This window comes from Capsicum annuum, chromosome 4 (assembly GCF_002878395.1).
Source record: "Capsicum annuum cultivar UCD-10X-F1 chromosome 4, UCD10Xv1.1, whole genome shotgun sequence".
In the NCBI taxonomy this organism is placed as follows: domain Eukaryota; kingdom Viridiplantae; phylum Streptophyta; class Magnoliopsida; order Solanales; family Solanaceae; genus Capsicum; species Capsicum annuum.
In genome coordinates, this window is record NC_061114.1 from 20960880 (window position 1) to 21105058 (window position 144179).

The window sequence follows — 144179 nt, forward strand, 5'->3', positions numbered from 1 at the left end:
ATCTTTTCCACAGTGAGTACACAAGAGATTATCCATGCCATTGATATATCTGCTACATGGGTTGGAGGTTGCATTTAGACTGTGATACCCTAATCCTTTCCTGCTACTTGACCCTTGACTGGTGAGACTGGTTAGAACTTGAGATGATGTAGTCTATTTGAAAGCCTTTTAAAGCTCAGCCTTAACCCTTACCAGTTCTTTCTCAAGTTCTAAACTCTTTTCTAGTAAAGCAGTCAGATCATCCTTGGCCATAGCCAACTCTTCTTCTAGCTCAAATTAGATTCTTCTTCTTTCACTCTTCCCTTGTGAGTCAAGTTAGACATTTCACTAAGCTTTTCAATTAAAATATCATTTTCATGGGAGAGCAACTTGCCAGATGCCTGAAGTTTAGTCACCTGTACATTCAATTCAATCATTTCTTTCTTATATTTTTTAAGATCTTTCTTCAAACTTTCTTTATCTTTAATAGGTTCATTAACGGTATCAATAAACATAGAAGTATAAGATTTTAGTTTCTTAAAAGATTAGTCTTTGAGATTATCTTTGATATCTAGAAGAGTTACCAGGTCATCCTCATAATCATGTGAATTTGCATTAGAGCAAGAAGAGAATCAAAAACTTGAACATAATCATCCTTCGCCATCATGGACATATCTTCTCCTTGCTATGATTCATCTAAATCATCTATCTACATTCCTATTGTACTTACCTGGGACCCAGTACTTACTATTTTCCTGTTCAATAGGTTGCTTTACAAACTCCTTGTATTCAACCTTGTGCATAGGAAAGTCTTTGATATAGTGTCCCATCTTTCTATATTTGTGCCAGGTGTCGTTTTCCCTTTCTTCTCTCATGTGTCTACTGGATTCTCCTCTTCTAAGTAGGGCTCCTAGTTTTCTTAAAGCTTTGAAAACTTTATTGGCAATGTAAGTTGTTTCCTCATCCTCAACACTAGTGGTCTCATTTGTTGCCTTTAGGACCAGGTTCTTTCCCAACTTGTTCTCACCCTTGTTTTTGTCCTGTATCTTCATGATCTCATACATTTTGAGATTTCCAATGAGCTCATCCATGATTATGGTCTTCAAATTCCTAGCTTCATTAATTAAATTTACTTTTCTCTCCCATTTCTTGGATAGGATACAAAAAACCTTGCAAACCTATTTGGTGGTTTTAATTTCCCAAACAGTAGAGTTCATTAGTTATAGTTATGAATCTTGTGTGCATTTCTTGAATAGACTCTCCTCTCTTTATGGTAAAAGTCTCATATTATGTAGTCAACATTTCAACTTTTGACTCTTTTATTTGGATAGAAAATTTATGAGTTGTTTGAAGGCAGTCCAAGATCTCTTTGTCTGTATCACAAGTAGAGATCCTATTATACTCACCAGGGCCAATGCCACAAACACGCAATTTTTTAGCTTTGTAATTCTTTTCAATCTTCTTCCTATCAGCATCATCTTAGTTCTTTTTAGTGTTAGGAAAATTTGAAGTCACCTCACCAACCTTTACTGCCCTTGTGGGGACAAAAAGACCATCTTTAATAACATCCCACAACTCAGAATCTTCTGCGATGATTAAATCATGTATTCTAGTATTCCACCACCCATAGTATTTCCCAATGAATTTGGATGGTCTAGTGGTAGACTGGCCTTCTTCAAGATTTGGAGGAGTAACCATGTGAAATATCCTTCCAAGGTGTTAAATTTTTCTGGAAGTCCTTGCTTTGACACCAAATGAAGAGTTAAAATGAGTTGCCTTCCAACTTTGGGACCTGGTCCCAAACTGACTCAAATAGAAAGAACCAACAAGAATCTTAATAGTAAAGTACGTGAGTAGAGTAAATGACAAACACAATAATTTTACGCAGAAGATCCTTTCTTAAGGAAGAAAAAACATGATTTGCCTCTAGGATTTCTAAAGCTCCACTAATATTGAAGTAAACTTGAATACGAACTTTATGAAATCATGGATTAAACTCCCAATCCTTCTTCTTCTAGTAATAACTCTATTATAAAGAGAAATGTGAAATACCTCTACTGTATAACATCCCAGCTAACTCTAATTGAGATAACAAGCTAACTCTAGCTTCAAAATCACCTAACTCTAGATGATAACAATGAGTTTGGGAACTTACAACAAACATCTACTAATAATAGACAACAAAGAAGGAAACATTTTAATCACAATACAAAGACTCATTTACAACAAGAATATTAAATATATCTTGTGAGCCATCAGTTCCTGTGGCTAAAGAGGCTTTGATTCAAGATCTTCAAGAGAGATAATTTTTTTGAGCATATGGAAGCTTGAATTTTCTTGTTGAGAAAGATGAGAAATATATAAAAGACAAGAAAATCTAGGGCGTATTTCAATGCTGAGGACAAAAAATGCAGTAGCTTTTGCCACCTACCTTGTACTTATGCGGCTAACCAGGACCCAAAGTAGTTACAGCTTCGTCATCACATATTCATAAGGAACTAGGTCCAAACATACCATTTTTAAATCATCAAAAATCCTAATTAGTTACAGCTTTGTCATCACATATTCATAAGGAACCAGGTTCCAACATACCATTTGTCAATAATCAAAACTAAGGACTTAATAGACAAGAAATAGCGAGACAGTCAACTTAGTGCATAGAGTTAAATGTGCGTAAGAAGGATCATAAAATATGTGTAAATATGCTGATATAACTTCTAATTTAATGATAACTAAGCTATATTAAAGATAAAGAAACTATGTGTAATTATAATAGGGTTAGGGTCTCTATATTAGACATATGCCACTAATAGTCCACCATTAGAAAAGTGAAAATCACTTTCTTTAAAATTCACATTTTGATTTGAAAGATAATTTCGTATTCCAACAAGAGACAAATATTTATAATGGACATACATTGAAGTGGATATTTCTCTGTAGAGAAACAAATCCTAAACACTTCTACAACCCTAGAGACATGAATTTCACTTTGAAATTTGAAATCAGTTCTTTTGAGTTCACATTTCACTAGAAAAACAAGGACTATGTTCTTAATTCTTTCTTTCCATACATCATGAAAGAAGAAAAATTGCAAAAATACAAAAATAAGATGATCAAGACTCACACTGTGGATTATGAAAACATGTACAATTTACATGACATAAGGAAGCTGGTGAATCTTAATTATCCTACCTCTTTTGAGACAATTGCGATCCAATAAAACTAGAAAGATATGATCTTAAAGGATCTGGACAGATTCATGGCGAGGAAAGTTGGCAAGACATAGAAAAGAGGGTATTTATTGTTTGGTCCTCCAGGAAAATCTAGTTTGATTTCCATGATGGTGACTTATTTGAACTTGATATATATGATTTAGTGTTGACTGCACTATGGAGGAATTCGAATTTAAGGAATTCGTTGATTGCCACAACCAATAAGTGAATTTTGGTGGTTGAGGACATTGATTGTACCATTTACTTGCAAGATAATTTGGCTGATTGTACCATTGACTTGCAGGATAATTTTTTTAATCAAGTTGTTATTGTTCATTCAAATGGTTTTCATCAGCCAGAAACAAGGTAAATTAGTTTTTTATTTTCTATTTCCTATCTTTACTATCTACTAGGTATGAACTCACACTAATACTAAATGTTTAAATATAAAATGTTTATTTAGACAGTAAAAAGTTGAGGCATAGTGAAGTGGATTTAAAAAATTGTTCACCAAGTTGTATTTTAGTTTACGGGAGAGAATGAAATTTGAAAGAGTTTGTTTAGTTTATTTTGTGTGGTTAAACTCACATGGAAGAAAATTTCATGTGTTAATTTACTTGGTTAAGAAATGAACTTAGAGAGCAAGTAAAAATTTATGGAAGATAAATTTAGCCACAAATTTTGTATTTATTTTTCCATTTCTTAATTTGTGCTTAGAGCCCACGTTTGACCATCTATAAAAGAATGGTCATTCTTCATTGTAATATGATTCCAAAAATTCATAGGTAATCCATTGCTAGAGTAGAGAGTTGAGATATCAATTCTCTCAGTTATAATTGAGGTCTCTGCCTTTTCTTTGTTAATATATAGACAGTTGTTCTCTGGGGGATGTAGGTTCATTTTGATTCGAACCAAGTTAAGTATTGTTCAATTCGAACCACAAAATCTTGTTTCTTTTTCTTGTTCTTTATTTCATCTTTTTGCTAACAATTGGTATCAAAGCCAATGCTCTATCTAAGTATATTCTGTGATTGTAACATAGTCTAAACATCAATATCAGAAAAGAATTACTTTGATTTTCTGTATTTACAAATACTCTCCGTAGTACAAAAGAAAGAACAAGTAGCGATGAGTTCACTAAAGTTTTCATTGATAGATTTAGTGGTGCAATAACTTTAATATCTTGAAGATCCAGATGATGGAGTTACTGTTGAGGGAATATTCAATATATGCTATTGACGGAAAGTACCCAATGGTATATCAAATTTTGACAAATAGAAGATTGAAGGTGATGTATTAAGTGTCATCCAATTGTCTCTTTCCATCTAATATGCTCTGTGAAGTGAGCATAGGTACAGATGAGTCGGCTAAACAATTATAGGACAAGCTGCAAGGTCTTTATGGCGATCATATAGATTGAAACTCAGAGTGATAAGAACTAAAAGGTTGGTGTGACCACAACTAAAACTACTGACCAGGATTGATTTATGACAACAAGGATGTTATTACAAAGATATCTTTACACATTTAAGATGAAGTCAGGTACTTTGTTGCAAGACCATCTAGATGCATTCAAAAAATTTGTCATAGACATACAGACTACTGGAATTGAATAGATTGAGGAGTCACTAGCATGTGCATTGCTATTTTTATTGACTCCAAAATATAGTGATATTGAGAATTCAATGATGTCTTGTAAGGAGCCTATAACTTTTAAGCAAATACAGATATTACTAAACTCTTGTGTGTGAGAAGGCATTTTGAAAGACACAATAATAATGAAGTTAGTGGGCTCTATTTGAGAGGTAGTACTAGTTATATGGGAAAGAGAAAATAAAAGCACATACCAAAGTCTCGTGTAAACAAATAGAATTCCATAAGAATGGACACTTCAAATGAAATTGCCCGATGTCCAAGGAAAAGGTAAGTGAATCCATTGTTGAATAGATATATAATTTAGATAATGAATATTTACTTATAACATCATTCAATAGTGGAGTCTATAGAAAAAAATGAATGCTAGACACTAGTTGTACTCTGCATATGACATTTCAAAGAGATTGGTTCAATAACTATGAGAAAGTGGAGGAACAGTAGTAATGGTCAATAATGTAACTTGTAAAATAGTTGGCATTGGCTCAGTTTGGGTTCTCTTCCTTAATGGAATCATGAGGACTATTACAGAAGTTCATCATGTTTTTGATCTAACGAAGAATTTGATTTCTCAGGGCACTCAACATAAACAAGGCTATAAGTACATGAGCGAAGGAGGAATTATAAAGGTGACTAAAGGTTCTTTGGTCATGCTGAAGGCCAAGCAGAAAGATGGCCTGTACACACTAGAAATAAGCACTATTGTTGGCTTTGCTAATGCATCTATAGTGTTGTGATCAAATAATGAAAGATCATAGAACATGAAATTAGGTCATATGATCGCATGAGGATTGAAGATTCTAATCAACCAAAACCTTTTAAATATTATAATATTAGTGCACTTGAAATTTGTGATCAATACATCCTAGGGAATCTAAGGAAGGTCAGCTTCAGCACTGGAGAGTACAAGAAGATAAGGATGCTAGTTTACATCCATTCATATTTATGGGATCCTCTAAAGTTCCATCTAAGGGTGGAAAGAGGTAGTTTCTCACATTCATTGATGATTTTTCATGAAAGGTTTGGGTGCATTTCTTGAGGGAGAAAAGTGATATTTTTGATGCATTTAAAGCATGGAAGATATTGGGTGAAAATCAAAAAGAGCTAAAATTAAATATCTTTGCATAGACAATGGCTTAGAGTTTTGCAGTGAAAATTTTAATGATTTTTGAAAGGTTCATAGGATCTCAAGATATAAGATGATCAGTAACACACCATAACCAAGTGGATTTGTCAAGAGAAAGAACAAAACACTTCTTGAAAAGGCTTGTTGTATGCTGCAACAAGCCAAAATGTCCAAAGTGTTTTGGGTTAAAGCAGTTCACACTATTTCTCATATTGTCAAATGATCTCCAACATCAGTGATTGACTTTAAGACTCCAAACGAAGTATAGTGGGTGAACCCTCCAACTATTCATACTTACAGGTATGTGGATGTCCAGCTTATATCATGCCAATGATGGAAATCTTGAACCAACATCTATAAAAGCCATTTTCATAAGGTATGTGGATGGAGAATAAGGATACAAACTTTTTTATTTGTCGTTATCAAATTTGTAGTTAGTAGAAGTGTTACCTTTGATGAATCCTCTATACTTGATTTTTGTAAAATTTCTATAGAGTTATTAGAAATGAGAAAAATGAGTAGGTGGATCTTCTGGTGAAGCTTAACAAGGAGAAGGATCAAGAGACTCAAGTAAATGAGTCAATAGATGTAGAACTTGAAGACCTTGTTGTCAATGAACCATCCATATTTATGAAAGGAAGGGACAAAAGGCATATATGGAAATTGAAAAGCCTTATAGAGTAAGCAAATCTAATTGTATATGTGTTTATAACTGGAAAAGTAGAGATTAAGAATCTTGAGCCCTCCTTATTTAGTGAAGCAATATTTTACAATGATATAGCACAATGGTGGTTAACCATTACGAAAGATATAGAGTTTTTTCACAAGAATCAAAGATGAGTCTTAGTTGAAAGGCCAAGGGGAAGAGAACAGTTGGATGCAAATGGATCTATAGAAATAAAGAGGGAATTCAAAAAGTTGAAGATTCTAGGTTCAAGGAGAGATTAGAAAAATTCATCCAAAAGAATGAAATTACCTACAATGTGATCTTTCTCCAGTCATAAACATAGATCAATTCGCATGCTATTAGTGTTGGTTGACCAATTTGACTTAAAGTTTTAACAATTTGATGTCAAAACTATTTTCTTATGTGCGATCTAGAAAAAACAATCTATATGGATCAACTTGAAGATTTCCTAGTTAAGGGAAAAGAATATCATGTATGCTAACTGAAGAAGTCATTGTATGGTTTAATGAAACCCCCTAGATAGTGGAACAAGAAGTTTGATGCATTTATGACTACATATGGATTCTCAAGGAGAGTATTTGATAGTTGTGTGTATTACATGAAGATATCTAAAATAAACTATTAAGCAAGGAATTTGACATGAAGGATTTGGGAGATGCAAGGAAAATCCTTGGAATGGATATTTTAAGAGAAGACAGTATCATACATTTTTCTAGGAAAAGTTAAATTAAAAAGGTTATTGGGAGATTCAATATGCATAGGAGCAAGCCTGTAAGTATACTGTTAGCTCCTCATTTTAAACTTTTTAGAGTTACAAATGCCTTAGTCTGAGGATGAGTTAGAGCATATGTTTAAAAGTTTCTTATGCTAGAACAACTATTGTCATCATGTATGCTTTTTTATGTACACACTCAGATATTGCTCAATCTATAAGTATGGTAAGCAGTTACATGTCCAACATGGGAAAAAGGCATTGGAAAGCTGTAAAATAGGTATTGAGATATCTTAAATTAACTTCTGAAGTTGGCCTAACCTTTTGAAAAAGCATTGAAGGTATTCAAGTTCTCGGTTATGTGGATTCTCACTATGCAGGGGATCTTGTCAGAAGAAGGTCCATAATTGGATACATCTTTACTCTCGTTTGCAGTACTGTTAGTTGGAAATTGAATTTATTGTCTATTATAGCTTTGTCTACAATAGATGAAGAATATATGAAAACAACGAAGGTAGTAAAAGAAGATATATGGTTGAAAGGTTTGATGGAAAAATTGAGTTTGCTTCAGTTGGAATCAACTCTAAGATGTGATATTCAAAGTACTATCATCATTAAATAGGTTCATCTTTTGAAAGCAATTATGGAGGTCCATAATTGGATACATCTTTACTCTCATTCGCAGTGTCGTTAGTTGGAAATCAACTTTACAGTCAATTGTCACTTATTCTATAATAGAGGCAAAATATATTACAATAATGAAGGTAGTAAAAGAGCCCTTTGGTTGAAAGGTTAGTGGTAGAATTGAGTTTAGTTCACTTGAAATCAACTCTAAGATGTGAAAGTCAAAATGCTATTAATTTAATTAAAAATCAAAGATTACATGAGTGCACCAAACACACTGATATTAGATTCTATTTCATTTGAGATGTTGTTGAAGAGGGAACTATCAAGGTTGTGAAGGTTATCACAGACAATAATGCTACATACATGTTGACAAAGATAGTCCCGTTTTCCAAGTTTGCAAACTGTAAGAACATGGATGGAGTACGGATCAACTCATGCAACTATGAGAGTACAGTTTCTAGGTGGAGCTACTATGTTAAAAAAAGGTTTGTTTCTTCTTATTTCTTACCACGGGCTTTGTCAGTAAGCTTAGTTTTGGCCAGAGTTGTCATTTGCATGCGCGGAATGCAAAGCAAGGTGGAGATTGAAAGAATAGGTTTGGTTTATTTTTATGGGGGTAAAACCCATGTAGAAAAAAATCTCATGTGCCAGTTTACTTAGCTAGGAAAGAACTTCGAGAGAAAGAAAAAAAATTTGGAGGATAAATTTTGTAATTTATTTTTTCTTTTCTTATTTTGTGCTTGGAGCCCAAGTTTTGCCAATTAATAAAAGGATGGTTATTCTTCATTATAATATCATTTCAAAAGCTCATAGGTAATCCATCATCAGAGTAGAGAGTTAAGATATCAATTCTCTTTGGTGTAATTGAGATCTCTCCCCTTTCTTTGTTAATATAAAGGCAGTTGTTCTCTGGTGAATGTAGGATCATTAGGATCTGAATCATGTTAAATCTTCCGTTGTCCTCTTATTCTTTATTTCAAGTTTCCGCCTACTAAATTTGTAGTCAGGCATAGTGAAGTGGAAGACAATAGGTTTTGATCGATTATTCCGAATTTTAGGATAACTAATCAATTACCATAAATTGGATAGGATCTGTTGGGCTCTTTTGGGTGCAGTATTTTGACATGACATTAGGGTGAAGGGGTTGGAATAAATTGTTATAATGATTTCTTGCCTACAGATTAGTCGAAAGTTTTTTGAAATTTTACTGACATGGAACAACAATAATTTCACCGTCCATTGATACATAATTTTCTTGAACAAATTACGTCAATTATTGGGAAAATTTATATTTGGTATTAGTGTTTGTGTAATAATTCACCTTACTAATATATTTTTTCATTGCAGGTGACCTCGTAAGGTTTATTGAATTGTATTGATGGATATGGTCTAGATGTGGAGATTAAAGAATTATAATTTTCACAACAAATCACATAGAAATCCTCGACCACAGCAACCTGGCAGAATGGATATGCACGTTCACATTGCATATTGCACACCTCGAGGCTTCAAACAACTTGCTGCCAATTACTTAGGGAATAGTTTAAAAGCTTGTAGTAATAGCATGATTTAAACAACACTTCACTAATTATGATTTAAATCAGCGAATAGCATTATTCAAACGTGTAGGGGTTTAACAACAACAACAATTTCATGTAAGCATGGTATAAAATTACAATTCATGGGAATTCCTGGTTAAAATCACTATAGGGGGATAGGGGATAGAGGCACAGATATAGGGCCTGTAGAGTGGGAAGTGTTTTCTACATCCTTCTTAGATAGATTCTTTTCATTAGAGATGAGGGAAGCCAAGGTGTTAGAGTTTATCAACTTGAGGTGGGGAAACATGAGTGTGATGGAGTACTCCCTTAAGTTTATTCAGCTAGCTAGATATGTTCCTCATGTGGTGGGTGATAGTAGGTCTAAGATGATCAAGTTCGTGTCTAGGGTATCTGATAGTATGGTCAAGGAGTGTAGGACTGCAATGTTAATTAGTGAGATGAACATATCTAGGCATATAGTCCATGTGTAATAGATTGAGGAGCATAATATTAGGGAGAAGGAGAGAGAGAACAAGAAGGCTATAACAAGTAGCTTTAATTTAACTCAGCCAAAGTCAAAAGATGGTAATCGTCCTCAGTTCCATCAAAAATCTTCAGTCCCAACTCCATCTTCAACTAGTGCCCCAGTACCCAAATTCAAAAATGATAATAGGGATAGATCACCAGGCTCTAAGTCCCAAGGCAGTGTAAGCAGTGGTCGTAAAATCCTCTTTGCAAGAAATGTGGTAGAAACCTCAGGATGAGTGTAGAGATGGTAGTAATGTATGCTTTAGGTATGGCAAACCAGGATATAATATTTGGTAGTATTGGGTAGTTTCTTAGAAAGGTAGGTATTCATGCCAATAGGGTCAGTCCCATCATTCATCGGCTCTAGCCGTCCGCCTGTCTTAGCAGGGTACGTACCACTAGTGGTTAGAATCCAAATAGATTTCATGCACTTCAGTCCCGACAAGATCAGGAAAGCTCACCTGTTGTGGTTACTGGTACATTTCATATCTTTCATTTACATGTTTATGCTTTATTAGACCCTGGAGCTTTTCTTTCTTTTGTAACCCCTTATATAGACATCAACTTTGGAGTCAGTCCTGAAATCTCAGCAGCGCCTTTTTTAGTGCCTACCCCAGTAGGTGTCTCCATTATAGCCAGAAAAGTATATAGGAACTGACCGATCACAATATCTCAAAAAGTCAATTCAGTTGATCTTGTGGAGATAGAGATGACAGATTTTGACGTCATTATCGGCGTGGATTGGATTCACTCATTCTATGCTTCAGTTAATTGTAGAAATAGAGTAGTTCATTTTTAGTTTCCAAATAAACCAGTCCTTGAATGGAGAGGTATTACTACATCGCTTAGGGGCCAGCTTGTTTTGTACCTTAGAGCGAAAAGAATGATATCTAAGGGGTGTATTTATCATCTTGTCCGAGTCAAAGACTCTAATTCTATAACTCCTAATCTTAAGTCTATTTCAGTAGTGAGGGGATTTCAAGATGTGTTCCTCAAAGATCTTCCTAGAGTTCCTTACGAAAAGGAAATTGACTTTGGAATAGACCTTCTTCCAGATACACAACCTATCTCTATTCCTTCATACAGAATGGCTCCAGCCAAACTCAAAGAATTGAAAAAACTATTGAAGGATCTCTTAGATAAGGGATTCATCAGGCCCAATATTTCCCCATGGGATGCACCAGTTCTATTCATACGTAAAAAGGATAGTTCTCTCAGAATGTGTATTTACTACCATCAGTTGAACAAAGTCATAATAAAAAACAAATACCCACTTCCCAAAATTGATGACTTGTTCGAACAACTTTAGGGTGCCAGTTTTTTTTAATGATAGACCTCACATTTGACTATCATCAGCTCAGATCTCTCCCATGAAAGGGAGAAATAGGTTTGTTAAGAAGGGGAAGCTTAGTCCACGATATATTGGCCCTTATAGAATTTTGAGCATTTTTGGAAAGGTGTCTTATGAGCTTGAGTTGCCTGCAGACTTAGCATTAGTGCACCCAGTATTCTATATCTCATTGTTGAAGAAGTGTATTGGTGACCTAGTCGTAGTTTTCCCCTTAGAAAGCATAGATGTTCAGAACAACCTTTCCTACGAAGAAATTCCAGTCGAGATCCTTAATCGACAAATTCGTAGACTAAGGAACAAAGAAGTTCCCCTAGTCAAGGTTCTTTGGTGGAATCAGTCTGTTAAGAGAGCCACTTGGGAAGAATAAGCAGATATGCAAACCAAGTACCCACATCTTTTATCTGCAAACTCAAACTCATTTTAAGGTAACAATCTTCCTAGAATTTCTCTTTTCCATGCTCAGTTTCGGCTACATATTATTCTCATGTCAGTCATGCAATCACAGAATTAGCTCAGTCATATGTCATGTTTTAGAATTAGTCATGAAATCTCATTTTCATCACCTATATTCAGCATGTAATCTCAATTCCTCAGTGCTTTTAGCTTAACCAATCTCATTTGAGTACGAATGTTCTGAAGAGGGAGATATTCTAACACCCCAAAAATCTAAACCAATGTTAGCACCATGTTTCAAACTCATGCAAAGTACATTTTCGATTTTTGGTAGTTTTATGAATGATTTTGATGCATATTAAGGCCTCAAATAAATCCAAGCTATTAGATTAATTGAAATATTTCTTACCGATTGAGTTGTTAAGAAGAATATTACTATAGTCAATTTCAAATGAGTATATCTTTTTTTCTACTTCGAATTATCCATCTTAGGACCCACCAAATTGTAGGAAATCAAATTATCTTTCCAACGATAAGGCAGCATCATGGTGAGGGAAAAAATCACGTTTGTCCTTTTCCAGTGGACCACCGCAATAATGACATACTGCATCAAGGGGAAATTTCTCATCTAGTGTGGCACTGCAATGGCGCCGCATCCCGCTAAATTTCCAGTTCGGTATTATCCATTTCTAGTGGAGAAACACAATAGCACCACGTCGCACTGTTGGAAAAAATGGGGAATTTTCTTTTCCAGTGGCACAATGCTATAAGCACCGCATTGCGCCGGAGCCAAAAATTGGGATTTCCAATTTCGCAATTTAATTTCTAGGGATTGTTTGGTCTTTTCCTATGGCCCCAAATCCATCCAAAACATAAAATTAAAACCCTAAAAGGGTATTAGGTTCCCCATTACTCATAATTTCTCTCCAAGAAACTAATCTTCTCTCAAGAACAAGCCCTACCATTAAAGATTCAAGATCAATTCTCAAGAAAAACCCCAAGAACTCTTATGAATTCATCAACCCGGGTATGTTAAGTGTTCATCCATGAGTCCCTTCCACCCATGGAGTCCAAGGATCAAATTTTAAATTCAAAGTTGTGATCTTTACAACTTATTGTGATTTTAACCATGAATTCTTATGAATTGTAATTCTATACCATGTTTACATGAAATTGTTGTTGTTGTTGTTAACCCCCAGACATTTAAATAATGTTATCCACTGATTTAAATCATAATTAGTAATGTGATGTTTAAATCATGCTATTACTACAAGCTTTTAAGCTATTCCCATGCTTAGCTTGCATTATGAATATCAAGTGTTTGATGAAATGCATACAAGAACGAATTTTGAATAAATGCTTTTATATTATGTCTGCAAATTTTTAGTACTATCTTACTATTATTACTATCGAGTCCTGGGGGTTATGAATACCTGAAAACTTAGCTATTTAGTTAGTCTTAGTATCTTCAGAGTAGTTCAGATATGTTATGGGCATTATCAATTCAGTCAGTTATCATAATCAGTTAAACTTAGAACAGTTAAGTATTCTGAGTCAGTTCAGTTAGGAGTAGGATTTAGTACCGAGCGAGTACAGGGATAGCGGTTCCCCCGATAGATAGACAAAGTCATTAGTATGAGTCCTTGTACTCTAGAACTATGTAGACAATATAGGATAAGAGGAGTCACCCTTCAGTTTAGGCTTGACAACCTCGCAGGGGTCACCCATTAGTTTAGGCTTGACACCCTTAGTCCTTTGGGACAATATTTTAGTGGATCTACTTAACCAGCGTTAGTAACCGTGGCAGGGTATGACACCCTTCCAACTAGGGTCACAGATTGGACCCCAGGTTTGTTTATTAGGGTATGTCGGTTAGATGATAGCTCCCACAATCTCAGTCCACTAATCTACTCAGTAACTCAGTTTTTGATTTGCTTGACCATAGCATATAGATATTAGTTATTCAGTTATCAGATTCAGTAATTCAGTTTACAGATTTTACTCAGAACATATTTTATGCTTGGTCATGCATTCTCTGTATTTATAGATTTTATGCATTCTATTCAGCACTTTATGCTATTTATTCAGTCAATTATTATTCCTGTACATAAAACCATGCATATCAGCCTACCTCGTTTAGCATTCTAGTGCATTCAAAGTACTAATCACATACTCATTTCTTGCACTATGAGCATTATATCATAGGTTCAAATGCTCAGTTCTCATATCATGTATAGACCTTCTAGATTGTCAGTAGCAGCAGTTGTGGTGATCCTCATATTTTGAGGACAGACTATATTTATTTTCATGATTTCAGTTTAGTAGTTAGTTGGGGTTGGTTAGGGCATGTCCCATAAACTCCTTTCAGTCAATTTTAGAGGCTTTCGGACACTTCAAACAGTCAATGAATTTGTCTTTATTTTTATCATTTTCAGACAGTTGTTTTTAGACAGTTGTTTTCCAAATTCATGATTTCAGAAATATTTTAGTATTTAAAACCTTATGGCATATTCACCTATTCTACATATGTTATTTTGTTGTTATTATTAGTGCTCACAGCAAGTACCATCTAATGGGTTAGCTTGTGGTCCCTCGGGACTGTAAGCACCATGTGGTGCCCAGGGTGTACTCTTGGGGCATTATATTCTTGTTTATTGGTTTTTAGGGTTTGATATAAAGTTGAGATTTTGATTTTAATTCTTATTGTTCTTGGGTTAATTTGTATGCTTTCGATTATGATTTGTATATGTATTATTGCATTCATGGGAAGCTAAACCTCATAACCAGGGTTATGGCAGCCCTGATGGATTATTAAAATAGAGATAGTGCAAAGTCATTCTAAATAGGTGTTCATACATGTATTGTGGTTTTCTTCATTTCACTACCTTCTTAATGGTTGTAAACATTGGGAACCCCTATATAATCTATACTAACTCGAGAGAGAGGTAGAGATTAGGAAAAGAATATCAGGATAGTAATTTGAAGCTACTAACCTTCATCTAATTAATCTAAGACTATAAGGAGATAGCTAATCTGGGATCTAGGAGAAGGATTAGTAATGCGACACACCAAAATCAAGAGGAGATGAGTGAAATTCAATCAAAAAAAAGTTAAGAGATAGTTAGGTGATACATAATAGTTATATTCTACATGCAAGGCACCAAAATAGTTTAATGATCATGATAAGTCTGTGGAGTTAAGAAGCCAGGGGGAATATAATCCTGGTTATCATCTCATACTGATTACAACATACTGATTACAACCCTATTTGCTTGCAATTGTTACTCTTACTAATGTTCTTACAAAACTCCCCCATTTACTTTCTACATACACCAGTTTCATTAGCAAACTTATGAAGGCAAAACGATTACAAAATTACTGATTGATTTGTTGAGGTAGTTGATTTTTGATTTTTTTATAATTTTTAGGGTATATGCCGGTGTATTCCCAGCATTCAGAGTTAATTTTCTGATTCCATTATATCTTGAGCTTTCACAGAACTAATGATAGAATTATAAGATTGAAAATTATGAGCATGAATTTTTTTATTTTGGGGTTTGATATGACCAAGATACCTTGAATCCACCACCTCTGCATGGTGTTCAAAAAACAGCCATGCAAACTTCAACTCAGTTATTATCTAAAGAGAGTATGAGGTTGGCGAATGCCCATTGTGTATCTCAGGAAGAGAAAAGTGTGAGATAGGAAGAAAAACATCGATCAACACTCAACAGAGATAGAACTAGAAGGGATAGAGTTCAACCACTATCTTATCAGTACTTACTAGTTTATAATGATCTAGAAGAAGATTTAGGGTACGTTGAACCAATTGACACAACCATCATTCCTCCAGATTTAGCCCAAGGAGTGAAGGTTGACATTATGAGTGTAATAATCCAGCTGTTTAATTAAAGGGTTTGTTTCCTGGTTTGCTGACTGATGATGCAACTATGCACATTTTGAATTTTGTAAAGATCTTCACTTCTTACAATCTCTTACAGGTAAGCAATATTATAATTAGGAGAATTTCCTCGTTGGTCGATTACCTCTAAGAATAAGCTAAGGATGTAATTCTTAGATTCATTTTTCTTGTATTCTAGAATGTTGCAGTTAGAGGATGAGATTAATAATTTAAGAGAGTTACATTCAAAGGTATTATAAGAGACATAGTTTATGAAGAAGTTGATGAAAGTTCCTAATCACAGAATTTTTGGAAGGAACCTACTAGAGATTTTATAGAGCCTTGAATGTAAATACTAAGGTTGTTACACTCCAAATAGTAGTTTTTTTCTTTGATAATGAGTCATTTATTGACACAATGACTCATCATTCAAAACATTTCCTGACCAGTGAATTATTAAAAGAGGAAGAATAAAGCACACATTGACTACGACTCTTAGGGTCATAGTATGAGTCATTGTGAGAGGCTTTCTAAGAAAAAGTCCTAAGGAGTGTATCTATGATAGTAGTGGAAACAAAATAGGTGATGAGTCATAGGGTTAGGTTACAACTCGTACTGACCCTCATTCTGAGCATATAGGGAAAAATATATGAAAATTTAAAATTTAGTTGGGGATCCTATGAGTTAGGAAATGACTCATCTAGTGACCTAGTGACTCATCACCATCCACATAGAGCCCAGAAGATGGAGTTGGCAATAAGTCATCTGTCCAAATGACTCATTGCTTGAGGAGTTATCACTGTTGTCCTTTGTTATCCTATATTGGTTAGGAAAGTTGTGATGTAACAATAAATACCTATTTTGACTTTTATTGTTGTTTGCACATTTTACATATTAAGTTATTTTGGGTTCTAAGATACACTTTTGATCTTTGTTTTTTTGTTCATTGGTTTTTAGGGTTTGATATTAATCTTAGACTTTGGTTTTCATTTTTATTGTTCATGGGATCATTCGTATGCTTTCAATTATGAAATCTATGTGTGTTCTTTGAATCATGAGCAGCTAAACCCTATAAATAGGTTGTGGAAACCCTGATGGATTAATAAAATAGAGAAAGTGCAAAGTCATTCTAAATAGGTATTTGTACATATATTGTGAATTTCTTCATTTCATTTCCTTCTTAATGGTTGCAAACATTAGGAACCCTCATGTAATAGATACTAACTTAAAAGAGAGGTAAAGATTTGGAAAAGAAGATCATGATAGTAATTTGAAGCTACAATTCTTTATCTAATTAACTTAAGACCGAGAGAAGATAGTTAATTTAGTATTTGGGAGAAGGGTTAGTAATGCGACACTCTAAAATCAAGAGGAGATAAGTGAAACTCACCCAAACCAAAGTTGAGAGACAGTTAGGTGATACATAACTTTTTAGATTCTGCATTCTAGGCACCAAGATAGTTTGATGAGCATGATAAGTCTGTGGATTTAAGAAGTCAAGGGGAACATAATACTAGTTATCATCTCATACTGATTACAACCCTATTTTCCAACAATCATCACGCTTACTACTGTTTTTATAAAACTCTTCATTTACTCTCTGCACTTACTAGTTTCATCAACAAACTTGTAAAGGCAATATGGTTATGGATTTATTGTGTTTGTTGAGGTAGTTGGTTTTTGATTTTCTACTATTTTTAGGGTATATATCAATGTATTCCCAGTAGTCAAAGTCAAGGCAATCCTCTAATTCCATTAGATCTTGCAGTCACCAGTACCTCCTTCCCTGCAGGACATCACACTCGATGTCTATCAAAATGACTTGTAGCCTCTGATTATGAGTTGTATCTTGAATCATGGGGTACCCTAAAAGATTAAAAACATTTAAATTTTCTTAATTTTCCCTTAATTTTTCTAGAATTATCTAATCACGTTCTTCTCTTAGGTATAATGATACCAAAAGGGGACCAAGTAGACCTCAAAGAAGATAGCTCATCCTAACCATCAACGTAGGGATGAGGCAACTTATGGTGAATCCAAAAGTCCCATAGAAGAGTATACAATATCGTAACTAATGAAACCAAGAAGTATCTTGCCTCAAGGCCATAAGGGTAAGCCCTGGATGAAAAATCCATTCTAATCACTGTCAGTCTCCCCTCCTAGGTCTAAAAAGGGAGGGGAGTTAGAGTCAGGCTCTTAGGGGTTAAAAGAGAGAGGAAAATGTCTTCCAAAGCATAGAAAATGATACATATTTAAATGTATCTAGGAATGAAATATTTTAGTCACGTTTTAAGGATGATGAGGAAAGTGAGGAAGGAGAATTGAGTGACAGTGCACAAGTGGAGATTCCTCTTCTTCTATAGATTTATCCTTTATTACAGCTTGAGCCAGCCCTTGTGCCCATTGTTAATCGGTGGGGGTAACTTGGTATGAAAGAGCTATTTGAGCAGGAAAATTCAATTATCCCAAGTAAGGGGAGAAATTGATGCTTTAATTATGGTCAGCTAGGGTATCTGCAGCAACACTGTCCAGCTAAGGTTGCTTCTAGAGCTAACAAAGTTTTGATTTTGACTTCTTCATCCCCTGAAATAACGGGTGCATCTTTTAGTATCGGCACAAACTAGAATCATATGTATGCTCTTGCCATTTGTCAGGAATCTGAGGCATCTCCTGACATTGTTACTGGTATGTTATAACTTTTCTCTCATGATGTGTACTATTTTATTGATCTAGGGTCTACTCTATCTTGTGTGACTCATTATATGGCTATTTATTTTGGTTTTGATCCTAAAAGTATGTCCAACCCTTTCTCTGTATCTACCATGGTAGGTGATATTATTATGGCTAGAAAGGTTTATAGGGGTTGTGTGGTGTCTATCTATGATAGGGAGACCTTAGTGGATGTGATAGAGTTAGATATGGTAGACTTTGATGTTATGTTTAGGATGGATTGGCTTCATTCGTGCTATGCTTCTCTTTATTGTAGGACCCAAAAGGTTATTTTCTAATTCCCTAATGAACTTATGATAGAATGAGATTATGAAGTTACATGATGCTCCAGTTTCCATCTTTTAGATCGAGGTACACAATTCTCTTCTCACTTTTGGCATTCACTTCAGAGTGGTTGAAGTACTAAGGTGAATCTTAGCATTTCTTTCCATCCTCAGACAGATGGACAAGTGGAGAGGACTATTCAGACTTTGGAGGATATGCTAAGGGCATGCATGATTGATTTTAGTGGTAGTTGGATTGATCATTTCCCTCTCATTGAGTTTTCATATAATAATAATTATCACTTGAGTATTCAGATAGGTCCATTAGAGGCTCTTTATGGTAGGAGGTATAGCTCTCCTATTGGATGGTTCAAAGTTGGTGAGACTAGGTTATTTGGTATTAACTTTGTTCATCATGCCATGGAGAAGTGAGAGTGATTATAGATAGGCTTAAGACTTCTCAAAAGTCACCAAAAGTTCTAAATGGATGTAAGGCAAAGGGAGTTGGAGTTTGAGGTTGGTGATTGGGTGTTCTTAAAGTTATCCCCTATGAATGAAGCGATAAGATTTGGAAAGGGAGGGAAATTCAGTCCATGTTATATAGGACCATACTTGATTTTGAGAAGAGTTGGGAGCATTGCTTATGATTTGGATTTGCCTTTGACTTTGGGTTCCATTCATCCAATTTTCCATGTTTCAATGTTAAAGAAGTGGGTGGGTGATTCTTCCTTGGTTGTGCCTATTAAGAGCATTGGTATTTTGGATTGTGCCTATTAAGAGCATTGGTATTTTGGATTCCTTATCTTATAAGGAAGTCCCAATATATAGATTGAGTAATGAGGATGTTGCTTTGATAAAGGTTCTATGGAGGAATCATAAAGTAGAAGAAGCTACTTGAGAAGCTAAAGAGGACATGAAGTCCAAGTATCCGTTCTTATTCCCCACATTGAATAATTGTACTTAAGGTATGTGTTTCCCTACTCTTTTGTTTTCTAGCTTTGCTCATGGTTTATGATTGCATCTGTCTCAGAATTGTGCAAATAGATACCTTGACTCATTATTCGGGGATGAATGATCTGGGGGAGAGGGGGAATATGGCACCCCAGATTTTAGCCTCTAAATTTTTTTGAGTTTTGAGCATACTTCCCAGGCTACAACTCACCTAATAAGTTGTAAGGACTAATTATGATTCATAGGTGAACCAGTGAGGCTGGACAAAGATTATATTAACGTCAAGACTTGCACCATACAAACCATAAGGTGAGGTCATGAGTCATAGGGAGGGACTCGTGACCAAACTAGTAAGTTGGTCATTATTTTGATCCTGAGTATAACTAGGACCCTACGAGTCATAAGGTCAGACTACAAGTCATATGGTGTGACTTGTAAGGTAAATAATGGGTATGCACTTGGTCACTGCCTAGACTACGAGTCCAGGCAATGACTCATACTCAGACATTATGAGTCATTAAGTGACCTGTAATGACTGGATGACTTTTTTATGTGATTTAATTGAGGGTACTCCAGTCATTTCCCTCATTCCCTAATAATGATCCATAACCATATAAAATACCTTAAAAGTCCCTTTTCTATTATTTTAACAAGTCAAAAACACTCTCTTCTCTCTTAAATTCTCCAAGGAAGTACAAAGCAAGGGTTTTCAAAGGTTGATCCTCTAGGACTCAAAGAGTGATTTCTCTCCATAATTTCTAATACTTTTAGTCATGTATCTCTTTCTCCAAAACTTATTTTGCCCAAACAATTATTTAAATTATATTCATGTGGTTTAAGTGTTGGCTTTGGAATTTGGGTTATGGGTTTTGGATAATTATTGTTTAAATCATGTTCCCATGATTTTATATGCATTATTATGCTTTATTGATAGCTTTTGAACTATTTGGGTGCATGGGCGTGGGAATTGGAATGGGGCTTGTGGATTCCCTCAAATTGATGAACTTGGTTTTGGAAATTATGTTAACGCTAACCCTCTGTCATGATTAGCTTTGAAAATATGAGAATATGCATATTGATACTTCTTTGGAAACCATGGCATTGCATAAAAAGTCTAATGAAATATAAATGATTTTGGAAGGATTTTATTTCCATAACTTGAATTTAAATTGAACCTTGAGGGTCATGGATTCCCCCATGTGAATGAATCATTAAACCTTGGGGGACGTGGATCCCCCATATGGATGAATTGGGGGACGTGGATACCCCCATATGGATGAATAATTGGAACTTGTAGGGTTGTGGATTCAACTAAGTAATGGTTAATTAAAATGGCATAATAATATTATCTAGCAAGTTTAACTGGTATACGATACCAATGGTATACTTTAATGGATGATTTTAGTTCAATGAATGTGAATGTGTAAATTTTTTAACTGGGCTTTAAGGGTGTTGTGTAGTTAAGCTGTGAAAGTAGAGTTCCCTAGAGACTAGTACTGGAAACCCATGTTTGCTGGCGTGAGGGTTGGTCTTGATGACCATATGCTTGTGTCACACTTGAGATATATATTTTTATTATGGATTGGCGAAGGGTTATGGATTCCTTAGCCTTCCTTGATATCTCCAATTCATACGATTAACACGCACTGGGCCCTTTTAGTGGGGGTGCTGAACCCATATAACCCATGGGGTCCTTTATGACGGTAAAGGTACACAGTCCAAACTATATCTATATGTGTGTATATATATATATATGATGGTTTGCATTGACTTTGAATGATTTTGAACTGATTTGATCATGGAATTACTTTATCACATCCCTAAGTTACATGTTAGCGCTCACCCTGCCAACCGTCCCCAAATATTGTATCCCCGTGCAAGGTAGGATCCAAAGAAACTTCTACTTTCCCTGCGCAGTGATAACTAACTTCTGGATTGCTTGTGAGTTATCTTAAAGTGGTGAGCTTCCATTCTTTAGAAGGCCCTCATTTCATAGCCATTGTTTCACTTATGTCTTAGACTATTCCTATGGATTCTCTTTTCCTATAGTCGAGGGCATGTCCCGACTTAGGTTGTCTTTGGTTATTAGAGGATTTGTGGATTATTGTGGATTGGGATGTTCGTTAAATTCTCAAAACCTTATCTTGGTCAATTTATCTATCTTATTATATGTTCAGCATTCTTACACTGCTAGATTATTTTATGTTTTGTTGACTAGGCAAAGGGGGTGGTCTCCGGTCCTCGGCGGACTTGAGATCCCATCATGTCTAGGCCCTGGTTTGGGTCATGACACTTTTAATGATTAAAACCGATAAATTATGCAACTACTTGGATATTTCTATATAGATGTGATGTTTTTTGTGTTGGTTTTGTAGGAAAATAGGGTTGGGAGTGAGTAGAATGGGACATGAAAGGAAAAATGCTCTAAATAGTAGTCTTCTGCCTAGATAACGGGTCGTTGGTGAAACTACAACTCGTTATCCAAATCATCACCTGACCAGTGAATTATTAGAAGAGAATTAATAAAGTGAACACTGACTACGACATGTAAGGTTAGACTACAAGTGGTAGTGAGAGGCATTCTAAGCAAAATATGAGCAAAAGTCCTGAAGTGTGCATCTTTGACAGCAGTGGAAACGAAGCTGGTGACACTACTAAAAAAATTAGGATTTCCGACCACAAAAAATCAACCACATATTGTGGTCGAAAAAAACTGGCCACATGTGGTTGGTTTTCTATTTTTTTTTAAAAGAATTTAAAAAAAAAAACGATCAGAAGTGGTCACTTTTATATTTTAAAATTTCAAAACAATCATTTCAATAATTTTAATATTAATTATTATTTATTTTATAAAAAAAATAAAAAACCGACCACATTATGATCGGTTTTTAATTTAAAAAAAGAAAATAATCTTATTAAACTGACCTTTTGTGGTCGGTTTTTAATTAAAATAAAAAAAATAATTTTAAAAAACCCACCACTTGTGGTCGGCTCTTAATTAAAATAAAAAAAGAAAATAATTTTAAAAAACTGACCACTTGTGGCCGGTTTTGGAATTTTAAAAAATAAAAAAAGTAAATATTTTTTAGGAACGTGATTGGTTTTTATTAAAAATAATAATAAATATAATCTAGTGTATTACTTTTTGAAATTATACTACTCATACATAGTCAATAACCAATATAATAATAATAAAAATAATCAATCTTAGATTTTGTTAAAAATATACACTAAAAAATATATCAAAAAAAATAAACAAATTACGTTAAACATAATCTTTATCTTTTACTTATGTTTCAATATCTAAAATAAATATTTTCCTTTGTATATATGTTAAATGATGTTAAACATGCCTAATCTTTGTATAATGAATATGTGTATATATATATATCATACCGTTGGGATAATGATCTTATGCTACTATTGCAGTCATAATAATGTAATATATAACTGATAATTCATCAGAATATAATGAACGTGTTCTATTATAAGGTAATATACTTGTGGATTTGAAGTATATAGTACGCATTCAAAAGTTCATATGTATATATATATATATATATATATATATATGATGTAGTGATCGATTGTTGAAAGATGTAGTCAAAACCTAGTAGAACCTATCCAAACATATTGAATACCTTGATTTGAAACGACAGAAGTAATAATATATATTGTACATTGAAGTTATATTAATGTAAGCTAATCAAATTAATTGATCACTCATCAGAGTATGTATATGAAATACGTCGCATTAAATTATTTGATAATATACTCGTGTACATATATGATGTATATAGTACGTATTTAGAACTTTATATAGTCGATACTGTGTACATGTGTGTATGTATAGGTATATATATAGTATATACATATTATATAGTGAAGGTATATTAATGATATAAGATAAACTAACCAATAATTCATCTGAGTATATATGAAATACTTTGTATATTATTATGGGGTAGTAAAATCGTGTATGTGATGTTTATAGTATGTATTTGAAAGCTGATAGATAATTGAATATATGTATATATACATATATCTCGTGTAGTGATGTATGCAGTAATCGAAAGCTAGATAATTGAATCAATATATCAAAATATTTTGAATGATACGTTGACATATATCATACTATTGAGGAAATAGATATACTATTTTGTATCAATGTAGACACACGCATGTTATTGAAGTTATAATAACGTAAGACAAGTATTACGAGGTAATTAACCAAAAATTTATCGTAATTTACAAAATTTATTGATATTATTATACGATTGAGTAAATATACTAATCGTGTTAATGTGATGATAAAATAACTAATTATCTGATTTATACATATACGCATTTCATTAAATTATTTGGATGTTGTTATAAATATTATAAGAGTATTTTGGTATTATACGATTAAGGAAATATACTACTCATGTTAATATGATGATAAAATAACTAATTATATGATTTAGCTTTTTTTATTAAAATTGACCACATGTGATCGTTTTTCAATAATTATTTTAAAACTAAACCAAACACTTATATTCTATTTGTGAATAATTTTTTACCGACCACATGTGGTCGGTTTTCTAGAAATTAATTTAAAAAATTGTTTTATAAAATAAGTCCTACCTGACCCCACCCCACCCCTACACGACCCGACCCCACCCGACCGGATTTAACACACACACAGAAACCCCAATTAAAACACACACATACAAAATCGACATACACATAAAAAAAAATTGACATACACACATAAAATACACACTGCTGCCTACCAAAGTCCCGCCACCGACACACCACCGAGCTTCCACTGCCTCCCAGGTATTTTTTTCTTTCTTTTTAGCTTTTTTTAAGCTCAAAATTATTTCTTTTTGATAAATTTTTTGTGGGGTTGTGTTAATTTTCATCAATCTTTTTCATGTTGTCATAGTGTGTGTTTTGTCACTTGGCGTTTATCAAGATTCATTTTTTTTGCCCTATTTTCACAGTTTGTTTGTGTGTTTTGTCAACTAGGAGCTTATCAAGATTCAATTTGTTTCTTCATTTTGATATTTTGTGCATTTGTGTGTGTTTTTGGTCACTTGGAGTTTATCAAGATTCCATTTGTTTCTTCATTTTGACACTCTATGTGTGTATTTTGACAAGTGAAGCTTATCAAGACCCTCCCCCCCTCCGTGTGTGTTCTTGCAAGTAAATTAGGGTTTACTTTTCTTGATACTCCATTATAGTTTTAGTATTTTGGTGGTGTGTTTATGGTGATTTTAAACTAAGAATATGAGAAAATAAGAATGACAAGATTTTTATTATTTTGCCTAATGATTAAGATTTTTTTATACTAGTTGACTAATGGGTTTCTTGGAATTTGATGTTACAGTTTGACCAAATCCAAATTCATAAAAAGGATTGCTTTGCAATTTTTTAAGTAACCGCTTATCTCTTCTCTTTAATTTAAGCCAAGCAAAGGTAAGTGGATTTCTCTCTATTTTCTTATAATGAAGTCTTTAAATGTAGTTTAGTTTAGGATTGTTCGCTGTAGAAGGCGTTGAAGGCCATAGAAATTTTGTGATGATTATATGGTGTGAGAGGGATATGTGATGCCTCTACTTATTTATTTTGTTACACTTGTTCAATTATTTGACTTATTATACTATAAACGAATATGTTACTTGAAAGTGTATAAGTGTAGTTAATTGAAGGTGAATTTTTATTTAGAATTTTGTTGAACCGTAGGTATTTGAAATGTGAATTTTTTTATTGTGAATTTTGCTATGCTTGGTAATTTTGAATGTGGTTTAGTTTGGTGACTTGGGTGATGACTTAGTAACTTGAAATTGATTAAGTGTAGACAGTTGAAAGGTGAATTGTTGTTTTGAATATGGTTTAGTTTGGTGACTTGGGTGGTGACTTAGTGAGTTGAATTGATTAACTGCGGATACTTAAAATGTGAATTTATCATTTTGAAGGTAGTTTAGTTTGTTTTTTTAGGAGGTGACTTAGTGACTTGAAAATGTTGAAGTTTAGGTACTTGAAATGTGAATTTTTATTTTGAATGTTGCTTAGTTTGGTAACTTAAAAGGTGACTTCATCACTTGAAATTGATTATGTGTAGGTACTTCAAATGTGAATTTATCATTTTGAAGGTAGTTTAGTTTGTTGTTTTAGTAGGTGACTTAGTGACTTCAAAATGATGAAGTTTAGGTACTTGAAGTGTAAATTTTTATTTTGAATGTGGTTTAGTTTGGTAACATGTGAGATGACTTATTCACTTGAAATTGATTAAGTGGAGGTACTTGAATATTGAATTTTTATTTTGAATGTGATAGAATTTGATAACATGTGAGGTGACTTAGTCCCATGAAATTGACTAAGTGTAGATAGTTGAAAGGTGAATTTTTATTTTGAAAGTGAATTATTCTACTAACATATGAGATGATTTAGTCACTTGAAATTGATTAAGTGTAGGTAGTTGAAAGATGAATTTTTATTTTGAATGTGGTTTAGTTTAGTAACATGTGAGGTGACTTATTCACTTGAAATTTATTAAGTGTAGGTACTTGATTTTTTAATTTTTCTTTTGAATGTAATGGAATTTGGTAATGTGAGGTGACTTAGTCACATAAAATTGATGAAGTGTAGATAGTTGAAATGTGAATTTATCAATTTGAAGGTAGTTTAGTTTGTTATTTTGGGAGGTAAATTAGTGACTTGAAAATGTTGAAATTTAGGTACTTGAAATGTGAATTTTTGTTTTGAATGTAATTTAGTTTGGTAACTTGGGAGGTGACTTAGTCACTTGAAATTGATTATGTGTAGGTACTTGAAATGTGAACTTATTATTTTGAAGGTAGTTTAGTTTGTTGTTTTAGGAGGTGACTTAGAGACTTGAAAATGTTGAAGTTTAGGTGCTTGAAATGTGAATTTTTGTTTTGAATATAGTTTAGTTTGGTAACATTTGAGGTGACTTAGTTACTTGAAATTGATTAAGTGTGGATAGTTTAAAGGAGAATTTTTGTTTTGAAAGTGATTTATTCTACTGCCATGTGAAATTTGAAATTGAATAAGTGTAGGTAGTTGGAAGTTGAATATTTGTTTTGAATGTGGTTTAGTTTGGTAACATGTGAGGTCACTTAGTCACATAAAATTGATTAAATGTAGATAGTTGAAAGGTGAATTTTTGTTTTGAAAGTGGTTTATTCTACTAACATGTGAGATGATTTAGTCACTTGAAATTGATTATGTGTAGGTAGTTGGAAGGTGAATTTTTGTTTTGAATGTGGTTTAGTTTGGTAACATGCGAGGTGACTTATTCACTTGAAATTGATTAAGTGTAGGTACTTTAATTTGGAACTTTTGTTTTGAATGTGATGGAATTTAGTAACGTGAGATGACTTAGTCACATGAAATTGATTAAGTGTTGATAGTTGAAATGTGAATTTATCATTTTGAAGGTAGTTTAGTTTGTTATTTTGGGAGGTGACTTAGTGACTTGAAAATGTTGAAATTTAGATGCTTGAAATGTGAATTTTTGTTTTGAATGTGATTTAGTTTGGTAACTTGGGAGGTGACTTAGTCACTTGAAATTGATTATGTGTAGGTACTTAAAATGTAAATTTATTATTTTGAAGGTAGTTTAGTTTGTTGTTTTAGGATGTGACTTAGTGACTTGAAAATGATGAAATTTAGGTTCTTGAAATGTGAATTTTTGTTTTTAATGTAGTTTAGTTTGGTAACATGTGAGATGACTTAGTCACTTGAAATTGATTAAGTGTAGATAGTTGAAAGGTAAATTTTTGTGTTGAAAGTGGTTTATTCTACTAACATGTGAAATGATTTAGTCACTTGAAATTAATTAAGTATAGGTAGTTGAAAGGTGAATTTTTGTTTTGAATGTGGTTTAGTTTGGTAACATGTGAGGTGATTTAGTCACTTGAAATCTATTAAGTGTAGATAGTTCAAAGGTGAATTTTTGTGTTTAAAGTGGTTTATTCTACTAACATGTGAGATGATTTAGTCACTTGAAATTGATTAAGTTTAGGTACTTGAAATGTGAATCTTTATTTTGAATGTGGTTTAGTTTGGTAACATGTGAGGTGACTTATTCACTTGAAATTGATTAAGTGTAGGTACTTGAATTTTGAATTTTTGTTTTGAATGTGATGGAATTAGGTAACATGTGAGGTGACTTAGTCACTTGAAATTGATTAAGTGTAGATAGTTGAAAGGTGAATTTTTATTTTGAAAGTGATTTATTCCACTAACATGTGAGAAGATTTAGTCACTTCAAATTGATTAAGTTTAGGTACTTGAAATGTGAATTTTTGTTTTGAATGTGGTTTAGTTTGTTAACATGTGAGGTGACTTATTCACTTGAAATTGATTAAGTGTAGGTACTCGAATTTTGAATTTTTGTTTTGAATGTGATGGAATTTGGTAACATGTGAGGATACTTAGTTACATGAAATTTATTAAATGTAGATAGTTGAATGGTGAATTTTTGTTTTGAAGGTAGTTTATTCTACTAACATGTGAGATGATTTAGTCACTTGAAATTGATTAAGTGTAACTAGTTGAAATGTGAATATTTATTTTTAATGTAGTTTAGTTTGTTAATTTGAGAGGTGACTTAGTCACTTGAAATTGATTATGTGTAGTTACTTGAAAGGTGGATTTATTATTTTGAATGTTGTTTAGTTTGATGACTTGGGTGGTGACTTAGTGACTTGAAATTTATTAAGTGTATGTACTTGAAATATAAATTTTTGTTTTGAATGTGGTTTAGTTTGGTAACTTGTAATTAAGAACTTTTTCATTTTGAATTTAGGTACTTGAAATGTAAACTTTTGTTACTTGAACTAATTAGTTGAATCTGATTGATTGTGTCGATGGAACCTGATTATAGCTGGATGTATCAACAGTATAATGATAATAGAATGGGTCTTAGGGTTGAATTTGTTGAAGGTGTTAGACGATTTATTAAACATGCTAAGACATTTGACGCTTGGTCATGTTTTCGGACTATTCGCTGTCCTTGTGTTAGATGTGATGGTACATGTTTTTTAAAAGAAGAAGTTGTGAAGGAACATATTTATAGAAGGGGCTTTCACGAGGACTTTTTAAGATTGTGTTCTATTGATGGTGATGTTGAGCCAAATAACTTTGTCGTTGGTGAAAGTAGTAGGTATGCAGGGCATAATAACTACCAAGACACTAAGATAACAAAATGGTGCATGATGCTTTTGGGATGCAACACGAGGGAAACTTTAGGGAAAATGTCGAAGATATTCTCAATATAGAAGCAGGCAAATTCTATGAACAATTGCATGCTGCTAGTCATCCTTTGTTTGACAGGTGTTCGTACTCTCGTTTGTCTGTTGCTATTAGATTATTAAGTATTAAATCTAACTAAAATATTGTTGAAGAAGGAATGGACTCAACGATAGTCCTTATTAAAGAGTTAGTTGACCCCGGCTTATAGATTCCTAATTCTTTCTATAAGGCAAAAAGATTGGTGTCAAAGTTAGGTCTCTCCTAAGTTAGAATTGATTGTTGTAAAAATGGCTGCATGTTATACTCTAAGGGAGATGCTAACCTAGCCTCCTGTAAGTTTTATCAACACCCTTGATATAAGCGTGGTTGTAGTGGAAATAAAATTGATATCAAAGTGATGCATTATTTACCTCTAATACCAAGGTTGAAGAGGTTGTATGCTTCAAACAGCTCAGCTCCTCATATGAGATGGCACAGTGAAAATAGAAGGCCCACTGGTGTTATATGTCATCCATCTGATGGAGAGGCTTGGAAGCATTTTGATGCAACTTGTCCAGATTTTGCATTTAAGCTATGAAATATTCATTTGGGGTTATGTGTGGTTGGCTTCTCTCCTTTTTTTAGTTAGGGCTGTACCATTTTCTTGTTGGCCTATATTTATCACCCCATATAACTTCCTCCTGAAATGTTGATGACTAGTCCCTATATATTTCTTAATTGTGTTGTTCCTAACCCGTGTAATCCAAAAAGCGGAATAGATGTCTACTTGCAACCTTTGATTGATGAACTTCAAATTTTGGCATGAGGGGGTTAAAACTTGGTACATCTCACTTAAATAGAATTTCAATCTACATGCATATCTAATGTGAATTGTTAATGATTTTCCTGCTTATGGAATGTTGTCTGGGTAGATGACAGCTGGAAAGTTGGCTTGTCCATACTACATGGAAAAAATAAAATCTTTCACATTGGGACATGGGAGGAAAAATTCATGGTTTGATTGTCATCGTTGTTTCTTTCCACCTGATCATGAGAGACTCAAGAATGCATTCGGAAGGAATAGAACAGAACTTGATGGTCTACCTCCAAGGTTATGCGGTCATGACATCTGGAAGATAGTTCAGGATTTGCCTAAAGTTAGCGAGGAACCATTGTATAAGCTTGATGGATATGGAGTTTCGCATATCTGGACTAAGCAAATTATATTTTGGGAGTTAAAATATTGGCCAGATAATTTACTTAGAAATAATATTGATGTCATGCATACTGAGAAGAACTATTTTAACAACTTGTTCAACACAGTTATGGATGCCACCGGCAAGACAAAGGATAATCGTAAGGCCAGATTTGACTTACTAGAATATTGAAAGCACAGAGAATTACACTTACAGGAGGGGCCCAATGGCAATGTTCTTAAGCCCAAGGCTAGTTTTACATTCAAGTTGGACTAAAAGCGACAAATATATGAGTGGATCCAAAGTTTAAAGATGCCTGATGGATATGCCTCAAATTTGGGAAAGAGGGTTGATATGGGACAAGAAATCTTGCATGGAATGAAAAGTCATAATTTTCATGTTTTCATAGAACAATTACTTTCAATTGCTTTTATTGGTATACCTGAAAACATATGGAAATCAATAGCAGAGATTAGTTTGTTCTTCAAAGACTTATGTGCCACCACATTAAAAGAAGAAAATATGGCGCTAATGGAAAGTAACATTGTTGTTATCACCAATAAGTTGGAGAATATTTTTCCATCAGGGTTCTTCGATGTGATGGAACATCTTTCCATTTACCTTGTGCATGAAGCTCGACTAGGCGGTCTAGTTCAAACTAGGTGGATGTATCCATTCGAATGGTAAACAATTGCAATATATTTAAATTCATACATATCTTTGTTTAATATAGTAAACATCTAATCTTAAGATTGTGTAGGCCAATTGGAAAACTATAAAGGGGTCCCAAAAATAAACATAGGGTGGAAGACTCTATAGTTAAGGCATATCTTGCAAGAGAAATGTCTCAATTTTGTTCATACTATTTTCGTGATGAGGTTTCTTAGTCAAGAAATATACCAAATCATCATCAGGACGATGAGAATGAGCCTCATTTGTAACCAATATCAATTTTCGATCAATCTTGTTGTAAGGCTAAAAAGACCATATTTCGCTGGCTCACTACCATGGAGCACAAATCAGCAACTTTATATATCTTGCCAAATTGCTCGAATGTTGATCCCTCTTTGAAGTAAGGAGATTAAAAATTAACATATCTTATTTATTTACTCATTCCCTTAAGAAAACTAATTGTGTTTCGCATGTTGGATCTTCAGTTCATTTAACACTCAATTCCATGAAAATCAAGTGTATGCATCCTTGGCAACATGGTTTACATATGATGTTTGTAAGTGTAATAATATTTTTATAAATTTTAAACATTTACACATTCTTTAACTAACACACACACACACATACACACACACACACACACACATATATATATATATATATATAATATTTTTAGGTACACCAGTCACCAAATGCAGCCACATACGATCAGTTCTTGAGAGGTATTTCTTTGGGACCAGCTGAAGATCATACAATGTCCTATTACACAGTAAATGGGTTTAAATTTTCCACCGAAGAACACTCCATAACAAGGAAAACAAACAATAGTGGTGTTTGGGTTAAGGGTAATGATAATTTTGATTACTTTGGCATCATACATGAGATCTTAGAACTAGAGTATGCTGGTTTCCCACTAAAAAAATTGTCCTCTTTTGATGTAAGTGGTTTGATCCAAGAACAAGAGTAAATAAGGAGCGTAATATCATTGAAGTGAAGCACAATAGATAGTATCTTGTTTACGATCCCTTTGTTCTAGCGCAAAATGCTAAAAAGGTGTATTATGCTCCTTATTCATTGCACAGTGATAAGTCTGATTGGTGGGCTGTAATCAAAACAAAGCCTATAGGATGGGTGGAAGTTGAGAATATTTTGGAGACTACATATCAAAATGAAATGCAGATTGATCACCAGCTAGTGGACATTAACTTAGTGGATAGTTTGAATCCCCTTGGAAAATATATTTGAAAAATTTAATATTGCAGAAGAAGAGGCTGAGTAGGTAGAAGATGAGGAAACTTCTGAAGAGGGTGAATGGTTTAGTGGAGAATCTTCATGAGAGGAGGATTAGTTTGTGTAGGTTGTATTTATTATGTATTGATGTCTTTATGCTTTGTACTATTTACCTTTATTTTTCTTGTTTAAGATTGATATGTAATATACTGTGTAAGATTGTTGTTTTCACTTTTCCATAATTTTGTAGTAATAGAAATATTCTTGTCTATCTCATGTTGTTGGAGCGATTTGAAATGTGAATTAGTAACTTGAAATTAGTTACTTGGAATGTTTTCTTTTATATTCATTTTGTAAGGACTAACTACTTGTTAACTTTACATAATTAGATGGAAGGTATAGGTGACAAAGGTATGGAAAAAGTTGACCCTTCAAAAACAAAAAAGAAAAAAAACCTCCACCTTAGAGGCGATAGACAGGTATTCTTATATCTGAGGGTTAGCTTGCTGACGCACCAACATGACCCTCATATTCTAGGTTATCGCTGCATTCAGTTCTTGCTCCTACGCATGTGGATCCACTTCATGGGTCTATAGTGACTCATTCTGCTCCCATCACCGTGACACCGCCATCATAGTACTATCAGACGACCGGTGGCATATCCAGACATCTATCATCATCAGTACCTTCTGTTAGTAGTCACCCACGTTCTCACAGTGATTCTACTTGATCTATTGGGTTGACGAATCTTCATCTTGGAGGAACTCGGAGACAGAGATGATTATCGGAGGCGGTATATTATTCCATATGAGATAGGATAAGATTTTTACATATAACAGCAATATTCATTTTTCATTTACTGTATTAATATGCTCTATGAAATTACTGTTTAATCTTGTGTTGTAGGTTTAGGCCCGATGCTGGAGTTGGAAAAATTATGACTAAATGCAATTGTCAGAACTTCAGCGGCTATTCAGTTGATAAAAAGGTTCCAGAACATGAAAGAGATAAAATTTTTAAAGAATTTCATGTAAGGATTTAACTTATTGACTACTTAACAAATTGTTAGAACAAAAAATTGAATATTATATTTTGTTTTTGTTGTAGAAATATTACTGGTGGGATGACGCGCATAAAATGTTATACGGAGGAATTTTTATAGAAGAACTAGATCCAGATTCAATGGTCTGTTGGATTATGCCAGAACAAACAAGGTACGACTAGGGTTTATACTGGAACCCATGTGGCAAGATTATATTCACTAGTGGTATAGCGACGAATATAAATTGTTGAGTGAGAAAGGAAAGAAAGCTAGGGCATCATCCAAGGGTGACTCACTACATACTGCGGGTGCAGTTAGTCAGATTACTATGGAGGAAAAATGATATGTAACTTTTACAGTTTTAATTGTTTGTTTCTATTTAAATTTTAATTATTTGAACATTAATAATTTTATCATATGAAGGAAAAAATTTGGTAGGAAGACACAACACAATGAGATATTGGAGGAGACGCATATGAAGAAGAGAAAGAACCCAACTGATGAAGATGTCTGGGTTGAGCCTCGTGCAGATGCTGCCCATGTAAGAATCAAATTTCCTGTTATGAATATTTTTCTCAAAGTTGATATTATTCAAGTACAAGTAGTTTAATATTATTTTACTATTAATTTTAACTGTAGTATAATATTTTTCTACTATTAATTTTAACTTTACTTTGATTATAGGACAAACATATGCAGCTCGTTAATAAGTATTGTAGTACTCAGCTTCCTAAAAGTCAGCGTGACACAATACCTGAAGATGTTGAGAAGGAGTTATGGAGAGAAACTGTGGGTCCTCCAGTTAAAGGCCAATACTACGGATACCTCAGAAAATGTGATAGCAAGAATGTTAGGTCTGCATTTAACCCGATATCCTATACCTTATCGGTTGATAGAGAAACCGTTGAATCACTAAGAACTACGGTTTCTAAACTCACTGAAGAGCTTGTTGTACAGAGAGAGAGGGGGAAGAAGAAGGAGAAAACAACATCACCAATCAAGATGCTACAGCAGTAGTTTAACTCTTTTATTCGATCTGCAAGGATTATTCCTCTATGTCCTGGTGATACAGTTCGGGCTGCAAAAGGTTTATGTCCACTGGATGATATTAGCATAGATGAGGAATCAGATCCTCTATGTGTTGCTGAGGATACGGATGACGAAGACGATGATGATGAGTGGTAGGTTTTTTACTTTTGTATGTGTTGTAATTTGGATTTATAGATGACTTGTAGTTTTTACACTTTTGTATGTTATGTATGTTTTTAGACTTGTATTGTATTTGGTTGCTTGAATGAAATGTAGCGTGTATATTCTATGCTCATTTGTTTGACTGGTTGATGAAATGTAGCATATATAAGGCTTTTATTTTTTAAAAAAAAAATCTCAAAAAAACTAACCACATGTGGTCGATTTTTTGGAAAAAATTTACAAAAACTAACCACTCGTGGTCAGTGTTTGAAAAAGATTTTCAGAAATCCACCAAAAGTGGTCGGTCTTCTGGGAATATTTTCAAATACCGACCACAAGTGATCGATTTTCTGGGAATATTTTCAAAAATTGACCACAAGTGGTCGACTTTTGTAATTAATTAAATTAATTAAAAATCAACCACACATGGTCGATTTTGTAAAAAATAAATAATTAATTAAATAAAAATACCGACCACATGTGGTCGGTTTTTTTAAAATTAATTAATTAATTTAAATAAAAAATCGACCACGTGTGGTCGATTTTATTAAAATTAATTAATTAGTTTTATTAAAATTAATTGTTTTATTTAAAAATAAAACCAACTACTTGATGGATTAAGAAAACAGAGGAAGTGCAAAGTCATTCTAATTTGTGTTCATGCATGTATTGTGGTTGTTTTTCCTTTTGATTACCTTCTTAACTTTTACAAATGTTAGGAACCCGCCTGTATTTGATACTAACATGAGAAAGAGGTAGAGATTGGAAAAAGAAGATCAAGACAGTAATTTGAAGCTACCAACTTTCATCTAATTAACTTGAGACCGAGAGAAGATATTTAATCTAGGATCCAGGACAAGGATTAGTATGCGACACTCTGAAACCAATGCCGCAATTGTTGAACAATAGAGTTGTAAATCACTTTTTATTCCAGATGCTCGCCAAATCTAAAAACAATTAGAGGTTATTTAGAGGAGATGAGTGAAATTCACCCAAACGAAAGTCGAGAGATGGTTAAGTGATACATAACTTGAAAGATTCTGCATACAAGGCGCCAAGATAGTTCAATGACCACGATAAGTCTGTGGAGTTAAGAAGTTTGGAGAACAGAATCCTAGTGATCGTCTCATACTAATTACAACCTATTTTCCAGCAATTTTTACTCTTACTACTATTCTTACAGAACCCCTCATATACTTTCTGCACTTGCCAGTTTCATTAGCAAACTTGTGATAGATTTTCGTCCTATTTCCTATGGGATTGACCCAACCTCGTTGGGTTCTATATTTTACAAGCGACATCATTATAGTTTCTTAGAGGTGTAATTTGGGCGACATCATTGTGTTCACATGATTTCGCTATAATTTTGAATTTTCCTCAATAGCCATTTCATCCAGTTTCCCCTCAATTTCTTGTAGATAAAAAATCAATAATCAATATATTAATTGCTATTTTATCTCACATTAGGCACATAAAAATAAAGCAAGATCTTGAAGGTGATAGGTATCCAATGGAATTAATCTAAGTGTACACAAATTGGCTTCGACACCACAGTTATCAAAAAAAGAAAAAAATCTCAAAGTATTTTTAGAGTTGGGAATTTTATGGAATTAAATCTACAATGAATTTAGATAGATTCATTAATTTAATAAATATCAAACCCAAATCACGATCATATTAAGTCCAAGATATGGATTTAAAGCAAAGTCCAATTTCATATGAACTAGTCCATTGAGTTGGTCTTAAAGTAATGAGCCCGCTCCAATAGCTCGGGGCCCTTGCCATGTGTTAAATGATGTGGCACGCCAAGTTAAATCAAGGGCTAATAAGATGATGTCATGTATTCAGATGATGTAGCACTCCTAGTCATATTAAACTCCAATCAAAGACCGCCCATTGTCCTAAATGACATGTCTTGGCTAATTAAATGCAGCCTTATCACATAGAGTTTATGATAAACTTGATGACTCATATGAGCCAATCAAAACAAAGCTAGCTAAGAGAGTTCATCTACACTTAAATTTTCTTCCTTCATAACTATAAATAGGGTGTTACATAACTCTCGAAGATTCAATGAATTGGAGAGGAAGTATCCATAATCAAAAGATCATATGAAGAAGAGGAAAGAAATATATGTATCTCTCTCGTGGCAATCTGCAAGTCTTCCACAAATTATGAAGTCTTCATATATGGTGGTGATTCACGAGTTTTCGTATACCATATTTGTGATTAGATCCTAGATCCACATTTGTGGCGAAATTTCAACAAGTGATCCATCAATTCAAGAACAAGAAAAATCCTTGAGTTGATAGTCTGAGGAGAAGAATCAGGGTACGTCATTTTATTAGAAGAGAAGAACAATGATAGGAAGGTAATTTTTCACCATTCCAAGCATTCCGAGACAGAATAGTAGAGGAGGGCCAAGATTAATGAGAGGCAAGTCTATTAACACTTCTCCTTTTTCTCGTCTCTAAACTATTGATATCTTATAACACTAACGGCTCATTTAGATGAGTAATAAATAATCCTGGGATTAATTTTACCACTAAACAATATATTTATGATGTAAAATATAACATGGGATAAAATCATCCTAAAATTAATTTTGAGATTAGTTATCCCTCTTACCAAATGAGAGGTTGGTGTTATATAATGTCAATAGTTGAGAGTTGAGGAAAAGGAAAAAGTATTAATAGATTTGCCTATCATTAGTCTTTATCCTCCTCCGTTATTATGTCTCAGAATGCTTAGAACGGTGAGAACTCACTTACCTTTCTATCATTGCTCTCCCTTTCTAATTTGACAATGGACAGACATTCAAGTGGATTTGGTTATGTAGAAAAATAAAGCCTAAATGCTTCTACAACCTAAGGACCTGACTTTCACTATGAAATATGAAATCAGGTAATTTAAGCAGACATTTCACCAGAAAAGTAAGAAAATTATCCTTAATTCTTGCTTTCAATATATGAAAGGAGCAAACTTGCAAAAACATGAAAACAATAAATTCACAATTCGCACTGTGGATTACAAAATTATGTAAAATTGACATGACTTGGGGAAGCCGGTGAATCATGATCATCTCACCACTTTTGAGGTGATTGTGATGGGATCAGACCAAAAATACATGACCTTGGAGGATTCAGAGAGATTCAAGACAAGGAAAGAGTATTGCAGGAATGTAAGGAAGGCATGGAAAAGAGGGTAATTCTTGTTTGATCCTCCATTGACTGGGAAATCTAGCTTGATTGCTACAACAACAAATTATTTGAACTTTGAAATATATGTGATTGGAGTTGACTACACTAAGAAGGAATCCGGATTTAACGAAGTTGTTGGTTTCCACAACCAATACATCAATTTTGGAGGTTGAGGACGTTGATTGTACTATTGACTTGCTAGACAATATGGCTAGTCGAGCTGTTGTTGTACATTCAAATGGTTTTTATCATCAAGAAAGCATGGTAAATTGGACTTTTATATTCCATTTCCTATCTTTACTATTCCTAATTGGTATGATCTTAGATTAATCCGAATGTGTGTTTCAAATGCAAAATGACAAAATACACTAGTATCTGTATACATAATAAATTTTTTTAGTCAGAGTGTGACCAAAGTGGAAGATAAGAGATTTTGATCCCGCTATTCCAGGATTAAGTACAACTAATCAATTACTACAAATTGTTATAATGTGTCACCGCCGGCAGATTTGACAGACAATTTTTTACTGAACACATTAAGAGTCAATTATTGGCAAAATTTGGATTTGGTATAAGTAAATGTACTCGTGATACTTTTCGTTTTAATTACGGGTGACTTTGTCAGGTCTACTGAATTTCTTTGATGGATGATATTGAGCCGTGGAGATAAAAGAATTATATAATTTCACAATAAATCGCATAGAGAAATTTGATCCTACATTGTTGCGACCTGGAAGGATTGGCATGAATATTCACATGACATATTGCACGCCTTATGGCATTAAACTTCTTGCTGCCAAGTACTTGAGATTAAAGATCATAAGTTGCTACAAGAAATTGAGGAATTGATTGAAATAACTGATGTGGCAATAGAAGAAGTGGCAGAACAAGTGTTAAAGGGCAATGAAGTTGAAGATTCCTTTTAAGGGTTGATTAATTTCTTCACAAAAAAAAAAAGATGAAAGAGAAGGAAGAGGACAAGGCTAAGAAAATGGAAATAACTTAATGAAAAGAATATGATGAAAATAGGATTAATGAAATGGAGGAACAAGCACCTTCTTATGCATTGCAGAATAGCTAGGCAAAGTTGGGAATTTTATTTTTTTGAGTTATTTGTGGGATATCTTGGATCGTGCCTCAAGAGTATGAAGGAATTATTGGAGAGTTGGTGACATCTTAGAATGCATAAGGCTTTGAAGCAAATCAGAAGAACTATAACGTTGTGCATATTCTGGGCTAGAAAGAAAGAAATTTGTTATGATGGGCAAAAAGATCATAGATCTAGAGTTAAAATGAGTGTTTACATAATTTGTTTTGTTGGTTAGTTACATTGATAATATAGGACTTTCTGGAGTTTCTAGGGAGATGTTGTAAATGGGCTTAATGCAAAAGTCTTTTGTAACTTTTGGTTTTTGTACTTTCTTGGTATTTAATCAATAAAATCTGGATTGTTATTCAGGGACTGTCAAAAATTGATACATAAATTACTGAAGGTAATGAACGAGTAGATTCTACACCATAGAGGCAAAAGAGCCTTAAAGGCATTTCACAACAAAAACATAATGAGTGTATTTCCATGGGCGAGTTTAAGGGAGGCAGAATGTATGCATATCTTATCCCAATAGCCTACCTCATGGAGATAGAGAAAATGTTTCGAGAGACACTCGATTCAAATAACACGTAAAAAAGTAGTTTGAAAGAGATAATACATAGGTAGAACAAGGCATAGAAAATAATAGAAAAGGCATAAAAGATCATATAGAGCAAAACAATGTGATAAACAAAGCAGAAGAATAGTAATTTTGACATTTCACAACACGCTACAGAATTATTTCGGTCAAAAATAGAGAAAAGAAATGAGCTAAATTAGTTAGTGTACCTCATCATATCACAAAGACAATGTTGATCGACATGCAATGTTTTTAAAATTTTTCGGTTTGTCTGTAACTAGTGAGATTCCTTTAAATTGAAGGTGAAAAATAAAATCTCCCCCAATTAATGTTGCAATTTCAATGAGACACAGTGGTTTGGTATATTCCAATATCTATTTTGTTACATAATACAGAAACACTTCAAAAATGCTTCTAATTGAAGTATTTCATGCCAAAGCGTTAAAGCCTCAAAATATAATGACAACCACTTTTACTTCCATATGTTCCTACTGTATTTTTGCTCTTCTATAATCTTCCCTCCTTCCGAAAGTAAGTGTCACTTTAGTCCCCCACCCCCCCCACACACATAAAAAATAGGAAAAAAATAAATCTAACCCAAAATAAGGGTCGACTTAACAATTCAAGACAAAAATAGTAACTATTTCTAACTATAGCTTTATATTAAATTGAAGTAATTCCTCTTAATAGTGCTGAAGGAGAGAAAGAAAAAAACAGACATGAAAAAAATGAGAGAAAATCTGAGAAGTGGCAGTGATATTCATTCATACAACATATAGCAAAATATATATTACAAGTGATCTGAAATATCCCACAAAACCTGGGAATATGTCTCCTTAAGTTGTGCTGAACTAAAGCACAACCACACACTACAAAGATTCTAAAAGTCTAGTAACTTACAGCAACAAAAAAGTCTACGAGACAGCAAAATATCAAGACTAAAAAACCAAGTTGCAGTTAGCATCACTAAAAAAACAGCATCCTTCATCACTCTTCCTTGATGCAAGTGCTGCTGGTTACTCCAAGCTTAGCTCTAAGAAGCTCAAATATCTATTTCTGTAATGCTTTAGTAAAAATATCAGCTAGCTGATCTTTACCACAAAATGCAGAATTTGAACTTCATTCTCCCTTTTAGCTTCTCGAATAGAATGATATTTGATTTTAATGTGTTTAGTCTTTCCATAAAAGACTGGATTCTTTACCACAGCAACTGCAGACTTGTTATCACAAAGGATTTCTGTTGCTTTACTTGGCTGAAATGCCAAGTCGCTCAAAATTTTTCTTAATCATAAAGATTGATTAACAGCACCTGAGGCATCAACGTACTCTACTTCAGTAGTTGATTGAGCCACAGACCCCTACTTTTTTTTGCACCAACAAATGACATCTGATCCTAAAGTGAAATAATATTCGGAAGTGTTTTTCATGTTATCTTGTGACCCAACCCAGTCACGATTATTGAACCCCAACAATTTCATAGTTGTGGTTCTTTTATAAAACAGACCATAATCAAAGGTGCCCCGAATGTACCTCAAAATTTTTTTTGCTAGTTTGAGGAGAATTTCAGTTGGTGAATGCATAAACCTTGACAACACACTTATTGTGTACATAATATTAGGCCTTGTAGAAGATATGTACAATAGAGAACCAAGCAAACTTCTAAAAAGTGAAGCATCAACCAAACCAGATTTATCCTTTTTTGTTAGTTTCTCTTCTTGAACTGCAGGCGTACTTACTGGTTTGCATACTTCAAGACAAAATTTTTTTAATATTTTGACAACATATTTCTTCTGAGCAATAAAAATCCCATTAAAAGATTGACTAACCTCCATTCCCAAGAAATAAGTCATCTTTGCCAGATCATTCATGTCAAAAATCTTCTTCATTTGCTCTTTGAAGTCTATGGTAGACTTTGTGCTGCTGTCAATCACCAATAGATCATCGACATAAAGGGAAACTATAAGAAACTTATCTATTTAAGGTCTTATTTACAAGGTTACTTTATTGTAGCTTCTATTAAACCCCAAATTCAGTAAGTAACTATCAATTCATGCATACCAGGCCCTAGGTGCCTGCTTCAAGCCATGATGTGCTTTTCTCAACAAGTATACCTGATCACCAGTTCCTCTAAAACCTTCAGGATGCTCTACATAAATTTTCTCTTCAAGAAACCCGTTAAGAAAAGTAAACTTTACGCCTAGTTGAAATACTTTCCACCTTTAGTATGCTGCAACTACAAGAAGCAATCTGATGGTATCAAACCTTACAACTGGAGCAAAGGTTTAAAAGAAAATCAATTCCATGTTGTTGGGCATACCCTTTTAAGATCAACCTTGCTTTGTACTTGTTGAGTGTGCCATCCAAGTTCAACTTTGTCTTGAACACCCATATAGTTCCAAGAATCTGCCTGTTGTGAGGTCTAGGTATAAGTACCCACGTATCATTCTTGTTAATCACATTGAGCTCCTCCTCCATGGAAGCCCTCCATTCTGGAATTGCAATGGATTGTCTACACTTATTGGCTCCAATATAGAAACATTGCATCTGCTATATATGTCTTCAATTGATCTGGTACCTCTTACTGCAAAATCATAAGAATCTTCTAAATCTAGAATTGATTCTTCTTCTTGGACACGTTGTTCTTGATTAGTGATATGTAAAGAAGAAATAGTCATATTCGTCCAGTCCCACATAGCATTCTTATCAAACTTACTACTTCGACTCATATGTATTTGTTGTGAAATAGGATTTAAAATGTTATAGCCTTCGAAGTGCTGCTATAGCCCACAAATATTCCAACATAGGCTCTTTGATCAAGTTTGTCCCTTTTAACTTCGGGAATGTAAGAGTAACATATGCAGCCGAATAATTTAAGATGTGAGATTATTGGCCTGGATTCAATCTATGCTTCAATAATCTATTATGAAGATAGATAGTGGTATTGACAGCTTCGGCCCATAACACCTTAGGCAGCCCTTTAACAAATAGAAAACACCTAGCCATATTCATAATGGACCTATTTTTCCTTTCACTTACACTATTTTGATGTGGTCTGTAAGTAATAGTAAGTTGATGATGAATTCCTACTTTCTGAAGGAAATCCTTAAATTGATTTGAAGTGAACTCAATCCCATTATCAGACCTTAAGATTTTTATCAGAGAGACACATTGATTTTCAACAGTTGCTTTAGATTTTTGAAACGCAACAAATACTTCGGATTTTTGCTTCAAAAAGTAAACCCAACAAAACTTTGTAAGGTCAACAATGAATAAATAAAGTATTTGATTCCATTATAAGGAGTGCTCATAGGTCAGATGTGTGAGCATATGCTAACATATTTGAGGCTTTTAACTTTAAATAATTGCAAGGTCTTGAGCAACTTTAGTTATTTTTGATTAGTTTATATTTTATTTTGTAGTTTAAGATGATATGATAGAGAACCAACATGAAATAAAGCAAAGAAGTTGAAATTTGAAGAAATGTGAAGACAAGTGTGGCTGCCAACATTTGTGATAAGTCCTCATCCCTGTGATAAACTATCAGGTTGGTCGTCATTAGTAGATAGAGAATTGGCCTAAAGTAGAAGTTGTGACGACATTTTGTGATAGGCCATCATAATGATGATACGTGGTCAGGAATGTCGTCAGACTTAGGCAGGACATAAGAATTGGAGCAAAAGTGTGACGATATTTCTGATAAGTTGTCACAGTCCTGATAAGCCATCAGAAGTTGCCGTCAACCTAAGACAGGACTAGTGCAGATTTGAAGAAGACCTGACGACATTCTTGTTAAGTTGTCAGGATCATGATAAGGCGTCACTAATAGTCATCGTCTATTCCGAGAAAAAGCTATAACCTTGATTTTGTTTCCTTATTTGGGGTAAACTATTTAAAGCTTTGTTTTAGGGTTTTCTATGGGATTATCATCATTATAATTGTTATTATTATTATTATTCCACACAAGGTCGACACCTTAAGTTTTGGACAGCATATTTTGATATTTTCTCTCTTTACTTCTTGACTTTAACAACACAACTATTTTTTGAGAGATTATAATAAGTATTTTAGGATTTTTCCTTTGTGATCTAATCTAGAATTCACTTGTTATCATTCATCTCTGTAAGTTTATCTTTCAAATCATGAATTCAATTATCTATTTCATTCATTACATCATGAGTGGCTAAACTCCATTAAACTGAGTTATAGGAGATAGGGTTAGGTCTTGATGAGGTGCTAAGTATTCAAGATTCAAAAGGTGGTAGGATTTCTTAATAATTTTGAAGTTTTAATTAACATCTATTGGTTGCAAACAGTAGACACACCTGCTTTGATTTGTTTGAGAAAGAAATCAAATATAGTAGGAAGTGAATTATCTACAGGGACTCAAAAATACTTCGTTTAATAATCAATGTTGTAACAAGGTTGGTTAACCTGAGGTAAAATCTAGGCGGTAAATAGAAATCTCCTAAGTCCGAGAGGATTAGGGAATTAAATACTTAAGTAGGTGGAGAGACATTTAAGCATAACATTGATAAAGATAGCTTGTTATCCTACCCACCGTGAGAATCTTAAATCACTTTTAGCATCTGCCATGTACCAAAATCCCTAGTGAACATAATTCTGGTTATTTCATAAACTTTTGATTTACAAACACCAAAAGTAAAGTGACAAACAATAACTTGTTAAACCTAAACCCCCTATTTCAAGAAACATTAAACTATCAGTGGATTAAATCGCAAATAACTTGAGTTCATACCATATTCCCTGTGGGATTTGACTCCAACCTAGTTGGGTTTTATATTGACAATGACTGCTTACACCTATTCAAGAGTGTAATTTAAGTGTTATAAAAAATGGCACTATTGTCGGAGAATACGGTTGTAAGCTGAAGTTTGTATGCGCTAATTGACTATTAGTTAACTTTCCTAGATTTACGTTTATTTGTTGTTTTTGTTTATTTGCAAGATTTTATAATGTATGGAAAGAACTAGAAGTTCTGAAGAAACATTATTACCGCTAAATCTGAAACCACAACGAATAGGAAGAATAGCAGAACAGTAAGAGGCTGACAGACTGGCAGCCTTAGCTAGAGCTTAGGTGAATGTGCAAAATATCGAGCAACATGCATGACATCCAAACCCTGAGGATGAAGATTTAAAGGATGAGGAGTTATTGAACCCTAGTAACCCAAGGCGTGCAGATCAGATAACTGTACAAGTGCCATGTAATGTTAATCGGAACCTTTCGTTCCAAACAAGACAAGAGTACCAGCTAGTCCAGTATGATCTGAATGATGATGATGATGGCATGGATGGGGCAGGTGCAATGGGTGCAATTATTCCTCCACCATTGGCACTTGGAGCCAAGTTCAACATTATGAGTACTATGATCCAACTCCTCAATCTAAAGGGGTTGCTTGGTGGCCTTCCTGGGGATGATTCGAACCTACATCTGGTGAATTTTGTCACCATTTTCAAATCTTTTGATAACCCAAGAGTGGGCTAGAGCACTATTTAGTTGAGGTTGTTCCCATTGTATCTGTTTGGGGAGGCAACATTGTGGCTGAATGAGCTTATGCCTGATTCCGTCACCCACTGGAGGCAATTGAAAAAAGCATTCCTAGAATGGTTTTTCCCACCTTCCAGAAGGGTACAGTTGAGGGACGAAATTAGTAATTTTAGACAGCTTCCTACTGAAAATTTGCATGAGACTTGGGAGAGATTCAAGAAGAAGCTAACACAGTGTCCGAACCATAATATGATGGACCTACACTTGATGGAGACTTTATACAGGACCCTCAACTTTGTAAATAGACAATTATAGATAATACTACTGGTGATTTATTTGTTGATCTATCTATTCAAGATGCCTCAGATATGCTAAATAGGATAACCAAACAGAGTCGGGCTTGGCATACCAGGGAGTCTGTGGTAGCAAGCCCTACTATTTTTGTTGGTATGTCTGCTGAACAATGCAGCAGAGATGAGGAGCAGGATCAAGACATGGCCCATCTAAAGACTCAGATAGACGTGCTCACTAAGCTTTTATTATTAGGGAAGACTGAGAAAGTAAAAGTTGCAACATCTCAAGACCGAGTGGATATGGAGCCTGAAGAAGAGGCAAATTATGTAAATAATTAGGGGGTTTTTGAGGCAACAGCCAAGGAAATCAAGGTCGGAACATTTATGACAAGTCTTGTTACAAAGACAGGGAGAAAGGAAACTGGAGAAGAAATAATGACAGAAGTGGTTTATATGTTCCTCTTGAAAATCGGGAAGCTGCTGCAACTAGCTCTGGAAAGATGTCCATGGAGGACATGATGGAGAAATTATTGAAGGGAGTTAAGGCAACCAGCTATGGTGTAATCATCATGAAGACCAATCTGACATCTATCAGTCAGTTGGTGCACTCACACTCTACTGCCATCAAACAGTAGGAGTTGTAGATGAGCCAACTTTTTGCTGCATTCAACCAGAGAAAGAGCAAAATATTACCAAGCAATACGGTTCAAAATCCATAGAATAATGGGTCATGTATGGCAATTACAACTAGGAGTGGTAAGATATTACCTTGCCCTTCTGTGGGAAAATCTATAAATGGTGAGGTAGTTGTTGATGAATCTGAAGAAAGCAATCCAGTGGAGTCTGAGAAGATAGATAGTTCTGTCAATGCTTTAGAGAAGGAAAGAGGGAAAGAAGAGGAAGCGGTGTTGAAAACTATCCCAAGACCACCACCTCCCTTTTCTCAACGATTGAAAAAGAAGGCTGACATACAAAATTCAGCAAATTCCTGGCAATGCTCAAGCAATTAACAATAAATATGCCTTTGATTGAGGCACTTGAGCAAATTCTAGGATACGCAAAATTCATGAAGGACCTTGTGACTAAAAAAGAGCTATGAGACACGAATTAGAGGAAAATCTCCACCATTGTAGCACTATTTCTATAAGGACCTTCGTGCGGAAGAAGCCAGACTCGGGTGCATTCACTATTCCCTGTACAATTGGGATTATTGAATTCGCCAAGGCATTATGTGATCTAGGAGCAAGCGTTAATTTGATGCCACTTACTGTTTATAGAAAGTTGGGTCTGGGAAATCCCACACCCACCAATATGCGACTCGTGATGGCAGATAGGTCAGTAAAGCGACCTGTTGGCATTCTGCATGTTGTGTTGGTAAAGGTGTCCTACTTTATATTCCCTGCAGACTTCGTCATTCTGGATTGCAAGGTGGACTTTGGGGTGCCCATAATTTTGGGACAACCTTTCCTCGTAATCGTAAGTGTGTTGATTAATTTGAGTGCAAATAAGCTTTTATTCAGGATGAATGATGAAGTGGTCCAGTTTGATGTGGGTAAGTCAATGAAGAAACATGAAGAAATAAGTGTGTTCTCAGTAGTTGATGTTTATTATGAGGATGAACAGGAAGTGTCCATAGCTAAGCAACTTGTTATTGAACCTTTAGCCACACTTATGATGAATTATAATAGTGAAGGCACCGGGGAATATAAAGAGACCATTTGTACTTTGACAGGAATGCGTCTATATCTTTATGCTCCTAAAAAACTATACCTTGAACTTGCTAATCGACCAACACCACCAGCCAAGCCATCTATTGAGGAGCCTCCAGTGTTAGAATTGAAAGAACTGCCTGGACACTTACGGTACATGTTTTTGGGCAAAGGAAATATGCTACCTGTTATTATTACGGCTGATTTGGATGAGCAACAGGTAAACACACTTATTTTAGCACTTCAAAGGCACAAGAGGGCTATAGGCTGGACCATCGCAGATATTATTGGCATTCCCCCGGGCATCTGCACGCATAAAATTCAACTTGAGAAAGATTATATTGCAATAATAGAGCATCAATGCCTTATTAACCCACCAATAAAAGAGGTGGTTAAGAAAGAGATTATTAAGTGGTTGGATGCAGGAGTATTTTTGACAGCAAGTAGGTGAGCCCAGTTTAATACGTGCCCAAAAAAGGGGGCATGACGGTGGTTGCTAATGAAAAGAATGAGTTGATTTCAGTCAGGCCTGTAACTGGGTGGAGTGTTTGCATGGAATACCACAAGCTAAATTCTTGGACTCTAAAAGACCACTACCCGATGTCCTTTATGGACCAAATGCTTGATCGATTGGCTGGAAGGGTGTGGTATTGCTTATTGGATGGTTATTCTAGATACAACAAAATCTATATTGCTCCTGAAGATCAGGAGAAGACGACATTCACATGCCCATATAGAACCTTTGCATTTAAGAGGATGCCATTAGGGCTATGCAATGCGCCCACTACTTTTCAATGGTGTATGATATCTGTCTTTTCAGACATGGTGGAGGACACCATAGAGGTATTCATGGATGATTTCTCTGTTGTTGGTGATTCATTCGAGATATGTTTGGCAAATCTAAAACTAGCCTTGTAGAGATATGTTGAATTTAATTTGGTGCTTAACTAGGAAAAATTCCATTTCATGGTAAAGGAGGGCATCGTTCTCGGCCATAAAATTTCCGAAAAAAGGATAGAAGTTGATCGATCAAAAGTGGAAGTTATTAAGAAACTACCACCTCCCATTTCAGTGAAGGGAGTGCATAGTTTTCTTGGACATGCTGGCTTTTATCGAAGATTTATAAAATACTTCTCGAAGCTTGCAAATCCACTTTGCAAACTTTTGGATAAATTAGTGAAGTTTTCCTTCGATGATGAGTTCTTGAAGGCATTTGAATGCCTTAAAAGAAGCTGGTTGAGGCCCCTATTATTGTAGCACCTGCCTGGTCAAAACCATTTGAGATCATGTGTGATGCCAGTGGTGTTGCCCTTGGAGCTATATTGGGACAAAAGAGGGACAAACTATTTTATCCGATATATTATTGTAGCAAAGCACTGAATAGAATGCAAAAGAATTACACCATCATTGAATAGGAATTTTTGGCCGTACTGTATGCCTTTGAGATGTTCAGAGCTTATTTGCTTGGTACCAAAGTAGTGGTCCATACCAACCATTCTTTCTTGAGGTATCTGATGGCTAAGAAAGATGCAAAACCAAGGCTAATTAGATGGGTATTGTTGCTGCAAGAATTTGACTTTGAGGTCAAAGATAGAAAAGGTTGTGAAAACTAGGTTGCAGATCATCTATCAAGAATGGAAGGTGAACAGGAAATTAGTAATGAAACAAAGATAAATGATGCATTCCATGATGAGATCCTGGCTACCGCTGTGGAAAAACTACCTTGGTACATGGATTATGCAAATTATGTTGTGGGTGAAGTCATCCCAGAAAACCTTTCTTTCCATCAAAGGAAGAAATTCTTGCATGATGTGACTCATTACTTCTGGGATGAACCGTATCTTTTTCGGCAATGTGCGGATAATATTATAAGGATATGGGTACCGAAAGTGGATGTATTGTGCATATTAGAAGCATGTCATACTTCCCCAGTTAGGGGTCACCATTTAGGTTACCAAATGGCTAGAAAGGTGTTGCAGAGTGGCTACTACTGGCCAACATTGTTCAAGGATACCCACGAGTTTGTGCTGAAATGTGACCAATGTCAGAGGAAGGGGTCAATCTCCAAAAGACAAGAGATGCCCTTGACTAAGATGCTTGAAGTGGAATTGTTTGATGTCTGGAGTATTGATTTCATGGGTCTTTTTGTAAGCTCGTATAGGTGAAGTATATTTTAGTTTTTTGTTGACTATATCTCGAAATGGGTTGAAGTTGTAGCATTGTCTAATAATGAAGGGAAGAGGGTTGTTTCTTTTCTCAAGAAGAACATCTTCTCTCGCTTTAGAGTACCACATACTATTATAAGCGATGGAGCATCTCCTTTTTGCAACAAAATATTTTGACCTGCTTTAGTAAAATATGGGGTAAAGTAACATCGAGTGGCTACTCCATACCACCCACAAACCAGTGGGAAAGTGGAGGTGTCAAATCAAGAGATTAAAGCCATCCTAGCCAAAATGGTGAACGCTAGCCAGAAAGATTGGTCTCGAAAGCTCTATGATGCCCTGTGGGCATATCGGACTGTATTCAAGACACCTATTGGCATGTCACCATTTCATCTAGTCTATGGAAAATCTTGCCTCCTACCAATAAAGCTGGAGCACAAAGCCTTATGGGCACTCAAAAGGCTAAATTTGAATTGGAAGGAGGCAGTAGAGCTAAGACTGGGGCAACTAAATAAGATGGATGAATTCTGTCTCAGGGCATATGAACGAGAAGATCTATATAAAGAAAAGATGAAAAAATACCATGATTAGGGGATAGAGAAACGAGACTTCCAAAAGGGAGACATGGTGCTTCTGTTCAATTCCAGACTCAAATTGTTCCCAGGTAAGCTGAAATCTAAGTGGTCAGGCCCTTTTAAAGTTAGCCAAGTCTACTCATCTGGAGTAGTGGAACTTGAAAATAATGATGGCAGTACCTTCAAGGAAAATGGGCAACGTGTCAAGCTTTACCTTGGTCCAAAAGAATCAATGAAAAGTATCATCATTAGCTATCTCAATGAAGTCTAAAGTAATCAAGATACTTGAGTCATGCCGTGATGTTAAATCAGGCGCTGCATGGGAGGTAACCCATGAACCCCAAAATTGATCCATTCCAGGTATACTCTAACCCTTAGTTTAGATTTATTTTTAATTTAAAGTTGAGGGTGTAGGGTAGGATGTTGTTGTAATAATTTTTGGTAGATAGTTAGAAGTAATACAGGTACTTGAGGCAGTTAGCTTGTTTTGTGAATTTTGAGCACCTCTCCATTGATCTAAGTTTATAACCATGTGAATTGCATTCATCTGTGACTGCGGTGCATCTTTTTCTGGCATTATTCTGGTGACTTGATGATATTTGCTAAACAAATTGCATGAATCGAATAAGTAGTGATATGCAATGTACTTGTGTGCCATGTGTGCGTGAGGTCATACTCAGCTCCTGCTGTGTGCCGAATCTAGAACTTGCCTTGTTAGTCCTTCCTAGGTTGTAGGGTAGGGGTTATGAAAGGATCATAGGCCATTTTTTATTGTAACCCACTTTCAGCCTAAATGATCTTCCCAAGGTGAATAATATCCCTTGATCCTTGATTTAAGCCTATATGCCTATTTCTTTCTATGAAAGCTCTCACCTTTCTATTTACCTCACAATGAACCTGTTTTTCCCCTGGTCCTCCTTGGATACTGTGCACCTTAACTTAGGCAAACAGCCTAAGTTGAGGGTGGCTATCATAAAGGTACATGATGCAAATTGAGCATAAAGAGAGGTAGAATAAGAGAAAAGAATAAAAAGTTATGTGCGGTGAAAAAGGAATAAGAAAAGAGAAAGCTGTGTTCCAGATGATCAAAAGATAATATGATGATTGAAAAGACCGCATCCATCTTGAGCATGTGTGATCAATAAAAGAAGAGGAAGAAAAGAAGGTTGAGAAGTGAAACCGTAAGAGTTTATTGTAGTTTCAAGGAGGCGTAGTCACTCTAAAATATCCATGATTATCATACCAGCCCCTAACCTACATTGCAAGACTAAGAAAATCTCTAAAGTGATCCTAACTGACCTACCTGAAGATTTGGGTACTGACTATAAGGGCAAGCCTATGGTATTTGATATGCAGTGTTTGGAACTTCATTCTGAGAGTAAAACTTGTGATTATCCCAATGTTTATGTATGCGAATTCGGATATGAGTGAAAAAGGGATTTCTTTGTTGTGAGGGCACATTGGGTATGCTGCTAAGTCACTGACTTGTTTACATAGTGTGATATTGGTATGGCATGATTGTTATTGTTGAATTTTTGCCGTATCTTGATGCTTGTGAGTTGCATAGTTGTTTCTCAAAACATCAACAATGAGTCTTAAATTGACTGACCTTGGAGAGGCTGAAATTATTCTGATCTAATATGAGTAGTTAGCTACGAAATTGTACTTTGTATTCTCTTAGTTATGTTTTAGTTGCTTGAGGACAAGCAATGGTTTTAAGTTGAGAGTGTTGATGTGTGAGCATATACTAACACATTTGAGGCTTTTAACTCTAAATAATTCCAAGGTCTTGAGCAACTTTAGTTATTTTTTATTTGTTTATGTTTGATTTTGCAGTTTAAGTTGATATGACAGAAAACCAACATGAAATGAAGCAAAGAAGTTGAAATTAGAAGAAATCTGAAGACAAGTGTGGATGACGACATTTGTGATAAGTCGTCATCCCTGTGATAAGCTATCAAATTGGTTGTCATCAGTAGACATAGAATTGGCCTAAAGTGAAAGTTGTGATGACATTTTGTGATAGGCCATCATAATGGTGATAAGTCATCAGGAATGTCGTCAGACTTAGGTAGGACATGAGAATTACAGCAAAAGTATGACGATATTTCTGATAAGTCATCATAGTCCTGATAAGCCTTCAGAAGTTGCCGTCACCCTAAGATAGGACTAGTGCAGATTTGAAACAGACCTGACGACATTCTTGATAAGTCATCAGGATCCTGATAAGGCATCACCAATAGTCGTCTTCTATTTCGAGAAAAAGTTGTAACCTTGATTTTGTTTCCTGATTTAGGGTAAACTATTTAAAGCTTTGTTTTAGTTTTTTCTAGGGTATTATCATCATTATCATTGTTATTATTATTATTATTATTATTATTATTATTATTATTATTATTATTATTCCGCATAAGGTCGACACCTTGAGTTTTGGACAGCATATTTTGATATTTTCTCTCTTTACTTCTTGACTTTAACAACACAACTATTTTTTGAGAGATTATTATCAGTATTTTGGGATTTTTCCTTTGCTATCTAATCTGCTATTCCCTAGTTATTATTCATCTTTGTAAGTTTATCTTTCAAATCATGAATTCAATTATGTGTTTCGTTCATTACATCATGAGTGGCTAAACTCCATTAACCTGAGTTGTGGGATCTAGGGTTAGATGTTGATGAGGTGCTAAGTATTCAAGATTCAAAAGGTGGTAGGATTTCTTGATAATTCTAAAGTTTTAATTAACGTCTTTTGGTTGCAAATAGTAGACACACCTGCCTTAATTTGCTTGAGAAAGAAATCAAATATAGTAGGAAGTGAATTATCAACTGGGACTCAAAAATACATCGTTTAATAATCAGTGTTGTAACAAGGTTGGTTAACCTGAGGTAAAATTTTGGGCAGTAAATAGAAATTCCCTAAGTCCGAGAGGATTAGGGAGTTAAACGCTTAAGTAGGTCGAGAGACAATTAAGGATAACATCGATAAAGATAGCTTGTTATCCTACCCCCGTGAGAATCTTGAATCACTTTTAGCATCTGTCATGTACTGGAAGTCCTAGTGAACATAATTCTGGTTATTTCATAAACTCTTGATTTACAAACACCATAAGTAAAGTGACAAACAACAACCTATTAAACCTAAACCCCCATTTTGGGAAACATTAAAATATCAGTAGATTAAATCGCAAACAACTTGAGTTCACACCATGTTCCTGTAGGATTCGACCCCAACCTAGTTGGGTTTTATATTGACAATGATCGCTTACACCCATTCAAGAGTGTAATTTGAGCTTTATCAAGGTCCATACACATCAATGTGTATTAGTTGTATCTTTTTAGTATCTCACCAGCTTGACTCATAGGAAATGGTAATTGACTTAGCTTCCCAATTTGACAAACTCCACATACATTAGAGTTTTCATTCATGGAAGGCAAATCTATCATAAGTTTCTTATTTTGCATCATTTTAAAAGACTTAAAATTGATGGGGCCAAGCCTTTTATTCCAGACATAATTGTCATCTTATATGCCAACATAAGCTCCAATCTCAGTATGTTTCCAATCAAGAGGAAAGTTTCTATTGAGCATTTTGACCGTGAGTAATTTTATACTAGTTAGATCCATGATTTCACGTGCTTTATCTTTAAATAATAGGGCATGATTATTATCAAGCACCTGACCAACATTGGGAAGACTTTGGCTAATTTCAGGAACAAATAATACATCAGAAATAAGCTTTATACCTGAGGGAGTTTGAACATCAACTTCTCCTTTGCCCTTTGCATCTAAGAGTCTGCCATCTCCAACTCTGACTTTGGAAAAATAGGTTTTGTCCAAACGTTCAAAGTTGTTCAAGTTAGCAGTCATATGATGTGTACATCTACTATCAACAAACCACACATAATGAACTTGAGATATTATATTGCATTCTCCAATAATAGAAGCAATAAACAATTTCTCTTTATGATCTTCAATATTTTCATCAACTTGAGCTGGTTGCGCTTGATTTGTTTTACAGACTTAATCCATATGACCAAATTGTTTGAAAACCTTGCATTGAACTCTAGGTCTATACCAACAAAACTTCTCCGTATGATCAGTCTTTTTACAATAGGGACAAGGTGGATACTTTGATCTTCTATATCTCCCTTTGTTGTTATATTACTCCTTCTTCTCCTTGCCATGTCTTCTATTTAATTTCCCTTTTGATTCACCATCAGACTGATCTTTAGACTTTCGAGCAGCTACAAGAGCAACTTTATTTGAACTCTCTTCCTCTCTAAAATCTTTTCTTTGCTCCACAGCTTGAAGAGCGTTGGATAGTTCATTCAACGTGACATGAGACATATCCCAAGTATCTTCTATTAAGGAGATTTTTTCTTCAAACTTCTCTGGGAGTATCACCATCACCTTCTCAACAATCCTTTACTCTTATACCTTTTCTCCCAATAATCAAATCTGATTAACAATTTTCATGATCCTATTAATATAATATTTTACCTTTTCAGTCTCTTTCATCCTTAACATCTCAAATTCTTTTCTTAGATTCAATATTTGCATTTGTATTGTCCTATCACTCCCTTGAAATTCTTGCTTCATCATATCCCAAGCTTCTTTGGTCGTTTCACATGACATTATCCTCGTAAAAATTGATTCGGAGATGGTTGTATGAATGAAAGACAAGGCTTTTGAACCTTTCGCAATCTCTTCTTTATGATTTCTGATCTACTGAAGAGTTGGGTTTGCTCTCAAAGGTTCTAGAGAATTTTCTTCCTCAACATACTTCCATAAACCAAGACCTTTCAAGTATTTCTTCATCTTAACAGCCCCACTTGATAGTTCTCACCATTAAAGATAGGAGGTGAAATAGAAGAGCTGATAGAAGCCATGAGAAAATAAAACTGGATAGAAAGAGGCCTGAACAAGTTAAAGATTTTTGGGTGATCTTTGCTTTGTTTTTTCCTCAGAAAAAATAGTCCCTTAAAGATCAATCTTTCTCTCATGCCAATTGAAGGAGAGAAGGAAAAAAATAGACATGAAAAAAGGAGAGAAAATCTGAGAAGTGGCAGTGATATTCAGGAAAAAAATAGACATGAAAAAAGGAGAGAAAATCTGAGAAGTGGCAGTGATATTCATTCATACAACATATAGCAAAATATATATTACAAGTGGTCTGAAATATCCCACAAAACCTGGAAACATGGCTCCTTAAGTTGTGCTGAACTAAAGAACAACCACACACTACAAAGCTTCTAAAAATCTAGTAACTTACAGAAACAAAAAAGTCTATAGAGACAGCAAAATATCAAGACTAAAAAACCAAGCTACAGTTAGCATCACTGAAAACAGCATCCTTCATCAAGTTCACATTCTCAAAATACATCTAATAATAACGGAAAAGAACAATAAAGGAATTAGGTATTTAAAATTGAAAATAGTAATTTAATTCTGAGCATGTAATGTGTCCCTCGATTAAAATTAAGGGCAAATTTGTGCTAAATTACAATGGGAGTAGGGAAAATTTGTGACAAACCAACATTAAAACAATTACAACCAAATGAGCCAATAATGTTTCATCACTTTCCAAATAAGTTGTTCAGTACACCTAGACCTCAGAAAAATAGTCAAACAACTCTAATTACATAGTTTTCCTACCAAAGCATGACATCTACCGGCCCTCTTAGTAAGTTTTAACATGTATAACCTTTGACATATCTCTATGTATTTGCACTAACTTCACATCCACCTGTACATTCTGATAATTAGATACTTTGTTGTTTCTTTCCTGCCATGTATAATATAGCATTGCTTCCCATGTCGCAGCCACTAATTCCTTTCTTGGTAGGCTAACCAAACAATTACCCATTGTCTAGGAGCATAATTTAGCTCCAAATTAAGTAAGCTTCATCCAGTTTAGTTATCTGGACCAACAAGGTATTGTTTCTCCTTGTACAAGAATAGGCACATGTAGGACATAGATTATAGTTTCCTCCTTGATACTAGCCCACTATATTTTCTCCTTCGGGGAATTCAGTTTTTCCAATACCAACTACATTCCCAAATACTTTCCTCATCCTTAATATATACACCACTTACCCATTTTACCCACAAGATGTCATTCTTCCTTGTAAGTTGCCATAATAACTTTCATACTGAGGCTATACTCCAGCTACTGCAACCTTTAACATTGAGCCCACCATACTTCTTTGGAACACACACTTTTTCCAAGATACTAGAGATAGTTTTCTCTTCTCTCCAGTAGCTCTCCAGGGAAAGTCTTCACATAATCTGTCAACTTCTTATAGCACACTCCAAGGTAAGATGAACACAACACCCCAGTAGTTGTAGATTGAGAATATACTTCCATGATTATTTATAGTCTACCTGCATAAGATAAGTGCTTAATATTGCCATGATTATTTTCAGTCTACCTGCATAAGATAAGTGCTTAGTATAGGCTACATGAATTTTGTTAGTAATTTTATCCACCAACTACTGACAATCCATCATGTTCCACTTTCTTGAAGTAATTGGAAGACCCAACAACTTAATAGGCAATGCACCTAAGTGAAACCTATTTTGTCTAAAATACTTTGCTTGACTGATTCGTCCACCCCAACTATAAAAATGTTTGATTTGTCAAGATTTGCAACCAAACCTGTGATACTACTAAAGTGAGTCAATGCTTCCATAACTCTGGTAACTGAGCTTAAATTCCCATTGCACAAGATCATGAGAGCATCTGCAAATATCAAGTGTGTGATGTTTGATACTTTACACATGAGGTGAAATTGAAAATCAGGAAGCGAGCATATTTTGTTTAGAATTCTAGACAAATATTTTATCATAATCATATATAAAAGGAGGAGAGATATGATATCCTTGTCTAAGGCCCTTTTTTTCTTTAAAGTAACCATGTACCACTCCATATCTTAACTAAGCACCTTGTAGTAGTGACACAAGTCATGACTCATAACCAATCTAATAAAAGGCTTAGGAAATCCAAAACCTATCAAAACTTCTTTAATAACTCCCAATTGATCATATCATATGCGTTCCTAATATCAATCTTCATAAGACATATAGCTGAGGTTTTCCTATTATAGTGTCTTAACAAATCATGTTAGACTAGGACATTAGAATTACTGACCACCATTTTACAAAAGTTTCTTGGTTTTCATCAATTGGGATAAGGCAAAATATTCTTCAATATCACACATAGTATATTGGATACACACTTGTAGATGACATTACAAAATCATTGGCTTGTACCTTGCAATATCTGGTACTTTAGTTTTTGGAATAAGAGAAATGATGGTAGAGTTCATGTCACCACCCGAGACTACCCCCTAGTCAAAACACGGTGCCTAGAGTCACAAGTGACCCCAATCAAACCCATGATCTGGCACAAGATGTAAATATATGAAAACAGGTAACAAAATCCTATGTGGAAGTCATTTAAAAACTTTTGAAGGTCAAAACAATATCGGTAAAGTCTAAAGTACACCCACTGTAAGACATGTCAATCTAACTGACTACCTGAAAGCCTATAAACATGTTGAGTTACTGAGACAGGTCCCCAACTAACTCTGACTCACTGAAATAATATGAAGTAAAACACTTGAGATAAATGACTAATAAAATAACTAGTCCTCAACTGATGAGGACTCACCAATGCTGCAGTTGAGTGGTATAGGAATAGGTCCTAACCTTTGTTATAAGACAATATAGTGCAAAAGAGAATATGCAATAAGTAATTTGAATGTACTGTATGTGAGATTAGAACTAGCTGATTTACATAAATGTACTGAGCATGAGTGCATGAACATGTCAAATTAATGCAAGACCAAGTATAAACATATATTGAAATAATTTGAATAATTGAATAACTAATATATGGACCCTTGGTCATGCAAACCTGAACTGATTATAATCTGAATATTGTACTGAGAACTGTGGGACTAACTACACCTAAAATTCCCCAATCTGAGCTAACCGAGGTCCAACCTATAACCCCAGTCAGAAGGGTGTCAGTACCTTACCAAGGGTACCAACACTGGTTGACGTGGATCTTTTAATCTGATATCCCAAAGGACTAGGGTGTCAATCCTAAAATAATGGGCGACCCCTTATAACCTATGGTGGCAATGTAGTATTGTAACTCAGGGACTGCTAGTCTGCTACTAATGGGCTCTATTTAACTAATGAGGGAGCCGTTATCCGTGCATTCACTCAATGCTAAGTGTTACTCCCAACTGAATGACTATGAACTAAATACATATACTGATAACTAGTATCCTTAAATCATGGAGTTTTGAATATGATAGTGCATACCTAGACTGAATAAATTATGAACTTATAAACAAATATATGTTTAAGCCCTAGGTATCGAGTGTTCATAACCCACCAGCAAAGAATAATGCAACTGATCATGAAAATGGTAAGCAAACCAAACTATGGGTAATTTATGAATAGTACTCAATATTCCAATACGTGATTATGATATAGACAATGCATATTATCAAACATATGGAAAAACAATTCTCATAAGGAAATATATTTCTATGGTACATAATCAAGACAATTGATAGAGAGTTGATAAAATTCATATTCAACCTAAAAACCCAATAAAAAGAGAAAAGTATCTGTATTTGTAAATTTAGGAAATTTTTGGGACTCAATGGGTGGAAGGGATACATTGATGAAATCCCCATTCCTGAAATCAACCTCTTGAAAAGATTATCTTGGAATCTGAACTTTCTTGATAAACCCTAGTTTGTTCTAAGGAAGAAGAGAATCATTTTATTTTTCTAAGGAAAGTGATTTATGAAGTTATTAGAGGTTATAATAATATTTACCCTTGATAACTGATGTTTTGGAAGGCTAAACAACATGGTTTTAGGTTAAGAAGGGATGAAAATTACCAAAAAACCCCTTTTAAAATGTGTATAGATTTTGGGTACCCAGTTGTTATGACTCATTCTATGACTCGTCACGTCTTGTTATGAGTCACAGACTGATTCATAACCTGGGGTCTTATATTTTGGTCCTTTCTACTATGACTATGGCTCCCCTCCTAATGACTGACTATGTGTCATTACGTGGAGTCATAGTCTGAAACTTAAGTCTTGGGTCCTTTACTAATCAGGCTACGAGTCCATATAACAACTCATAGTATCTGACTGCGGGTCGTGTGCTGAACTAGTAACCATTGGAAGGGATTCTTGGTTGAGCACTGTTGTGACTATGACTGGCAAAAGATAAGTTGATTTAGTCATTCTGTCCACAATGACCTAAATAGAATCATGTTGACGATGCATACAAGGCAACCCTGTAAAAAAATCCATATTCTCCACTTCCTACTTACAAGTAGGGATGCTGAACTCCTGAAGCATACCACTAGGACTCCGGTGCTCAACCTTAACCTACTAACAATTTAGGCACTTAGACACGAATTACACAATATCCTTCTTCATACAATTCCAGCAACAGACTTTCTGCAAATTGTGGTACATCTTAGTGGCTCATGGGTGAATAGGATATCGTGAACCATGTTGTTCTGCGAACATTCTCTTCCTTAAACCATCCACATTTGGAACACATAACGTACTATGACTACAAAGTACATCATCTCCCCCTTGGGATAAAACCTTAATGTTCTGATCTCGAACTGCATCTTTCAACTTAACCAACACAGGGTCTTTGACTTGCGTTATCTTTACCTCAGAAATCAAAGAAAATTTTGAAATATTCTAAACCCATATACTACCCTTGTCTGAATCAATCAATCGAACAACCAATCTAGAAACTGGTGAACCTCATGGACTAAATCTTTCATATTATCCTTCACGTGAGAAGCACTCCCTATAGACAATCTAATAAGGGAATCATCCTTGATATTGGCCTTACTCGGGTGATACAGCACACTCATATCATAGTCCTTTAACAATTCTAACCACTTTCTCTAATGAAGATGTAGGTGTTTCCGAGTTAATGCATACTATGAGCTCTTATGGTTTGTAAATTGTAATACCCCAAACTTTCTTTAAGTCGAATTTCATCCTTAAGAAAAGTAAGGGCTGACTTCCCAAGTGAGAAATATTTTAAACCGTGTATAATTTCCCTAATATCGACTTTTTTCTTGTGGATAATTGAATAAGCTTTCCATCAATACCAAATTCGTCAAAATCCGATGTTGGGGTAAAAAGTTATGGACATTTTACAAAATATTGTCAGAACTGCCCAGGTACAACGGGCAGGCCGATGGACCGTTGAGATAGCAACAGACCGTCGCCCATAGCCATCGCCAAGCGGTAGTATTCCCATTCACTGGCTAAGTGCAACGGTCAGGACCGATGGATCGTCTAGCTAGAGACAGACCGTCGCCCCAGGCCATCGCGATGAGGCAGTAAGTCCCAGTTCTAGTCCAGGTGTGATGGTCAGTCTGACGGACCATCGACCAGCGACACACCATCGCACTTCACCATCGCATGTCCCGTTCAGTGATTTTTAGTCATTTTAGAAAGAGTGTTTTGGTTTTTTTTCACCCTTTTTAGCACCTATTTATATTGGATGAAGGCTCCAAATTTCATTATTCATCTATAATATCAAAATCTAGGGTTTCTTTCAAGATAAAAAACCCAAGAACAAGATCAAAACCCTTCTTCAAGAAAACTCAAGAAACCAAGAATCTCTCCAAGAACCTTCAAGAAAGAGTCTCCTAAGGTATGTTAGATGTTGGTTCTTAAGTCTCTTCCACCCAAGAAGTTCAAGAATCCTTTTCTAAATTCAAAGATTATAATTTTGTGAGATTTTCATGATTTATGTGAATCAAAGTTCCTGTTCATGTTGTTTTTGAGTTGTAATTCATGCTTTTGAATACAAGTTGCAAGTCTTGATCTTGATATGGGTTGAATTGCATTATTTCCATGTTAAATCTCTAAATTTTGCAAGTTGGTTGGTGTAATCATGATACTTGGGTGTAGTATTATTCATATAACTAAAGCATGCTCCCCACATATTTGAAAAATGCTTATGTGAAGGAAATATAGTCAATATAACATGGTTAGCTAGAAATCCCCAATTATATATAAGTTCTGTAAGCCAAGTGTTTGTTGAAAAGTCTTATTGAATGATTTATGAGATGTTGTATGCATTCCCATTCACGTGTATTCCTTATTGAGTAAACTTTAAGATATTGGTATAAACTTCCTATACCATTACATGTTCATGATATTCAAGTTATTAGAGATATGTCACATTGATTATGTTGTGGATGATAGCCTGTTGTCATGTCATGTACAAGTTGTCCTGTTTCATGATATTTATGTTATCGAGTCCTGGGGGTATTTAATACCTAAAATTTAGTTGCTTGTCTAGAGCTGAGTCAATCTCAAGATACTCTCAATCTAGCCATGTTTAGTAGAATTCAGACAGTTATAGAACATAAATAAAATTCAGTAATCTCAGTATTAGTGCAATTCAGTCTCAGTATTAATCTAATCTGACTTAGTATTCAGTTTTGACTCAACAGTATTTAGAAGTAATCAGTATTTAGTTATACTCAGTAGTATTTAGTATTTAGCTCAGACATCAATGAGACTCAGTAGGCTAACAAGAATTCAGTAGCATTTAGCCAGACAGTAGAATTCTAGTGGCATTCCACCGGATAACGGAACCAAGTGAACTCAGTCAGATCAGTCAAGAAATATGAACAGTAAAAGATTTAGCTCAGTCTAAGTTCAGTTAAGAATCAGTTCAGAGTCCTTCGGTTGGGAGTAGGAACTAGCACCGAGCAAGTGAAAGGATAACAGCTTCCCTATTAGAGAGGTAGAGTCTTTAGTAATAGTCCTTGAACTCTAGAACTACATAGCCAATGCAGGACCAGGAGTCACCCATTAGATTAAGGCTTTACTATCATATCATATTGCCTTAGTCTAGACTTCTTGTTCAGGGTCACTCGTTAGAGAGGATTGACCATAGTAGAGTTCTTTACCCGTGGAACGGTATTGACACCCATCCAGCTGAGGTTACAGGTTGGACCCCACTAGTTTAGATTTGGGGAATGTCGATTAAGTGAGAAATCCCACAGTTACATTTAGTATTCTCATCAGAGTAGCACTCAGAAATTAGGACTGTCAGATACAGTCACCTATCTCAGTAAGGAACTTAGATAGTTCCATAGATTCATGTACCACCCGCTAGATAGGCCTAGTCTCACATAAAGTTAATCAGTATCAGTACTAATAGATCCAGAGATCACCCATTAGATAGGCCTGATCTCAAACTTAGTAATTCACTTCTATTATTAAAAGATTCAGAGATCTTCCGCTAGATAGGTTTGATCTCAAATATAATCCTTATTTATCATTATTAGTAGATTTAGAAATCACCCGTTAGAGAGGTTTGATCTCAAATTTAGTCAGTTGATAGTAGCAAGCTTAGAACTCAGTTATTGATATGAGCAGATTTAGTTATTCAGTATTCCATAGTTAGTAAACTCAGATATCAATATTAGTATACCTAGTCATCAGTACGTTAGTATTCAGAAACTAGTATTCAGAGTTCATAATCAGTGTTACTGTGATTCCAGTTTTGGTTTGTGCATTCATGCATATATCCCCATTCAGTATTCTCATGTTATTCAGTTAAGTAATGTTCATGCATAAGCACTTCTATTCAGCCTTACCTCATCTAGCATACCAGTACATTCAAAGTACTGACATATACTTTACTGTGCTATGGTGTCTTATACCATAGTTTCAGACGTACAGGATCCAGACCACCCATAGTAGCTAGACTCAGTCACTAGTAGCAGACGTAGCAGTGAGTCCTCTTCATTCGAGGATACTCCATATTTTATTATTGCATTAGATTCAGTTTATTTTTAGTAGATGGAGTTAGTTGGGGACATATCCCATCAACTCTACAGTTCAGATAGTTTAGAGGCTTTTCGAACAATCGTATCAGCATTCAGTTTTCAGTTTTGAGTATTTTAGATGTTTTGAAACTTATGGCAATTTTTTGCCATTTTTTTGCATTTATTACCCATATTATGCAAAGCTTAGGTACAAATATCAGAAAAGGGTTAGTTTGTGGTCCTTTGGGGTCATGAGCACCGTGTGGTGTTTTAGTTATACAAAATTGGGGTGTTACATAAACACGTCAACATGAACCCCATAAAGGTAATTCCTCTAAATCTTTAAGGCAAAGACAACTTCTACCAACTCAAAATCATGAGTCAGGTAGTTCTTTTCATGAGGTTTGAGTTGTCAAGAGGAATATGCTATAACCTTTCCCTGCCGAATCAAGACACACCGAAGACCAACTCTGGAAGCATTACAATAAACTACAAAACCATCTGAACCTACTGATAGAGTTAAAATTAGAGCGGAAGTAAGTCTAGTCTTCAACTCCTGAAAACTCTTCTCAAAGGAATCGGGCCATTAAAATATGACTTCTTTTGAGTCAGTCTGTACATGGTAGAAGATATAGAAGAAAATACCTTAACAAACCATTTGTAGTAACCGATAAACCCAAGAAAATCGTAATATCTGATGGAGAAATAGGTCTAGGCCAGTTTCTTACTGCTCTGGTTTTTTGAGGATCAACTCAAACACCATCACCAAAAATGATGTGATCAAGGAAATCTGCTAATTTTAACCAGAATTTGCATTTTTGAACTTAGCAAATAACTGGTGATCTTTAAGGGTTTGTAAAAAAAATCCTTAAGTGGTCAGCGTGCTCACCCTAGCTACAAAAATAGATGAGAATGTCATCTCTGAAGGCTATGATGAGCATGTCCAAATACTACTTAAACACCCTATTCATCAAGTTTATAAAAGATGTATGAGAATTTTCTAGTCCAAAATACATATCTACAAATTCAAAGTGAACATACCGATTTGTACAGGTTGTCATTAGAATGTAATATACTCTGACTCTGAGCTGATGATAGCTGGATCTAAGGCATACCTTAGAGAAATAATTTGCACCCTGAAGTTGGTTGAACAGGTAAACAATCCTTGGGAGAGTATACTTATTCTTGATTGTGACTTTGTTAAATTGACAGTAGTCGATAGACATTCTGAGAGAATCATCTTTCTTAAACACGGAGAGAATTGGGGAACCCCACGGGGAAACACTAGGTCTAATAAAAACCTTATCTAGAAGATCTTTCAACTACTCTTTCAATTTCTTAAGCTCAGTTGGAGCCATTCTGTAAAGTGGAATTGAAATAGGCTGGGTATCTAGGAGGAGATCTATTTCGAATTCAATTTCCCTGTCAAGGGAACTCCAGTTAGATCCTTAGGAAATACCTTCAGAAATTATTTACTATTAGAACTGACTCAAGACTCAGGGTTTCAAAATATGAGTCCTTAACTCAGATAAGATGGCAGGTGCAACTCCTGGAGATTATTTTTTTTGCCTTAAGGTAGAAGATGAATCGATCTATGGGCACTAAGTTACTACCCCTCCATTCTATGACTGGCTCATTAATAAACTGGAACTATACTATTCTGTTTCTACAATTAACTGAGGCATAGTAAGAGTGGATCCAATCCATGCCAAGAATGATATCAAAATCGGTCATCTATAATTCTACAAGATCAACTAAGGTAAATTTTTGGGATATTGTGACTGGATAATTTTTGTACACCCTTCTGGAAATAATGGAACTACCTACAAGAGTGTACAATGAGAAGGGTTCTACAAGAATTTCAAGACTGACGCCAAAGTCTACTGCTATATAGGGAGTCACGAATGAAAGTGTGGCTTTAGGGTATAATAGCTCATATACATAAATATGAAAGCCTCACAACATACCATTAACCACATCAAGAGAACCTTCCTGATCCTTTCGCATATGGAGGGTAAAGAGTCGATTCTGACGTTGTCCACTGGTGGTACTAGAAGTGGCATCCTGCTGAATTAGGCATCCTGCTGGGACTGTTGAAGAGTTATCTTGGCCTTGCTGATGATAATTTCTTTCTCATATGGCTATTATAGGACATTCCTTTATTCGACGTCATTCCACATTGATAACACTCAACTCACACGTCGAATTAAGTTCAAGGCAATCGTTGTCAATATAATACCCAACTTTGAGTCAGGGTTGAATCCATAAGAAACAATGTGAATGGTGATCGAGTAAGTTTGAAATGATGTTACTTGGTAAATTCAAATCAAGGATACAAGTATTTGGGGGATTTTGAACGTTTTCAAAAATAAAACAATTTTTAGGCTTCTAGATACTAACTCGAGGCTAAGAATAATTAGAGTGTAATTAATTAGGAGCGGATATTAGGGTCATGCCATTATAGATGTGAACTCATCATGGGTATCTGAGAATTTATCCAAATTTAACTAGAGTCATGGGTAGGCTATATTTATAGGTATTAGTGTCAATCTTTCAATAAAATACTAAATTTTATTCATGGGTTCTTTCGAACACCTCATGAATGTGGCAAAACAACCAATACAATACCTCAATTAGCACCATTATTTCTAAGATAGTACTATCAAATGATTTAACTCAAACAACACCCTTATTTCTAAAATGATGCCACCACACAAGCGAACTCAAGTTAATGTTCGCAAATACCCCTCACCTAATACAACTCTTTGAAGGATAGTATGGGATTCTAACTAGTTGGAGTTTTCACACATAATTCTTAGTTTAAATATGGGGTAAAAGAAAAACCCACAACAAATAGCTAATTGGATAGATAAATAAATAACAACCATGCTCTAATCACTACCTAATCATGCATAACCCTAAGAGGAAGAATTAGCTACTCATAAAGATAAACAATAAAGATAAACCAAAATTTTCACTAAATTGATCTATGAAAGATAAAGAGAATGCAAATCCAAACTTTAAATTTCAAGAAATCTTCAATGAAAATTGGTAATCCTTCACTTAGAAATTATTCTAATGTCTTATTAGCTCAAGAATAGTATAATAGTCTTCCCAAGATAAAAAAATTGATGATGGGTAAAAGATAGATAAAGACAAAAGATAAAGATCCCCCCTCTTTTGAAAGGGTTTGGCGCCATAAGATTTGGAACTCAGCTCTGTTAAATTACAAATTTGCCGTTGAGACTTTTTCACCCTATCACGATCGCCATTCCTTGGTTGTGTGATACCATAATCGCGGTGGTCCTATTGTTATCGACCTTCAATTGACTTATTGATTGGTCGCGATCAAGACCTTCAGGCACGATCATGGTACCTGAGGGTCGACTTTTGGGCTTGCACTTCAGCTTTGTTCCTCTTCTCTCATTTTATCTCCTTCAGCTTTGTATGATCTTGTTTTCGGCAAGTTTTCTACAAGATCACTGACACTGGAAATTAATGCATTTCACCAGATAATTAGCCTCATAGACATAATTATTAGTGTGCTCAAATTTGGATGCAAATGAGTGGTGAATTTTCCACTCATCAACACTCCCAACTTAAAACTTAGCTTGTCCTCTAACAATATACTCTATACACAATAAGACTAATCAACTTATAAGCCCATTCTTATAACCAAAAGATCACCATGATTCTGAGCTCAATTAACTAATAATTAAGCAACAAGCATGAGAGAAACTAATCACACATCTGTTCTCAAAATCAACCACAGTATCAAGGAGACAAAAGACTTTTTAAGAACAATCAAGCAATAACCATTAACTATCTAGGAGTGTCTCTGTAAGACCCCGCAAAATTCTAAGCTTAACTCAGTCCGTTAAAACTTGAAAAAAAGTCCTACACTTAGGAATTTCAGCTGAATGTTAATACTTAGAATTATTTTAGCCTTCATAGGCTAGAGACTCTATTACAAAACCCTCGTGACCATAAAGTAATGATTTTTTGGTTGAATCATAATCAGGAATGTCTGTGGCTATTCCCGAACAAGTGTCGGGTTTTTCGTACTTTATTTGAAACACACTTGGAAGCTCAAACCAGTGGATCGATGCGCCACATTGCCCATTTGATGAATATTTTCCTCCAGGTCGTAGTGCAAATTCCAGTGAACTAATGCAGACTCAATACGGCGTGTTGGCTATTGCATTAATGCCAATGATGCGGTGCGTCTGCCTGCATTTCACTGGGCATGTTTTCAGTCTTTAAAAACTACATCTAGAGGGATATTAGGGTCATTTTCCCACCCCTATTCATCCCCAAAAGCACAAAATTAAGTCATTCCTAAGGAAAAAATTCATTCTGTCGCTCAAATTGCTGTCAAGAACAAAACCCTAGGACATCAATTTCAAGATCAATCCTCAAGAATACTTCATCAATCTTCAAGAATTCAAGCATTAAGGTATGTCAAGCATCCAAGGGTTCCCTTCCACCCTTGGAGTTCAAAAACCCCTTTTAACTACAAATTTATGAGTTTGATGAGTTTCATGGTTGAATTTGAATGTTCTCATGATTACCATGTTAATAAGGTTTCTAGTTCATGATTTACTACAAGATTCATGTGGAATAGATTGATATGTGTGCATTACCATGTAACACCATGTTGAAACCCTTGAATTTGTAAATGTGGAATTGAACTATGATGCTTATATGTTGTTTTAGTGTTATGTGCATAGATTATGTCCTTCAAGTGTTTGATGAATTATTTATGTGAGATGAATAGTGAAATTATATCATGTCTGCATATATTCAAGTTTATGTCATGCAAGTGTTTCCTAGAATGTCCCAAACAAATATACGATGACCAAGTACTTAGCTATCATGTTTTAAGATTGTTCCATGTCGTATAATTTATGCTATCAAGTCCTGGAGGTATTTAATTCCCTAAAATTTAGCTATTTACCTAGAGCCATGGTCAATCACTGGATAGTATCAATCATGTCATGATTAGTAGAATTTAGTCAGTTAAAAAAATTTAGTAGTATTCCATCAATCCACAAAACCCAGTGAACTCAGTTCAGTTCAGTTATATAGTACGATCAGAAATAGTTCAGTCTAGTATAATAGTCTAGAATCCAGTCCAATATCTATTCAATTGGGAGTAGGATTCAGCACCGAGTAATCCCACAGATGGGGACTCACTTGTCAGTAGAGGGTCTGATCTTTAGAAGTAGTCCTTGTGTTCCAGAACTACATAAGCAGCGTCCTACCAGTTGAGGGTAGATAAGGTGTCTTACCTGCTAGTTGTGGATACCACCATTCTATTTCAGAGTACCTACCAGATGAGGGTGACTCAGCTTATTTTTACCTGTGGCACGGTATTGATACCCTTATATCTGGGGTTACAGGTTGGACCCTAATCTATTCAGAAAGGGGCATATCGGTTAGATAATTACCTCTCATAGTCTCAGTTTCAGATTCAGTCTCAGTATAGAACTCAGTTCAGCTATTCAGAATAAGGACTGTCAAATATAGTCACTCCATTAGCAGATGCACATTATCAGTAAACTTAGATATCAGTAAATCAGTAATTCAAAACTCAGTATCCAATGTTATCATGATCTCAGTTATAATTTACGTATTCATGTATGTACTCTCATTTAGTTATACTCATGTCATTCAGTTAGTATTATTCATGCATATGAACCCATGCATCTCAACCTACCTCACTTATCATACCAGTACATTCAAAGTACTGACACATATCTTTTTTTGTGCTATGATGTCTTATATTATAGGTTTAGACGCATGCGCTCCCGATCATACTTAGCATCCCGATCTATCAACAATAGACTTAGTGGTGAGTCCTCATATTTTGAGGACAGACTTATTATTTTAGTATTTTAGTACTCAGTTTATTTTAGTAGCCAAAGTTAGTTGGGGACTTGTCCCATCAACTCCTTGTTTAGACAGTAGAGGCTTTTCAGACTAGAGTACTTATAGGCAGATGTTCAGTTTTGGTATTAGTTTACCATACTTAGTATTTATTTACAGTTTTGAATCTTACGGCAAGTTTCTGCCTAGTTTCTACATAACTACAGTATTATTATTTTGTTATTTCAGCAAGTACTAGTCATGGGTTAGTTTGTGGTCTCTCGAGATTATGAGCACCGTGTAGCGTCTGGGGTATAGACTCGAGGTATTACAAAATTGGTATCAGAGCCAAGTTCAACAGAGTTCTAAGAAGTCTGAAAGCCATATCTAGTAGAGTCTTGTGCATGGGTGTGTTGCGTGCCACACTTATGGACAGGAGGCTATTAGATATTTTAGGAAAAAGTTTCCCTTCTTTTAGTATTCATGTTGTACGAGTGAGCATGAGCTCTAGTTAAACTCTCAGTCTAATTCATCTCTTCCTTATGCTTCCAGAATATGCCTCCTAGAAAAGCTAAAAAAAGAAGAGATGAAAATCGGCCAACTTCCCCACCTATTCAGGAAGATCCCTTGAATGAGCATGTCTCTCACGCTGAATTCAGAGCTACTTTCTCTACATTGGCTTGCTCATTAGTTGGTCATAATAATTTACAGACTATTGTCCTATCTAGTTTATTGACTTGCCCTCAGCAGGGTGAGGAAAGAGAGCGTAGGAAGAATAAGAGGGCTAGAACAAATAATTCTAAGCCAAGATCAGGGGATAGTAACCGTTCCCAATTTCGTCAGAGATTCTCAGCCCTAGTTCCGCCTTTAATCAGGGCGCCATTTCTTAAGTTTAAGAATGACAGTAGAAATAGGGGCATCAGGCTCTAAGTCCCAAGGTAGGAGAAAGGGTGTTCATACTAATCCACTTTGCGGGGAACGTGGTAAGAACCACAAGGGAGTATCTAGAGGTGGCAGTGGTGTATGTTTTGGATGTGGTAAGCCAGGACACAAGATGCGAGAGTGTAGAGTAATGGCTCAGAGGGGAAACTATTTACGTCAACAGGGCCAGTTTGACCGTCCTTCAGCTCAGTCTGATCACCCAAATCATCAGGGTACCACTTCTAATACCACTAGTTGGAAGTGCTAAATAGGCTTCATGCACTTCAGTCCCGACAAGATTAGGAAAGTTCTCCTGATGTGGTCATTAGTAAATTATGGATCTTTCATTTATATGTATATGCCTTGTTAGATTCGGGAGCTTCTCTGTCATTTGTAACTCCTTACATAGCAGTCAACTTTTAAATCAGATTAGAAATTTTAATAGAACTGTTCTTAGTGCCTCCCCCAGTAGGTAGATCTATTCTAGCCAGACGAGTCTACAGAAATTGCTCGGTTACAGTATTTCAAAAAAATTCCATCAATTCATTTAAGAAATAGAGTTATCCCATTTCAGTTTCCTAAGGGACCAATCTTTGGATGAAGGGGTAGTACCTTAGTTTTAGTTGATTTAAGTTTGAATCTCTAGATTAAACTAGTAGAAAGAAAAGTAGAGAATTCTAAGTTAGTTAGTATTGAGGTTGCTGCATGATGATTGTTGGGGAAATAGAAAGCTAAGAATTATGTATCAAAAGAAGTACTAGTAGTGGACCTTATATTATCAGGTATAGTCCTTCAGAATAAGTTAAGTGTTTATGAGCATTGTTATATCTCAAACTCTAGAGTAACGTGGTTTCAGTTTGGTTTAGATTTTATTAAGTTATTTATAGACTTAGAATAACGGCTTTAAGCTAAGAGAGGGATGGTAGAATAAGTAACCAAGTCAAGCATTCATATTTTAACAGTAATATCTGTATGTGTAGAAAAGAAGTGGGAAGGCATGATGCCTAACCTATCCTTACCTCGGTGCAAAGTTTCATACTTCAGCTATCACGATATCTACTCATTCTATACATGTTATCTCTATGGCCGTAGATTGTATTTATAAACATCATCAAAAATCATGCATGCTTACAGTTCCTAGTATAAGGAGTTCTAGGTCACACAGTGTTGCACATCATGTTCTATGAACACAGAAACTCCAAGTTCAGGTCATACAGTTCATGAAACATGTACTTATGTCATACCTTACAGTATGCTCAGTTCCCATGACTTATGCTATACTCCTAATGATCAGCAAAATTCAGATTTTATCATGTAAATCCTCATTTTGGATTTCTCGATAAAATCCAGGATGTTGATGTCCTATTCCTCAGGCCTCAGTTAAGTGTCAAGTTCAGTATAGTTCCATTCATACTTTAGGTCCTTATGTTTTAACCTTTAGTGAACTCTCATTATGAAATGTTGTAGCAATGATCAGTTGCTTAGAAGGGAGAGAGTAAATATTTCATGTTAAGAAAAGATTATTGCATGCTAGTTTTACACGAGGCTGTAGTTATGAAGATAGGCTTGAATATCATGTAGATGTGTAAGTGGCTAAATGTATTTTGGAGATTTGAGTAGGCTTGAACATAGTAGGAGAATTCAATACAGATTAGACCTCAGTAGGTAGAGTTATCGAAACCTAGTATTTAGTTACAATACAATCTCAGTTGCAGTCTTAGCTATAGTCTCTGTCACAGTCACAGTCCAATAATCAGATCAGTAACTCAGTTTAATTTTAGATTTGCTTGACCATAGCATATAGTTATCAGTTATTCAAATATCAGTATTTCAATATCTCAGTTTACAGACTATTTCAGAGTCATGTTATATGCTTGGTCTTGACTTGTCAAATAATACCGTTTTCATGAATTCATGCTTAGTTATCTCATGTTACCCAGTCAGTCCTTACCTCATATGCATGATAATCTATAGTTACGATCCAGTTATTCAGATTAAGTATAGTTCAATATTACATGACCAAGTATTCAGCTATCAACCATTAAGATAATCAGATAAGTTAGTAAGTTTATACACTCGTGCTTAACACACATTTGAATATTTTCAGTCATCTCAGGTGATATGTTGTACTAAGGTGGAGAGTATAGTTGAGAGGGGATTCAAGGGATAAGTCTAAGCTTGAAATTTTATAGTTGCAGTGCATAAGGCTTAGTCACTTCATCTTAGATAATGTTTCGTAGGCCCCAACTCATATTACAAAATTTTAGCCAGGATGTGATTTTCTTATTCAGTTATTTTATTCAACCATACCAAGACTCCTTGCTCCCTAAAGCCACTATAACTCTATAGAAAGAGTGTTAAAGTAAGGCTCCAGTTGAATATAAGTTTTTAGCATTAGTTAGTCCGCAAAACCAGCTATTCAGTTTAGTAGTTAGGCGGACAATGTTTGTAAGGTCAGGTTTCCCATCGTTCCATCTTGTCTCACTATCTGAAGTCTCATGAATGTAGCTATTCCAAGATCAAGCAACCATGTGGTTCTGATTTTAGCTCAGTTAAGGTGTCATCCCTCAGTTTTAGAACCCCGATATACAATCACGATTCAGTTCGTAGGTGCCCTATACATCATCTCAGTTTTCCTCAGTATCTCAGCCAACTCAGCATTCTTCAGGGGACCTAATGTCCCAAGGGAGAGATGCATTATAATCCCCCAAGCTTTTAGGACCTAAACCTTCCATCTTCTCTTTACCTAATGAATCTAGTTTGGAGTAGTGGGTACTCATAGGTGGACCCTCAAGTTCCAATCTCAGCCATAAACCATGTATTCAGTGGCTTAGTTCAGTTCATGACATTTAGTTCATGTATCACGTTTTAGTCTCATTTATGTTCTCATATTCCCATTCATGCATGTTTAGTAAATAATCTCAGGTTCATCGGTATTCTTAGCTTAAGGTAACAGTCTTCCTTAGATTGGCTTAGTCCATGTTTAATTATAGTTATAAAATTGGTATCCATTACCATTGCATATTCAGTCATGCATTCATGAATAAGTTCAGTCATGTACTCATGCATTAGATATGCATGTTCAGTTTGAAAACTTAGTTTATCAGTAGCTTCAGTCAGGTGTTCCAAGCATCAGATATGCATGTTCAAGGTGTAAGCTCAGCCTATCAGTGTTTCTCAGCTTAGTCAGTCTTATTCGAGAACGAATGTTTCCAAGGGGAAGATATTGTAAGACCCCACAAAATTCTAAGCTTAACTCAGTCTGTTAAAGCTTTAAAAGAGGTCTCGGACTTAGAAATTTCAGCTGAGTGTTTACAATTATTTTAGTCTTCGTAGGTTGGCGACTTTATTCCTCGACCCTCGTGAGCTTAAAGTAATAATTTTTAGGTTGAATCATGATCAAGAATATCATTGGGTGTTCCCGAACAAGTGTCGGGTATTTTGAACTTCATTTGAAACACATTTGGAAGCTTAAACCAGTGGATCGATGCGATCTCGATGGACTGCATCGCCCATCACGTCGATGAATATTTTCCTCCAGCACTCGGTGCAAATTTTAGTGAACTGATGCAGACTCAACGCGGTGTGTTGGCCATCACATCGATGCCAATGATATGGCACGTCGGCTTGCGCATCACTGGGCAAATTTTCAGTCTTTAAAAACCGCATCCAGAGGGGTATTTGGGTCATTTTTCCACCCCTATTCAGCCCCAAAAGCACAAAATTAAGTCATTCCTAGGGCAAAAAATCATTCTTTCTCTCAAATTGCTCTCAAGAACAAAACCCTAGGACATTAATTTCAAGATCAATCCCCAAGAACACTTTATCAATCTTCAAGAATTCAAGCATTAAGGTATGTCAAGTGTTCATCCAAGGGTTCCCTTCCAACCTTGGAGTTCAAGAGCCCCTTTTAACAACAATTTTATGAGTTTGATGAATTTCATGGTTGAATTTGAATGTGTTCATGATTACCATGTTAATAGGGTTTCTAGTTCATAATTTACTACAAAATTCATGTGGAATTAATTGATATGTGTGCATTATCATATGAAAACATATTGAAACCCTTGAAGTTGTAAATGTGGAATTGAACTATAATGCTTACATGTTGTTTTAGTGTTATGTGCATAGATTATGTCCTTCAAGTGTTTGATGAATTTTTTATGTGAGCTGAATAGTGAAATTATATCATGTCAGCATATATTCAAGTTCATGTCATGCAAGTGTTTGCTAGAATGTCCTAAACGGATGTACGATGACTAAGTACTTAGCTATCATGTTTCAAGATTGTGCCATGTCGTATAATTTATGCAATTGAGTCCTGGGGGTATTTAATTCCCGATAATGTAGCTATTTACCTAGAGCCATGGTCAATCACAGGATAGTATCAGTCATGTCACGATCAGTAGAATTCAGTCATTTAACAAAATTTAGTAGTATTTCGTTATTCCATGGAACAGTGAAGTCATTTCACTTTAGTTATACAGTATGATCAGAAATAGTTTAGTCCAGCCTAGAATAGTCTAGAATCCAGTCCAGTGTCTATTCAGTTGGTAGTAGTATTCAGCACCGAGTGAACCCACGGATGGGGACTCACCTCATAGTAGAGGGTGTGATCCTTAAAAGCAGTCCTTGTGTTCCAGAACAACATAGCAAGCGTAGGTTGAGACATCGACCTTCCAGTTGAGGGTTGATGAGGTATCCTACCTTCCCGTTAAGGGTACCACTGTTCTCATTCAGAGCACCTGCCTGATGAGGGTGACTCAGCTTGTCTTTACTCGTGGCACAGTACTGACACCCTTCTAACTGGGGTTACAGGTTGGACCCTATTCTATTCAGAAAGGGGAATGTAGGTTAGATAATTACCTCCCACATTCTCAATTTTAGATTTAGTCTCAGTATAGAATAGGGTCCGGAAGATGCGAATTACGGCAGAGGAGTAGGGCCAGTTCGGGTCGCTAGTGTAGGGAATTGATTGGTGGGGGTGTATTCCTGTTATGATTCCGTATTCAGTGTTTCGTGTTCCGTGTTCCATGTTTATTACGAATCTGTGTGCTTTCCTCTGTTTTATATCCCTGCATTCCTGCTTTACTCTGTTTTATATTCCTTATGGGTGCCGTATCTATGTTATGTCATCTGCTTCTGTGCTGTACTATGTGTTTGTGTGATATCTCGTGACATGAGCCAGGGGTCTTTCGGAAACAGCCTTTCTACTTCATCAGAGGTAGAGGTATGGACTGCGTACATCTTACCCCCCCCCCCCCAGACCCCACTAAGTGGGAATACACTGGGTTTGTTGTTGTTGTTGTCTCAGTATAGAACTCAGTTCAGTTCTTTAGAATAAGGACTGTCAAATACAATCACTCAGTGATCAGATACATAGTATCAGTAAACTTAGATATCAGTAAATCAGTAATTCAGAACTCAGTATCCAGTGATATCAGGATCTCAGTTACAGTTTACGTATCCATGCATGTACTCTCATTCAGTTATACTCATATCATTCAGTCAGTATTGTTCATGAATATGAACCCATGCATCTCAGCCTACCTCACTTAGCATACTAGTGTATTCAAAGTACTGACGCATTTCTTTATTTTGTGCTATGATGTCTTATATCATAGGTTCAGACGCACAGACTCCCGATCATACTTAGCATCCCGATCTATTTGCAGAAGACTTAGTGGTGAGTCCTCATAGTTTGAGGACAGACTTATTATTTTAGTATTTCAATACTCAGTTTATTTCAGTAGCCATAGTTAGTTGGGGACTTGTCCCATCAACTCCTTGGTCAGACAATAAAGGCTTTTTAGACTAGAATATTTATAGAAAGATGTTCAGTTTTGGTATTAATGTACCGTACTCAGTATTTATTTACAGTTTTGAACCTTATGGCAAGTTTCCACCTAATTTATGCATAATTACAGTATTATTATTCAGTTATTACAGCAGGTACCAGTCATGGGTTAGCTTGTGGTCCTTCGAGATTATGAGCACCGTGTAGCATCCAAGGTACAGACTCGGGGTATTACAGTCTCTCTATCGATAGTGTCTCAAATACACTCCTTTGCCTCATTTTTGGAACATGACAAGTCCACTAACCTCTATTAATTTGTATGCCTCCTCACGAATGACAGTCCCAGCATACCTTAATTTCTATCTTGAAACAAAGGACTAAAGTTCAAGCAACTTACACTCCCAAAGAATTTCTCAATGCAAACAAATATAATGCCATATTCTTGCCCTTATTTTCAATCGCCACTAACTCAAAGTATTTTGGTTAGAGATTTCAAAGGTATTTTTCTAGCTTGTAATGTAGTCTCTGGGAAGGGAAGGGTAGACATCTGGGATACAAGTGACTACACCCTCCTTGAACTCTACATAATACACTATTCAACCAAACTTTAGGTCATGGGCTACTTTATTCATTCTCAACTCACATAAATGCCTACCTTTACCACACTATCTCACCCATTTGTTGAATACATTTTCTTTTCATTTCTTTCCTTTGTAAAATCTCATGCTTTTTTACTCTTTGCTCCCTTTCTTTTTGTCATTCATCTGTATTCAGTACTAAGCATTTAGGCACTCACTTATAGTACAGTGGCCCAAGATCACCTCTTCCAAGATTCACCACCCCTAATTTAGGATTTTAACCTCAAGTTGCCTTTTTAAGTTTATGGAAGGTAAGGTTTAAAGTGGGTTAAAGTTCAAATGGTTCAAGGCTTGTAGTGTGGTTGCCAAATAAAGATATAAAGGCTCAAAATGGGTGACTAGGGATACTATTCTAGAATAGGTAGGCTCTTTTAGGCTAAAGTGGTTTTCCATGATTACAAAAAAGGCCTAAGATCATTTCTCCAACCATGAGTAATTAGGATTAGCTTCGAAATACCAATGGGTCAAGTTATATATGACACAAGTATGCATCATAATCAATTAACTAAGCTTACCATACATGGTATGCAAACTCTTCTAGGGGGATCAATTGCATCTCCTATTTGAGGCAAAAAGAGTTAATTACTATACACTACCTAAGAATTTGGAGTCACAAGAAGAGGGTAAATCATTGTTAAACAATTATTCACGTCCATTCCCTTGATTTTCACAAAAACCTTTGGATAGAGGGGGATGCACGCTTCATATTTCACCATACAATATGGGCTATTAATAGCACCAAATCAAGTCATCGTCTCATATTTAGGATCTCATAAGGGACTACCATATGGATACTCAAACTTCTCCATAGGAATCACGACAATTCCAAATTTATAATGCCAAGGGTACTCAAACTTCCCCTAGATCTACAGCTCAAAACCCAAACATGGTGATTTTCCCTTAAGAATGTCGTCACTCAATATATCATAGCGAAAGGCTCATCCAACATTATTATTAAGAGAAATAAAAAACAAGAAAATAAAAAACAAAAACAACTAATTCATAAACATTATAACGCATAAGCTCAGCAGGTAGTATAAACCAAATGTGAATTATCAAATGTGGATATAAGAAATGACAACCCACATACAAACACATAAACCCAATTTTAAAAAGATTTCAGTGCCCTCACAACATACCATGAAGGAATAAAAGGGTAAAAAGGTTTCCTAAAACCGCATCAGGGGTGATTTTGAGTATACTACAGCAATCGTGATTCGTTGGTGGCGATCGCAGTATTTGATGCGATTTAGCTCCCCTATTTTGCCCTATTTTCCTATGTGGCTACCACATTCCATAACTAAAATTTTCCTTATTTTTGGCCTCTAACCTGTCCAAAACCCCTATAAAGCATCAAAATTAGGTGAATTAATCAAAAATACATGGCGCAAACATGAAGATGGTGGATTGCTTCCCATCAAGCATATATTTTTACTATTATTCATGTCTCCACTTAGAGAATTTGAATTGATGACCTAAATTTTATTCAATACATCTTCGAGGCACTTGGGGAAAAGGTAAAGGTGCAATAATACTACTATAATGCCACTTTGAAGACTTGAACCTCTTACACAACTTCACATCAAACTTTTGAATAGACTCGCTGGGTATTGGTGAGAACATCAATAGACAACTAGTTAAACATCAGATTTTGAATTTCTTGGCCTCCAAGTGAGGGACGTCATTTCTCTCTTTTGGAATGACAAACTTTAAAATATAAGAATTTTGTACCTCACCTCCAAAGTTTATTATTTGCTCGGGTGGTTCAACTTTAATCACATCCACCAAGCAAAATATCAAAAAGTGGTTGGAATGAGGTCATCTTTCTAATTTTGGAGTCGCATTCTTCTTGAAATGCTCACCCTGAAATGAACTAGAGCCTTCACAAAGGATTTTCTTGGCTTTTTCTTTCAACTCTAGTACCATTTCCTCAATTTTGGCAACCTTTATTATTTTTGGTTTGGTTGGTAGGAAAATCACCAAGAATTCTTCAACATCAGGCTCACCATCAACAATATGGATTGATACCTTTTTCTTATCAACCTTATTTTAAAGATCGGGCATATTCACGATACTTGAAAGGTCGGACTCCTCACCCACTTCTTTTTCCTTTTCACTTTTCTTTCTAAATATTGTCATGGATTGATACAAGAAATGTATATCCTCTCCTAATGTAGTCACCCGATCCAACATAGTTAGAAGCATTGCTTCAACACCATTGTATCTGGTACATTGTTCTTTCTTTTTCACATCATGAGACCTATCATACTCATAAAAAAAACTAGCATTTTTGTTAGTATAACTAGGGAAGGGGGCATTTGGGTAATCATTCCAATGTCCATATCGACCACACATAAAGAACAATAATCTCCCAATAGGATCGAGATGGTGAACTCACCTCTTTTCGGGGGTCATATTTACTATTTTTCTAAAAATAGGGTCCACTACAATATGGACATGGATCATCAAGAAAAGATTTGCAACCACTAAACTCATGTTCATTCAAAGATTCCATAGTGACAAGTAAACAAAAATAAAAATCTTCCTAACACAAAAATACAAAAGAAATCTCAAACAAATATTCACAAATCTAAATCCAAGCAAGCTAAAATTTCAAACCAACTCAATACGACAAATTGTTAACCGAACGATGCCATTTTTTATAGTGCTCAACTATTAAGTGTAAGGAATTCATAGTCAATATAATATCCAACTTTGAGTCGGGGTCGACTCCATGAAGGACATTGTGAATGGTGATTGAGTAAGTTCAAAATGAAGTAACTTGCTAAATTCAAATTGAGGTTACAAGTATTTGGGGGATTTTGAATGTTTTCAAAGGTATAGCAATTTTTGGTCTTCTAGAGTACTAATTTGAGCCTAAGAATAGTTAGAGTGTAATCAATTAGGACTATCATGCCATTCTAGGTGCAAACTCTTGCATGGGTAATTGAGAATTTATCAAAATTTAGCTAGAGTAATGGGTTGGCTAGATTTATAGGTATTAGTGTCAATCTTTCAATAAAAAACTAAATTTCATTCGTTTTGTTCTTTCGAACACTTCACAAATGTGGCAAAACAACCAATCCAATACCTCAATAAGCACCCTTATTTCTAAGATAGCACTATCAAATGAGTTAACTCAAACGACATCCTTATTTCTAAGATGATCCCATCACATAAGCTAACTCAAGTTATTGTTTGCAAATACCCCTTACCAAATACCCCTCTTTCAATGATAGTATAGGATTCTAACCAATTGGGGTTTCACCTACAATTCTTAGTTTATATATGAGGTAAAAGTAAAACCCACAATAAATAGATATTATATAGATAAATAAACACCACCTATGCACTAATCACTACCTAATCAAGCATAACCCCAAGAGGAAGAATTAGCTACTCATAAAGATAGAAAGTAAAGATATACCAAAATTTCAACCAAATTGATCCATGAAAGATAAAGAGAATACAAATCCAAACTTTAAATTTCAATAAATCTTCAATGAAAATTTTTAATCCTTTACTTAGGAATTACTCTAATGTCTTATTAGCTTAAGAGTAGTACAATAGTCTTCCCAAGGTAAAATAAGTCTCAAGAGTAGTACAATAGTCTTCCCAAGGTAAACTAAGTTTCAAGAGTAGTATAATAGTCTTCCCAAGGTAAAATAAGTTGATGATGGGTAAAAGATAGATAAAGATAAAAGATAAAGATACCCCTTTTGTGAAAGGGTTTGAACCATTATCATTTGGGACTCTACTCTATGATATTCAAATCTGCCCTTGAGACTTTTCCGTCCTATCACTATTATCATTCCTTGGTTGCGATCGATATATTGCGATTGCGGTGGTCCTATCATGATCACCCTTCAATTCACCTGTTGACTGTTCGTGATCGTGACCTTCAGGTCGCGATTGTTGTACCTAAGGGTCAAATCTTGTGCCTCTATTTCAAGTTTGGTTCCTCTTGCTCTCATTTTATCTCCTCCATCTTTGTATCAACCTTTTTCATATGGTTTTTTGCAAAATCACCGACATTAGAATTAGTGCATTACACTAGATAATTAGACTTATATACACAATTATTTCACCTTAGTGTGCTCAAATTTGTATTCAAATAAGTGGAAGATTTTCTACTTATCACACACCTAAAACATACATCACTGCATGCCAAGCACCCACCCTTGTGGTTCTTACCACACCTCCTGCAAACTAGGTTGGTGTGACCACTATTCACACTACCCTTATACTTAGAGACTAGTGCTATATCTCAATTTTCCTATCAAAACTTTAGAACTAGAGCACTAGCAGAAGATAGGTCAGGGATGGAGATTTCTAGTGGAACTGAGAATGATTTCCACTTTTGACCTCTACTGAGAAAAGTTGAAACTACCAATTCTGGCACTCTAATACCCCCATTTCGTTTAATTGAGCTTTCCTTCCTCAATATATTAAGCATGAACCATCAATCTAGAGAGGTCTATCTCCTTAATCAACATAGACATCCTGCACTCCTTGACAACATCCTATGAAACACCAGATATAAACTTACTCATCCCAGCCCTATAATTAGCCACCATAGTCGGAGCATATCTTACTAACTGGGTGAACTTAAGTGAAAAGTACTTCAGACTTATGTTGCCCTACTTCAGCTTGATAGACTCTTGCACCTTCGCCTCTCTCAACTCAAGTGGGAAGAACCTGTCTAGAAAAACAGTAGCAAACTCATCCCACTCTATAGGCCCTATATCAGTGCCTCTATCCTCCTTCCACTGCTTAACCTAAGTGTGAGAAACCCCGTGTAATTGGTAGGCAACTAAGTCAGCACTCTTACTCAGAGTAACACCCATAATATCAGTCACCTTCTACAAACAGTCTAAAAACTCATAAAGATCTTCCTTAGTCTTGGATCCAGAGAATGCTAGCGGATTCATCTGAGTGAAATCTTGGATTTTGGTTATTGTCCTGCTTACCACAGGGTTGGATGGAGCAATGGAATGCTTATTATTCTGAGCAGCCATAAATTGGGCAAATGCTATGAAAGCAGCCCTGAATTCTGTGTGAGAGACCTACTCGTTCAAAGTGTCCTTATGAATAGGTGGTGGTGTTGGATGGTCCCCATTCCTTCTTTTATTTGCCCTTTTGGGAGGTATTTTCTTTATAAGGTAGAGAATAAGTTAGGAAAATAAGTTTATTAGAGCATATTCTTCATTGCATGACATGAATAATAAAAGAAAGGAGACTTTTTCTAAAAATGTTTTGCAATCTCCCACCTATAAGTGTGGAGCATTTCACACCCATGAACAAGACTCTACTTAACTCATCTTTCAGACACCCTAGGACACTTTAAACCTTGTACTCTAATACCAAGTGTATCATGACTTATGATAACTACCTAGCCGTTACATGATGCCTAGAGTCATAAGTGACCCTAGGCTAACCCATAATTTAGAACAAGCTATAAATACATGAAAGAAGGTAACACAATGCTTTGTGAAAATCATTTAAAAGCTAAAGATCAAAACAATATCAATAAAGTCTGAAGTACACCCATTGTAAAATATGTCAATCTGACAAACTTTCTAAAAGCCTATAAACATGGTAAGTTGTTGGGATAAGTCCCCAAATAACTCTGGCTGACTAAAATAACATAAAGTAAAACATTATTATAAACAACTAATAAAATAACTAGACCTTGACTAATGAGGACTCACCAATGCTGCAGCTGAGTGTTACAGGAACAAACTATGAGCAATCTGGGAACTAAGCATTTGAACCTATGTTATACGACAACATAGCACAAAAGAGAGTATGCGATTAGTACTTTGAATGTACTAGTATGTTAGATGGAAACTAGCTGATATATATAAATATATTGAGCATGAATGCATGAACATGTAAAATGAATGCAAGACCAAGTATAAACATGTACTGAAATAATCTGAATAATTAAATAACAGATATATGAACACTTGGTCATGAAAACCTAAACTGAGTATAATTTGAATACTATACTGATGACTGTAGGAGATAAATACAATTGGCGTGCCTCCATCTGAACTAATTAGGGTCCAATTTGTAATCCCAGTTGGAAGGGTATTAGTACTTTTCCAAAGGTACCAATACTGGATGGCGTGGATCCACTATTCTGATATCCCGAAGAACTAGGATGTCAAGTTGAAAATTAAAAGGTGACCCCTTACAACGTATGGTGGAAAAGTAGATCTGGATCTCATGGATTGCTACTAATGGGATCTGTCTAACTGATGGGGGAGCCTTCATCTCTGTGTTCACTCAGTGCTAAGTGGTACTCCCAACTGAATGACTATGAAGTATACTTAAAACATGTATTAATAATTGGTATGCTCAAATCATGGAGTTCTGAATATATATTGAATACATAGACTGACTGAAGAAATCATGAACTTGTATATGGATGCATGTTTAAGCCCTAGGTATTAGGTGTTCATACCCCACCAGCTTAGACTAGTACAACTGATCATGAAAATGGTGAATTGACCATAGTATGGGAAATTCATAAATGATACTCAATATACCAATAACTAATTATGATATGGACAATGGAGATTATCAAACATATAGAAACATAATTTTTATGAGGGAACATATTTTCATGGTATATAACAAGATAACTGAGAGAGAGATGATAAAATTTATTTTCAACTTGAAACCCCAATAAAAAAAAAGAAAATTATTTGTATTTATAAATTTAGGGAATGCTTAGAACTCAATGAGTGAAAGGGAACCATCGATGAAATTCCAAATACCTAAAATCAACCCCTTGAAGAGATCTTCTTGAACCTGAACTTGCTTAATGAATTCTAGTTTGCTCTGAGGAAGAAAAGAATTGCTTTATTTTACTAAGGGAAGTGATTTCTAAAGTTATTAGAGGTTAGGATAATATTTACCCTTTATAACTGATGTTTTGGAAGGGTAAACGATATAGGTTTGGGTTAAGAAGGGGTGGAAATTACAAAAAAAAAACCCTTTTAAAATATGTTGAGATTCTAGGTCATCATTGTCTGCTCACATCTTATCTGTTAGGACTACTTACTTTAGTGAGAATTATGCCAAGTTGTTTATTCAGAAGAATTTGAAGTTTCATGGTGCTCCGGTTTCCATCATTTTAGATCAAGGTACATAATTCTCTTCTCATTTTTAGAGTTCATTTTGGAGAGGTTTGAGGAATAAGGTGAACCTTAGCACCATTTTCCACCCTCAAACGGATGGACAAGTAGAGAGGACTATGGATATGCTAAGGACCTGCATGATTGATTTTGGTAGTATTTAGATTGATCATTTTCCTTTCATCGATTTTGAATATAATAATATTTATCACTCATGTGTTCAAGTGGCTTCTTTTGAGGATCTTAATGGTAAAAGGTATAGTTCTCCTATTGGTCGATTCAAAGATGGTGAGACTAGGTTGTTTGGTCCTGACTTGGTTCATTAGGCCATGGAGAAAGTAAATGTAATTATAGCTAGGCTTAAGACTGCTCAAAGTCACCAAAAGTCCTATGTGGATGTGAGGCAAACGAAGTTGGAGTTTGAGGTTGGGGATTGGGTATTATTAAAGTTATCTTCCATAAAGAGAGTGATGATATTTGGAAATGAGGGAAAGCTCAGTCCCCATTATATAAGACCATACTTGATTTTTAGAAGAGGTGGAACCGTTGCTTAAGAGTTGGATTTACCTTTGAGTTTGGGTTCTATTCATCAAATTTTCTATGTGTTAATATTGAAGAAGTGTGTGAGTGATCCTTCCTTGATTGTTCCTATTGAGAGGGTTGGTACTTTGGATTCCTTATTTTATGAGAAAGTCACGATTGAGATTTTTGATAAGTAAGTCCACAGATCGAGGACTGAGGATGTGACTTCGATAAAGGCTCTATGGAGGAATCATAAAGCAGAAGAAGCTACTTGGGAAGCTGAAGAGGATATGAAGTCCAAGTATCCGTTCTTGTTTTATGCATTGAATAATTGTGTTTAAGGAATATCTTTCCCTACTTTTTTTCTGACTTTGTTCATGGTTTTTCATTGCACCTAACTCATAATCATGCAAATGGATAACTTGACTCATCATATAGGGCTGAATAATCCTAGGGAGGGGGGCGAGAATGTGACACCCCAGCTTTTAGCCTCTAAAAATTTTTGAGTATTGATCATACTACCCAGGCTATGACTTACCTAATGATTCGTAAGGACTCATTACGAGTCATAGGGTTCGATTCATAGGTAAACTAGTGAGGTTGAACAAAGATTCCAGTGATGTTATGACCTGCACCTCATGAGCTGTAAGGTGAGGTCACGAGTCGTTGGGAGGGACTCATGACCAAACCGGTAAGTTGGCCATTATTTCTATCTTGACTACGACTAGGACCCAATGAATCATAATGTTAGAGTACGAGTCATATAGTGCGACTCATAGGGTCAACAATGGGTATGTCCTAAGTCACTGCCCAAACTATGAGTCCAGGCAATGACTCGTACTCAAACGTTATGAGTTATTAAGTGACTCGTATGATTGGGAAGCTTTTTCTTGTGATTTAATTGAGGGTACTATGGTTATTTCCCTCATTCCCCAATTATTACCCACGCCCATAAAATACCTCAAGGGTCCTTTTTCCATTATTTTAACAAGTCAAAAACACTCTCTCCTCTCTCAAATTCTCCAAGTACAAAGCTAGGTTTTTCAAAGGTTGATCATCTAGGACTCAAAGAGTGATTTATCTCCATAATTCCTAATACTTTCAGGCATGTATCTCTTCCTCAAAAACTTATTTTGACAAAGTATGTATTTAAATTGTATTCATGTTGTTTTAATGTTGTCTTTGGAATTTAGGTTGAGGGTTTTGGATGATTATTGTTTAAATAATGTTCCCATGATTTTATATACATTATTATGCTTTATGGATAGCGTTTAAACTATTTGGGTGCATGGGCATAGGAATTAGAATAGGGATTGTGGATTCCCCCAAATTGAAGAACTTGATTTTTGAAATTGTGTTAACCTCAACCCTTTGGTATAATTGGATTTGAAAACATCAGAATATGCATATTGATTATTCTTTGGAAGCTATGTCATTACATAAAAGGGCAAATGGAATATAAACAGTTTTGAAAGGCTTTTATTGCCATAACTAGAATTTAAATTGAACCTTGGGGGTCGTGGATTCTCCTATATGAATGAATCATTGAAACTTGGGGGTCATGGATCCTCCTATATGGATGAATAATTGGAAATTTTGGGGTCGTGTATTCCCCCAAGTAATGTTTAATTGAAATAGCATGATGATATTATCTTGCAAGCGAAACTGGTATTAACGATACCAATGGTATGCCTTAATGGATCATTTAAGTTCAATGAATAGGAATGTGTAAAAATTTTAATTGGTCTTAGAGAGTGTTTTGTATCTAAGCTATGAAAGTAGAGGTCCCGAGAGACTGATACTGGAAACCCACATTTGCCGGTATGAGGGTTGGTCTTGATGACCGTGAACTTGTGTCACACTTGATATAGATATTCTTATCATGGGGAGCCAAACCCATATAGCCTATGGGTGCCTTTGTGATGCTAAAGCTACACAGTCCAAACTAATGTTTTACTATCATGATAAACCTTGTTTCCTATCCCAGGGTGATATATAATTATATATATATATACACACACACAATGGTGTGCATTGTCTTTGACTGATTTTGAACTGATTTTATCATGGCATTACTTTATCCCCTCCCTGAGTTAAATGCTAGCACTCACCCTGCTAACCGTCCCCAAATGTTGTAGCCCCACATAATGTAGGATTCAGAGACACTTTTTCTTTTCCTGTACAATGATAGGTGATTTTTGGATTACTCGTTAGTCATCTTGAAGAGGTGAGCTTCATTCTTCGAAAAGCACTCATTTCATGGTCATTGTTTCATTTATGTCGTAGACAATTCCTATGGATTATCTTTGGCTATCATCTTGGGCATGTACCGACTTAGGTTGTCTTTGGTTATTAGAGGCTTTGTGGATTACTGTGGATTGGGATGTTCATTAAATTCTTAAAACCTTTTCTTGGTCGATTTATCTATCTCATTATATGTTTGGCATTCCTCTGCTGCTAGATTATATTGTGTTCTGTTGACTAGGTGAAGGAGGTGGTCTCTGGTCCTTAGCGGACTTGAGATACCCATCACTACTAGGCCTTGGTTTGAGTTATGACACTTTTGATGGTTAAAACCAGGAAACTATTCTAGCACTTGGACATTTCAAAATAGATATGATATGTTTTATGTTGGTTTTGTAGGAAAACAAGGTCGGGAGTGAATAGAATGGGACAAGGAAGGAAAAAGGCTCTAAATACTAGTCTTCTGCCTGGAAAATGAGTTGTTTTGTGACACTATGACTCGTCATCAAAATCATCACCTGACCAGTGACTTACTAGAAGAGAATGAGTGACTTATTAGAAGAGAATGAATAAAGTACACACTGACTACGACTCTTAAGGTTAGAAGACAAGTCATAGTGAGAGGTGCTCTGAGCAAAAAGAGAAGCAAAAATCCTAAAGAGTGCATCCTTGATAGCAGTGGAAACGAAGCCGGTGATGAGTCATAGGGTCAGCCTACGACTCGTAGAGACCCTCATTCATAGCATATGGAGCCAAAGATTTGAAGATTGAAAATTTAACTAGGGATCATCTGAGTCAGGCAATGACTCGCCTAGTGACCTGGCAAGTCATCACCATCTACATAGAGCCTAGAATACACAGTTAACAACGAGTCATCATTTGTCTAGATGACTTGTTGTCTGGGGCGTTGTGACTGTCGATCTTAGTTAGCCTATTTTGGTTAGAAAAATTGTGATGTAACTATAAATACCCTTTTTGAGTTTTATTATTAGTTTATGCACTTTACATACTTATTACATTATCTTGGGTTCTAAGATACACTTTTAATATTGGGATTCTTGTTCATTAGTTTTTAGGGTTTGATATAAAGTTGAGATTTCAGTTTTCATTCTTATTGTTTGTGGGACCATTCGTATGCTTTTAGTTATGAATTATATATGTATTATTGCAATCATGAGTAGATAAACCCCATAATTAGGGTTGTGGGAACCCTGATAGATTAACAAAATAGAGAAAGTCCACAGTCATTCTAAATTGGTATTAGTGCATGTATTTTGGTTTTCTTCCTATTGATTTCCTTATTAATGGCTGCAAACGATAGGAACCCGCCTGTATTCAATACTAATTTGAGAAAGAGGTAGGAATTAGAAAAAAAAAGAACACAATGGTAATTTGAAGCTACCAACCTTCATCTAATTAACTTGAGATCGAGAGAAGGTATTTAATCTGGGATCCACGACAAGGATTAGTAATGCGACACTCTACAACCAATGCCCCAATTGTTTCATAATGGAGTTGTAATTCACTAGTTATTCCATATGCTTGTCAAATTTTAAAAAATCCAAAGGTTATTTAATAGGAGATAAGTGAAATTCACCCAAACCAAAGTCGAGAGACAATTAGATAATACATAACTTGTTAGATACTGCATGCAAGGCGCCAAAATAATTCGATGAGCACAATAAGTCTTTGGAGTTAAGAAGTTAGGGGAACACAATCCTAGTGATCGTTTCATACTAATTACAACCCTATTTGTTGGCAATTGTTACTTTTACTACTGTTTTTACAAAACCCCACATTTACTTTCTGCACTTGCCAGTATTATTAGCAAGCTTGTGATACATTTTTATCCTATTTCCTGTGGGTTTGACCCCAATCTTGTTGGGTTCTATATTTGACAAGTGTTCGCGTTACACTTTCTTAGAGGTATAATTTTGGCGACATCATTTTCATCACGTGATTTCGCAATAATTTTGCATTTTCCTCAATAACCATTTCATCCCGTTTCCCCTCACTTTCTTATAGATAAAAAAAATCAATAATCAATATATTAATAACAATTTTATCTCACATTAGGCACATAATACTAAAGCAAGATCTTGAAGGTGGCAGGTATCCAATGGAATTAATCTAAGTGCACACAAGTTGGCTTCGACACCTCAGTTATCAAAAAAAGAAAAAAAATCTTGAAGTATTTGTAGAGTTGGGAATTTTATGGAATTAAATCTACAATGAATTTAGATAGATCCATAAATTAAGAACTATCAAACCCAAATCACAATCATATTAAATCCAAGATATGGATTTAAAGCAAAGTCTAATTTCACATGAACTAGTCCATTGAGTTGGTCTTAAAGTAATGAGCCCGCTCCAATAGCCCAGGGCCCTTGCCACATGTCAAATAATGTGGCGCAACAAGTCAAATCAAGGGATAATAAGATTATGTGACATATTCAGATGATGTAGCACTCCTAGTCAAATCAAACTCCAATCAAAGCCCAATGTCCCAAATGACATGTCTTGGCTAATTAAATGCGACCTATCACATAGAGTTTGTGATAAACTTGATGACTCACATGAGCCAATCAAAAGAAAGCAATCTAAGAGAGTTCATCTACACTTAAATTGTCTGCCTTCACAACAACAAATAGGGTGTTACATAACTCTTAAAGATTCAATGAATTGGAGATAAAGTATCCACAATCAGAAGACCATCTGAAAAAGAGGAAAGAATTACATACATCTCTCTCGTGGCAATCTGCAAGTCTTCCACAAATTAAGAAGTCTTCATATATGGTGGTGATTCACAATTTTTCATATCCCATATTTTTTATTAGAGCCTAGATCCACATTTGTGGTGAAATTTCAACAAGTGATCCATCAATTCAAGAACAAGCAAAGTTCTTTAGCTGATAGTATGGGGAGAAGAATCAGGGTACTTCTTTTTATTAGAAGAGAAGAACAATGATGGGAAGGTAAGTTTTCATCGTTCAAAGCATTACGAGACAGAATAGCGGAGGAGGATCAAGATTAATGAGAGGCAAGTCTATTAACACTTTTCCTTTTCCTCGTCTCTAAACTGTTGATATCTTATAAAACTAACGGCTCTTTTGGATGCCAAATAAATAATCCTCAGATAAATTTTACCAATAAACAATATATTTTGATATAAAATATAATATGGGATAAAATCATACTAAAATTAATTTTGAGACTAGTTATCCCTCTTACCAAATTAGCTGTTGGTGTTATATAAAGTCAATAATTGAGAGATGAGGAAAAGGAAAAAGTATTAATAGATTTGCCTCTCGCTAATCTTTATCCTCCTTCGTTGTTTTGTCTCAGAATGCTTACAATGGCGAAAACTCACTTACCTTCCTATCATTGCTCTCCCCTTCTAATTTGGCAATGGATAGACATTCAAGTGGATTTGGCTATGTAGACAAACAGAGCCTAAATGATTCTACAACCTAAGGACCTGACTTCCACTATGATATTAGAAATCTGGTAATTTGAGAAGACATTCACAAGAAAAACAAGAAAATTGTACTTAATTCTTGCTTTACATACATGAAAGGAGCAAACTTGCAAAAACATGAAAACAAGATAGTCAAGATTCGCACTGTGGATTACGAAAACATGTCAAATTTACATGACTTGTGGAAGCCGGTGAATCATGATCATCCCTCCACTTTTGAGGCGATTGTGATGGGATCAGACCAAAAATACATGATCTTGTAAGATTTGGAGAGATTCAAGACAAGGAAAGAGTATTGCAGGAATGTAGGGAAGGCATGGAAAAGAGGGTAATTCTTTTTTGATCCTCCGTTGACTGCAAAATCTAGCTTGATTGCTGCAACAGCCAATTATTTTAACTTTGAAATATATGTGATTGGAGTTGACTGCACTATGAAGGAATTCAGATTTAAGAAAGTTGTTGGTTTCCACAACCAATACGTTAATTTTGGAGGTTGAGGACATTGATTGTACCATTTACTTGCTAGAAAATATGGCTAATCGAGTTGTTGTTGTATGTTTAAATGTTTTTTTATCAGCAAGAAAGCATGGTAAATTAGCCTTTTATTTTCCATTTCCTATCTTTACTATTCCTACTTGGTATGAGCTCAGGTTAATTCGACGGTGTGTTTCAAATGAGAAATGACATAATACAATAGTATCTGTATACCCAATAAAAATTTTTAGTCGGTGCGTGACCAAAGTGGAAGATAACAGATTTTGATCCCACTATTCCAGGCTTAAGTACAACTAATCAATTACTATAAATTGTTATAATGCGTCACTGCCGGCGGATTTGACAAACAATTTTTTACTGACATGGAATAATAATTTCACCCTCCATTATTTTTTGATTTTCATGAACAAATTAAGAGTCAATTATTGGCAAAATATGGATTTAGTACAAGTAAATATACTCGTGATACTTTTCTTTTTAATTGCGGGTGACTTTGTCAGGTCTACTGATTTATTTTTATGGATGATGGTCGAGCCGTGGAGATGAACGAATCATATAATTTCACAATAAATCGCATAGAGAAATTCTATCCTACATTATTGAGATATGGCAGAATGGGCACAAATATTCACATGACATATTACACACCTTGTGGCATTAAACTTCTTGCTGCCAAGTACTTGAGATTAAAGATCATAAGTTGCTCAAAGAAATTGAGGAATTGATTGACATAACCGGAGTGGCTCCAGAAAAAGTGGCAGAACAACTGTTAAAGGATGATGAAGTTGAAGATTTCCTTTAAGGGTTGACTAATTTCTTCACAAAAAAGATGAAAGCGAAGGAAGAGGACAAGGCTAAGAAAATGAAAATAAATTAATGAAAATAATGTTATGAAAATAGGATTAATGAAACGGAGGAACAAGAACCTTCTTATGCATTGCAGAATAGCTAGAAAAAGTTGGGAATTTTTTTTTTGCATTATTTGTGGGATCTCTTAGATCATGCCTCAAGAGTGTGAAGGAATTATTGGAGAGTTGGCGGCAGCATAGAATGCATAAGGCTTTGAAGCAAATCAGAAGAACTATATCTTTGTACATATTCTGGGCTAGAAAGAAATAAATTTGTTTTGATGGACAAAAAGATCATATTTCTAGAGTTAAAATAAGTGTTTACATTATTTCTTTTGTTGGTTAGTTACATTGATAATATAGGACTTTCAGGAGTTTCTAGGGAGATGTTGTAAATGGGATTAATGTAAAAGTATTTTGTAACTTTTGGTTTTGGTACTTTCTTGGTACTTAATCAATAAAATTGGGGATGTTATCCAAGGACTGTCAAGATTGATATATAAATTACTAAAGGTAATGCACAAGTAGATTCTACACCATATAGGCAAAAGAGCCTTAAAGGCATTTCACAACAAGAACATACCGAGTATATTACCATGGGTGAGTTCAAGGGAGGAAGAATGTATGCGTACCTTATCCCAATGGCCTACCTCATGGAGATAGAGAAAATGTTTCTAGAGACAGTCGATTCGAGTAACACGTAAAAAAGCAATTTGACAGAGACAATACAGAGGTAGAACAAGGCATAACAAATAATAGAAAAGGCATAATAGATCATATAGAGAAAAACAATGTGATAAGCAAAGCACAAGATAGTAATTTCGACATTTCACAACACGCTACAGAATTATTTACGCAAAAAATAGAGAAAAGCAATGACCTAAATAAGTTAATGTACCTCATCATATCACAAAGACAATGCTGATCGACGTGCAATGTCCTTAAAATCTTCCGATTTGTGTGTAACTATTGAGATTCCTTCAAAATGATGGAGAAAATTAAAATCTCTCCCAATCGATGTTGTAGTTTCAATGGGACACATTGGTTTGGTATATTCCAGCTAAAACTGAAGGTATTCTTCCTCCTACATAAAACTTGACAAGAAAATGAATTAGCAAGCTCCAATTTATCAAACTACAATCTCATCTTTAACAACTTATAAGTAGACAATAGAAACCATACCAATAGTTGAAGATATTAGTTGCCAAGTTCTCTAATAAACAACAATATACACAGTGTAACAATGGGTCTGGGAGAGTATAGTACATGAAAACTTTACTCCTACCTCATGGAGATAGAGAGGTTGTTTCAAACAAACCCCCGACTCGGGTAGGGCATATCAAAAAATATCTATACAGTAGACTTTCTCTAATATGCTAATCCTTTGTTTTTCTAAGAAATGATATTAACGTTACTCTTTCTCATTATGGATGGAAGGGTTTGGATTTGTATTTAACGAGTATTTAAGACTTCATAGGTTTCAAATGCTTTGATATTGGATGATAAATTGGCTGCTTTGAATAGTTATAAACCATTAGAAAAATCATTGAATGAACTATGTCTCAATCCAAGATTAGTTTCATCCCACAATACAAAAACAGTTCGAAAATGACTTCAAATTGAAGTATTTCCTGCCAAAGTGTTAAAGCCTCAAAATATATTGACAACCACTTTTACTTCCATATGTTCCTAGTATATTTTTTCTCTTCGATAATATTCCTTCCTTCCCAAAGTAAGTGTCACTTTAGTGTCACCCTCACCCCACCCCCTTACCCCCACCCTTCCCACCCCCTACCCGCACACTTACACAACCCAAAAAAAAGAAGTATTTCCTCTTAATAGTGTTCATTCTCAAAATACGTCTAATAATAATGGAAAATAACAATAAGGAACCAGGTATTTAAAATTGAAAATCGGCCATTTGATTCTGAGCATGTCACGTGTCCCTCTATTAAAATTAAAGGCAAATTTATGCTAAATTAAAATAGGGGGGGTTGAATTTGTGACAAACCAACATCAAAACAATCACAACTAAATGAGCCACTAGTGTTTGATCACCTTCCAAATAAGTTGTTCGGTACACCTACACCTCAGAAAAATGATCAAACGACTCTAATTACACAGTTTTCCTACCAAAGCTTGGCATCTACCGGCCCTAAGTTTTAACATGTATAACCTATCACATATCTCAATGTATTAGTACTATTTTCACATCCACCTGTATATTCTGCTTCTTAAACACTATTATTTCTGGCCTTCCATGTATAATATAGCATTGCTCCCCATGTTGCAGCCATTATTTCCTTCTTGAACTGGTTATATATCCTTCTTTTTAGCCACTTGAGTATATAAGCCACATCTCCACACTGAATAGTTATCCCAAGCCATTGACTCAATTTATCTCTAAGTTTAGTAATCCATGCACAAGTAGGAAGCAAATGCAGTTGTGTTTCTTCCTTGTCATCACTTCACAGGCAACACTTAGAGTCATCTAAAGGAATATTTATCTTAGTTTTAGTGAGCAACCTTTCCTGGTAGGCTAACCAAATAATTACCCATTGCTTAGCATCATAAGTAAGCTCCAAATAAAGTAAGCTTCATCCAGTTTAGTTATCCTGCCCAGCAATTCATTATATCTCCTAGTAAAAGAATAGGCACATGTAGGACTTAGATAATAGTTTCCTCCTTGATTCTAGCCCACTATATTTGCTCCTACAGGGAATTCAATTTTTCCAGTACCAACTGCAGTCCCAAATACTTTCCTCATCCTTCATATATACACCACTTATCCATTTTACCCATAAGATGTCCCTCTACCATGCAAGTTGCCACAATAACTTTCATACTAAGGCTATACTCAAGTCACTGCAACCTTTAATATTGAGCCCACCATACTTCTTTGGAACACACACTTTTGTCCAAGCTACTAGAGCTAGTTTTCTCTGTTGAGTTCAATGTGTTTGTGTGAATGGAAAATGGAGGGAAAATGGTGGAGGGAAAGAGAGACACCAATTAAGGAAGTGTACTCTCAAAAATAGAAAGTTCACTAATTCTCCCACATTGGTAAGAGAAGGATACTTTGGATTATTTTTAATGAGAAACACTAACTCCACATGGATAGTGGGGAAAGAACAAGGTGGTGCCTCGCGCTGTTATCACTCGCTCGGCTAGGCTTCGCCATCGGATTTGGATTTGGCAAATGATCGATCGATGAGATCTAATTTTATTTGAAACTTGTTTACAAGTGAAATTTTTGATCCAAAATCTGATATAATTATTTTTCTCCAAGTGCGGATGCAAATTTGATGCTCGTGCTGTAGGGAGACCTGCGGACGCTGACACAGCGCAGGTACGCGACCTATGGGAGCAGATTTAGCACAAAAACTACTAGAATTTGCCAAATGTCACTTGCGGCCGTAAATCAGGCGCAGGTCCAGCACAGACTAGGCGTAGGGATGTGACTGCTACTGAAAAGGTGCCTTTCTACTGAACCAATGCATCTTTTCTGAAAGGACAGATTAAAGGCTATAAATACCTGATATATTCCTCAGGTATTGAAATAATTTTTAATAGCAAAAACACTCTTCTTCTATATAATAACTCTATGTGATCATTTAGTTGTTGAGTGAGTTTGAAGAATCCAATAATTTGAGGTACCGCTATTGTTCTGATTAAAGGGCATTTTATCCTGGGAGGAAGATTCCATAACCTCGGGTACAATGAGGGGAATTATTCCTTAAGGACACTCCGTGAAGTCGGGGGACTTGGCCTTAAAAATTTTGTTTCATCTAATTTCTAAAAATTAACATACTTCTTGGAAAGATTATTAATAATCTTGTGTTGAAGGTGTTAAGGAACTTCATAAGTATTCTTGTCTTAGACTTGAACTTCTGTTGAGTTTATTGTTGCATGTATATACAGATTCTTGTACCCAAAAATGTTATAACTAACATTTTTAAGGACCAACCCTTCGAAATCTGTATAGCTTGTTTTTGGAGATTAAATCTTTAAGCTTTCTAATCCGTTTGAACTTAACTAGTGATTTGAAGACATAAAATCTTCATCAATAGCAAAATATCACTCGTTTGATGATTGGAAGTCATTAAAACCTCATCGTTAAACTAGAAACAAGAAGTGTTTAAAGTTGTTGCAAATTTGTAATAAGTATTTCGATATACTAAAGGTACTGTCTTGTTGTGATACGAAAATGACTAATGATAGTCAAGTACAAGACGCTGCAATAACTGTGAAGAAGTCGCATGAATGCTCCGCCGGTGATGGCACCATCGGAGAAACCCAAAAAGCTTGTGGGCATTGACTTTAAGAGATGGCAGCAGAAAATGTTCTTCTACCTCACCACTCTCTATCATCAAAGGTTCACAATTTAAGAAGCTCTAGAGGTGCCCGAGGTAACCTCTAAAAAAGAATGCTTCATGATTGTGGAGGCTTGGAAACACTCGAATTTTCTTTGCAGGAATTACATCTTGAGTGGCCTCTAAGATGACCTTTACAATGTGTACAGTGGAACAAAGACATCAAAAGAGTTATGGGGAGCGCTAGAAAGGAAGTATAAGGTAAAGGATGCAGAAACTAAAAAGTTCTTTGTGGCAAGATTCCTAGAGTATAAAATGGTAGACAACAAGTATGTTGTTTCCTAAGTGCGGGAACCACAAGTGATCATCCATGATCTCCTTACGAAAGGTATAATTTTGACAAATACCTTTGTTGAGCCATTTAAAAATGGTATTAATATTCACTTAACCTTTATTGTAGGATGATCATGAATGAGGCATTTCAAGTAGCAGCAATAATAAAGAAGCTACCACCTTTGTGGAAAGACTTCAAGAACTATTTGAAACACAAACGTAAGGAGATGCCAGTCAAAGATCTGATTGTACGACTACGTATTGAAGAAGATAATAAGATCACAGAAAGAAGATAAAGAGGCAATTCTGCAATGAATGGAGCTAATATTATAGAAGATGACCAAAACAACTCCAAAAAGCGAAAGAAAGCTGGAAATGAAAGAAATCAACCCAAAAAGAAATTCAAGGGAAAGTACTTCAACAGTGGAAAGATTGTCCACAATTCTACAGATTGTGTTGCCTCAAAGAAAGGAAAGAAGAAGGACCGAGCAAATTTGGCTTAGTCTAAGAAAGAAATCGATGATATGTGTGCTATGCTTTCCTAATACAACTTTGTAGAAAATCTTTGAGAATGGTGGATGGATTCTGGTGCCACACGCCATATTTATTCTAACAAAGACTTGTTTTCGATGTTCTCTCTAGATTAAGTAGAAGAAAAGATTTACATGGAAAACTCTGCTACTGCAAAAGTAGAAGAAACAGGAAAAGTGTGCTTGAAGATGACTTCCAGCAAAGTGTTAACACTTAACAATGTCTTGTATGTTCCGGCGTTATGGAAGAACTTGATTTCTATTTCACTTCTAGATAAAAATGGATTCAAATATGTATTTGTTTCCAGAAAAATTGCACTTAGTAAAGGAGAAGTGTATGTAGGAAAAGGCTACCTCAATAAGGGCCTATTCAAAATGAATGTAATGAATGTTGAAATCAATAAAAGTTCAATTTCTTCTTACTTTCTTGATTCTTATGATTTGTGGCATGAACGTTTAGGCCATGTTAATTACAAAACATTACGAAAACTGATTAACTTAGAAGTTTTGCCAAACTTTGAGTGTAATAAATTAAAGTGTCAAACGTGTGTGGAATCAAAGTATGCAAAGCATCCTTATAAGTCTGTTGAAAGAAATTCCAATCCCTTAGACTTAATATACACGGACATTTGTCATATGAAGTCAACACCATCACGTGGTGGGAAAAAGTAGTTCATAACTTTTATTGACGATTGCACTAAATACTATTATGTCTATTTGCTAAGTAGTAAGGATGAAGCAATAGATGCATTTAGGCAATATAAAACTGAAGTTGAAAATCAGTTAGAGAAAAAGATAAAAATGATAAGAATTGATAGAGGCAGAGAATATGAATCTCCTTTCGCCAAAATATGTGTAGAGAATGGAATTATCCATCAAACTACAGCCCCATATTCACCTCAATCTAATGGAATTGTGGAGAGAAAAAAACAAACTTTAAAGGAAAGGATGAATGCCTTGCTTATAAGTTCAGGTTTATCACAAAACTTATAAGGGGAGGCTATCCTTACAGCCAACCATATACTCAATAGAATTTCCCATAGTAAGACACAATCAATTCCTTATGAAAAATAGAAAGAAAGGAAACCCAACTTGAAATATTTCAAAGTGTGGGGGTGTCTAGCAAAGGTCTAAGTTCCTATGCTTAAAAGGTTAAGAGAGTACCTAAGACGGCAGAATGCGTGTTCATAGTATATGCTAAAAGTAGTAAAGCATGTCGATTTTTGGTTCATAAATCCGAACATCCAAATATTAATGAAAATATAGTAATTGAATCAGATAATGTTGAATTCTGTTAAATCATCTATCAGTATAAAACTACACATAAACAGTCTAGTGGGGGGTCTAAACGACCTCAAGATGAACCAAGTGAGAATCCACATAATGATGAGAATCCAAGATGCCGTACACGTCAAAGAACGTCAACTTTGTTTGGATCAGATTTTGTAACATTTCTCTTAAAAAATGAGCCTCAAACATTAAAGGAAGCGATGGTGTCTTCGAACTCATCCTTTTAGAAAGAAGCAGCCAATAGTGAGATTGATTCAATCTTAAGCAACTATATGTGGGAGTTGGTTGATCTTCCTCCAGGAAATAAACCTTTAGGTTCTAAATGGATCTTCAAAAAGAAAAATGAAAGTTGATGGTACTATTGATAAGTACAAGGAAAGACTTGTTCTAAAAGGATTCAAACAAAAGGATGGCCTTGATTACTTTGATACATACTCACCAGTAACGAGGATAACATCAATTCGGATGTTAATTGCCTTGGCAGTAGTATATGATCTTGAAATCCATCAAATGGATGTGAAAAAAGCATTTTTAAATGGAGAATTTGAGGAAGAAATCTACATGGAACATCCTGAGGGTTTTGTGGTTCTAGGAAAGAAAAATAAGGTGTATAAACTTGTTAAGTCACTTTATGGACTAAAACAAGCACCTAACAATTGTATGCAAAGTTTGACCAAACCATGTTGGCAAACGGGTTCAAAATAAATGAATATGATAAATGTGTTTACATTAAAGACACTGCAAATCACCAAGTCTTTGTATGTTTGTATGCGGATAATATGTTGATCATCAGTAGAGACATTTCGGACATAAATGCAATAAAATGAATGCTTGAGAGAAAGTTTGATATAAAAGACCTTGGAGTTGCGGATGTAATCTTGGAAATAAGAATCTATAGAACTCCACAAGGGTTGGCATTATCACAGTCTCATTATATCAAAAAGGTACTTAACAAATTCAAGTATATGGAATTCGGTATTACCAAGACTCTATTGGACGTGAGCTTTGCACTTCGAAAGAATGAAGGTGAAAGTGACTCAAAATTGGAGTACGCAAGAATATTGGGATGTTTAATATATATAATGAATTGTACAAGACCAGACATAGCATACGCTATTAGTAAGTTGAGTCAGTACACGAGTAATCCCAACAAAAATAATTGGATGGCAATAAAAAGAGCTTTGGGGTATCTTAAATACACTCAAGACTATGCTTTGCATTATAATAAATATCCAGCGATACTTGAAGGATATAGTAATACAAATTGGATCACCGGATTGAACGAAGTAAAATCAATGAGTTGATATATATTTACTATCGGTGGAGGAGCAGTCTCTTGGAAATCATCTAAACAGACATGTATTGCTCGCTCTACAATGGAATCTTAATTTATCGCATTAGATAAAGCCAGTGAAAATGTAGAATGGTTCCAAAATTTTTTGGAAGATATTCCTTATTGGCCCAAACCAGTGGCACCAGTATGTATACACTGTGATATCCAAGCGGAAATAGGTAGGGAAGAGAGCATGATGTACAATGATAAATCTTGTCACATAAAATGGAGACCTAGTACCATTAGAGAACTTCTCTCTAGTGGAATTATCACTGTTGACTATGTGAAGTCAAAGGATAATATGTCGGATCCACTTACAAAAGACCTATCTAGAGAAGGAGTTGATAGGACATCTAAGGGAAAGGGTTTAAGGCCTAGTACAAGTCAGCATGGCGGTAACTCTGCCTAGTAGACTGGAGATCCCAAAAGCTAGGTTTAAAGAGATCAAATAAAGTTGTGTCTGACAGGTTCAACATTGTCAATACCAAACCCATTCTCATGATGTAGACAATGTTTAGTAAATAAGGATAAGACTTAAGGTGAAAAGTCTTTTAATGATTATCTAAATTTGGCAGATTTGACCAAATAGTTTAATCTATAGGATTGAACGTATAGAAATCACCTATGTGAGGGTGAAGTGGAAGTCGCTTCAAGGATAATGTTAGTAAAGGTTTATTCTCTAAGAACTCATGAAATCGGGACGTGTTTATGGCTGAAAAGAACAAAATTGTGAGAACCATAAATAGTAAAAGGTTGGTTGTGTGACATATGTTGTCTAGGTGTACATTAAAGCTCGGCGGTTCAAAGATATCAAATCTACCAATTGATTGAGTGCATCCGATGCATGTTCACTATGGAAAGTTCAAAGGAAAACCAACTTATCCATATGCAATTAGTCTTTGCTAAATGATCATATGTTTGTCCGTAAATTCTTCAAAAGATATCCATTCCCCATTCATGTAGGGGATTATTGAGTTCAATGTGTGTGTGTGTGAATGGAAAATGGAGGGAAAAAATATGGAGGGAAAGAGAAACACCAATTTAGAAAGTGTACTCTCAAAAATGGAAAGTTCACTAATTCTCCCACATTGGTAGGAAAAGGGACTTTGGAGTGTTTTTAATGAAAAATACTAACTCCACATGGATAGTGAGGCAAGAACAAGGTGGTGCCTCGGGTCGTCGTCGTTGTCACTCGCTCGACTCGGCTTCGGCTTCGTATTTGGATATGGATTTGTCAAATGATCGATCGATGAGATCTAATTTTTAGACAAATTTTATTTGAAACTTGTTTACAAGTGAAATTTTTTATCCAAAATCTAATTTGATTATTTTTCTCCAAGTACAGATGCAATTTTGACTCCATGCAAATGCATACACAACGCATCACGAAGGGATGCGACCCTTCGAGGGAAAAGGCATACTATTTTGCGCTGTAGGGTGACCTGCAGGCACAGACGCAGTACAAATATGCAACCTGTGGGCGCAGCTGTAGCGCAGAAGCTACTGGAATTTTCCAAACATCACCTGCGGACAGATCAGGCGCAGGTCCAGCATTGACTGGGCGCAGGGACGTGACTGCTACTGAAAAGGTGACTTTCTGCTGAACCAATGCATCATTTCTGAAAGGACACATTAAAGGCTATAAATACCTAATATATTCCTCAGGTATTGACATAATTTTTGATAGTAAAAACACTCTTCTTCTATATAAAAACTCTGTGTGATCATTAAGCTATTTAGTGAGTTTGACGAATCTAATAATTTGAGGTACCGCTATTGTTCGGATTAAAGGCTATTTTATCCTGGGAGGGACATTCCATAACCTCGGGTACAGTGAGGGGAATTATTCCTTAAGGACACTCCGTGAAGTCGGGGGACTTGGTCTTAAAAATTCTGTTTCATCTTATTTGTGAAAATTAACATACTTCTTGGAAAGATTATTAATAATCTTGTGTTTAAGGTGTTAAGGAACTTAAAAATTTTGTTTCATCTCATTTTTTATGGAAAAGAATTTGAATTTGCTTGAAATTTACCCTTGAAAGTACGAGCCTTGGAAGAAACCCTAATCATTCTTTCTCTTGAGAGTGGAGAGGATTATGAGATGTTTAAAATTAATTAAAGATGGGTAATAATGCATATCAGACAATTTAAGTCATGGGGGGTAGGGTTTGGGGTGAGAAAAAGACCAAAATACCCCTAAAGAAGTTGAATAAAAATTTCAGGAATTTTTAGTTGATGACTTAGTTGACGACTTGTCAACTAGTTGATGGATTATCAACTAAGTCATCAACCAATAGATGGAATTGGACACTTACTATTTAAGGGTGATGACGTGGTTGATAGCTTGTCAACTTGTTGACGCCTCATCAACCCAAGTCGTCACCATATTGCTGGATTTGAACTCTTGTTGTTTAAGGTTAACGACAAGGTTGACAGCTTGTCAACTAATTGACGGCTTGTTAACTCAAGTCGTCACTTTGTTGCTGAATTTAATAATATTCTGGTCAAGTCTGACGACGAGGTTGATAGCTCATCACTTACGTGACGGCTTATCACCTCAAGTCGTCACCTTGTTGACATACAGACACACTGAGGTAAAACAAGCATAACTATCAACTCCAATATCGGATTTAGGTAAAACCCATTGAGTTGGAAAGAATACTCTAAGATATTTCATTTTATATATAGTAGGACACGTAACTCATTATATACTAGGAGTAATGGTCGTTGTAAGTTGACCCAAGTTGAAACATTCACTAAAACTTAATTGATAGAAACATTCTCAACTAGTCTTTGAATTGGGAGATTTTTGTGACCTCTATTCATATTCAAAAGTATTCCCACACTATAGAATTGATCATCACACATATATTAATAAGTAATCGTTAGGTTCGGATCTATATGCGTAGGAACAATGGTTTGAATTCTATCTCAAAATGTGAGGTTTTACATTATCTCCCCCTTGGAATCATTCATCCTCGAATGATGGGTAGGAACTTGTTGAAGCTATATAAGTATGGAATAAAGGACTTAACCTCACATTAGGAATTGTATTTTCCACAACAAAAGATACATAGGCATTCAAGAAACTCTTTATGACATCACTAACTAAATCATGTAAGCATAAATCATGAGATAACGAGACTTAAAATAGACATGATCTTGGCATGTGTTATATGGCACATGATCATAACATTTCAAGGCATGAATTTTCCTAAGAATCCTTAGCCTGATTAAGATTGGTACAAGACTTGGACTGAGACTCTCGCGGGACATAAGAATAGAATAGAAGCATTCTCTACCTCGAATGAAACATCAAAAAGCCTTTAAATTTGCGATACTTCTCAACTATGCCTTCAGCTATGACTATCACATTTCAACATCTCAAACTTATAATTCTCTCGCTAAATATATAACCACTAGATCTTGAGTCTAATAGCATGGAACTTCCATGTTAAAGCCTAAACCAGAGTAAAAAGGTCCCAGCTTAACCTATGGGACCCCATACTTTACATTCCTTTAAAAACACCTCTCTATCTTATCACTATAATCAAACAACCTTAGGTCTTAAATCAAAGAGAATAACCACATAGCACATCGCTTTAAGCATCTATCAATCACAACATTCAAGCCTATCTCAACTACACCCATTTTATAGATCTTCCCACTAAAAACCAGCAACTTCAATCATTCTCACAAAGATTTTGCCACATATCTCCTTCCTAACTATTTCACATAATGAAAGTTCATCTCCTTCTTTTCCCCTTTACCTATCACCTTAGCTCGAGAAATCACATCAAAATTTTCATATTCTAGAACATCTACTCCCCTACCTAAAACATTACTACGCTTCCACAACCACCACCATACTAATATATGGAGGGTCATTTAGGGTCCCAAACATAAGCATCATGAATGGGAGTAACTCTATTCGATTATAACTTATACTTATTGAACTACTCAAGATGGGACCGAGATATAGACATGGTACAATAGGCATGTAATGCTTCATATATCAAATGTCTAGATCATAGATAGAGGGTTGATTGGACATAAACATACACTAAAAGAGTTCTTGGGACTGGACACAATGAGAATATGTGAGTATATATCATGAGTTGCATAGCATAAAGGCAAAATTCATATAGTTAAAGATTGACACAAGGATTGATACTTGAAGTTATTACTTCTCATTTTCAGAACTAAGATAGTCATGAGTTTGCATAAACCTTATCACTTTGGCTAATCCCGACATAACATGAATCAGTAACACATAGAAAGCATAGTTCCATAAAACTAAACATGATATAAGACATGGATTTGTGGGTCATGAGCATTACAACATAGAGCTTAAATACTTGAAAGCTTGGATTACTGAGAGACATTATGGCTTCTAGTTTGGAGGTCAGAACATAGAGATAAGTGCATAGAGAACTCGAATCATATGCATAGGCATGACTTGAATACATAACATAAGACATTAGTAGAATGACTTCTTAAATTGATGTAGGAGAAGTTTGCTTGAATGGGAATAGATTTAGCATGACTTTTCCCTGAAACTTGCCACCATAAGAAAATTTGGGAACTACCTTAACCCATCATTACCCCCTTAGATCAAAGTCACAATCCTAAACTTGTAGACATATCCCCTCATCAAACCTATAACCATAAATCTTAACACAATGGGGTATTAGTATACACAAGAACACAAACTCCCCTCAATAACTTTAATATAAGGACACTAAATTCTTCCTAGGAAATCTTCTTCAAGGATACTAATCATAATTTTCTCCAACCCCCAAAGTCACCAACTTATGACTAACATTATTGTGGGCATGGCATCCATGCTCCTAAACACTTAACACTCTATCTTAAACTCCTTAGAATACTGGAATTAATCCTCTAATCTCATAACCTCATAACTTAATAAAACCTTTACAACTATACAAGGGTTCACAAAGTCTATCTATTTCTCCCTCAATCCAGCTCTACATAACACCATATAACATCTCCCTAGACTTCTTCATACTAAGAAACTTGCGAACACATGCTAGGTGTACATGACACTCATACACATAAAACCTTATCTAACAACATGCTACCTGGGGGATCAAGTTATTCTTATGTACTTATGCCTTTATCCACTTAATGACTCAACCACAATTATCTACTCCTTTTTCCACGAGTTGCCAATCTAGGATATTTTACACATTACATCAAACCCACAAATTCAATCCCACAAAACATGCATTATCAATCTTAAGATACTATGCTTACCACCATAATTCACATCTAGAGTGGAAGCCTATATTCTAGCATCAATCATGTACTACTAATAAAGCATGCCATATATTATACTAGTCCATCAAATTGGAAAAACAACCTGAATACCTTATTTCTCTTAAATATGACCTACAATCACATCCCCTTCATGACATTACTACTATACCTCAGAATCTACTAACACCTTCTCACATGTAGTACTAGTTTACAACTACTAGAGAGAAGACACTTGGGGGGAGGGGTAAGGTCACATAATAAGGATGATCGATCTTAATGTCATAATATAACCCATTACCATCTATTAACATATTCTACTTTCTCACGTCCTATTTTACTTACCCATACATATACTTCCACTATCTTCAAATTCCATAAACACCACTAAGTTTTCCCCAAGTTAGTCTATACTTATAACTTATTAGCTAACCTACCCCTTTTTATTTACCATCCATAAATAATTTTTTTCAACCACTAAACTCTCTACTTTGGGCTCCTTCCTTATTTTGAATAGCTAAAATCATAGCCAATCACTTTCTTCAAAGACTACCATACAATCTATAACTCGTGCTACAACACTAATCTATCACTATAAAATGGCAAACCACCTCTCGGTCAATGGTTATACAACTAAAACTAACTTCTTTATGTAAAAGTTACCCTCACTATAACTTCTAAACTTATGACTTCATATTACTATCTCCTGGATCATCTTACTACCAATAGGTCATGACACCTTATAACATACTACCACTCAGGTGGAAATACTGTTCCAATATCTTGACACATATCCCTACCCCTAAGCATGACATTTTGCAATAGGGATTCTAAAAGGGATTGGAATACACTTCGTACCTCAGGCTAAAACATATGATTGATATAGACACTAAGCTTTTGCACTTGTATCATCTCGATAATGAGACTTGGCCAATAGAATTAGAACAGGGAAGGAATTTGGATAACTTTTGTAAGGATGACATAATAGCATGAACTAGAGCGTGAAAGAATGGGAAACATCTCCTAAATGCCTCGTAGCTTCCTCCTTATAAGCGTGGCATGATACACACCCATAAAAAGAACTCTACTCGACACAGCTTCGTAGATATCCTAGGACCATGAATCGTGTTTTGATACCAAGATTTTCACAAACCTAGCCATGGCCCTAGCCACGACGGGTATCCTAAACCATGAAGGCCCGAGAGACCCCTTAGCATACTATCATAAGCATAATCCATATATAAATCAAAGTGCGAAAGATATAATAAAATTTCAAGGCAACGTACAATACAAACTTTGTCAACAAAATATGACCATATAATACCCCACTTCTGTATAGGAAACCTCTACTGAATTACTAGTAAATCTAGACTAGGACAAGGCCCTCGGTCGGACCACAAGACAACTAATTCAATCATAAGAATAAAACATCCTCTAAATCAATGGAGTCTCACCAACTCTAGAGTTCAAGAAGTAATTTATAGCTGAGCTGAACCATGGAGATCTGCTCAGAACCTACATTATGAGACAATGTAGCTGCCATGAAGGACGGTCAATACTTGAAATGTATTGGTACACAGAACTAACCAAAATCAACAGTATTCCATGTAAAATAGTTGAGAACATTTAATAAAATAATTTAGCATAATATATACATAAAACACATGGGCATAATTTGATGAGCTTCAAAACATTTTTTGTAATCGTGACTCAACTCTTTGCTTTACTTCTAGCTAGGTGGGACACCCTACATACATAGTAATCCACGGGCTATATGGACTCCGCCCATAGCACTCGGTCTGGCCCCCAATTCAAGTTTGCCGCAATACATATGGAAAAATCATACATGCTATGCCACAGGGTCGTCACCAGCGTAAAATCCCTATTTTAGGACATAATAAACCTGTATCGGTAAAACACGATTTTGGGCTACGGGTCATTTAAACTCAAACCCTTTTCAAGTAACCAACTAGCTCTCTTTAATCCCAATTTTTAGTCCTTTAAAACTATGCTTCATGCTTTTAAAACTTTTATCTCTTTCATATTAAGGGCATCTCGTGATAGGTATCGTCATACCTAGACTTGCAAGCCATATCATGTTATGTCATAATCATAGCCCTTTTCATTCAAAAATACATTAATGACCACCCAAAAGATTTAAACATCACATGAGATTTCTTATTTCAAATAGAACATAAAACTTATGCAAAACACTCTCTTTTCAATAATTTAATATGTGGTGGCCAATTCTTACATAAAACACATGCAATTTCTTCATTAGGACATAAGAACCTTTGGAATAAGAATAACCTCTTTGAAAATATGTAAAATAAAAGAGCATAATCGATAAAAAGACATTTATAAATTGAGAAATGTAATCATTAATAAATTAGCCCCAACATTTAGTTATACATAAATCTAATGACTAAAAAGGGGCTTTTAATTCATTCTCTCAAACCCAATTCACAATTCATATCATGCAAAGACCATAAATTTCATCATGGGGGGGGGGGGGAAGATTTTACAAGTCACATTAATAAATCACTTTTTGAACTCAAATCATGTATGCAAAATATTATAAATCAAGCTTATGGAAAAACCCCATGATAATTACGTACTTTCATCAAATTGGATTCATCATGCATGCTCTTAAAAAAAATTTTCAAAAATCATTATATATACATACATATATATAGCTTTAAATCTTTTTAAAATCGTAAAACCTATGCCCATGATATTTAGGATAACCCACGTACCTTTTTGTTGGAAAAGAATTTGAATTAGCTTAAAATTTAGCCTTGAAAGTATGAGCCTTGGAAGAAACCCTAATATTTCTTTCTCTTGAGAGTGGAGATGATTATGAGATGTTTAAAACTGATTAGAGATGGGTAATAACGCATATTGGATGATTTAAGTTGTGGAGGGTCAGGTTGGGGTGAGGAAAAGACCAAAATACCCTTAAAGAAGTTGAATAAAAATTGCAGGAATTTTTAGTTGATGACTTAGTTGAAAGCTTGTCAACTAGTTGATGGCTTATCAACTAAGTCGTCAACCCATAGATTGACTTAGACCCTTTCCATTTAAGGGTGACGACGAGTTTGACATCTAGTCAACTGGTTGACGGCTGGTCAACCCAAGACGTCACCTTATTGTTGGATTTGAACTCTTGTTGTTTAAGGTTGACGATGAGGTTGACTGCTTGTCAACTAGTTGATGGCTTGTAAACCCAAGTCATCACCATGTAGATGGATTTAATAATATTCTGGTCAAGGCTAACAACAAGGTTGATAGCTCGTCACTTAGTTGATGGCTTATCACCTTAAGTCGTCTCTTTGTTGACAGGCAGACATGCTGAGGTAAAATAAGCATAACTTTCTACTTCGATATCGGATTAAGGTGAAACCAATTGTGTTGGAAAGAAGACTCAGAGATCTTTCATTTTATAAATATTAGGAAAGATAAATCATTATATACTAGGAGTAATTATTGTTTGAAGTTGACCCAAGTTAAAACATTCACTAAAACTTAATCGATAGAAATATTCTCAACTCGTCTTTAAGTTAAGAGATATTTGTGACCAATATTAATAGTCAAAAGTATTCCCACACTATAGAATTGATCATCACACATATATTAACAAGTAATCATTGGGTTCAATCCTATAGGCATAGGAAAGATGGTTTGAATTCTAGCCCAAAAATGCGGGGTGTTACAGAAGTATACATAAAATATGTATTGATAATTGGTATGCTCAAATCATGGAGTTTTGAATATAATAGTGCATAAATAGACTAAAGAAATCATGAACTTGTAAACAGATGCATTTTAAGCCCTAGGTATCGAGTGTTCATAACCCATCAGTATAGACTAATGCAACTGATCATGAAAATGGTAAACTGACCACAATATGGGAAATTTATCAATAGTACTCAATATACCAATAACTGATTATGATATGGACAATGGTGATTATCAAACATATGGAAACACAATTCTCATAAGGCAACATATTTCCATGGTACATAACCAAGATAACTAAGAGAGAGTTGATAAAATTCATATTCAACTTAAAAACCCAATAGAAAGAAAAAAGGATGTGTATTTGTAAATTTAGAGAATTCTTGGGGCTCAATGGGTGGAAGGGACCTATTGATGAAATCCCACATACCTTAAATCATCCCCTTCGATATATCTTCTTGGAATCTAAAATTGCTTGATGAACCCTAGTTTGCTCTGAGGAATAAGAGAATCGATTTATTTTTCTAAGGGGAGTGATTTCTAAAGTTATAAGTGGTTAGGGTAATATTTACCCTTGATAAATGATGTGTTTAAAGGGTAAACAATATATGTTTGGGTTAATAAGGGGTGGAAAGTACCAAAAAGCCCTTTTAAAGCAATCAGAGATTCTAGGTTCCCAATTGGTATGACTACGACTCCTCTTCTAATGACTCGTTATGATTGACTATATGTCGTTAGGTGGTGTCATTGTTTGAGACTTGAGTCTTGGTTCCTTTACTAGTCAGTCTATGAGTCCACAAAACAACTCGTAATGTCTGGCTATGAGTCGGGTGCTGAACTCATAACCACTAAAAGGGATTCTTGGTTGAGCACTGTTGTAACTATGAGTCCCTCCTTACGAATCGTAGTTAATGATTATGAGTCGTGAAGTGGAGTCTTAGCCACTAAAATATGAGTGACACTTAAGGGAAAACAACATAAACTCTTTCCATGATATCATATCGAGGCAAGACTTGCGGTGTTGGAGCACTAACTTAGAGGCCTATCTTTTGATGGGTTTAGTTCTTGAAAATTTTGAGGTATCAAAATATCTCCCCTTGGGATGATTCATCCCTGAATGAAACTATCTGGGTTGGAATACTAGAAAAAATTGAGATCATGCACTAAAAACTTATGAGTTGAATCATGACTAAATATTTGAATCTTAAACATGATGCATAACTGAATTGAACTCATGGATGCATGCTATGGCATAAGAATGGTTGCATAGATGGAATAGAGAATGAGAGAATTGATTAATAATGCCATTACCTCTTGCTTTTGAAGGGAACAGATAGGGGTCCTTGGATCGCATATCGGTCTCTGCTTCCAAAGTAGCTCTCTCAACTAACTGATTTCTACATATAATTTTTAAGGCAACTTATTTACTTCTCAACTTATGAATCTATAACCAAGGATCTCAACTAGGACTTCTTTGTAGGAGAGGGTATCTTCCATACCCAATCGCTCTAAATGAATTATAGAGGTTAGATTATTAATGCATTTCTTTAGCAAAAGACATAGAACACCGGATGCACTGATACTAACACTGTCGCAACTCTAACTCATAGTCTACCTTCCCTATATGGCTCAAAATCCTATATGGGCCAACATAGCAGGGACTGAGCTTCCCTTTCTTGAAAAAAATCTCCACCTCTTTCATGAGTGAAATTTTTAAATACACTAAGTAACCAACATCAAACTCAATATCTATTCTCCTTACATCTGTATAGGATTTCTGATGACTTTGGGTTGTTTTCTATCTTTCTCTAATCAAATGGACTTTCTCCATCACCTCATACACTGAATCAGGTCCCATCAAAGAAGCTTCACCAATCTCAAACCAACCAACAAGAGGACTGCACCTTTTACCATAAAGGGCATCAAACGGAGCCATCTGAATACTGGAGTAATAGCTGTTATTATAGGAATACTCAATCAAAGGTAAGTGGTCATCCCAACTAACCTTAAAGTTAATAACACAAGCCCTTAACATACCCTTTGAGGTCTGAATAGTCCTCTCTACTTGACCATATAGCTGCAGATAAAAATTTATATTGAGGTGAACTTGGTTACCAAGACCCTTCAAGAAAGCCTTCCAAAAATAAAAGGTAAACTGGGTACTTCTAACGGAAATGATGGTCGATGAAACCCCATGTAAATTCACCAACTCTCTGAGATAGAGTCTAGCATAATCCTTGGTTGAATAGAAAGTATTGACTAGGAAAACATAAGTTGATTTAGTCATTTTATCAACAATGACCCAAATAGAATCATGCTGATGACACATATGAGGAAACCCTGTAACAAAATCCATATTCACCACTTCCCACTTACAAATGGGGATGATGAACTCCTGAAGCATACCACAAGGCCTTTGGTGCTCAACCTTAACCTACTAACAATTTGGACACCTAGCAACGAATTACGCAATATCTTTCTTCATACCATTCCACCAATAGATTTTCTACAAATCGTGGTACATCTTAGTGTCTCCTGGGTGAATAGAATATCACGAACCATGCATTTCTACAAACATTCACTACCTCAAACCATCCACTCAGAAACATAACCTGCTATAATAATGAAGTACACCATCTCCCTTTTGGGAAAAAACCTCAACCCTCTAACCCAGAATTGCCTCTTTAAACTTAACCAACTCAGGGTCTCTGTCTTTCTTTTTTGTCACCTCAGAAATCAAACAAGATTCTAAACCATTCTTAACCAATATACTAGCCTTGACTAAATCAATCAACCGAATACCCAATCTAGCAAGCTGTTGAACCTCAAAGACTAACTCTTTCTCATTATCCTTCATGTGAGCAGCACTCCCCATAGACAATCTTCTAATGGCATCGGCCATGACATTAGCCTTACCCAGGTAATACAGTATACTCATATCATAGTCCTTTAATAAATCTAACCATATTCTCTGACAAAGATTTAGGTCTTTCTGCGTGAACACGTATTGTAAGATCTTATGGTCAGTAAACACGTCAACATGAACCTCATAAAGGTAATGTCTCCAAATCTTTAAGGCAAAGACAATTGATTACAACTCAAAATCATGAGCCAAGTAGTTCTTTTCATGAGGTTTGAGTTGTCTAAAGGAATATGTTGTAACCTTGTCCAGCTGAATCAACACATACCCAAGAGGAACTCTAGAAGTATCACAATAAACTACAAAACCATTTGAACCCACTGGAAAATTCAAAACTGGAGCTGAAGTGAGTCGAGTCTTCAACTCCTGAAAACTCTTCTTGCAGGAATTGGACCACTAAAATTTGACTTTCTTCTGAGTCATTTTTGATATGGGAGAAGATATAAAATAAAATACCTCAATAAACTATCTATAGTAACTGGTAAACCTAATAAACTCATGATATCCTATGAAGAGATGGGTCTAGGCCAGTTTCTTACTGCTTCAGTCTTTAGAGGATCAACTAGAATACCATCACCAAAAATGATGTGACCAAGGAAAGATACTAATTTCAACCAGAATTTTCACTTACTGAACATAGAAAATAACTAGTGATCTTTGAGGGTCTGCAAAACAATCCTTAAGTGGTCTATGTGCTCATCTTCACTACGGGGATAGATGGGAATGTCATCTATAAAGACTATGAAGAACATATCCAAATACTGTTTGAACACCCTATTAATCAAGTCTATAAAAGATATAGGAGCATTTGCTAGTCTAAAAGAAATAACTACAAATTCGATGTGACCATAATGAGTTCTGAAGGTTGTATTTTGAATGTCCCATTCCCTGACTCAAAGCTAATGATAGACAGATTGGAGTTCTATCTTAGAGAAATTATTTGAACACTGAAGTTAGTCAAATAAGTAATTAATCCTGTAGAGAGGATACTTATTCTTGATTGTGACTTTGTTTAACTGATAGTAGTAGATACACATTCGAAGAGAACCATCTTTCTTACAAACAAAAAGAATTGGGGCATCCCACGAGGAAACACTAGTCTTGATAAAACTCTTATTTAGAAGATCTTACAATTTCTTTTTTAATTCCTTAAGCTCAGTTAAAGCCATTCTACAAGGTGGAACTGAAATAGGCTGGTATCTAGGAGGATATCTATTTCAAAGTTAATTTCCCTATCGAGAGGCACTCCAGGAAGATCTTTAGGAAATACCTCTAGAAAATCCTTTATTATCAGAAATGAATCAAGACTCGAGATTTAAAAACTTGAGTCCTTAACCCAGACAAGATGGTGGATATAACACTTGGAGATCATCTTTCTTGCCTTAAGGTAGGAGATGAATCGACCTATGGGTACTGAGGTACTACCCATCCATTCTATGAATGTCTTATTAGAAAACTGGAACTAGACTATTCTATTTTTACAATCAACTGAGGCATAGAAAGAGTGGAGCCAATCTATCCCAAGAATGACATCAAAATCGATTATCTCTAATTCTACAAAATCAACTAAGGTAAATTGTTAGGATACTGTGACTGGGTAATTTCTGTACACTCGTTAGGCTACAATGAAACTACATACATAAGTGGACACTAAGAAGGGTTCTGCAAGAATTTTGGGACAGACACCAAAGCCTACTGCTATATAGAGAGTCACAAATGAAAGCATGGTTTTAGGGTCTATTAATACATATACATAAATGTGAAAGACTCATAAATACAAGTAATCACATCAAGAGAACCTTACTAATCCTGTTGAGTTTGAAAGGCATATATTCAATTCTAATGTTATCCATTGGTGGTACTAGAAGTGGCACCCTGCTGAGTCAGGCATCCTATTGGGACTGTTGAAGAGCTAGATTGTAAGACCCTATAATAATCGCATGTCATATTCAGCTCATAAATCTCCATGAGAGATTCCAACACTTATAAAAATTTTGTTAAGTGTTCAAGTTCAACACTTAATCTCATTTTAGACCTCTTAACTTCAGGAATTTATTTGAAGACCATCTCGACCTCCGTTTTTGGATTTTCAAGTTGTGTTACAATGGGAAAAGCCCCTAGTAAACATTGGACATATTCCGAGTGCATTTTGGACGTATTTTAGTGGCTAACTCACTGGTTTGAAATGCTCCCGCATTCTGAGCGTATTTCAGGTCAAAATTTTAGTCAAATTCAAATGATCATAACTTCCTGTATATAATTAACTATGAGAGCTATTATATATCAATGGAAATATATTTGAGTTTTATTTCCAATGCAATTAGTCTCGTCAAATTTGAACATTGGAGTAAAAAGTTATGATCAATTTACTTCAGCCTGTCAGACAGTTAACAGAGGGACAGCTGCATCTTTCTCTCTTTCTTTAGGAGAATTTTGGTCAAATTTCACCCCTATATATACTCCATAACATGGGATTAATGACATTTGAGACCAGAATATACTCTTTTCTCTTAATTTCTCTCCAAGATTATCAAGAACAAGTAAGGGTTCAATTGGGGGTTTCAAGATTCAAGCCAATTTCACTGCAAATTTTCACCGAGTCTTAATCTAAGGTATGCGTAGTATTCATCCATGGATTCCTTTCATCCATGGAGCTCAAGAATTAAGTTTTAAATCATGTATTATGAATACTTTGTTATGCTATGATTATGTTCATGTTGATGGTTGTTGTATGGTTTCAAGTTGGGATCTTTATGTATTTTCATGAAGCTATGTTAGTATGTAAGTTGAAATCTATGAACTTAGTTGTTTATGATGTCTATATTGTTGGATGTTGACAATCAAGTTGTTGATGATGAATGATTCCCAAGTTGAAATCTTTATGTGTTTCTTTGAATCTATGATATTATATGAGTTGGAAACATGTAAACTTGGTTGTTCATGATGTAAAATTGTATGATGTCACCTATTCCGAAATTGTGCATGTAAGGTGTTTGATTAAATGTTTAAGAGAAACAAGAAACATGTATTATGTATTATTATGGTCTAAAAGATGAATTCATGCTACTAACCTTATACTTGAATGGTTTCCATGATATTGTTGTACAATGAATATGTTGTTGGCATGCCATGATGTTAGAGTATGAAATCATGATCTTACTTATATGCTTTCCTTCCATGTGCAAGTTTATGATATCCATGCACTTCATGAAATTTCCCCCGACTTATTTTATTATGAATGGTTGATATTGATCATGTACTCAAGATTGTCAAGAAGTGTTAGTTTCCTTCTATCGAGCCTTGGGGGTACTTGTACCTAAAAAATATAGCTATGTGCCTAGATCCATGTCATGTTTTCACGATATCCACAGTCAAGCCATGTTCGATAGAACTCAGTCAGTCATGTGACTCAGGAAAAATACAGTAACTCAGTATTCTCAGAAATCTCATAAACTCAGTCAGTCGTAAGTAGTATTCCATCAGTCAATGAAACTTAGCATCTCAGCTCAGTATTTATGTTTAGTGTCTATTCAGATGGGAGTAGGATTCAGCACCGAGCAAACCCAAGAATGGGAATCCACACTGCCAGATTGAGGGTGAGATTCCTAAAAGCAATCCTTACGTTCAAGAACTATGTAGCCAGCATAGGTTGAGACATCAACACTACTAACTTTAGAGTTGATTAGGCAGATACCCGTTGTTCTCTTATGGGGACACTGCCAGATTTGAGGGTCACTCACAACTTTTCTTTACCAATGGCACGATATTGGCACCCTTCAAATCAAGGTACAGATTGGACCCCGATTTAGCTATTGAAGTAAATTTGGGGCATGTCGATTAGATGAATTCTCCCATAGTTTCAGTTACAGAATTGAGACTATCAGATACAGTCAACTTAGATACAGTACGGAACTCAGCTAGTTCTATTAGATTCAGGACTATCAGATACAGTCATTCATGTTATCAATTATATCAGTTATCAGAACTCACTTATCAGTCATGTTAGATATCGATAAACCATGTTATTAGTATTCAGTTTCAGAACTATCAAATACAGTCAATCGGACCAGTTCTTTATCATCAGAACTATCAGAAAAAATTATTCACTTATCAGTAATATAATATTAGTCTCTCATTATTCCATAATACAGTATCAGCTCCTCACTTATTAGTTATCCAGATATCAATATCAATAAATTCAATAATTCAGTATCTTAGTATCAGTAAACTCATGTGTTAGCATTCAGACTTAATAGTCAGTATCACTACGAGTTCTGTTATAGTTATCTGTGTATGTATGTATTCTTACGTTCATATCAATCAGCATTGTTCATGCATATAAACTCTTTGCATATAGCCTACCTCACTCGTATACTCAATACATTTAGTTGTACTGATGTATTTGCACTATGGTGTTTTCTTTTAATGTTACACCATAGTTTCAGAGGTATAAGTTTCAAAGCAGCAGTAGCATTGCAGATTTCAGCAGTCAGTATTAGCAGTGAATCCTCTTCATTCGAGGATGATATGGTTATTACTTTATTTATCATTTCGATTTAGTTTTTAGTTGATGGAGTTAGTTTGAGACATATTCCTTCAACTCCTTATTCAGTACAGTTAGAGGCTTTTAGACTACAGCATATCAAAAACTTATTTCAAATTTGTGTTGGTATTGTTATACTATTTTCTGACATTATTTTATCAGATGTTTATTCAGATTTGAACCTTATGGCCTTACAGTATTATGTTTCTGCATACTTTTATAGTATGGTTATTTAGTGCTCAGGTACAAATATCAGTCATGGATTAGCTTGTAGTCCTTCGGGGTCATGGGCATCGTATAGCATTCTAGTTCAGAAAATTAGGGCGTTAGAAACTTGGTATCAGAGCCTAAGGTTCAACAGTGTCCTAGGAATTCTAAAAGCCGCATCTAGTAGAGTCTTGTGCATGTGTGTGTTGTGCACCACACTTATGTACAGGAGGCTATGATATGTTTCAGGAACAGTTTCCCTTTTTTCATGCTTCAGATTATGCTATAGAAAGGTTTTCTAAGAAACTCATGTAGATTGAGATCATGCTTTCCTCATGTCAACTTTACCTTACTTTTAAGGTAATAGAAATGGTGAAGCCCAAGTCCTAAGATAAGTCTTTCTCAGATAGTCCCTACAGTCAGTTATGGGATTTTCCACATACTCGAACAATATCCCATTCATAATCATGAGAACTCACTCTTGAACCCAATGGTTTAGCAGTAATAGAAATGGGATAATTTTATCCGAACTAATCAGAGTATGTATTCATGGGGATAGTAGTGCCAGAATGAATCAGCAGGCTTGAACAATGCAAAATAGAAATTTAAGTTTATTGACTTGAAATTAGGCATGAATATGTGCATGCGATATTAGTAGTAAGTAAGTAAATAGAAGAAGATGATGTGTTTGGTAAGGCAAGCATGTGTTGCTCAAGGTGTAGGTATATGATTGTAATTACAGTCCAGTTTAGAGTTTAGTACAGTGTTCACAAACTTATAGTAGATCAAGTGACCAAGTCTGGCCCTAAAATTCCAGTAGTAGTGCCAGTATGTACAGAAAAACAATTAGGGAAAAAAATTCCCAACCCATCCTTATCTCAGCATAAATTTTCGTACCTCAGTTATCATGATGCCTATGCATGCTTCACATCTCAGTTTCATGAACACAGCTTATATTCGCACATTTTCCATAGAATCGTGTGCGCTTATAGTTCACTCACTATTACGAATCATGCCTTATGAACATTGAAACTCTAAACTCAGGCGATGCAAATCATGACTAATGTACACATGTCACGCTTTACAACATACTCAGCTTCCATGACTCATGATATGCCTCTACAGATCAGATACATTTAGACTACATCATGTATATCCTCAGTTCAGACCTTATTGGTAAATCCATACTATTGATATTTTATTTCTCAAAGTTTTAGTCATGTGTCAAATTCAGCCAGTATCCATTCATGCTTCAGGTCCTCCTGATTTAATCCTTCAATAAGTTCTCTTTGTGGAATAGTTTAGCGATGAGCAGTTTCTTAGATAAGTGAGAGTAAATATTTAGTGTTAAGAGAAGGTTGTTTCATACTTGTTTTACACAAGGGTGTAGTTATGAAGACAGGCTTGAATATCATGTTAGTATATAAGTAAACATCTAGCAAGAGGTTGTATTTAGAACTGGGGAAAGTTCAGACTGTAAATGTAATTTTAGATCCCTAACTTGTGCTAGTCTTCATTGTTCAACTATTAAAAACTCAGTTGCCATCTCAATTATAGTTTCAGTATCCAGTACTCAGTGATCAGTGTTCAGTCCTTGAATTCAGTACTTCAGCATCAGTCTAAACCTCAGTTACAGCGATAGTTCAAAAATTAATATTCAGTAAAGGCCTCAGATAGTCCTACAGAACCATGGCTTCATTACCAATTACTTATCCTCATAATTCAGTACTTCTGTACCAGCTACAATCTGAGTTATAATGTCAGCTTTAATTTTGTAACTAGATCAGAAACTTAGTTCAATTTTAGGTTTGCTTGACCGTAGCATATAATTTTCAGTTACTCAATTATCTGTGTTTCAGTACTCCAGTTTATAGACTATTTTAGAACTATGTCATATATTTGATCTCACATTCACAAATAATACAGACTTCAGGAATCCATGCTCAGTCACCTCATGTTACTCAGTTGCCATTACTTTCTATGCATAATACTAATACTCTATAAATTCAGTCAAACTATTCAGGCCAAGTTTAGTTCAGCCTTATAGGCCCAGTATTCAGCTACCAGTTATTCAGCTAATCAGATAAGTTAGTGTATTTCTTCCCTTGTGCTCAGCACCTACATGAATCTTTTCAGTAGTCCCAGATACAGTGCATGAGGCTTAGTCACTTTATCTTAGAAGATGTTCGTAGGCCTCAACTCATCTTACTGAATTCTAATTAGGATATAATTTTAGTACTCAGCTATCTTATACAGGCAAGTTCATAGAGTTTAGTTTTCCCATCTCTCCATTTTTTTGCACTAGCTGAAATCTCATGAAAGAGTGTAACCATTCTGAGATAAACCAGCCAGGTAGATGCAAGCTCATCTCAATTCATGTAACATACCTCAGTTTCAGAACCCAGATAGTCAGTCATGATTTAGTTCCTAGGTGCCTCGTGCATCACCTCAGTTTTCCTCAATATTTCAGCAAAGTCAGTCCAGCTTCTTCAAGGGACATAGTGTCCCAATGGGGAGATATGCTCTAATTCCCTGAACCTTCATGACATAAATATGCTACTCTCTTTCTCTTGGTGAGTCCAGTTTGGAGAAAGGGTTACTCATAAGTTGACTCTCTAGCTCTAAAATCTCAGTCGTATGCCATGTACTCAATGGCTTAGTTTAGTTCACGATACTCAGTCTATGTCATACGCTACAGACTCAGTTCCGATCATGATATTCAGTTCATGCGTCACGTTTGAAACTCAGTTACGTTCTCATGTTTTCACTTAGGCATAATTCGTAATAAATCTTAGGCTCATCAGCATGTTCAGTTCATTGTAACAGTCTTCCTTGAACACATTTAGTTTTATATTCAAATTTCAGTACCAAACTTGGTATCCAAATTCATGCTCATGTTCTCATTACAAGCTTGGTACTAAGTACCATTGCCTATTCAGTTATACATTCATGTATTAGATCAGTTGTATAATCATGTATCAGGTATGCATGTCCAGTATGACATAAATTCATCTTATTAATCATGTCAGTCATGAAATCACGTTTTAGTCATTCATGTTCAGCTCATGTCCATCTTATTATTTCCCCTCTCAGTCATTCTTATTCGAGGATGAATGTTCCCAAGGGGGAGATATTGTAAGACCCCATAAAAATTGTATGTCAAATTCAGCTCGTAAAGCTCCATGAGAGATTCCAACACTTATAAAAATTTTGCTAAGCATTCCAGCTCAACACTTAATCTCATTTTAGACCTCTTTACTTCAGAAATTTATTTGATGACCTTCTCGACCTCTGTTTTTGGATTTTCAAGTTGCGTTGCGATGGGGAAAGCCCCTAGTATGTATTGGACACATTCCGGGAGCATTTTGGGCACATTTAAGTGGCTAACTCACTGGTTTGAAATGCTCCCACATTTCGGGCGCATTTCAGGTTAAAATTTCAGTCAACTTCAAATGATCATAACATCCTGTATATAATTAACTGTGAGAGCTGCTATATATCAATGGAAAGATCTTTGAGTGTTCTTTCCAATTCAATTGGTTTCATCAAATTTGAACATCAAAGTAAAAAGTTATGATCAATTTACTTCAGCCTATCAAACAATCAACAGAGGGACAGCTGTGTCTTTCTCTCTTTCTTTAGGGATATTTTGGTCATCTTACACCCCTATATATACTCCATAACATGGGATTAATGACATTTGAGACCAGAATATTCTCTTTTCTCTCAATTTCTCTCAAACATTATCAAGAACAAGTAAGGGTTCAATTGGGGATTTCAAGATTCAAGCCAATTTCACCGCAAATTTTTACGGAGTCTTAATCTAAGGTATGCGTAGTATTCATCCATGGATCCCTTTCATCCATGGAGCTTAAGAATCAAGTTTTAAATTATGTATTATGAATACTTTGTTGTGGTATGATTATGTTCATGTTGATGGTTGTTGTATGGTTTCAAGTTGGGATCTTTATGTATTTTCATGAAGCTATGTTAGTATGTAAGTTGAAATCTATGAACTTAGTTATTTATGATGTCTATATTGTTGGATGTTGACAATCAAGTTGTTGATGATGAATGATTCCCAAGTTGAAATCTTTATGTGTTTCTTTGAATCTATGATATTATATGAGTTGGAAACATGTAAACTTGGTTGTTCATGATGTAAAATTGTATGATGTCACCTATTCCGAAATTGTGCATGTAAGGTGTTTGATTAAATGTTTAAGAGAAACAAGAAACATGTATTATGTATTATTATGGTCTAAAAGATGAATTCATGCTACTAACCTTATACTTGAATGGTTTCCATGATATTGTTGTACAATGAATATGTTGTTGGCATGCCATGATGTTAGAGTATGAAATCATAATCTTACTTGTATGCTTTCCTTCCATGTGCAAGTTTATGATATCCATGCACTTCATGAAATTTCCCCCAACTTATTTTATTATGAATGGTTGATATTGATCATGTACTCAAGATTGTCAAGAAGTGTTAGTTTCCTTCTATCGAGCCTTGGGGGTACTTGTACCCAAAAAATATAGCTATGTGCCTAGATCCATATCATGTTTTCACGATATCCACAGTCAAGCCATGTTCCATAGAACTTAGTCAGTCATGTGACTCAGGAAAAATTCAGTTACTCAGTATTCTCAGAAATCTCATGAACTCAGTCAGTTGTAAGTAGTATTCCATCAGTCAACGGAACTCATCAACTCAGCTCAGTATTCATGTTTAGTGTCGATTCAGATGGGAGTAGGATTTAGCGCCAAGCAAACCCAAGGATAGGAATCCACACTACCAGATTGAGGGTGAGATTCCTAAAAGCAATCCTTACGTTCCAGAACTATGTAGCCAGCATAGGTTGAGACATCAACACTACTAACTTTAGAGTTGATTAGGCGGATACCCACTATTCTCTTATGGGGACACTGCCAGATTTGAGGGTCACTCACAACTTATCTTTACCCGTGGCACGATATTAGCACCCTTCCAATCAGGGTACAAATTGGACCCTGATTTAGCTATTGAAGCATATTCGGGGCATGTCGATTAGATAAATTCTCCTACAGTTTCAGTTACAGAATCAAGACTGTCAAATACAGTACAGAACTCAAATAGTTCCATCAAATTCAGGACTATCAGATACAGCCATTTTTATTATCAATTATATCAGTTATCAGAACTCACTTAACAGTCATGTTAGATATCGGTAAACCATGTTATTAGTATTCAATTTCAGGACTGTCAGATATAATCAATCGGACCAATTCTTCATAATCAGAACTGTCAGAAACAGTCATTCACTTATCAGTAATATAATATCAGTCTCTCAGTATTCCATAATACAGTATCAGTTCCTCACTTATTAGTGACCCAGATATCAGCATCAATAAACTCAATCATTTAGTATCTCAGTACCAGTAAACTCATGTGTCAGCATTTAGACTCAGTAGTCAGTATCACTACGAGTTCAGTTACAGTTATCTGTGCATGTATGTATTCTCACATTCTTATCAGTCAGTATTGTTCATGCATATAAACCCTTTGCATATAGCCTACCTCACTCGTATAATCAGTATATTCAGTCGTACTGGCGCATTTGCGGTATGGTGTTTTCTTTTAATGTTACACCATAGGTTCAGAGGCATGAGTTTTAGAGTAGCAGTAGATTGCAGATTTTAGCAGTCAGTGTCAGCAGTGAGTCCTCTTCATTCGAGGATGATATGATTATTAATTTATTTATCATTTTAGTTTTGATTTTAGTTGATAGAGTTAGTTGGAGACATGTTTCTTGGGGTCATGCCATTTTAGGTGCGAACTCATACATGGTTAATTAAGAATTTATCCAAATTTAGCTAGAGTCATGGGTAGGCTAGATTTATAGATATTAGTGTTGATCTTTCAATAACATACTAAATTTCATTCGTGGGTTCTTTTGAACACCTCACAAATGTAGCAAAACAATCAATCCAATACCTCAATTAGGACCTTTATTTCAAAGATAGCTCTATTAAATGAGTTAACTCAAACAACACCCTTATTTCTAAGATGATGCCATCACACAAGCTAACTCAATTTATTGTTTGTAAATACCCCTCACCCAATACCTCTTTTTCAAGGATAGTATAGGACTCTAACCATTTGGGGTTTTCACCCACAATTCTTAGTGTAAATATGGGGTAAAAGCAAAACCCACAATAAAAATATAATTAGATAGATAAATAAAAAACACTCATGCACTAATCACTACCTAATCAAGGATAATCCCAAGAGGAAGAATTAGCTACTCATAAAGATAGAAAGTAAAAATATACCAAAATTTCCCCTAAATTGGTCCAAGAAAGATAAAGAGAATGCAAATCCAAACTTTAAGTTTCAATAAATCTTCAATGGAAATTGTTAATCCTTCACTTAGGAGTTACTCTAATGTCTTCCTAGCTCAAGAGTAGTACAATAGTCTTCCCCAGGTAAAAAAAATTGATGATAGGTAAAAGATAGATAAAGACAAAAGATAAAGATCCCCCTTTTGTGAAAGGGTTTGGCCCCTTAAGATTTGGGACTCAATTTTGTGTATAACAAATCTACTCTTGAGACTTTTCTACCCTATCAAGATTGCCATACCTTGGCTATGATCGTGAACCCCAATTACGTTGGTCCTATTGCAATTGCCCTTCAACTAACTTGTTGACTAGTTGCGATCTGACCTTCAGGCCGTGATCGTGGTACCTGAGGGTCCACTACTAGGCTTCCATTTCAGCTTTGTTCCTCTTGCTCTCATTTTATCTCCTCCATCTTTGTATCAACTTGTTTTCATCTAGTTTTCTACAAGATCACCGACATAGGAATTAGTACATTTCATCAGATAATTAGCCTTATATACATAATTATTTCATATTAATGCTCTCAAATTTGGATGCAAATAAGTGTCGAATTCGCCACTCATCAACACCTCAAACTTAAAAATTTTCTTGTCCTCAAGCAACACTACTCTATACTCAATAAAACTAATCAACTTATAAGCCCATTATTATAACCAAATGATCACCATGATTCAAAAATCGATTAGCACTAATAATTAACCAACAAGCATGAAAGGAACTATTCATGCAATTTCCCTCAAAATCAATCACATTTTCAAGAAGACAAAAGACTTTTTAAGAATAATAATGCAACAACCATTAACTCTCTAGGAGTGACTCTCCATCAATAGTGACTCAACTACACTCTTTTACCTCATTTTTGGAACATAAAAGTTTCACCAACCTCTATTAATTTTCATGTCAGCTCACGAAGGAGAGTTCCAACACACCTTAATTTCTATCATGCAATAAGAGACTAAAGAGCAAGCAACTCATGCTCACAAAGAATTTCTCAATGCAAACAAGTATTATGCCATATGCTTGCCCTTATTTTCAATCGACACTAACTCAAAGACTCTTGGTTGGAGATCTTAAAGGTCTTTTTCAAGCTTGTAATATAGTCTCGAGGAAGGGTAAGATAGACATTTGGGATACAAGTGACTACACCCTTCTTGAACTCTGTATAATACACTATTAAACCAAATTTTGGGTCATAGGACACTTTATTCATTCTCAACTCATGCAAATGCCTACTTTTACCACATTTTCTCACCTATTTATTGAAAGCATTTTCCTTTCTTTTCTTTCCTCTGTGTAATCTCATGCTTTTTTTCTTCTTTTGTTGGTCCCTTTCCATTTCTCATTCATTTGTCTTCATTACTAAGCTTTTAGGAACTCACTTACAGTACTGTGGTCCAAGATCACCTCTTCCAAGATTCATCACCTCTAATTTAGTCTTTTAGCCTTAAGTTACCTTTCTAAGTTCAAGAAGGGTTGGGTTCAGTGAGGGCTAAAGTTCAAATGGTTCAAGGCTTGTAATGTGGTTGCCAAAGTAAGGTATAAGGGCTCAAAAAGGGTGATAGGGATACTATTCTCGCATGGGTAGGCTCTTTTAGGCTAAAGCTGTTTACCATGATTACAAAGAAGGCTTAAGATCATTTATCCAACCATGAGTAATTAGGATTAGATTCAAAAGACCAATGGGGCAAGTTCTAGATTACACAAGTATGAATGAGAATCAATCAACTAAGCTCACTTCACATGGAATGCAAACTCCTCTAGGGGGATCAATTGAACCTCCTATTTGAGTAAAAAGGAGTTAATTACAACACATCACCTACTAAAGAATTTGGAGTCAAAAAAAGAGGGTATATAGTTGTTACATAATTATTCACGTCCATGCCCGTGATTTTCATAAAAAGTTCTGGACTGAGGGGGTGCGCTCTTCACTTTCCACCATGCAATATAATATATCATTTGCACCAAATCAAGCCGTTATATTATATTTAGGTTCTCATAAAGAGCTGCCATATGGCTACTCAGACTTCTCCATAAGAATTACAGCAATCCCAAATTTATAATGCCAGGGGTGCTCAGTCTTCCCCTGCATCTATAACTCAGAACCCAAACACGACTAGTTATACTTAAGAATTTCATCACTCAATATATCATAGGGAAATGCTCATCCAACATTATTATTAAGAGAAATAAAAATCTAGAAAATAAAAAGCAAAAGAAACTAATTCACAAACTTTACAACTCCTAAGCTCGGCAGGTATTATAAACCAAATGTGAATTATCAAATGTGGACATCAGCAATGATAGCACACATGCGAACACATAACCCTAACTTTAAAAAGATTTCAGTGCCCTCACAGCACATTGCGAAGGAATAGAAAGGGTAAAAGAGGCTCCCTGAAATCATGTCAGGGCTGATTTTGAGTGTACTACAGAGATCGCGATCCGCTTGTGAAGATAATGGTATCTGAGGCATTTCTGCCCTCTATTTTTCCCTATTTTCCTATGTGGCGACCATATTCCCAAACTCAATTTTCCCCAATTTTTGGCCTCCAACCTGTCCAAAATCCTTGTAAAGCATCAAAATTATGTGAATTAATCAAAAATACATAGTGTAAACATGAAAATAATGGGCTGCCTTCCATCAAGTGCCTGATTTAAAATCGTGGCACAACATCTTTTGACTATCATTCATGTCTCCACTTAGAGGATTAGAATTGATGACCCAATTTTCATTTAATACATCTTCGAGGAACTTGGGTCAAAGGTAAGGCACAACGATGCTGCTTCTATCCCCATTTTGAAGACTTAAAATTCTTACCTAACTTCACATCAAACTTATGATAGGCTCATTGGATATTTGTGAGAACATCAATGTATGACCAGTTAAACATCAGATTTTGAACTTCCTGGTCTTTATGAGAGGGATGTCATTTTGCTATTTTGGAATGAAAAACTCTAAAATATAAGGATTTAGTACCCCATATCCTAAGTTCATCATTTTCTCGAGCGGTTCGACTTTGATCACATCCTTCAAGCACAATATCAAAAAGTGGTTGGAATGAGGTCGTCTTCCCAATTTTGGAGTTGCATTCTTCTTGAAATTCTCACCCCAAAATTAACTAGAGCCTTTACAAAGGATTTTCTTGTCTTTTTCTTTCAACTCTAGTACCATTTCCTTAATTTTGGCATTCTTCATTATTTTTAGTTCGGTTGGTTAGCAAATCACCAAGAATTCTTCAACATAAAGCTCACCATCAACCATATGGATTGATACCTTTTCTTTATCAACCTCATTTTAAAGATTGGCCATATTCACAGTACTTGAAAGATTGACTCAGCACAAAACTCAGTTCAATTTCAGAATTAGGACTGTCAAATATAGTCACCCAGCTCAGTACAGAACTAAGTTCAGTTCTAAAAAATCAGCACTGTCAGAAATAGTCACTCAGTTAACGATAATTCAGTTACAGTGAACTCAGATATCAGTCATTTCATCATCAAAATTCAGTACCCAGTGTTAACATGATCTCAGTTACAGCATGCGTAGTCATGTGCATATCATTGCATAATTAGTGTTAAAGTAGTTTCAGATATACATGTACACTCAGTCATTTATATTTATATTACTCGGTCAGTTATTGTTCATGTATATGAACCCATGCATATCAGTCTACCTCACCTAGTATACTACTACATTAAAGTATTGATGCATACTTTTGTTTTGTGCTATGATGTCTTATATCATAGGTTCAGACGCACGGGCTTCTGACCATCCCTAGCAGCCGAGATTGTCAGCAACAGATTTAGTGGTGAGTCCTCATAGTTTGAGGACAGTGTTTTATTTCAGCTTATCAGTACCTCAGTAGACGGAGTTAGTTGGGGGCTTATCCCATTAACTCTTTACTCAGATAGTTAGAGGCTTTCAAACTAGAGTATTTCAGACAAATGTTCAAATTTCAGTATTGATTTTTAGTATTTAGTATTTTGATTTTAGTTTTGAACCTTATGGTAATTTTGGCCTAATTTTCGTATTATACAGTATTATTATTCGGTGATTGCAGCAAGTACCAGTCATGGATTAGCTTGTGGTCCTTTGAGATTATGAGCACCGTGTGACGTCCGAGGTACAGACCTGGGGCATTACACAATAATTTCTTAACAAAATCATGCCTCAATTTTGTATATACACTCCTACAACTGTAAGATTTCTTCTTCGCAATAGCAATTGCGGCTTGATAATCACATTGTATATAAATGAGAGGCTCCAGATCATTCTTTTTAAAGGGATATTCGCTAAGAAATTTCTTTGCCATTTAGCCTCAGTACCAGCTAACTCCAGAGCTACAAACTCTGATTCCATGGTTGATCTAGAAATGATCATCTGCTTAGTTGATCTCCATGATACTACACTACTACCTAACGTGAATACATAGCCACAAGTGGATTTCGTCTCATCTGAATCTGAGATCCAGTTTGCATTCACAATATCCTTCTAAAGTAGAAGGAAATCCACTATATAGGATACCATAATTCATGATTCCTTTTAAATATTTCATTAGTCTCATTAATGCAGACCAATGCTCTTTATTGGGGTTATGAGTATATCTACTCAGTCTACATACAATATACGTTATATCAGGCCTAGTAAAATTCATCAAATATATTAGACTCTCAATAATATATTGGATCGGCATTATTCTTTTTCAATTTATAATTAGCATCATAAAGAGTGACTACAGGAGTTACCTCATAACATTCAAAATTCTTAAGAATCCTTTTAACATAATATTCTTGTGACAACATTATACCATCCTTACTCCTTATAAATTTAACTGCCAATATTATATTTACTTCACTCAAATCTTTCATATCAAAGTTAGTAGACAAAAATAATTTGATATTTTTCACAATATTTAAACTTGTACCCAATATAATCATGTCATCAACATATAAGCAAATTATCACATAATCATCATCTACCACTTTAGTATAGATAAATTTATCCTCTTCAATAGAAGAAAAGTCATCTTTTATTAAGACCTTATCAACTTTCTCATGCCACTATTTAGGAGCATGTTTAAGGCCATAAAGAGATTTAATTAATTTACAAAATTTATTTTCTTATCCAGAAACTACACATCCTTCAGGTTGAACCATATAAATTTCTTTTTCTAAATCACCATTTAAGAAAGTTGTTTTAACATTCATTTTATGGATAAAAAGCTTATGAATCGATGCCAAGGCAATTAATATTTGAATAGAAGAAATTCTTGTTACTAGTGCAAATATATCAAAATGATCAATATTTTATTTTTGAGCAAATCCTTTAGCAACAAAAAGAGCTTTATATTTATTTATAGATCCATCAGGATTAAGTTTCTTTTTAAATATTCACTTACAACCAATAGGTTTTGCACCAGGAGGTGAATCAGTTAAAATTCATGTATTATTTTTAATAATCGAATCAGTTTCAACTTTTATTGCTTCTTTCCAAAATTTAGCATCAGAAGATATAGCTTCAAAATAATTTAATGGTTCATTATGGACAAGAAAAGTGTGAAAGTCATTTCCATAAGAAAAATATTCTTTTCTAAGACTTTTTCTCTTCTCAATTCCTCAATATTAGAGGTAGTTTCATTTATCTTTCAATAGGTTCAAGAGATATTTTATCACATAGTGAAAAAACATTTCCAAAGAATTTGACATTCTTAGTCTCTATAATAATATTGCTATCAAGAATATCACTTTTCAAAATAAGAAATCTATATGAAACACTATGTTCAGCATATCCAATAAGCATACAATAAGTAGTTTTAGGGCCTATTTTTCTCTTTTTAGGTTCAGGCAAAAGAACTTAGCAAGGAACCCATACACTTTTAAATATTTCAAATTAGGTTTATAACCTTTCCAGAATTCATAAGGGATTCTACTAGTTTGTTTATGAGAAATTTTATTTTACAAGTGACATGCAGATAAAATAGTTTCACCCTACAAATTATCAGGTGCATTGGAGCTAATTAACATGGAGTTCATCATTTCTTTCAATGTCCTATTTTTTCTTTTAGCTACACCATTAGACTCGGGTGTATAAGGCAGAGTTACTTCATGAATAATTCCTTCATTTTTACAAAAAACATTTAAAGATACATATTCTCTACCTCTATCTGTCACGAATCGTGATGGGTATCTTAAGACCACTATGGACTGGACACCACCCCCTTAACCTAACCTTAAGAGCACAACAACAATAATAATAATAATAATAATAACAACAACAACAACAACAACAACAATGTGGAGGCCAATTAAATAGTTATACAAAAATGAATGAATACTCAAAGGAAGACTAAGAGTCAAACTACAATCCGACTATGATGAAAAAATCCAAAAGTACTGAATCAATAACGAAAAAGAAATGAACTGATAAGGCCTTTCAAAGGATGGAGGATCACCACATCACAACAACTCAACAGACGTGCTAATTCACTTAATGTTGGATAAAAGCAATAGAAAAGTCTTCGAGCCCTACATCATGAAATAATGTACTGTGCTAGGACGGTCAGTGAGATAAACACTAGCATGTAACCTAAAATAAGTGATAATATACTGTCATGTCCAAAATCAATCAAAAGCACATGCACACAATCATTCATATATATATATATGGGGGGGAATGTCGGGATATGGTAAGGGTCATGAACATGAGAGTTTTAAAATTATTAACTTGGACCGCATAGCTCAATCCGTCCTAAGAAAACTCATGAGTTATATGGGTTCCGCTCTCCCTGCTGAAAGGGACCCAGTGAGTGCTAGCCACATGAATCGAGGAAAATCTGAGGGAAAACTAAAACCACCATGGGCAATAGACGTCTCAAAAATATATATCAAGTGTGCACCAAGCACACGATCGTATAGACAGCCAACACGACAAATGTGGTTTCTAGTGTTCATTCCTTTAGGACTTACACCTTCACGGTAAGATACGCAACCTCCTTTAAGCCTAAATTAAAATAATTTGCACATACAATCAATCAGTAACCCAGGGGTCATTCATTAAGGCATTTACCACTTGGTATCATCATACCAATACACTTGCAAGTTAGATTAAACATGCCAAACCAGTTCACACAATCACATTAGACTCTCAAGTTCCATTTAAAATTCAAACCATGGCTCTCAAGGCCATCCGAATTCGTTTTTATATTTGTTTATCCATTATCGCAATGCATTGGGTTCAAAAGCAAATTAAACCATACAATTTTCCATAATAAGAATTAAATTTACAAAATGGGTTGAGGTTCATGCAATTCCAAGCCAAAATTCATCAAACTTGGGAAAACCCATCTCTCCCATTCCAACCATTTAAATAATGTACCAATTCAGTTCCAAAAACATCAATTTAAAGCATAAATAGTCAATTCAAAATATGGGATAAGTAATTCAATTATTAACAACCAAACCCAATTTCAAAACCCATAATTTAAACCACATGAAAAATCATTAACTTCATGCCACAAAGTAAAATTAAAGTTTAGGGAAGAGAAATATGTCTGAAACACATAAAAATTTAAAGTCAATTTGAAGTTTGGAGCCCAAATGATGAATTCTCTATGAAACCCTTAAGCTTTCATGGTTGGAGAGTTAAAGATGAAAAAAGTAGAGTTTGATCTTTGAAAATCGAAGGAAAAGGGTCACTTTTATGTTTATAAGTCCTGGAAAAGGTGAAGAGACACAAAAGCCCTCACCCCAAGTAAAAAATATAAAACTGGATGAAATTTGCACCCCTGCATGGCACGGCCTCATCACGTAAACTCTATGCTATGCCAACATCGCAAAGGCTAACCTCCGTGGTACGCTGATAACATGGAGACACATTGCCTCAGAGTTCTAAATAGCCCCAAACCCTTTCCAAATTTTTTAAAACTTTTCCAAATTATCCTTTTATTATTCCTAAACATAATTTAAGTCAAAATCGATATGACGAATTGAAATGATAGAAATTTTAAGGGACTTACACTAAAAGATATAATTATGTTGATTTTTCTAGTAAGTTGATTTTCAACTTTAGATTTATAAGACACAAAAATATCAAATGCATCATCTTTATTTCTAAGCAAATACAACTTAGTAAATTCAGAGGAAGGTTAATAAAAGTCACATAATATCTTTTACCGCCTCTAGCCATAGTTTGTTTTAAATCGCCTAAATCAGTGTGAATCAAAGATAATAAATCAGGTTCTTTATTAACTAAAAAAACATGACTTTGTAGTAATTTTAGCTTCAACACATATTCACATTTATCAAAATTATTCGAGTTTAAACCAGATATTAAACCAAGTGATTGCATATTCTTTATATAAGAGAAATTAATATGTCTTAATCTAGTATGCCATATAGAGATGGACTCAGTAAAATGAGTAGAAGTAGATACATTTTCAGAAATATCATTATGTGTGTTAAGAAAAAATAATCCATGATTACAACGACCATTTCCCACAAATATATTATTTTTAGTCAATACGACCTCATTGTTTTCAAAAGTAGCCTTCATTCTAACTTTTTCTAATAATGCCATAGAAATTAAATTAATTATGATATTAGGAACATGCAACATATTAGTTAATTCCACAATATTATCAGATGTGAGTTTGAGAAGAACTTTTCCTTTTACAAGAATTTGAGTAGTTCTCAAGGTCCCAAGATAAATAATTTATTCTTCTTTCTCAACTTGGCTGTATGATACAAAATCATTTTTATTTATATAGATGTGCCTATTAGAACTAGAGTCTATTACTGTAACTCCACGAAATATCATCCCGAGATGCCACACGGCACCCAAGGCTACACATAGCCTCAAGCTAACCCTTTAAGACAAAACACTACCCTTGGGTTCCAACACAACAAAATACACGCTACGCTAAGGATATATATATAAGTACATATCATATCATATCGCACATGGCACGGAATATCGTTAGACTGTACATATATGGAATGTCTATACACAAACCAACCCAACAATACACTAGTCTGACATAGCCTCAATACAGCAAAATCAATGAGCCATTGGGACAAACCCCCAACTGACTCAACAGACCAAAGGGATCATAAAACAACAGCACCAAAACTAGAAACTTGGTCCTCGAACCATGAGGACTCGCCACTGAAGAAACGTAGATGCGACAATCGGATATCACTATCGCGGCTGCGGCTGAGTACCTGAACCTACATCATGGTAAGAATGTAGCCCATAGAGAAATATGTGGGTCAGCACAGGATACGTACTGAGTATGTGGGGGCGCAATAAAAATATAAATAATATCATAAACTTTGTAGAAACGTACATACGGACCATAATGACACACCTGGCTTGAGTGACATTGAATCATGCAACTCATAACATCTTAGATAGGAAATGTAGGAGAAAAACCTCATAAATCATTATAGATGGTCATAGGCAACTTGACTTACCACATCAAAACTCGGAGTGACTCAGTATTTCAATAAACATGACTTATGGATAGGGAGTTTCCTATAACCGACAACCCCACGTGAGCTACGTGGAATACCAATGTTTGAAACCCCCGTTAGTGGGAGCGTCATACGCTTTCCCAGAGAGTACGACCTTAAAACTGCAATAATCACAATCGGGCTCTCTGGCAATAATATCATCATCAAACAACCCTACTGTGGCACATAGGTTTGCGGAAATACCAAATTTCCTTCTCAGTGCTAAGTACTACTCCCCGACAAGCTCAGAATGTGTTATGAAATCCACCACAACATCTCAAGGGTCTATCATAAAGACCAAATCAAATCTCTTTCTCATTTATCAAATCATATCAATTTGTGGATTCCTAACTCAACACATTTTAGCTCAAAACATTTTAATCTTTCTCAACATCAACAAGGTATCAATGCATTGAACCATAACCGACTCGACATTTGGACAAGGATATGAAGACTCAATACATAATATTTTTAACAATTTAACTCATCAAAACCATCCAAAAAATACTAAGAATCATTGCAACTTCAATATCAACATTTCTCAATTTGCTATCCAACTCTCATTTAAAGGTACTTGAGACATCAACCCATAGTAGGGATATAGAATTTCCAATATCAATTATAAATTCATAATAAGGAAATAGTGGAATGATAGTATAAATCAAGGCTTAACAAATTAAATCATCATACTCTCATAATCAGATACTTTTTGGACATAATTCCATCTCAACATCATACACATATCGGATGACATAATCCCATAGCTCATGGACAATAATATAAGATATAAAACCATATTTTCAATTCATGGTAAAACATGTAAAATCTCATGTCAATGTAATTCAACAAAAATACCGGGCACAAGATCAAAAGGATAATCTTGTTTAAAGCCCCACATACCTAAAAATGGAAGATGAATATGAACTTCCGACTCCGGAACTTTATTCATGAAAATAAAGGGTGCTTCTCGAAGCCCTTAACATGATCAATTCGAATCCCAAATCAATTTGAAATTTCTACGGTTCAATCAAGAGACATAGAAGGATGAAATTTGGAGTAGTAGGGTTGGGGTTTGAACCTTAGGAAATTTTGGAGAAAAATAAGTTATTGAATGTTCTTAATGGACATAAATCCATGGTTTACTCGAATATATTGGAGTGGAAATGACCAAAATACCCTTAAAAATCAAATAATGTCAAATCTATCCTTTGGTGGACTATTTTGATAGGCTGAAGTAGATCGACCATAACTTTTTGCTTCGATGGCCAAATTAGATGAAACCAATTTCATTGGAAAGAGGACTTTTAGAGCTTTTTGTTGATATCTAGTAGCTCACCCATATCATTATGTAAAAAGAGTTATGATCGTTTGAAGTTGATCCTAAAATTCGTCTGGCCTCAGTATTTTTTTCCAGCACATTTACTGTTCACCACTATTCACGGTTAGATCGGAATGATCATAACTCATCGCTTGAGTGTCCGTTTTGGATTATCCACATATTGATGGAAAGCTTATTGAATACTCTACGCGATGACGGGTTGAATATCCAGAAATTCCACACAAAAAAATTATTAATCACAATAAAGAACAGAATTCAACATATTTTCGTCCGAGATCTTAACGGAAAATTTTTCGGGGCATCACATCATCTCCCCCTTGGAAACATTCATCCTCGCATGTTGATAGGTAGGTCAAGAATACTATGAAAATGAGTATATAGAGAAAAATCATCTTGCCCAAGCATATACTCTATTCTAGATTTTTTTGGATATCATAGAAAACACACAAACCAAGATAAACATAGCAATAAGGATAAAATCAAAAGAGAACAATACCTTTGACATGCTCAGGATTTGTAGGAAAGAGGTGGGGCTATTTGGCACGCATATCCATTTTGGCTTCACAAGTAGCACTCTCCACGGATTGATTTCGCCAAAGCACTTTAACCGAAGGAACTTCCTTGTTTCTTAGCCTACGAACTTGAAAGTCAAAAACCTCAACCGGAATCTCTTCATATGAAAGACTATCTTGAATACCCAAAATTTCAGAAGGATCAATCACAACAGAATCACCAATAGACTTCTTAAGCATAGAATCATGAAAAATCGGATGGACGTTAGATAACTCCGCGGGTAATTCAACCTTATACGCTACCTTCCCAATGCGATCCACAATCTTATAGGGACTGATGTAACAGGGACTTAGTTTTCCTTTCTTCCCAAATCTTTTCACCCCTTTCATTGGTGAAACTTTCAAGTACACTAAATCACCAACATCAAATTCAAGGTCTTTCCTCCTTACATCTGCGTATGATTTTTGATGACTTTGGGCGATTTTCAACCTTTCTCGAATTAACTTAACCTTCTTCATGGCCTCGAACACCGCATCCGGTCCAATCACGGCAGCCTCACTAACTTAAACCAACCAATGGGTGATCTACACCTTCTACCATACAAATTTTCAAACGGGGTCATTCCAATAGTAGCATGAAAACTGTTATTGAAAGCAAACTCGATTAATGCCAAGTTCTTATCCCAACTACCTTTAAAATCAAGCTCATAAGCCCTCAATATATCTTATAAAGTCTGAATGGTCCGCTCGGCCTGACCATCTATTTGCAGATGGAAAGTAGAACTTAAACGAATTTGGGTATCGAGATCCTTCTAGAAAGATTTCCAAAACTGAGAGGTAAACTGAGTACCTCTATCAGAAATAATAGCCAAAGGGATTCCATGAAGTCTGACAAGTTACCGAATATATATTTTAGCATAATCTTCAGTTGTATACGATGAATGTACAGGCAAGAAATGAGCTAATTTTGTCAACCGATCTACGACAACCCAAATCGAACCATGATGGCGACGAGAAGGAGGCAAACCAACTATGAAGTCCATATTCACTTCTTCCCACTTCCAAGTAGGAATGCTAAACTCTTGCATTACGCCACTGGCCTTTTGATGCTCTATTTTAACCTGTTGACACGTGGAACACTTTGCCACAAATTCGGCTATGTTCCTCTTCATACCGTTCCACCAATAGATTTCCCGCAAATCATGGTACATCTTGGTAGCACCAGGATGGATGGAGTATCGCGTACCATGCGCTTCCGCCATAATCCTCTACTTTAAGTTATCAACATCAAGAACATATAATCTTTCTCGAAGTCTCAAAACGCCATCTCCTCCTTGGGAGAAAACCTCCACCTTTTGGTCTTTAACTGGCTCTTTTAACCTGACCAAGGTAGGATCCCTATCTTGCTTCTCCTTCACTTCCGAAACTAAACAGGATTCAGAACCGCTTTGCACTTCTATACTAATCTCAGTATCACCAAACAACTTAACCCCCAATCTAGCCAAACGATGTACCTCATGGGCCAACTCCTTCTTACCAATCTCCACATGTGCTACGCTACCCATGGACTTCCGACTAAGGGCATCTGCTACTACATTGGCCTTGCCCGGATGATATAGCAAGCTCAGATCATAATCTTTCAACAGTTCTAACAATCGTCTCTGCCTAAGATTCAACTCCTTTTGGATGAACACATACTGCAAGCTCTTATGGTCCATAAAGACATCGACATAGACACCATACAAATAATGTCTCCAGATTTTCAAAGCAAAAATCACGGCAACTAATTCAAGGTCATGGGTAGGATAATTCTTCTCGTAAGGCTTTAGCTGCCTGGAGGCATAAGCTATAACCTTGCCCTTTTGCATCAATACACAACCCAAACCGACTCTGGAAGCATCGCAATACACCATAAAACCATCAATACAGTCAGGCAAAGTCAACACAGGGGCTGAAGTGAGTCGATTCTTCAACTTCTGAAAACTCTTCTCGCAAGATTCGAACCATAGGAACTTTACTTTTTTTGGGTCAAACGGATCATAGGAGACGCAATAGATGAAAACCCTTCAACAAAACGACGATAATAACCAGCTAGACCCAAGAAACTTTAGATATCAGAAGGAAAAATAGGTCTAGGCCAACTCTTTATAGCCTCTATCTTTTGAGGATCAACTCTAATACCTTCGGAAGAAACAACATGACCCAAGAAGGCTACAGATTCAGCCAGAACTCACACTTACTGAACTTAGCATACAGCCGATGATTTTGAAGAGTTTCCAACATGAGTCGGAGATGGTCCGCATAATCACCCTCACTTTAAGAGTAAATAAGAATATCATCAAGGAACACTATTACAAATAAATCCAGATATGGCCGGAATACACAGTTCATAAGATCCATGAAAGCCGCTGGAGCATTAGTTAACCCGAAAGATATCACTAGAAATTCAAAATGACCATAATGGGTTCGGAAGGCTATCTTAGGGATATCACATTGCCTAACCTTAAGTTGGTGATAGCCAGATCTGAGGTCTATCTTCGAAAAGTAGCTCGCACCTTCCAATTGATCAAATAAATCATCAATTCGGGGAAGTGGATATTTATTCTTGATAGTAACCCTATTAAGCTGCCGGTAATCAATACACATTCGCAAAGACCCATCTTTCTTATGCACAAACAGGACAGGTGCACCCCACGGGGACACACTAGGTCTGATAAAATATTTGTCTAAAAGATCTTTCAATTACTCCTTCAACTCTTTAAGTTCCGCAGGAGCCATGCGATACAGAGGAATGGAAATAGGCTGGTATCGGGAAAAAGGTCAATCTCAAACTCTATCTCTCTATCAAGAGGTACTCCAGGGAGATCTTCCAAAAAGATATCAAGAAACTCATTAACAACATTAATTGACTGAATGGTCGGGGTTTCACACTTAGTGTCTTTAACCCAAACCAAATAATGGATGCAACCCTTGGAAATCAACTTCTTAGCTTTGAGATAGGATATGAAATGACCCTTAGGAATCACAGAACTCCCGGACCATTCGAGGATAGGTTCATCAGGAAACTAAAACTTGACCATACGGGCATGACAATCAATAGACGCATAGCATGAGTGAAGCCAATTCATACCCAGAATGATATCAAAGTCAACCATATTTAGCTTAATCAAATCAGCATATATAACCCGATGAAAGACAGTAATGGGACATTTCTTATACACCCGCTTAGCAATGACAGACTCTCCTACCGGAGTAGAAACCAAAATAGGCTCAAAAATTAGTTCAAGATCCGTTTCAAAATTTACAGCAACCAGAGGTGTCACATAAGAAAAACTCGAACCAGGGTCCATCAACATATAGACATCAAAATTGAAAACACGGAGCATACCAGTGACAACTTCGGGAGAGTCTTTCTGCTCCTGATGAGGTGGTATAGCATAGAAATGATTCTAGCGTTGACCGCTAGCAGTACTAGATGAAGCACCCTGAGGAGGAACTGGATGGGCTGCGGGAGGTGGGGCACTGGTAGCTTGACTCTGGGGACGGGCATCACAACTCCGCTGTCTGGAATACGGGCAATCTCTAAGTATGTGGCCTAACTTGCCACAACCAAAACAGCCCCGCTACCCCATATAACACTCCCCAAAATGGTCTTTACCACACTTAGCACATGAAGGAGGATGAGGCCGATTACTTACACTGTCCTGAGACCTGGAAGGTACCACCTATTCCCGAGCTCCTTTCTGCCCCGATATACGGGAGCACTAGCTAAGGAAGGTGCAGGTATAAATGGACGTCTCTGAAACTAAGGGCGACTCCCTCCGGAGAATCTAGTCTGACCAAACCCCTGTTGCTCCGATCTGACTCTCTTAATCCCTCTTACTCTTTCTTTTTTCTTTATCTTATCTGACTCAATCTGTTGGGCGTGAATCATTAACCTAGGAAGATCAATCTCCCTGTTGATCATAGCAGATCTACATTCTTTCACCACATAACTCCACACCCCAGTTAGAAACTTGCTCATACTAGTCCTTGAGTCAGCCATCATTTTGGGAGCGTACTTCGATAGCTAATTAAACTTAAGACAATACTCTTTAACCGACATGGAGCCTTGTCTCAAATTCATAAACTCCTTTATCTTAGCTTTCCATAACTCAAGAGGAAAGAATCTATCCAAGAAAGTATCTTGGAACAATTGCCAAGTCACCGGAGCGGTATCTTCCTCTCTACCCTTATTCCACATATGCACTCAGTCATAAGCAACATCCTTCAACCGATAAGAAGCCAGCTCCATACTTTCTTCCTCAGTCATGTGCATAATCTATGTAATTTTTTTCATTTCATCAACATACATCTGCGGGTCCTCACCTGCTCTCGACCCATGAAACTCTGGCGAATTCATCCGCATAAAGTCATGAATTCATGCTGCTGCCGAATTATTTTCCTTTAGAGGTGGAGCGCTGGCCTAAGTAATGGCGGTAACTACCTAGGCTAGCGTTTGAAAAGCTTTCCAAATTCGGCATGGGATACCGTCTCATGTAATGGATCAATAGGTTAAGGTTGGTTGTTGTTTCCGCGAGCTCGACGTGGAGGCATTTTCTGTCGTAAGAACGCACGAATTAACAGCAGAAGAAAATAGTTGTAAGCATGATAGACTCTTGTAGAAAGAAAGAAACGACTTTTCCTAGAATGCCCCGCAGCCTCTTGATCATAGGTGTGGCACGCTACACACCGATGCTCAAGACTCTTCGTAACACGGCTTGTCAGACTCCCTAGGACTCTTCACAACCTTAGGCTCTGATACCAAGTTTGTAACGCCCCAAAATATCATCCCGAGATGCCACACGATGCCCAAGGCTACACGAAGCCTCAAGCTAACCCTTTAAGCCAAAACACTACCCTTGGGTTCCAACACAACAACATATACGCTACGCTAAAGATATATATATAAGTACATATCATATCACATCGCAAATGGCATAGAATATCGTTAGACTGTACATATATGGAATGTCTATACACAAACCAACCTAACAATACACTAGTCTGACATAACCTCAATACAGCAAAATCAACGAGCCATTGGGACAAACCCCCAACTGACTCAACATACCAAAGGGATCACAAAACAACAGCACCAAAACTAGCAACTTAGTCCTCGAACCATGAGGACTCACCATTAAAGGAACGTAGATGCGGCACTCGAATATCACTATCGCAGCTGCGGCTGAGTACCGGAACCTACATCATGGTAAGAATGTAGCCCTTAGAGAAATATGTGGGTCAGCACAGGATACGTACTGACTATGTGGGGGCACATGCAATATATGAATGATATCATAAATTTCGTAAAAACGTACATACGGACCATAATGACACACCTGGCTTGAGTGACATTGAATCATGCAACTCATAACATCTTAGATAGGAAATGTAGGAGAAAACCTCATAAATCATTATAGATCATCATAGGCAACTTGACTTACCACATCAAAACTCAAAGTGACTTACCCCACGTGAGCTACGTGGAATACCAATGTTTGATACCCCTGTTGGCGGGAGCGTCATAATCTTTGTCAGGGAGTACGACCTTAAAACTGCATTAATCATAATTGGGCTCTCTGTCCAATAATATCATCATCAAACAACCCTACTGTGGCACATAGGTTTGGGAAAATACCAAATTTCCTTCTCGGTGCTAAGTACTACTCGCCGATAAGCTCAAAACGTGTTAGGAAATCCACCACAACATCTCAAGGGTCTATCATAAAGACCAAATCAAATCTCTTTCTCATTTATCAAATCATATCAATTTGTGGATTCCTAACTCAACACATTTTAGCTCAAAACATTTTAATCTTCCTTAACATCAACAAGGTATCAATGCATTGAACCATAAACGACTCGACATTTGGACAAGGATATGAAGACTCAATACATAATATTTTTAACAATTTAACTCATCAAAACCATCCGAAAAATACCAAGACTCATTGCAACTTCAATCTTAACATTTCTCAATTTGCCATCCAACTCTCATTTAAAGGTACTTGAGACATCAACCCAAAGTAGGGATATAGAATTTCCAATATCAATTATAAATTCATAATAAGGAAATAGTGAAATGATAGTATAAATCAAGGCTTAACAAATTAAATCATCATACTCTCATAATCAGATACTTTTTGGACATAATTCCATCTCAACATCATACACATATCGGATGACATAATCCCATAGCTCATGGACAATAATATAAGATATAAAACCATATTTCCAATTCATGGTAAAACATGTAAAATCTCATGTCAACGTAATTCAACAAAAATACCAAGCACAAGATCGAAAGAATAATCTTGTTTAAAGCCCCACATACCTAAAAATGGAATATGAATATGAACTTCCGACTCTGGAACTTTATTCACGATAATAAAGGGTGCTTTTCGAAGCCCTTAACATGATCAACTCGAATTCCAAATCAATTTGAAATGTCTACGGTTCAATCAAGAGACATAGAAGGATGAAATTTGGAGTAGTAGGGTTGGGGTTTGAGCCTTAGGAAATTTTGGAGAAAAATGAGCTATTGAATGCTCTTAATGGACTTAAAATCCATGGTTTACCCGGATGGATTGGAGTGAAAATGACCAAAATACCCTTAAAAAACAAATAATGTCAAATCTGTCCTTTGGTGGACTGTTTTGATAGGCTGAAGTAGATCGACCATAACTTTTTGCTTCGATGGCCAAATTAGATTAAACCAATTTCATTAGAAAGAGGACTTTCAGAGCTTTCTGTTGATATATAGTAGCTCACCTATATCATTATGTACAAGGAGTTATGATTGTTTGAAGTTTACCCTAAAATTCGCCTGGGATCAGTATTTTTTTCCTGCACATTTACTGTTTACCACCATTCACGGTTAGATCGGAATGATCATAACTCATTGCTCGAGTGTCCGTTTTGGATGATCCACATATCGTTGGAAAGCTTATTCGATGCTCTACGCGATGACGGGTCGCATATCCAGAAATTTCATACAGAAAAATTATTAATCACGATAAATAATAGAATTCAACACATTTTCGTCCGAGATATTAACGGAAAATTTTCTTGGGGGCATCACAATTACCCAGTTTCTCACATTGGTCTTAATATTCATTTCTGAAATGACTACAACAATTATATCATCCGTTTCAGTCAAATTTATTTTTGACCTAGCGGGGTCTTCATTTCTTTCACATATTCTCTTGCATCAAGATGCATTTTGTATGAAGATCTTATTATTAGCATTAGACATATAACCATGCTTATTTTCATACCTTTATTCTGCAGTACCATAATCTTTTAATAAATTGACCGAAATGGAAGTAATTAGAGCAACACCAACATCAGTGGTGCTAATGATTTTAGAACCAATATTATATGTCATAGTTTCTTAGATTGTTGGAAAAAATAGTAAAAAGATGCAATATAATAAAGAACAATTAATATCGATTGTGAAAATTCAATATTAATAAACTGCAATAATGAAAATATTTCTTATATAGTAGTATCAACAAGTTATAATAATAATAATAATAATTAAATAACTATTACAATATTGTAATCAATATATAAAATACTTAAGTCATGATAAGCACTGTCCTAAGAAATTATTTTCGCAATGTGAAATATTTTTTCAGGATAAAACTAGCACTTTCCTAATTAATTTGAGGATATTAAAAATTATATAAATCTCCCTAATTAATTAAAGAATACAGTAATGAGCAAAATTAATTATAAAATCAGCAAGTTAAACTAGAAAATTGGTTAAACAAAAGCTAGGCAAAGGATGAAGAGGAAAACGTTGGGAAGAGGTGAAAAAGTATAAGAAGACGCAATGTTAAAATGCATATTAATTAAAGGAAAATAGAAGGGGTTGCTTGTTAGTTATATTCCCATTCTCAACACCTTTGAGGCTATATCTATATATAGAAAAAGTAAGGTGGTGGAACAAAGGGTAACAATGAAAATTAATCAAAGATTTTGTGGTTTGAAAAAGACCACGTGAGTTTTGGCCATCAAGTAAATGTAAAATACTTTGTCCCCAAGTTCATAATATTTTGGATACTAATTAAATGACATGTGTAAAGGGAACAAATTCTTAAATCAATTGCTTCTATACAAAATAATTTAATATATCCAACAATTTAAAATATCGAGCAATATATTTAAAATATCTTACAGTTAGCCTACTGGAGTCTCTTATACTTGATTACATAATAAAAATAGTATTATCATCACCCACCATTATCTATGCAGTCTTGCTTCTTTGTTGCAAAAAACACCTCAGACAAATAGGATGCCCTCCTAAATTTTTGACATTTCTGTTTCTCTTGTGCCTGCAGATTTACTTCAATAGGATTGTTATGCAGTTCCCTTTGAGCTTGAGACAATTATACTCTACCCTCCCTAACCTCTATAAGGATGTTCCTGAATTGATCTTTATTTAGCTTCTTTAGGCTCTTTATAAGGAGCTTCAACCTCTTAGCTAATTGTAACATTTTGCAACCCTCTATATGCATCTGCTAACTGGACAGCCTATAGGAATTGAGGGTGCTTATGCCACACATTACTATATTTGAAAGACCTTTTTGCTCTATTGTTATCTCCAACCTTGTATATTCTTAAGGGATAATGACCACTTATCCCTTCGTACTTATAAGTAGCTTGAAACATTGGTGTATTATCAAGCCATTCCTGATTGATAAATGCGCAATCAATCTTGGAGAAAATTCTATGATCTCCATGTTTATCATTCAATGTATATTTGTATCCTACACAAGGCAGTTCCATCAATTCACACTTTTCCACATAAGTTTTAAGATCCAGCACCTCCCTCAAAGTAACTGCATTACCTCTATCCTATCCTCATCATGCAAAACTGAGTTATAGTCACCTACTATTAGACAAGATAAGTTTACTCTAGTACTCAAATTCTTCAATTGAATCCAAAGTCCTCTCCTCTCCTCTTTTATATTAAAAGAATACACAACTGTTAGGTGATACATCAATTGAGCTGTAACATTCTCAACTCTACAAGTGATAGATTGAGAATCCCCAGTAATCGTGTGATCTGATAGTATTCTGGCCTCCAAAATAACACTACCCTACCATTCTAATAACGATCAAATTGGTAATGTACCTTCAACCTCCTAGCATATGATTTACAACAGCCTCAATTCTATTTACCCTTACTTCAGTTTCTAGCAAAGCTACTGAACCAACACATTCTTTTTAGAAAAAGAGCATGACCTCTTTCTGTTTGTTAGGGGTATTCAAACCTCTAGCATTTCACCGAAGAGCTGGGACTAGATAGAGCTCATCTCTTGTGATTCCATGTCCTCATGTCAAGCCTTGACTATAAAAGGCTTGTTATCAAAATGGTAGATCCCTTTTTGGAATACTTCATTTAAACCTTCCTAAACATCAAACTTCACCAATGTTATTCCATTTCTCAAAAGTCATCTTACTCACCATAAGTTTTCCCCATTGTTTCTGTATGTATCCATTTAGGACTGACAAAGATGTATGAGCACCCAAAATGTAATTGTGTACTTCCAATTATCCAACTCAGTATAAATGTCCTCTGCTTTAATTTCACACTCTGTTTTCCCCTTAAGTAATAGGAAACACAAATTCAAGCTTGAACCCTGCATTTGACAACTTAGAAATGTCAAGATTGTCCCAAAATCAAGGCCTTCCTATGTGATTCTACTTCTACTTCATCTGCCTAAGAGCGATGCCCAGCTTCACTAGTCGCCTGGTTAACCACCTCTCACTCCTTCAATACTTGCTTAGGGTTAATTGTAGTTTCCTGTATAACACTGCATTATTTTTTGGCACCTCTAAGTCAACTCCCATCTCTTTGATTACTGCATCAAGCTCCAATTGTGAAGGTAATCCCTCATCTCTCTGGTTCTCAACTTCATCCTCATCACTCAAATTATTTTCTATTGATAGTTCAATAGCTCTAGAACATGGCAGAGTGTTACCTTTCCAATCACCTTATTCTGGCTATGACTACCTTGCCAACCCTTCCATTTCATTTGCTTAGTAGTTTCTAAGCATCAGTCACCTTCTGAGATAGGATCTAAGTTCCCCTTCTCATGGGTATGCACGTTATCAAAACCTGCATTGAGAGAGAAGCATATCGTTCAAACTATCTAAATAGTATAAAGAGGTATATCTGATCCTTTTCCATCTTCTTAATGAACATAAGCTAAAGCAACACTTATATTGAGAGACGGAGTAAAATGTTTCAAAAATCTGATTATTAATAATGAAAAAATCAGAGTAACCAAGAAGCTAGGAATAGAAAGTAGAGACTGCAGATGGAAAATATAGCTTACTCAATATTAGTTGGCCAAAAACTGAATTTGCTGAACAAAACCAGTTTGATGGTCTTTTGTAATCCAAATCCAACTTGCTAGAACTATTTGGGCATATGATCAGGAGGTCTTGGAGTAACGGGTAAAGTTGTGATAGGAAGGTCTTGAAGTAAGGAATAAAATCATTGTCATGCACAGACTCAAGTTGTGAAAACAACCTTGTAAAAATGTAGGGCAAGGAAGACTGCCCGTTTAGAACAACTTTTGCATGCCTTTGAAATAAGAGGAAAAACAACTTTCTATAAGAAGTGTTCCGAACAAAGAATAGAAGAGATAATAATGAAGAATTGAGAAGAAAGTTATGGAATAGAAAAGGAAAGATAATTAATCCTCCATACTACTTCTTTTCTTCTTTTTTGTTTTCATTAATGTGAATGTAAATCGTGATGATTAAAATTTTATTTGAACATTGGATGATTAAAGTTATTTATTTTTTAATATTTGAATGTGCATAACTTATTCATTTAGAAATATATAAATATAATATCCAAACTAAAAAATAGTTAAATTTTAAAAATATAATGACTGTGAGCAGTCTTAAGCCTCTTATGAATAACTTTAACCTTCACTATCGCTTTATGCACAGGGTCTGGCCCTAACAATCTTGCCACGCCTACCTCATACCACACAATGTGTATAGAGCCTCAAACGGGACCATTTGGATGCTAGAAAGGTAGCTATTATTGTAGGTGAATTCAATAAGGGGCAAGTTATCCACCCAATTACCTTTAAAATAAATAACACATGCCTTTAACATATCCTCCAAGGTCTGAATAGTGCTCTCCACCTGTCTGTCCATCTGAGGATGGAAGCGGTGCTAAGGTTCACCTACGTACCCAAAACCTTTCTAAAAATCTCTCCAAAACTATAAAATAATTGTGTACCTCTATCGAATATAATAGAGACAGGTTCTCCATGCAGCCTGACAATCTCCTAAATGTACTACTTTGCATAATTCTCTCCTAAATAGGTCGTCCTCATAGGCATGAAGTGAGCTGACTTGGTCACTGTATCCACAATAACTCAAATAGAGTCATATTAATTTTGGGCATAAGAAAGACTTGTGACAATGTAACACCCCGAGAGTACACCCTGGACGCCACATAGTGCTTACAGCCCCGAAGGACCACAAGTAACCCATACTGGTACCAGCCGTGAGCACTGAATAAAATAACAAGGAAATGTGCGAAATCTAACTGGAAACGCCATAAGGTTTTAGCAATTGAAAATCAATACTAGATCATAGTTTAAAATGTCTGAAACATACTGTCAATTCTGATAAAACAAATAATAATTTCGACTGAAAACTAACTATCAGTTTGTACTAGTCTGAAAGCTTCTAAACTGACTGAA

At 35.4% G+C, this 144179-nt stretch overlaps 1 non-coding gene and 3 pseudogenes across 1 annotated transcript; 3 read left to right on the top strand and 1 right to left on the bottom strand.

Annotated features, from left to right (window-relative positions):
- The first annotated feature begins 2738 nt into the window (after positions 1-2738).
- LOC107869055 lies at positions 2739-9675 on the top strand (annotated as a pseudogene).
- A 23261-nt stretch (positions 9676-32936) lies between these two features.
- LOC107869054 lies at positions 32937-38051 on the top strand (annotated as a pseudogene).
- A 6704-nt stretch (positions 38052-44755) lies between these two features.
- Positions 44756-44861, bottom strand: LOC124898313. Its single transcript, XR_007055287.1, has one exon. It is a non-coding gene; the product is annotated as a small nucleolar RNA R71 (small nucleolar RNA).
- Positions 44862-46226: 1365 nt separating this feature from the next.
- On the top strand, positions 46227-89542 carry LOC107868148 (annotated as a pseudogene).
- Positions 89543-144179: the final 54637 nt, after the last annotated feature.